Here is a 144,179-nt window from a genome sequence, read left to right on the forward strand (position 1 = left end):
TTCTCTCCTCCCAGTTTTTGTGTAGGGTTTCATAATGGATGGAATGTCTATGAACATAGAGGTTTATAATGAATATTGATAAGGCCAGTAGGGCAAAGCAACCCTGGGGCCCGGAACAAATAGTGCAGCCGTACATTGCCATTATATGCATGCTGTCTCTTCATTTGATGCTCAGCTGAAGGAGCTAATGAAATAATCATGTCCGGATAAAATGGCAGACAAGGGCAGATTGTACCTGGGACAGTTAGGAAGGGGTAGCATCAGGGCAGGATAAATGGATGTTCCCAGTAAGAGGTGTTTCAATAGTAGTTTTAGGTTTCTAAAAAAAGCAAAACCATTAAGTCCAGTTGCTAAATGAATATGGGTTCACAACTCTTTAGTAAGGAAGGTGCGGAAAGGGAGAGATTAAGAATGACAAAGGCCAATCTGTTCTGGGCACATATGAGTGTGATGTTTTTAAAATGCAGTTGTTGAACGGAAGCATCAAAGAGATGAGTCACTTTCTCAAATGTGAAGTTTTTGCATCAGTTACCCACCAAGTTAATGTGACTAAACTTTAGTGAGGTAGCTGGAAAGGAATAACAGCTCCCTATTAGCAAGCTTTTAAATATAAGTACTTCATTCATTACTCAGCTTGCTGCTCTAGCAATTTTTTTTATCACAAACTGCTATGTTCATATGTCATTATGAACATAGCAGTTTGTCTTCTTTTACTTTATTTCCTAATGTATCTGTTCTCTAGGGGTCATTATTTTTGCCAGTTCTCTATGCCCCCCAAAATACACATGAAAACCATTTTTAAAAAAATAATAGAGTGACATGGAGTTTGCAGAGGCAACATTTGTGTATGTATCTCCCTTCCTGGTTTCATTCTTTTGCCTATTTTCAGCATTAACTTACCATCATATAATACAGAGCTACAGGTATTGTCTTCCGTGTTCTTTATAGTCATCATTTTTCATACTAGAAATACTGTATAAAAATGTCATTCATACTGGAATGCATGTGTGAGAAGTTACTTTTAGGAAGAATGAATACCTTAGTATGCTGTAAACATGCATAACTGAATATTGGAATGATGATACTTTAGTACAGTGGTTCTTAACCTTTTTGAAAGAAACGCCCCCTTGAGCCATTGAGGAAGTTATCATCGCCCCCCTCCCCACGGTGATGATATCTTTCTTATTTATTTATTTATTTATTTATTTATTTATTTATTTATTTATTTATTTATGTATTTATGTATTTATTTATTTATTTATTTATTTATTTATTTATTTATTTATTACACTTAAATCCAATGACCCCTGAAAACAAAATTCAATTCCAAGAAAATGAAATGCGCAAAAAAAGTAACATTTAATGATTTAGTTGCAAGCGAATTTTAAGACACAAAAAGAAATATAAAAAGGGCATAAAAACAAACCACAATGCAGGAACTAAAAATATCAAAACAAAAACTCTGAAACTAAATTAAGATTGGAGGAAAATATATATTCATGCACACTGTAAAAAGGCTGCAGCCATCTTAACAGGTTTGGCTTGCTCCAGCGCCCCCCCTACCGCCCCCCTTCTGCTCCAGCGCCCCCACGCCGCCCCTTTTCATTCTACCACCCCCCTGAAAAATGAAATCGCCCCCTGGGGGGCATTATCGCCCACGTTGAGAACCACTGCTTTAGTACATTGGTCTCTCAAAATCATGCAGGTTGCTGCTTCTGTCATGACCCATTGCAACTCCTCAGTGCTGGGTTGAATTTTTCTCCTGCCATCACCATCACCATCAATCTATGTTATTTTAAAAGTGAGATTCGCTTTGTTAATACAGTAAAAAGTTGGCTTGGCAGCAGTCTAGGCTGGTCCTACCATTAGGCAGAAACCATTCGGTTTACCTCATGTGGCTTATTCAGTTGAAAGGCAGCATATTATCAATTAGCTGGCTATTATATTATATTATATTACATTATATTTAGTGAGTGAGTGAGTGAGTGAGTGAGTGAGTGAGTGAGTGAGTGAGTGAGTGAGTGAGTGAGTGAGTGTTTTGCAATAAAACTGAAAACATGATAAAATGGAACCATTCCAAGCATAAGCTAAAATGGATACTTGTATTTTTTTAAAAAAACCTAAGGAAACATCTTTTTAAAAATTCAATTAGAAAATTTTAAAAATTGTATTTTTATGTGCCAGGATAGGGGACTCTTGTGGGGGGGGGGAGTGTGGAAGTGGGGGAGGAGTTCTGCATTAGGTCTCAAAAAGATACGACCAGCTGTGGATACTATGAACCTAGACTGAGGTCAGATGGGAGAGTGTTATTTGCTCCTCTGCCCAGGCAGCAAAATCTCTCAAAGAACAGATATTATTCTTACCTTGGATAATAACCTGAAAGAGACTCTAGAGATAGATCTATACTTGAATTTGTCTGTTTCATACCAGTTTTACTGTGATGCCTTTTCCTAAAGAATCCTAGGATTTGCAATTTGGTGATACTGCTGAGAACTATGGATATAGTAAACAAGTAAACTATGGATATAGTAAACAAGTAAAAAAGCTGTAGTGAAAGACATCTGTTTACTACTGTACATGTTTTTTTTCTCACCTCTTTATCTTTCATTCTGCCTTACTTTGCTATTGATCATTAGAAGGTGACTTCTGAAAAATAAGCTTCCTGTTCAAAATTGTTTGCTAATATAAAATTATTTTGTGAAAAATCCCTTCTCTGAAAAGAAAATTATTATTTACAGAAAATACACTTCTAGTTTGACCCTTAATGACCCATAACTTCTAGTTTGACCCTTAATGACAGTTACTTGTGAGCAAAATGAATTATCGCATGGCATGCTTCTGGCAAGTAGTTGTGTTTCAGAAAGAATGTAGGGTAAAGGAACAAGATTATAGAGTTGTAAGGTAAAGGTACCTTTTTCATAAGCAAATCTAGTACTTTGGACAAGATCCCACTTCAGGCTACTTCCCAAGTTATGTCACAGCTTTGACACATACGTGTCTTATATTTCTGTGTATATCTAGAAGTATAAAATGTAAGTGTAACAAATAAATGTGTTCAGACGTGTGCACCAAATGCTCTTGATATGGAGCTAATAGTGGTTGAAGTTTCTGTTGAATTGAGGCATTCAACAGTTGACTTGTCTGTGTTTTGGGCAATCTGAATGATTCCCACAGTTCTATTTAAACTCTCCTGCAACCCAGATAAAAAGCTCAGCTCAACTCAGTCTTTTCCCAACAGTTGATATTCCCTGCCAGTATCAGTACATGTTCTGGAACAAAATGTAGCCTCTTCATATCGGCCTCTTAATATTATTGTTGCTCAACTGAATGCCTGTAGTATCTGTCCCATAATTAGAAGCACTAGCTGCCATGATTCAATGGCATCAAAAATTAAATAGTTCAGGGTCTGGCCTATGAACAATAAAGCCTTTGACAATACCAGCCCTTGCTTACATAACACATACCCAGAAAAACCTTGAACAGTTCTCTGAGTGTTTGATGTCAGAAGCATACATTGGAATAAAAACATGTACAACACACACAAAGGCCCAAGAAGAGTGTAAGGTTTCTACACCACTTTGAACTGGTGCTTGTGAAACTGCTATCACTTGATTAGGATCAAGTTTCAAGTTGACTGGTAGAGTTATATACCTCCCTCTACCTCACATGAGATAATTTGGCCAGATTCACATTCTGCGCTGCTGAGTTTCATGCCTATATTTCATGTCTATATTGTTGCTATTTAGTGCAGGAAAAAAGTACCTTACCCTTCTGCTATAGATGGCACTCAAGACAGCTGTGATAAAAATAACAAAATTTCTCAGGGATTCTGTGTATGACCTCTATAGCCTCTGCAGTGTTGAAACCAAACTTACATCTGTTTTTCGAAAATTGCCTTTACTGCTTAAGCTTTCTAGATAACCTGCCACTCGAAAATGTTTTTTTTCCCCAAGCTTTCTTTCAATTATCTCTGAAAATGTGGGTGTATAATCGAAAAAGGGATACAAACCTTTAAAAATTGCCATAGGGCACAATAAATTTAATAAAAATAGAATTGTAAACATTACAGACAATAACAATCTGAGGCTTCCCTCCTAGCCTTGAAATGACAAGGCATAATACATTTAGGGAAGAAAATCTGGTTTAGGAAATGGAAGTGTTTCCTTCTGCGTTTGTGATGTGAGCTCACAGAGTAGTCCAGATGGTGAGAATCAATAACCACCTGACGCTGTGCATTATTCAAACTTTTCAAAGAACAATTGCCTTTTACAGAAGTCATAAATGTCTTTCAGATTAATTCACCCTGTCCTTCAGCTCATGTTTGGGTAGAAAAAGCAAGACTGATGTCCTAGGAATCACCTTATCATGATCATATTCCAACTATAGTCAATTATTTATGCTGCTGTCAATCTGGTTTCCTGCCAATTCAGTTTAACTGAAATTTCAGTGAGATTTTGCCTAAATAACTGAAGTTAATTATTGAAGTACAGTGGTGCCTTGCTTTACGATTGCCCCACATTATGATGAAACCACTTAACGACTATCTTTTTGCGATCGGAATTGCAATCGCAAACCAATGGTCTGGATGGGGGAATTTTGCTTTGCGATGATCGGTTCCCTGCTTCGGGAACCGATTCTTCGCAAAATGACGTTTTTCAAACAGCTGATCAACGGTTTCAAAATGGCCACTGGGTGATTAAAATGGCTCCCCGCTGTGCCTAGGGACGGATTCCTCACTATACAGGCAGCGAAAATGACCGCGGTATAGAGGATCTTCGCTGGACGGTGAGTTTTTACCCCAATGGAACGCATTGAACGGGTTTCAATGCGATTCAGTGGGGTTTTTATTTTCGCTTTACGATGTTTTCGCTTAACAGCGATTTTCCTGGAACGGATTATCCTCGTTAAGCGAGGCACCACTGTAAATAGGAATATTAAGACATATTCCATGGTATTCTTAGCTTTATATCAATTATGATAGACAAATAGTGCCAAGGTTATGGGAATCTAAAAACTCAGTTGAAGCCTCATACCTGCATAGACACTAGGTGAGTTCTTTACATTTGAAGATTGTACACTTGATAACTGGAAGCAATTGAATGTGTGAATGAATTCCCAAGTGTCACCAAGTAATGATGAACTCATAGTTGTTAATTTCCCTCTCTGGTATTTTTGAAAACTGAAACAAAATAAGGTATTAAAAGAAATTACCCCAATTCTATTTAAATCAGAAAAAGGTTAGCTTAGGAAGAATTCTTAACCACAGAAAAACTTTTGCTGGGAAAAATGCAAATGACTGATTTGGAGCAGCAGCATGTGGGTTTACTCAGAGCTTTGAAAGTTACTTTTTAAAAGTAATTCATTCCAGTTAATCCTTGTTATGTTTAAAAAGCAACAATGTTGATTGTTTAAAAAGTACGTTACTTGTGTTACTTGTAGCAGTATCTTTTTGGTGGGAAGCATGTGAGGACTGACAAGGAGAATGGAGTAAAATTTGGGGGGGGGGGAAGTCTGTCAAACTGTCTCATACATGCTCTTAAAATTAACTTGAAACATCTAGAAAAAGTCACCTGTTACATAAGCAAAATAACTTCATTCCCCTCTCTTCTCTATGGAAATGTAATTTTGTTCTGCCCTTGTTAATGAAAAAAAGTAACTCATTATAGTAGCTACATTACTTGTAAGTCGTTTACTTTAAGTTCTGTATTTACATCAGGAGACGAATTATTGGCACAGGGCCTGAAATTTACCAATAGGAGGTGGGGGGCATCTGTACAAACGTAGATTGCAATCAGATGGGCTTTTGTCCTACTGTTTGGTCCGCTGTGGGGATAGGCAGTTTCACTCCCTTTTCTGGAGCAAACCAGTCCATCCCCAAATCATTCCTACATTCACTTTTCTGGGTCCCTGTCAGGGGCTTCTACTTTTTTGGTGTGAGTAGGATCACTCCGTTTTGTTTCATTTGCAGCATTTGCAATCACTAGAAACGAACCAAAGTGAGCTCGTGGGTGTCAAATTGCCTTCAGCAGTCAATTTTTTATACTGTTAAGTGGCTTAAGAAGACAACCTCTTCGCAATATTTTAAAAAATAAAGATTTTATTTTATTTAATTTTTTAAAAAAAACTTTATTAGGGCAGGGCTGATGTGCTATACCGCTTAGCTAAAAAATGAAAATTTCCTCTCAGAAATGTGAGGAGATAGGAGAGGGCAAGGAGGGGGATTTTCTCTCTTTTTTGGCATTTATGAAAGGTTAGATAGAGAACCTATGCGATTCTACCACTAAATACTGACTATTCAGGGAGCAAATGGAGGAGGAAAAACAAATGTTTAAGCCAATCACGGCAGCTCTGATGCATTTCATCACTTAGAAAGTATTAATTTTTTAATTGAAAACTTCCTCCTGGGAGTGAGAGGAGACAGGAGGGGGCAAGGAGGGTTTTTTTGGTTTGTTTTTGCTGTTTTCAACAGGCACGTGGACCAGATAGGTTTGCTTGAGATGGATGCAAGGAACGCACCAAATGGCATACCAGACCTCTACCTTATTTAGGCCACACCAGTCCACTCCAAATGAGCCTGGGTAGACAAGCCCTTAGTCTCCCAAGAACTGAATGCCTCATTTATATGGGTTTTCAGGTATTGTGAACAGGACTGCTAAGGAGACTGTCTGTATCATATGGAAATTATCTCCATGGTCTCTCTGCTCATTCGGGTTACTATGATTCGGGGTGGTGGCTGAAGTGTCAAGGGATTAAAGTATCTCTGAGATGATAAGAACTGGAGAAGAGTAACAACTGATTCTTCAGGGAAGTTCATGAAAATAAAATTGGTGTTTAGTTCTGTTTTAATGGCAGATTATACTGTCCCGATATCTCCTTTCAGTTTTACAACCAAAGCCACTTGTCTCTTCTTAAGTGGTAACCAAACAAATTCAATTTTTTGAAATGTTAATTCATGAAATTTAATTTTGATTTTTCTACCAGCTGTGCAACAGAACCACAATATAGAATTATACAATGACCAAGCAAATGCCTTAGAACAATATTTTAGTTTTGTCTTGTTTTTTAAAGTGGAAGTTAAAAGAAAAGGAAATATTGTTTAACAGAACTTGTTTACAGCGCTATAGCAAAGCCACTTTTATCTTGGCTCAGCTTGCCCTTTCTGCAGCGTCTGAGCTCTGAAAAGTCTTTTTTGGATTCCATCTCCTAAATCCCCCCACCAGGCATAGGCGATTATGGTGTGGTCCAACTTTCCTAAGCTCTGTGAAGTGTATTTTCAGAGACACTGTGACTTTGCTCTGAATTTTTGTCTGCACTTGTCCAAGGTACTGAACTGCTTTGGAGTTCAGGGCCTTTGATAGCCTTTGATAGCTCCTGTAAACTGCTGTAAACTGCAAATTAAAACTTTGAGAGCATTTGTAGCATTTCTGAGTCATCAGCTACCAGTGCTATGAAGTTTTCAGCAACACGACAGTTTGTGGAAAGGGAACTGATGATATAACAGGCTGGACTATGTCCAGAGAAGCAGGAAAAGACAGGATAATGTGAAATCTCAGTCTGTATGCCACAGAGATTTTTTATCACCAAGATTGTAACAGCAGTGAAGACTACAGCTGTAAACAGGCTTTGAGGAACCAGAACCCAAGCAGTAGCTCAGAGGTCTTGTACAGAAACAGCCACCTACAACAACTAACTCTCCATGCTTAAGTTCTCGTAGCAGATTTGAGAATCCTTCCAGAAACACCAGACAATATATGCTGTTTTGTGGCCAACACATCTTCCAGGTCTCTGTTCTCACATCCAGCTGTTTTAGCAATGCTACTGTATGCTCTCTGTGGTAATAATTCATAATTTGTGACAAGTCCTTTCCTTTTCAATACTGTACTATATGTTAACTGTGAAAGAACTATACTGTTTCTATAGCTATAGACACTGCCAGATCTCTTACTTTAGTATTTTCATATACGAGTTTACAGTGTTCTGGTGAATAGGAAAATGTGAACAGAGAATACATTTGACAATATGTGGTACTAAGACCTTCATCATCTATCTACCAGACTGATGAAATTTTCCATCCATGATAGGAAAAAGGAAACAGTGTGCAGGCAATGACAAGGTTGAGATGCTTTGATTTTAGAACACGCTGCATACTCTCTGTGACTGGATGAATGTTTCCAAGCTTAAGGAACATATGCACTTAGATTGTATTGTAACTTATTCACTGAAATAAACTTGCAATACATATATATTAAAACTAGAAAATGTGAGGAAGGATTGTAAGCAAATGCAAATACTAAAAATATGAAATCTATAACTAATATAGAATATATAGAAATTGAGCTGCCATATAGTAATGAGGTGAACTGGAAATCGTCTGTGTGATCAAGTATAGTAAATAGGGAAGTTTTAAAGAGTCAGTTGGTGCCGGAGGAAAGGCTGTGGAAAGTGAATGAGAGTGTGAAGAGTATGAAGTGCAAAGACACACCGAGCCAGTCAGTGAGATGTGGGTCAATGTAGACTGGTGTCACAGTAGTCTAGTTAGTCTTTATGCCCTATAGAGCAGTGGGTCCCCAATCTTGGGCCTCCAGATGTTCTTTAACTACAACTCCCAGAAGCCTTCACCACCACCTCTGCTGGCCAGGATTTCTGGGAGTTGAAGTCCAAGAACATCTGGAAGCCCGACTGGGGGCCACTGCTACAGAGGACACATCCTGAGGAACCACCAGAGGGCAAATAATAGGGCAGCTTCCTCTCAGGAAATGTTGCAGCAGGAAATAAAGGCTTAGAAGAAGGCTTTGAAGTAGGCCTCAGCCATTGTCAGGTGGTGGAAATTTAGGGTCTGCAAGTATGTGTTTATGGACTGGAACTTCCAGAACTGTGCTTGGGGAATTCTTGGAAAATTTTTGGATTAAGACCCCACCTCCTCCCCAAATTAGGAATGGCATGTCCTTGGTCCTCAGTATGTTGACTGAGCTAGCACTGAGGTTTTAATGGCTGAGCTGCTTAAACCTCATCCAGCATTCATGTGCCATTGTACCATCTCTAAGCTTCCCTGGAATGACAGTCCAATGCCTAAAAATACTTCATAGTCCTGATAAGTATCCTGCTCCCAGGAATATATGCATATATTAATCTAGGTGTTTGATCCACTCAGAGCCAGATATAATCACATTCAAGTGCTCTTGGGAAGAAACTTCACTGATATAAAAGGAGAAGACAAGATCTGTTAAATAATTTTTGACCTTCATCTTTTATGCAAAAAATGTAAGGATGAAGAAAAAAAGCTTGTATAAATTAATATATATTACAATTCGCTAGATTCTGTAAAATATACATGAGCACAATTAATGTAGATTAATGTTTACAAATAATGTAGATGAATTATGTGTGCTTCATGTGTAGCATCAGTTTTCACAAACAGCTGGAAAAATGGGTATGATAAATAGAATTTGTCATGGATTGCCATGATGAAAACATACAAGAATTGCCTGCTGTATTTTAACACAGTTTCCATGTTAACACAAAAAATAACAGATAGCCAAGTTGAATTTTCATGTCAATCCATTTCCAGTCTTTGCTTTATAGCAAAAGAAGCGAGATTTCTCCTCCTGGCTTTTACAGATATTGGATGAAGAATGCTAGCATGCACTATAACTGGATGTGTTTTCCATTAATTTAATGAAAGGCTGCCTCTGGTTCTGCAACAGAAGACTATGCAATATGTAGAAAGTGTTCTTGTATCAATCCTGCTTGTTGCTGGCTTCAACAGGAAGAAGGTGGGGAGCTGCAGTGAAACACTGAAGAACTTGCACCCATACAAAGAACTGTCTGGATGTTGGCCAAGAATTTTAGTACTAAATAGAGTCAGTAAATCCTAAAACATATTAGCAATTAAGCGATACTGCATGAATATGAAAGAAAATAAAATTGTTTTGCATTTACAGTATCTATCAAAGATACTCAACTATTTCTATTTAGCATTCCTTGGAAGACATTGTCAACTGTAGGAATAAATATCAAACAATACGGCCAAAGGTCTGTCTGTTTCTTGTTTTTTCCCCCCTTAAGATGTAATACCAGCTGTTTATCTGCATAAGTGAGAAGGTGACTGTGACGATTGCCCACGTCACTCTTGCCATTCATATTCATGAGCTGATTTGCATGAACCTATGAGAGGACTGGAGAGGCGGAGTCAGCAGCAACATGAGGCTTGGCAGGAGAAGGAGGAGTCAGATAGGGCTGGTTAGTCAGGGAGAGAGGGAACAGATACTGAGAGAGATAGGACTGGTTAGGAAAATAGGTAGAGAAGGTGGTAATGATATAGCAAGAGAAAAGAAGCATGTACAAGAGAAATGTTAATGATTTGCTTGTGTATAATGTGTATATGAGAAACTTCTGTTATTATTCAATCTGCTTCACTTCAATAAATAAGTTCTGTTTTTGTTCACAAGACAAGTGTTCAGACAAATGTCATTTATACAGTGGTGCCTCGCTTAACGATTGCCTCGTTTAGCGATGAATTTGCATAACGATGTGTTTTTTAAGAAAATAATATGCACCGTATAACGATGTTTCCTATGGGCGATTTTCGCTTAGCGAAGTTTGGGACCATGCTTTTATGACACACTTAATTTTGCAAAAATTGACTTTGCAAAGCCATTGAAATGTATTGAGTCAGCTTCAATACATTCCAATGGAGGAAACATTGTATCGTTTAACAATGTTTCCTATGGGTTTTTTCGCTTAAGGACGGCAATCAGTGCCTATTGGAATGGATTAACCAGTTTCCAATGCATTCCTATGGAAAATGGTGTTTCGCATAACGATGTTTCACATAACGTTTTTTTTTTAACCAATTAAAATCATTATGCAAGGCACCACTGTATTGTGGATTGAAGTAATCCACTGGTGGCAGTGAGAAGAAAATGTGACGTGAGCCTTTGTGAGGGAAAGACAAGCAGGGGCCACCAGGGCAAACGTCATAGTGACCATTCAAGTAAATCACAAATTACAAGTCAGCAACTTGTTCTTTATTTTATTTTATTTCATTTTATTTTACTTTATTTTATTTTTCGCACTACACAAAGGACTAAAAAAAAGATAGCTAGCAGGACAATCAAAAGGATAGTGCAGAAAAAGCACTTTTTTCTTTAACAGTGAGGAAGTGGTGAAAACCGGAAAGAGGAGGCAAGAAAAAAGGATACAACTGTAAAGGAAATAAAAAGTGGGCAATTCAAATGCATGAATGTGTTTTTACAGTGTTGTAAAGTGCCCAGAGTGGCCTTGGCAACCAGATGGGTGTAAATAAATAAATAAATAAATAAATAAATAAATAAGTAAGTAAGTAAGTAAGTAAGTAAGTAAGTAAGTAAGTAAGCAAGTAAGCAAGCAAGCAAGTAAGTGAATTAATTAATTCTTAATTTTCTTGTGAATTTTTTTAGGTCCTAATTTTAGGTCCTAATTTTGAGTGTTCCAGGTGGTCAGCAACTGATTTGGCCAATCTGAGGGCTTTTCCAGACTGGGTATTTGTAGCCCTTTAAGCTCCATTTCAGAAATAAATCTAATCAGAACATACACAAACCATGTTTTCCTTATCTCATTTCATACCACTTCCCCCCCCCTCTGTTTCCAGTCCCTTTTTACCTAAGGAGGCTCTGGATCAAATGAAACCTCACCTTTCCTGAAGCTAAAATGGCTAAACTGAGGCTATTGTACTTTGTGCATCTCATGGGAAGACAAGACAAACTGGAAAAGATTATGGCCAGTATCTTAATGCTTGTCCCAGCTAGCACAGACCCACTGCTTTTATGGAATTTACATAAGCCTAAATTGGTTCACTGGACTTACTCTTAGTTAGGAATTGCTATTGAATGCAGTACTGGCCAAAAGGGCTAGGAAAAGTTATGATTCTCTACCCCTCCTTGAGTAGGATTTAGATGAAATATGTCTGGTCCTGGAACACCTAGTAGCAAGCAAGACCGATCTCTTCAAGACATAGGCTTAAATGGCAACTCACTCTCTTTTGTGAGTAGGTGTGGTTTCCATGGAGATCTAGGTGTTTTGTTGCTGTTGACAGTTTGCTTTGTTTCCTTTTACAGTAAATTTTTTAAAAAAATCTTACCTTGCATTGTTCAGTAAAGGCAGATTTTATTTTCCAGAAAATCTCTGTGCTCCAGTTTTTAAAAGCAAGGATATTCCCAAAAGGAAGCAATTTTAGTGTAAAAGAAAAAGTTATGATTGAAACTCTACTCTTAAAAATTAAGGAACTTCAGACTACAAATGAATCTGCCCCCGCCGCCTTTCTCTTGTTGGGGTATCAAACCCATGCCTTAGGCAGTACCTCGTATCCCAGGATTTCAGTGAAAAGAGTGGTTTGGTCTGTTATAATAATAATAATAATAATAATAATTTATTGTCATTGTAAGTATATACACATACAACGAAATTCACAGACACCCAGAGACCAGACACATGCACACACATAAAATTTCCAAACACTCCCCACCCACTAAAAGTCCCCCACTAAAAATACAAACATCTACACCGCAGGCCAAGTTACACAGTCCAACTAATTATTCACTACTGGTGGTCTTTAAGCTCATTATTAATTGCAATTATAGCTCTGGGATAAAAACTATTGAGAAAACGTGTGGTCCGAGTCTTAATTGTTCTATATCTTCTGCCAGATGGTAACAGTTCAAAAAAGTTATAAGCAGGATGGGAAGAGTCTCTCAGGATGCTATGTGATTTCCTTAGACAGCGGGATGTGAAGATGTCATCCAGGGTTGGTAGCTGGAGCCCGATGATATTCTGGGCAATTTTAATGGTTCTCTGTAGAGCTTTTTTGTCCGCTACAGAGCTACTCCCAAACCATGCCAGAATGCCATAGGTTAGGACACTCTCAATGGTGCTACGATAGTATGACAGAAGCAAATGCTGAGATAAATTTAACTTGCCGAGCATTCTCAGGAAATACAGCCTCTTCTGTGCCTTCTTCATTAGCATGTTGGCATTTATGTTCTGAATTGTTTTAATTTTTCAGGGGGACAACTTCAACGATGGTTTTTGTTTTAAACACATATGGATTCCCTCCCCCCTTTTAGGAATAATGCCTATGTTGTGATGAATATATATGTAGTGATGAAATATTGCTTTCCAATATTACTATTATTATGACATAATGGAAAAGTCAAAACAGTCAAATCACGGGAAGATGTTTGTCTAGTCACTGTAGTCCCCATTCATGTAATCCTAGATGTCTATATGCTGAAAGTGTAGACCTAATGGGAACCCTGGGACAACAGGTGTGACACCAGCCACATGACTCCGCGGTTTCTCCCAGGTGTGCAGCAGTTTTCATATGGATCTCTCATGAATGTGCTTTTCTTGAGCTCCTTCAAACAAGTTCAGGTTTCTTTGGTGTGCTGCTTATTTGGACGCAAATTATTTGGTGAATTTTATTCGATGGTACTAAGCTGCCATTTATGGGGGAGGAAGACATGTCTGTGGAGAGGATCTGACACTATATATTTGACAGCTCAAATACAATTAATTTCATTTGCTTCCCAGTGTTCCCCATCAGAAAATAAGATATAAATAATACAGAGAACCGGAAAAAAACAGCAGTAGCTGAAAATGCCCTAAAACAAACTGGACATAAAATTCTATTTCAAAATACTGAAATACTGGACAACACCAGCAATCATTATGTTAGACTGCACGGGGAAGCCACCGAAATCCACAAACACTAGCAGAGCTTCAACAAAAAAGAAGTCTAAAACTGAAGAAAGCCTGGCTCTCAGGACTGAAAAATACAACCTGTAAAAGGTCAACATATATTTTTGTGTGTGTACATTTTAAATATATATATGCATTGGAAGCCGCTCAGAGTGGTCAGAAGACCAGATGGGCAGGGTAGAAATCAAATCAAATAAATTAATAAACAAACAAACAAACAAACTTTACCCAGTCACAAGGACCAGTGATCACTGCACACAAAAGACCAACTAATGACACCCGTGAATCACAGTGACAGATAATCTCTCCTCCTTATCACAACAATACACCCACAACAAAAACACACTGATCACCATAATCATCCATCTCCTGAAAAGGACAAATGCTGATCTCACAGCCATAAATACTCAACTCCCAAACTGCACCAGAGCACAGAGTGCTGTCCTTTGAAGATGCCAGCCATAGACACTGGCAAAATGTTAGAACAACCTTCAGAACATGGCCGAAGAGCCTGAAAAACCCACAACAATTAAGATACAGAGTACTATCTTCCAGTTGGATGAATATATAAAATATATAGATATCCTTTGTCCCATGAGTGTCACCTTGCATAATGAGCAGTCCCATTGTAGCTAATCTTTTGCCCGCAGGGAATAAGAACTATTTAAGCTTTTGAGTGAGAGTTTCAGATATACTGTAACATGCTTTGTGGTTCTTCAGCTGTGGCAGATCCTGTAAAGGAAGAATTGAGTTGAAGCACCTGTAAGCAACAGCAACCTGAGCAACTTTGAGTAAGCTGCATGGGAATAGTCGCCATGAATCTGAATTAGTGTTGTTGTTGTTGCTGCTGCTCCAGCTATTAACATTTTTATTATTTTAACAGTACAAGTATTATTAAAAGGAAAAGTATTATAAAAAGGAAAACCTATTATCATGTCAGCTTAAAAATACTAAAATGTCATTTTCTGTTCCATGTGATCATATGTTGACATAATATTGACATCCACTATTTTTAAAGTCTGCATAAATTGACATTGTATACGGTAAGTCAAACCCCACCTGCAAGATAAGAAACAACACAGACTGTAGAAAATTGATAAGTAAGCATAGAGGATTGAATGTTGACTGCAATCAAGATAATTGTTCAGAGCAAATATATGCTAACTTTGCTGAGAAACTTCATCCCACATATAATTGCATGTGGAAATGTTTAGAGATGGAGAAATTCAAACACAATTAACAACAATATGTCAATAAAAACTATCAGCAGGTAAACTGCACTGAGGAACATCTTGCCAGGAAGATTCTAATGGGATATTATTTGCTGCATATGAACACAGGAACATTTTGTCCTTTGAACTAGAGAAACATCACTTTTGAAACTGCTTCAGAACTTCAGGTAACATATTGCTTCGGCAATGTCAGTCAACCTACACCAACTGACATCAGATCCTCCCTTTAATATGTTTTAAAAACTTTGGATGTCTTTCTAGTTGGTTACAATGAGAAAAACCAACTCACAGCTATAGCTTTCTATTGTTATTTCAGATTTGTACACACATTAGCATCTCCTGAGGGATCAAAGTCTGCCAGATTTTAGATGAATAGTGCAGAGTTTTATGTGGGAGGTTCAATATTTCTTTTTTCAAGAGGCAGCTACCTTGTCCTTTCTGTTGTATTGTGGATGTTTCATATGAACAGAATACAAAACACTGCAGTACCCTTGAGAAAGTTCCTTGCAAAATTTCAGAACTGGTGCAGTGGAGGAGTTGGACTTGCAGACAGAGGCAAAGCCTCTTGCAATTAGTGCTGAAAACACCAGCATGATTTCTAATAGAACCCTCCCCAAAACTGTGACAGAAGAGGTCTAGTTAAGTGCCCTGACTGGAACCTAGTGCCGTCAATCAGAAGATAGTACTGTCTCCTTTCTCTCACCCTTGTTCACCCAACCTCACACTTTCTGCTCAAGGAGAACTCAGCTTTGGAAGGCGAGGTTCAAAATTGTGGCAGTTTGGGCCTTACACCAAACTGGACTTAACTATCATCTTAAACTCCTTCAGGAGCAATTTGTTCCAGTTCAGACAAGAAAAAAATTAAAATGGAGATAAAAGAAACAGATGTTTGTTTGCATGATGCTTGTCATATCCTGGCATTACCCACCCCTACCAACATTCCCTTTATAATATATATCAATACCTTGAACCGTGATGTCTCTGGATACTACTAGCCTTTCCTCATCTCTAATATAAGTTGGAATGGAAATTCAGGAGGCACCTCACCAGAGCAGTAACCAGTAATGTTGGCACCCTGGGCATTTGGCACTGTCTCCCATTCGACCGAGATGGCATTGGTCCTTCAAGAACAAATAGAAAATTTCTTGGCAAAAGACTGGCAATCATTGTGCAGTTGTGAACAGGAAAGAGAAACCCCTGCCTGTATCTTTTAAGCAAAGCTTGCAAAAGGTTTTTTTGGGGGGTGCAGACTGACACCACCAGGATCGCTGTGGAATGCTGGGAGGTTTTCCCAAGATCAGCTTTGAATGTGGGAAAGTCGTGGTCTACACAGTGCCCCAACCTTCAGTTTTTGCCAGTTCAGCCCATTATTGAAGGTATGGATCAAAATCTCTTGTCTCCTAATTTTATATTGTGTTCACCTAGTAAAATCCTATTAGCTACTGGTTGCCATCTAGAAACTCCTCTAGGTGATCATTCTTCCACGTAGTCTGTTAACTGTCATGCTGTTCAGCTTCTGCCTCATTATTTTATCCACAGTTCCACCCCACATGACTTGATGTGGTGTGGGAGAGGGGTCACATAGTCATATTTCAACTATGGCAATCATTGTGAGTTGGAGCGGGTCACTTTCTGACCATATGGAGCACACGCACAATTTCCCTTAGATCCAGAAGAGCTTCCTACATTCTCTGATAATAATTGCTACTGCAAGTTTCTCTTTCCAACAGCTGTTTCAAACAGGAGAGTTTTTTAAAGAATGATATATGGTACCTGCTGCCTCCAGTAGCTGGGAACAAACCAAGATTGGTTCATTTAAACTCAGCTTGTGGGCTATTTCTGTGCTCACAGATTCATTGACAGCTATTAACAGTTCCTTGAACTTTTTATCCCCTCTGAAGGAGATTTTATTGAACAGATTTCAAAGGAGACCAATTAAGATAAGCAACTGGTCTTTATTTGTAAATAAATAAGTTCATGTATCTTTCCTGATTCTGTCTTTATGTCAAAAGAGAATACCATGTCAAATCAGGCCAAACTTGGAGCAGCACTTTCCTGCTGTTGTTTCCTAGCAACTACTATGAAAGTTCAACTGTGTTAACTACACCCCCTCATTTTGTATCTCCCCCAAATCTGCACCTATGTTTTGTTCAGGTTATGCAACACTTTGTTTCATAAACCCACTTTACATTTCATCACACTGAAGTATATACCTAAACCTCATTTATGGGGGTTCATACTTAACATATACAAACTCAATGCTTACAAATCCCATCATCCTATATCCTAAAGTATTATTCTAATGCTGTACCATTCTGTTTCATAATTGAGTTTCATTGTGCAAGTATAAGCATGTGCTCAAAACCTACAAGGATGTGCAGTTGACACACACACAAAGACCATTGTTGTCAAATCCCCCTATATCTATGCCAAATGTATTTTCTAGTTCTGTACTGCAGTGTTTGACAAATCTCATCTCTGTTTGCCTCCCTGCAAAACATGAAACATATATAATCAAAGTGAGGGCCTGGAGTGGAGCATACAAAAAAAAATAATAAACATAGAGGTCTTCCCCTCAAAACTGGTGCAGAGCTTTAGATTTTTGGTTACATTTCTCTAGCTGCACAGCAGAAGTGCAGAGATCACAGAGTAGAATACAAATCAGAAATATGTATTTATTTATTTATTTTTTACTTATAAATGTACACATATGAGCTCTGCTAAACTGGCTAACTTCTGCCCTCAGAATGTAATCACTCATCATTTCTGGTCTGCTTACCTCCTACCAGAACTTTGGCTTACCAACCTGCCAGAATAGGCCAGTGTCTTTCAGCAGTTTGAGACATTTGCCCTGGTGCAGGCAAATTGAACAGCTGGAACAGATATGCAAAACTTATTTGGCATCTGGTGAAATCTCTGAACCCACTGGAGTGAGTTTTTCATACCAGGTCCAACAAGAGTCACAGATCTCACAGAATCTCACTGGCCATCAGAAGACGTTATCCCTGGTCCTTGTGCAAAGTCAGGGATTCAGCAGCAGATGGGGAAGCCATTGGCCCCAGACCCAGCAGCTTGATGCAGTTCTCTCCATGACAAGGAGCCGCCGGGGGACCGTATCAAAGTATTTATCAAAGAACCAAATAGAGATAAATTCAACAACAGCCATCTGCTTTCAAAATTAAAACATTAACAGAGAAACATACCACAGTCCTGGGAATAAATACCCTAGAATCCTGGAAGTATCTCACCAAAGCAGCTTTCAGGCCCATGCTGTCCTTTCTGATTGGTTTAGAAGAGGTTGCCATGCTTGTCTCTTTCCTAAATTTATGATTTTGCAATAAAACATTTCCTTGCTTCCATTTAAAGGAAAGCAGTAATAGCTAATGCACATGTGGAATGCAACCATACGCCACTGTATCTTAAAGCAGGGTGCAAAACCTTTACTGTACGTGGACTTGTCCACGAAAACTCACATTAAAATATAACAGTTTGCCTTTAAGGTGCCACAAGGGTTTTATCTTTTTTCCCCCCTCTTTGGGTTTTGTCTGGAGTGCTTTAAAATCCGACAGCAGCAGCAATGTTTTTTGGTAGTTACATATTTCTTTATTTTTTTATTACTATTAATTTTTTCTATTTTTATCCCAATATCTTGTACAGTATGTTTAAATAAATCCATTCATATTTATTTATTTATTTATTTATTTATTTATTTATTTATTTATTTATTTATTTATTTATTTATTTATCTTAAACCACAGGAAACTAATTACCACATTTGGCTTCTGTTCACCTCCGGATCTTTTAATTACTCTGAGGATCCCTCTGATGCTTCCGTAAATTGTAATTAAGAACAGAACACATTGAGCTTGGTATTGAACAGTCAGCTTTCATTAAGGAATTGTGCTCTCTGCATAAACAGAATGCAAAGTTGTGATTCCAGAATGAAAAAGACTGATACAGGCACATATTAAATTGCTTTTCGTGCACAAGGCCATCTCTTTCAGCCAATCCCGGGTGTCATTCTGCTGATGAAGCTATCCTTGTTTCTGAGTGTCATTCAGAATCTGGTTAAAATATTAACCACTCCATCCTTGCATAGTTACTCCAAAATAAGTCTCCCTAAGTTCAGTAAGGCTTACTCCCAGGCATCTGGATATAGAATGGCAGCCTTAATTGCTTTTCCGGAGCCTTTTCATTAACCCAGTATGGCAAAATCAATGTAACGTATCTGTTAATCATGGCTTCATGTTCTTCCAACAAAGTTTTCATGTCTTTGATATTTCTACCTTCACGTTTTGTATTGGACGAAATCATGCGCAAGAGCAATCATGCAGTGGTTTTTTTCCCCTTTCGATGGGCTGTTGTTTGTGTGGCTGGTTATGCCACAGGATGGGCACCTGGTTTTGCAACCATAGTGCAATTGATGGAGAGCCTGCCAGGTTTGTGTGTGTGGGAGCTGGGTGACTGCCCTCAAATGATTGCACAAGTGAGCAGGATGCTGGCCTTTATTTTCATTATATTATGTGCAAAATCTTCAGATACATTGACCAGAAAGCAATAGGATATGGCAGACACCCCACTCTCACAATGGAGTAGAGTTCCATCAGCAAAACATGAATGACGCTGGGGCAGTGAATGGCAAGAGCATTTTGCTGCTTCTCTGGGCTGCTTAATTGACTCTACCATGAGGCCAAAAATGAAGTATATCCCTGTGAACAGAATTTCTCTAAAACTATATACAGTATAGTAACTAGTTATCTGCTATGTATTACAGATACACATCTCTTATCAAATAGTCATTGTTGTGTCCATGGATACAGCAGTGGTTTTATGCCTATAATTGACCTTAAGGTTATAAAATACTGAATGGAATTGTTCAATACCAGTGTTGCAGAGTTTGTAAAGCAGATAGTATTTGATTAACACGATGCATCTGTTGCCTAATTCTGTTACCAAAACTGGAGGAAACCTTTTGGTTTGAAACAAAAACTGTAGCCTACTTTTTGCATCTGAAGAATTGGGCTACAGTCAACAAAAGCTTGTGCCAAATACAGCTTGTTAGTCTTGCAGGGGTTTTAAACTCAATTTACCTGGGGGCCGCTAGAGACAGAGTCTGGGTGAGGCTGGGCCGCATCAGATTTTCTGCCAAGCGGAGCAAGAGCCTGAGGAAGCTGCCCAGGAGTTTCCTTAGCCGACAGACAGGTGGGCTGGCTGGCAGGCTGCAGTTCTGGATGGAGGGTGCAAGAGGTGCTGTCTTGGGAGAGAGCCGGCGAGCAAGGCAAGGCTTTTTTTTTAACTCTTGACAGCAGAGGATGTGTGGGCGCTTTGGGGGGGCAGGCAAGGCGAGGGCTACAAACTATCATCTGGGGGGGCCGCAAATGGCCCCCGGGCCACATGTTTGAGACCCCTGCTTAAGGTGTCACAAGATTCCTGGTTCTTTTTACTGCAAGAGACCTGCACACTTACCCCCTAGAAATCTGAAACAAAAAGTTATGATTGCATATACTATTGAAGAGTTTTGAATTTCTGTTAAAATTCCTTTTTTTTTTTTTTTTTGCTACACCGTAGAAGTACAGAGATCTATGGAGGAAAATAGCCACAGGTTCCCCAAAGTCCTCTCTTTTCTCATTAACTGGCACTTGAAGTCACAACTTACTCTCAGATGTTTGTAGGAGAAAAAAAGATAAAAAGGATTTGCTAGCTTACAGTTGCTTGAAGTTACAGATTTGTATATGTTGCATTCTTTACTGCATGCATACTTAGAAACCAACTGATGACATCAACAGCAAACAAAAATGCAACCAACAGAGGAAAGAGAGGGAAAGACCGCTCAACAAAGAGATGGGGCTCTCTTTGAATTCAAAGACTGGAGGGAAGGATTTATTAGTGTTGGATAATAATCACCCCAATGCAGAAAAGTTGTTCTCAATCACACAAATTACAGATAGCATGTGAGGTTGCAGTTAAAACTCCAGCACAGACCTCCTCCCAAAAATGAAGAAATTCATCTCCCACCCTCTTCACTCAAAACTTTGAATCCCTAAAGAAAAAAAAACACCTACATCTTTGCCTATCTAGTATAAGCCCATTAAACACAGTGAGACTCCCTTCACCCAAACAATAGGCAACTGCACTGGCTAGAAAAGACTATGGCCAAAATCCTGTTTTATGGTTGTATTGGTACAAATGCAGTGGTGTAACTTACATTGGCAAATTGCCACCAATTAGTGGGTTAATGCTTGATTTCTTGGGCTTGCTCTGAGCCATTTGAGTGGAACACAATGAGGAACTCAAGTGGTGACTCATTGATTAGTCACAATTAACCATGTCAAGCTACACAATTGCCTTTCCTGCAGCATAATTACGCAACAGGATTTTAGCCTACATAGCTTTCAGATAACACTGTATTGCCTAACTGCTCTTTGTACACTGTTAAAACCTGCATTTCAATTCAATGCTTCAGTGCCAGCAGTAGCACACTAACGAGTAACTGGGGTACTTAGAAGGATTACAATTTAAAATGTATTTGGGGTGGAAATGGAGGCATAAGAAGAGAGTTTTAGTAAGCTCATGTTTGGAGTGGGAATATTGATCAGAAATGTGGTTTAAATTCTTTTTCAGGAATTTCTGTTTTCAAAACATAGGCCCACACAGATGTCAATGTCATTTTTACTGAAAAACTAAAGAGACTTTCTTTTAAAGTTACAGTGTAAACAAACAAAGCAAACAATCAATAGCAATTTAACACCTCGGACTCACTAACATCTTACAAGCAGTTCTAGCTACATCTCTAAGAAAGCCATGCTTGCTCTCAAAGGAAGGGGAGTTTGATTTTCTGAAGGAAATAAAACGGCCTTTCATCAGTCATAACAGTAACATGGCGGCTACATTCCTAGATAACAACAACAATATTTTCAGTTTGTAGATTTGAGTGGCATTTTGGTTTATGGAAGTTTGGGATTTAAACATTTTAGATTTTCTATGGTACCTTATTAATCTGTGTTTTTGGTCAGGGGATCTCCCATTGTCTATTAATCATTACTACCTGGGGCTGGTGGGTGTTAGAGCCACACTACATCCTGAGAACCTCACACTCCTTACTTTTCCTATAGAAGAATATTAACACAATTTTCATAGTTTAGCAGAATTACATTTGGAAGTCAGAAGGCATTATATGAGTAATTGAAAGTGGATGTCTAGATCTCGAATGCAAATAAATTTGTATATTTAGGCATCAAATGATTTCTTCCAACAAAACCCGGAAATGATCAGCCTGTGGACATTTGTCATGGACGTCATTATAAAGAAGATTTTGATCCATGCAGTATTCTCAGCAAACCCCATTAAAATGATGATCTAAAACATAGTCAGATTTGCTCATCAATATTTGTAATCAAACTGGTATTTGCTCAGAGAAAGAAATTTGCATGTTGAACCCAACCCCTCAGTACAGGGACTCAGTCACATTTATAAGTGTATTTGATATGGGCAGTGATGAAATTGTCCAGCAGGTGGCTGGCATTCTCCAAAAACCAGGCAACATTTTCTTACAACTACTAAAGAAGCTTGGTAGATTGTGTGAAGCAGGGAGAGACCTGCATTCCAAAGATCCTGCCTCTGGGATTTCTGTGTTTAAAAGAGCTGTTCCTCACCTTTACTGCAGACACTGATGGCAAATGCAGCATCTGAAAAGACGGGGGGAAAGGAGCAGCAACTGCTAGTAGCTCTTGCCAAATGTGATCTACCTTTTCTACAGTGAAATCTCACCAGGCAGTTGGTGCTGCTCTTTAATCTGACTGGTTTTGTGCAGTCTCTTCTCTCTCTCTCTCTTGTTTTTTGCAAACTGGGAAGGTACTCGTTCGCAGGTCTAGCAAACAGGTGGCAGGAGGGGAGATCAACAGACTGTGGAACTAAAATGATCTTGATGCTTCCTTGTTTGAATGGACTGCCGTTATTATGTGTATGGTTCATTTTATAATAAATCACACCTTGTGTTCCACCTCCACTGAAACACACCAAGGAGGAACAAAACTGACTCAAAAGAGTTTATGCAGGGTGTGTGAGTTTTTTAAATCAAGTAGTGACTTCTTAGGAATTCGAAACCCGACAATGGCTTCCGATGAGTGCATTTTGCTAGATGTGGAGTTGGAGGACATTATTCTTTGCAATATCTCTTCTGCTCGGCAATCAAATCTCTCTCTGTTGGAGGAGGAAATGTTTTCAGATAAATTCATATACACAATTCCAACTATTTATGGACTCATCATTTTAATAGGACTTGTTGGCAATATCACGCTGATCAAAATCTTCTGTACGGTGAAGTCCATGAGAAACGTCCCTAATTTGTTCATCTCTAGTTTGGCTTTCGGAGACTTGCTTCTTTTGCTCACCTGTGTTCCTGTGGATGCCAGCAAGTACCTGTCTTCTGAATGGCTATTTGGCCGAGTTGGATGTAAACTTATCCCTTTCATACAGCTCACTTCAGTGGGGGTATCTGTCTTCACGCTCACGGCTCTTTCTGCAGACAGGTAAGCCCCTTTCTAACAGCCTTCATAAACTACAGGATGGTGTGTCAAAAACAGGACTCTTCATGGATCACACTTTTTGAAGTACATTTTCATAGTCTTTTCTCTGCATCTGTATATGTATAAATATCAATAACTGTATCTTCTGTATTTATGACAAATTTATGGTAAGAAACAAAATAACTGTGACATAGCTGAAAATCAGCATATAAAAACTAAATATGAGACATGACATGATCCATATCTTTTCCAAGGTGGACTTTTGCCTATAGCCTTTAAAACCTATTATTTGTTTACCTATTGTTACAGTACAATCCTTATTTAAAATAAGTTTCACTGTGTTCAATGACACTTCGTGCCCAAGTAAGTGTGCATAGAATTGCAGCCTTAATTTTGCTTTTAATATGTTCCTTTTAAAAAAGCAAAAAGAACATCTAACAATAATAGGGGAACATTAAGACAATCCAAGAGAACTGGAATTTACCCATTTTCTTTCTCCATCCTGAAGCTATGATCCTATGGATATTTATCTGCAAAGAAATTTTGTTGGAAAAGGTGAGGTGTCCTTCTACATAAATCTCTCTGGAATCTATTTCAGCTAACAGATTTTTTGAAATCTGTTTGCCCACCCTGCTGTGATAAATCAAAGTTAAGAAGGCAGAGTTTAAAAGCATTCTAGCTATTATTCTGATAAAAGCAGCTGCTAATAAGAACATTCCCAAAGGAAGCACTTATAAGTTTCTGTACACTGCTAAATCCTCTTTCTTAAAAGTATTCATTATAAATGGTGTGAAAGGAAAGGTGGCAAGCTTTCTGTACCAATCTTCTTTCTGGACTTCACATTTAACACAAGTCGTTGCTATTTCAGAGATTTCTACATGCAGTCTATGGCAGTGGATGGGTGTGAGAACTGTTTCCAGCACTCTGTAGATAGATTTGCACAGATAACAGTTCTACAGTTGAGTTTCTTGTACAGTACATGCAAGAAGAATTCACTGAAAAAAAACAAAAATGGCAGAAATTAATCCACTTACTGCGTATCTACTTACTATGTGAGATGAATAGCTCACTTAATTCACTTTACTTTCTGACTTTCACACACACACACTCAGTTATCTGGTGTGTGTCAGATAACTGAGCTCTTCGTAGCACACATATAATTAGTTCATTCACAAAAACAATTACCTGTGTGACATAATCAAACCTTCCTTGTTACAGCTGTTTTATGTGCCCATACCATCAGCATGCTGGCTAGTTTCACAGACCAGAATCATTGATCAGAATATCTACGACCAAGAACAATTATTATGACTTTTGTAGTGCATGTCGTCATTATCTAAAAGGAAACTTGAACTTTTAAAATTAGTTGTCATGATATTTTCTTCCTTTGATTTTTAAACTGAGAAATGCGTGAAGCTGTAGCAGTATTGGACTTAGGGAATATAACTGTGAATGGCAGCTTTAGGAATGTCCCAGAAACAATGATTTTGTATTCTAGCTGCAGGTGAGTGCCAAATTGGCTAATCAAGCTCTTTCTCTAACCAACAGTGCTTGAGTTGCATGCATGGGGAGTAGAACAGAGTCAAACTATGTAAAGACCTGCAAGAAAAAAGAAGTCTGAGCACTATTAATAACCACTAGGTTAGAAAACTGGCCTTTCTGCATTCATCCGATCAATTAAACACAATTCAGATATTCTCCCTAACAGGGGGAAGAGATGGTGAGAGATGTAGTTCACTTGGTTGTACACTTGACTTGCCTCACTCAGGACAGAGAATGAAATATGAGAATTTTGCACTGCAGCAATTTTGATGGAAGGAGGTACACCTTTTTAAAAAATTCTTTCCTATTTGAAAAAGAATCTTGCTACAGGCAATAAACTTCTTCTCCATTCATTTTGCCTGTAGTGTTTTGCTCTGTATGTCCTGCATATTTACGTGGAGGCAAATCTCCTGCGGCGGTGAGACTGCTTGATTGTCTGGCCTCTTCTCCATGTTGACTTCAACAATTATTTGAAAGAAAAATTGTAGAGATATCACCAGAACAGAGCCACCTGGCCAATAGCTAGAGCAAGACAGTTTCAGGTGGCAGATTCTGGGGTCAGCAGCAAGTTGCTGGAGGAAATAGGCCATGGTCCACTGTCATTGTCTAGGCAGCTTTTATATGTAGAATTGGGAGGAGGTGCCATCTCTTCCTTCCCTTCCAACTGCACCCAGAAGTTTAGTGACTCATGAGATACAACATAACTATTGGTCTGCCTGCTTCTTGATTTAAAAGAGAGGCTGAACCTATGTGTCACTCTGTCAATTAAAAAGATGGGCTCTATGACCCTGTGAAGTCTTTTACATCATGTAGCCTGTGAATATTGAAAAGAAGAATCACCCTGTGCTACTCTTCCAACTCAAAAACGAACTGTAAATCAAGCCCACAAGTCTATTGTAGGAAATGGAGGATCTCTGGCAAGATTTGTTTTAAATTGAGATTTTTTGGGGGGAAAGGAATGACATGAGGATGGTGCTGCTGTATGGGCTTTGGAAGGGACTGCTACCCGCTTGGGATAAGGCATGACCTTGTAACCATTTTTAAAATTTAAATCATTATTTAAATCAATTTGATTTAAAGAAATCATTGATTACTATCCACCCTGGCTTCTGTGCATAGTGGTGTACCTAGCATTCCATGGAACATATTTCTTCTAGCAAACAAAATATAATTGCTCCTATTTTTATTGAAATTATCTTTTTCAAGCTCCCCATACCAGTATATGGACTAGTGTCCCCAGAAAACCGACAGCAAAGCAGCAGGAATGTCTTTGGCCCGGTCATGAGGGAACTAGATAAAGGACTATCACTATGCACGTGCAGGAAGAAAATGTTAGTATTTCTTTCATTTCGAGATCTTTTGTGTTGTTCCTCTTTCAATTTCAGGTTCTTTTGGGTTCAGGCACTTTTAGTAAACCCAAAAGAACCCCAATCTTTCATGACCTTTTGTTTCTGAGTTTCCTATTTGAGTTTCTGGTGCTAGGCCCAAATTGGCAGGGACAAGGCAATGGACAATCATTTACTCCAAAAGTGGGCAACCACAACAATACACAAGAAAGAAAGAAAAAACAACCATCCACAGACCTATGCAGACACTACAAGTACTTTAATGTTAACATTTATCATCACCGTCCTCATCAATTCATCAGCACAGATGAGAAAGAGAGGCCATCACCATGATCATAATCAAAATGAAACGTAGACACACTCATGAAGGGCAATATTATCAACCAACCTGCAAATCCTCCAGGATGGGGAGACAGCTCTCCTTCCATCCAGCAGCACAGGTAATGTTGACCAGAGGAAGGGCAGGAAGCTAGCCTTCCCAGGCAACAATAAAGGAAATGCTGAGAAAATCCCTCCAAACATCAATGAGATAAAAAGGCTAAAAAAGCAGGGTAATATTAAATATGAAAAAAATTACATAATGTTCATTGACCTATCTTTCAGAATCTAAAATATTTCATATTTCAGATACTCTATTGTAAAGCCACAAAAGAAAATGAAAGAACAGACCTCTTTTGTGGGGGTTTCCCCCAGTTCAGGTTAACCTGAAAGCCCAATCCCTAGCTGTTACCTTCTTTAGGAAGCTTCTGGTGTGTGCAAAGACAAACATGACATCATGCTCTGTACTCCAAAAACAAATTTTCATGTGTGGGCCACACAGAGTTGAGGCAAATGAGTCCAGAGTACAAGTCATCCAAGAAATAGCCAAGAGCATTCATCCTCCCAGAGACTGGGAGGCTGAAGCCCCACAGAGTCTCCCACCTGAGACTAACATAAGCATGTATGGCTGATGGGAATCTGTGCCCTGTCGCCTCTACAGTGCTAAGCAAGCTTTGCGATCCCAATGCACCACCAGAAGGAGGGACTGGTAAGCCCCTGCTGACTACTTTATGCCCAAACAGCCCCAGGAGGGTCACTATAAGTCGAAATTGAATTCCGTATAAGAGAGAACATAAAGAACAATTGTACTCACAGGGGTGCCAATCCCCACCAATGAGTGTAAAAAGGGATGCTGCTTAAGCCCTACAGATAAACATGGGAGGATTACTTTCCCACACCTCCAGATATATGAAGGACGAGGTGGATATGAAGAGCCACATTAGTCTGCTGCAGTAAGAAAAAATGTGCCATTTTAGATGCATTAGGCGTTATCCACAATTTCCGATAGACAGAAAGACAGCTGTGTAAATACACACACACATAAATATTGGATACACTACCTGAAATTCGAGATAATGCCTCCTGTGCTCAGTGAGATGGATGTGTGACAGTTCATGTTGTGATGTGTTTGCTCATCTTCAAAATAGCACAGGGTGTTTTATTGTTTCTGTTTTACCAGACTAACATTCCAAAGCTTTTCCCTTTGGAATGTTCTGTCAGGGTCTTATTTATACACCTCATTCCAAGCATTTTAGGACTGGAAGCTATTCAATATGGGGCAAGACAAGCTGTAAGACTGTCTCAGCAAAGCATTTTGTATGCTTTAAGAAACATTTTTAGGACATCCAACGCGTCAAGCATTTTTCCTTGTATGCTATGACGTGCTGAATAATCAATTTATCAAGATTCGGGAGGGGTATTTGGGAGAAAGAGATACATTTGTTTCACAAATATCTAAGTAAAAATGGTTATGGCTAATTATTTTTAAAGAGAATAGTGCCTAAAGACATTATTTAGAATGGTTTCCATTTTGTGAACATGGGACTGCTCAGAAAGAGAAACTTTCATGAGGGAGGAGTGCTCTGGACTGTCAGCATTTAAAAAGCAAGAGTAACACAGTGATTACCTCTTCAGGAGGAAGCTGGAATATCTGGAATCAATCACTCTGTCCTCTGTACAAGTGTTATTATGGAGCTCATGTGAGGGACCATCTGTCTGGTGGTTGACACATTATGCAGAATCAATATTGTGAAGCTGTAAAAATATTGGTGAGCTTGCCTCCTTTGCCTTATACTGATCTGATGACTTCCTGTTTTTAAACTGCATTACTTGGCTATTCATTTGAAAGGTGCCACACAGGAGCTTCTTAAAGTCTCTGTTGTAAAACGGCTGGTCACCCATCATCCATGCACAATGTCTTCTTGACTCTCCCCATGCCCAGGCAGCTGGTATGCAGAAATAGACTATAGATTCAGTCTGCTCATAATTGCTAAGATGAGGAAGAACTCTATCTCAGCAACCCTGCTCCCTATGTCTGTGCTAAGGCAAGGCGGCTTTGGACTTGCTAAGGGACGGAGCATCTATTCCTTTTTGTTCCCCTTTCTCCCTTTAGTTATCCCAGTTGGGACCATTGGCTGTTGCCTCACCACTATTTAAGGCTAAGTGACCCTTTGGCTCTCTTCATTTCCAAAACACATTTCCATCTTTTAAAAAAAACCAACATTACTGCTTGTGTTCTCGAAGGCTTTCGTGGCCATTGCTGTGGGTTTTTTGGGCTGTTTGGCCGTGATCTGGAAGTTTTTCTCCCTAACATTTCACCAGTCTCTGTGGCTGGCATCTTCAGAGCCAACGACACCCATCAATGACAGTGACAGATCATCCCTCCCCCTTATCACAACAAAACACCCATAACAAGAAACACCCTGAACACAGGAAATACCCAATCTCCCGAAACGAACAAAAAGCCTAATCCTGCAGATACAAATACTCAACAATCCCACATACTACACCAGAACACAGACAGAATTCTAGATCCTTCTGAAGATGCTGGCCACAAAGACTGGCGAAACGTTACGAAGAAAAACCTCCAGAACACGGCCAAACAACTTGAAAAACCCGTAACAACCAACATTACTGCTTACTATACTATTGTGCTATCTAGTCTTCATTGACAGATGTTGACCAATGTCAGCTTTGCAAAACTGGCAGGCAATAAATGTCTAAAGCCAGAATATCATCTTCAGCCCTATAATTTATAGCATGTAAGTGAGACAGTGCAATAGTATTAAAAGTATATTTTAAATCAAATTAAATTAAAACAAACACTTTTTTTTCATTTTGAAATCGGATGGAAGGTACCATCCACATTCACAGCCAAACCACATCCACCTCTACACATCAGCACGAAAATCCAGGAAAAACACACACACCCCAACCCACACTGGAGTGAGCTAGATGGTCACACAGCAAGAACACCTTTTTGATTGAGACCGATCCTAAGAGTTCCAAATAAACAATCAGCTTGAACCCTAGATCAATCTGGGATGGATTGGTCCGCGTTAGGGATAGGTTGGGGTGCTTTAACAAGAACATTGTGTAATCAACTTTTTTAGAATGATCCCAGCTGTTCCAGCAAAGCAGAATAAAATCCTGTATAGCCAGCCTCTGAGTTGCTTTAGAAAGTAGTTTGACAATTGAAGTGGGGAGACAATTATTGTCTACCATCTAAATCCCTTTGAGAGAAAGCTGTAACATAAAGGCTATAAATTATAGTCAGTACGTAGCAGGAGCTGTGGAAGCTTTATCTTTTACAACACATCATATAACTTGAGTCTTTCATATGTGCTGAAGATGATCAATCATTTCTGAGTAGGAAAAGAAGACAGATGTCCCCCAATAACATAAAGGCAGCCAGACTCCCCTCCAAAAAAGTTGCTTCCTGCTGATTGCTTCTCAATAGTACAATACGAGCCAATATTGTGCACTGTGCCTACAGCTAGATACAATTGATTTTCGGAAACTTAAGCCTGTGTTGCTTGCCACTGGGTCAATACTGTTTGAGACTTCAGAACATCCACATTTTCAGTGTCCATTTCTTCTTCTCTCTCTTGCCTGTTTGCACCAGAGACACAGGGCAGACACCTGGAGCGTTTCTGAATTTGCTTCCAAGGCAGACCAGATGGTTTAAGCACAACGGAGCTGTTGTGACCAACATGGCGATCGAACACCAAACAGTCTGTATTTATAGATGTTTAACCCAAAGGCAGCAGTGATTGCCCTGAGCTAGAAGGATAAACATTTAAGGGTAACAAAACAGAAAAGGTTGCATGAGTACTGTATCAATCGTTTGTTTGAAGTGCTTAATAATCTCGGTTACAAACCAGAGTTTTGCTGTGTCAGAATCAAATAATATTAAAAAAATTGCAACACAAGCCCTGGTTACTATCAGATAGAACAATGGGAAAGAATTCTCAGTTTTATACTAGTTCTGGCAAATAGAAATTGTGGAGTCTCCTAGCACTGAATTTCAGTCCCAGAATGTTCAAAGAACAAGATTGTATTTACTTGAGACTCTCTCATGAAGAACACCCTTTCTCATGGCCAGTCCACATTATTTTGCTGTCTGAGCCAAAACAAATTCCTAAGGCATTGGTTTCACTTTGTTCAATGCAGTATCAGAGCTATACGTGCTCCCTGCCCATGCCCACATTGGTTGCTGTTGTTGTTTCTACATGGATAGAGAGAACCAGCGTTGACTAAGTCTTGTTATTAATATTATATACTGTCAAGTCGCTTCTGTCCTATGGTGACTCTGGGAAGGAGTTATCACCAAAATCTCCTGTCCTCCACAGCCCTGCTCAGCCAATGTAAACCCAAGGTTGTGGCTTTAGAAAGTCAATCCATCCTATAAATGAGCATTCTCTTTTCCTGCTGCCTTCCAACTTTTCCAGCATTCTTGTATTTTCCAGAGAACCTTGACTTCTCATGATGTGCCCAAAGTAAGACAGCCTTAATTTTGATGTTTTTGTCTCCAGAGATAGTTCAGGCTTGATTTGATCTAGGACCCACTTGTTCACTTTTCTGGCAGTCAAGGATATCTGCAAAGTTTTTCTCCAGCACCACACTTCAAATTATTTTTTTTCCTTTCAGATTTCTTTACTGTCCAGCTTTCAGATCCATACATGAGGATCCGAAATACAAGAATGTGGGTGATCTTGGTCTGCAGTGGTACATCCTTAAACTTCATTATCTTTTTTACTTCCTTCATTGCTGCCCTTCTTAGTCTCAATCTTCTTCTGATTTCTTGCCTACAGTCTCACTTTATATTGATGACTGAACCAAGGTATACAAAATCTCTATTTCAGTTTCAAAACTGTCAATCTTAAAGTTGTGCAGTTCTTCTGTAGTCATGATTTTTATCTTCTTAATGTTCAATTGCAATCCAGCTTTGACAATTTCTTTGTTCACTTTCATCAAGTCATTTCAAGTCACTGCTGCTTTCTGCCAGCACGATCATGTCATCTGCATATACAGTGTTTTCCCCAAAATAAGACAGGATCTTATTTTAATCTTTGCTCCAAAAAAAGCAGTAAGGCTTATTTTCAGGGGATGTTTTATTTTACAGTCATGTCATCTTCTTCTGGTTGCTGCACAATGGTAGAGGGCGGGGTTTCACTTATCTGGGGCTTATTTTTGGGTTAAGGCTTATATTACGAGCATCCTGAAAAATCATACTAGGTCTTATTTTCAGGTTAGGTCCTATTTTCAGGGAAACAGGGTATTAATGTTTCTTTCACCAATTTTCACTCTTTTTTCATCTGAGTCTAGTTTGGCTTTCTGTATATGTTCTGTGTACAAACTGAAAAGTCAAGGGGATAAAATGCACCCTTGTCTGACACCTTTGCCTACAGGAAACCATCCTGTCTCTCCATATTCTGTCCTAATGCTACCTTCTTGTCCACAATACAAGTTACACATCAGGACAATCCAGTGCTGAGGCACACTAATTTATTTCAGAACAACCCACGGTTATAATTTTAAAGAAATAATTTCCCCTTAGATTTGTATGAAACTTAACCTTCAAAACAGGGATTTTGAGTCATTATACCGACACTTTGCCATCTCATGATTACCCCCAAGCATTAATATAACCTCTGTATAAGAAATTAAATAGGTAAAGGTAAAGGTTCCCCTTGACATAGAGTACTAGAATTCCCATGAGTTTCCATCATCCTACAGCTGGATTTTGGATGATATCTTCCACATGATGCAGAACAGACTTTGATGCTCTACTCCCCCTTTCACCCCTAATTTCTAGGGTCTGTGATGAGTGTGAGTTTCTCCTCATCTTTTTCAAGTGTCATTCAAACACATGTTGAAAAAAAAGTAGTTCTCTCCCTCTTCTTTCATTTACAAGCCTTCCAAAATGCGTGTTCTCTGCCCCTCATCTAAGACACAAAGCATTGCTACAACAATGTAGTTGAGTAATTTTGCAGTCTTTGTCAATTCCACAAACTGCTAGCCATGTGCACAGTGCATGGCCCCCTGCAAGCTGTCAAAAAGCATCTTCAGTCCCATAATGTTGTGATAGCTCAGTGCAGTGTTAGAAACAGACACCCCAGCAATGCAGGCACATGTAAAGTGGGCAACTGGGCCTTTGGCTCTGTAGCAAGAATAACAACATTAGACTAGGCATCCATCAGTCTCGAGAGACTATGGTAACATGCTCTGAATAGAGGACTTGGAACAGCATCGAGTGTGGCTGAGAAGGGCAATTTGAGAGTGACAATTCCTTCCACACTGAAGACAAATACAATCTGTCCCATGTCCAGCTCCCTGATTTTGCTGGTTTCGGGACTGCCTCTTTGCCTCGGCCTGCTGAACAAGGGTCTCTTCAGAAGAGAATAAAAACACAATGATCCAAAAAAGACCTAAATTATGCTGTTGTAAGACTGAAACTTGGAAGGGTATCAATGAAGGAATAAGAAAATATCATCAATGTGTTAATGTGCTAAAATAGTATAGTTGATGGAATAAATATCAAAAGGAACAGTGAGGAACACGGCATAAATAGTAGGACAAACACCCGCCTAATCACTCTTTAGTCATGTATCCAGTGGCACCAAAGTCCTCCCTCTCTTTCCTGCTAAATGTAGTTTTCTAAATAAATATTTTATTTTCACTCTAAACAGTCTTTTATTGGTTACTGCCGACAGCAGTTTCCATTCAGGCTAACAAGTGTATCATATAGTTATTTATTTATTTTGTTTATACCATGTATTTCCTACAGTTAAAAAAAAGTGATTTGCCCAATGTCCCCTAGTTCTTTCTGAATGGGAATCAGAACTCAAAACATTCATACAGCATTCCCCCTACTCCCTAGCAGACTGGTTTTTTGGGGGGGGGTGTAGTGGGGGAACATTGTAAGATGGTGCAACATGCAAGCCACAGTTTGATTTCACAAATCCAGACCCCTAGAGCTCTCTCACACACACTTATTGTAAAAAGAACTCAATTCAGGGAAGGAAGAAGGTAATTCTGGCATTTGCCCTTGCTTGTCTTTCCCTCACAAAGGCTCACGTCGCATTTTCCTCTCGATGCCACCAGTGGATTACCTCAATCCACAATATAAATGACATTTGTCTGAACACTTGACTTGTGAACAGAAGCAGAACTTATTTATTGAAGTGAAGCAGATTGAATAATGACAGAAGTTTCTCAGATAAACATTATACACTAGCAAATCATCAACATACTTCTTGTCTCTTGCTATATCATTACCACCTTCTCTACCTATTTTCCTAACCAGCTCTATCTCTCTCAGTATCTGTTCCCTCTCTCTCTCTGACTAACCAGCCCTATCTGACTCCTCCTTCTCCTGCCAAACCTCATGTAGCTGCTGACTCCGCTTCTCTCATATACTCATGCAAATAATGAATGGCATGAGTGATGAGGGGGATCGTCCCATTACTTTTTGGTACTATATCATGCATTACAGATGTGCCTTTCATTTGAGAGTGATTGCCTAAGTTTTTCCTTCCCCTGGTTGGCTGGCTATCCCATGCCCAATTCTGCAGTAACTGTGAAATCAGGCATGTGACTGTCAAGTGATCACTTGTACAGACATGTGAAAGGAAGCTGACAGAAAAGCGAGTTGCTTTAAACACATGGTTTTTCACCAATTTAATTTTGGCCTATTTTTCTTCAGCCATAGAAGCAAAAAAAAAAAAAAAAAAAAGTGATATAATTATAAAGATTAGTGATCTGTAGTCCAAAGTGACTTAGTAATAAGAAAGAAGGGATATAAAAACAAGTCTACTAAAGTGGACATTCAGATTTCTTATTATGCACAGCTTATTATGTGCAAAGCTCACTTGCCACACCCAACAATGATGTTTATGGCCGTAACTACACATACAGGAAGATTTTAAGGGAATTTGAAGTGATTTCAATTGCTGCACATAACTCACGCCCTGGTGTGGTTTTTAAAAGTGCACACTCGCATGATTTTTACAACACACGAGAACTGTCCTACTGACAGTGCCAGGGTTGGGGTAAAATGGGGCTACTGGAGCTACCCCTCAGGCAAGAACAGTGCTGCTGACCGGTCACTGTGGGGGGGGGAGGCTTCCCAGCCACCTTCGCACTGGTCAGCTGGCAACAATGTTTTTGTGAGGGGCGAAGGGCAGCTCCAGTGGCTCCTTTTTCTCCACCTGGCAAGCAGGTGCAGCTGCTCCAACCCTGCTGGCCCAGTCAGCAACGGGAGGAAGTCTTGCAGCACAGGCAGGTGGCAGGCCGTGCCATATCCTGTGTTAATGTGAGAAATCAGTCAGTTTTGTACCTGTTTTCAGATCACCCACAGTATTAACTTGAGCCCATTGTTGCGTGTCCTGCACTCTGGGATTGTTGGGAATAGATCTCCCCCCACACCACATATGACAGACTTTCAGGTATTTGTAAAGTGCTATCATATCACCCCTCAGTCTTCTTTTCTCAAGGCTAATAAGCATGCTCAGTTCTTTGAGCCTTTCCTCATAAGGCTTGGTTTCCAACCCCCTGATCATTCTTGTCGTCCTCCTCTGAACTTGTTCCAATTTGTTAGCATCGTTCTTGAAGTGTGGTGTCCGGAACTGGACACAATACTCAAGATGAGGCCTGACCAGTGCTGAATAGAGGGGGACTAGCACCTTGCTGGACTTGGAAACTATACTTCTATTAATGCAATCTAAAATAGCATTTTCCTTTTTTGTAGCCACATCACACTGTTAGCTTGTGATCTACAACAATTCCAAGATCCTTCTCCCTTGTAGTTTTGCTGAGCCAGGTATCCCCCATCTTGTAACTGTGCAATTCGTTTCTTTTTCTGAGGTGCAGGACTTTGTACTTATCCCTGTTGAATTTCATTCTGTTGCTTTCGGCCCAGTGCTTCATCCTATCAAGGCCATTTTGAATTTTTTGCCTTCTAAGATATTAGCTATTCCGCCCAATTTGGTATTTATTTATTTATTTATTGTATTTATACCCCGCCTATCTAGTCGAATGACCACTCTAGGTGGCTGGAGTGGTCGTTCGACTAGACTGGTATCATCTGCAAATTTGACAAGCATTCCCTGCACTTCCTCATCCAAGCCATTAATATAAATATTGAAGAAAAGTGCTTGTTTGTTTGTTTGTTTGTTTGTTTGTTCGTTCGTTCGTTCATTCTTCTATGGCCTTCCCTGAATCGTAACATAGATAAGTTTGTTTTTTAAGTGTAATTTAAAACTAAAATGTCTAATTGAGCATGAAGAATAAGCTCAGAATCTGACCCTCACTATTGAAGTAGTTCAGTTCATGAACAATCAGGATACAGGAACAGACCATAGGTAAAGTATTATTGTAGGTATAGGCAAAGTCAAACTTTTAAGGTGTTTTTTTCCCCCTCCTCTGTCAAACAAGGTGAAATCAGTCAACAAGGTGAACACTTCCACCAGCGTGTGCGCATGAAAAGGACTGACAAGCACTATGCATTCCCCTGAATTGTCCACCTGAAAATGTGGATCAGAAATGGTTTACCATTCTTTTCTTCTGTGGTCTGCTGGCCCAAGGTTACACCGACTGACTTTTCTTCTGGGAGACACGGTGGGGAATTGAACCTCCAATCTTTCATTCTAAAGCCATACACCTAACTCACTGATCTACCTGCCCAGCACTGCAGATAAATAATAACCTTGAAAAATAAATTTGTCACTGTATCCATTTCCTGTTTAAAGGATTCATTCATTAATTCATTCATTATCCATTTACAGCCCTAGCTATAAGCTCTTGCTTTCTTTAATAACTTATATCCTTCATCTTCATCCCATGAATAAGTACTCCACTTCCACAAATGTCCCATTTGCTTATATCTCTCAGCTAACACCCATTTTTATATATTTTATATTTACACAGAAGCGGCTTTTCCTGATTTATTTAGGAAAGTAGGCCTTTTTAACAGTTGAAACAAGCCATGTCTAAGAGGATATGTATCTGACTATTTTAAAAGGGCAAGAGGAAGATCTTGGATTGGATATGAATTCTTGATAAGATTGGATTGTCCATTTTGCCAGACTACTTATTGAGTCGTGTCGAGAGCACTGATGTGCTCATTAGCTCACAGAGTTTGATTTGAGGCTAAATTAATGATGGGGCTAAGCATGCTGCTGTGAGCAGGTGCTGTCTCGAATGTAATTCCTTCTATGAGAGTTTTATTCTGACAATAGTCATATATAGAAGGTGGCATGTTTCTGTCTGTATTGCTGTCTCTTTATGTATATCTGTACATTGAGAGAAAGAGAGAGACTGAGACTGAGAACAAGTCATAAGTCATGTGAATGTCCAGTAAAAATCTCACTTATTCTTATGGCTCTTTTTCAGTCTTCTGTGAAATTTCTCTTCACAGGGGTTGTTGCTCCACAGGAAATAATACTGTTCCATTGTAGTTTATTGTGATTTCTTAACTGCTTAGGGGTATTCCTAGATTTGTAGGTAACTCAAGATTCATAACTCAAAAGTAGCAGGGTTTATTTTTTTAAAAAAGGAAAAGATGCTACTTCGAGTTACCAAATAATGTTATGTGTCAGAATAACTTCCAAAAAATCCTATGATTAACCACCCTGCGGGTCATGGGCTCCTCTGTTGAGTCAATTTATCTCATATGAAGTCTTCTTTTCATACGTTTTTCAACTTTTTCTAGCATTATTGTATTTTCTGTTGAGTCCTGACTTCTCATAATATGGCAAAGTGCATTTTTGTTTCTAGTGAGCGTTTAGGCTTGATTGAACCCACTTATTTGTCTTTTGAACAATCTGTGGTATCCGTGCAATTCTAATGCAAAACTATATTTTGAATGATTAATTTTTTTCTCTCCAGGTTTATCCATTGTCCAGCTTTCACATCTGTCTGTAGCAATAGGGAATACCATAACCTGAAATATCTTGATCTTAGTTTCAAATAATACATCTTTTCTCCTAAGGATCTCTTCTACTTCCATCATGACTGCCTTTCCAATTCTTAATCTTCTTTTCATTTCTTCTTTGCAATTTCCAGTTGGTTAATGATTGAACCAGAGTATAGAAAATCTTAAATACTTTCAGATTTTCTTTATTGTCCTTACTAAAATTGTGTAATCTTTCTGAAATTAATGCCACATTATATTATATTGTATTACAGCTTAAGATGTAGCAAATGTTTATTAGGTAACCACAATTTTTGAGGGCATACCTCAATCTGCACATTGAAACAGAGAACAGAAGAAGAATCTTACATGTCTTACTATGGAATCATATAGCAAAAAGGAAATGCAACACAACTATTGATGGCTTAGATGTACATACCTGTGTATTGCTACAAGTGTCCCATTTTATTCTTTACTGGTCTCTGCAATAATGCCAGAAACAACACTTCATGATCAAGGATAAGCATTTCTTGTTCCTTTCTCACCCATTACAATTGCTTATCACATTCATTTTAAATTGCTCTGTGAACTAGTGGTTACTATAGCAACTTTTTTTTTGCCTTGGTCCAGAAAGCTTGGACCTCACTCAATTAGACTATTACACTGTGGGATGAAGCAACTGTCAGTTTTCTTCTCTACAATTTTGGCAGTTCTTGTGGATTTCATTCTAAGGTGATTATATCAGTTGTTTTAGTGTGGAAAGCAATTGGCTGAAGGTAGTTTCAAACAAAATTATATTATTGTATAGCTGTGAGAAATCTCCCTCAGATTCAGATGGAGTGCAATGAAAACAAATAAACGTTCTTGTGGATACTGTATTTATCTGCTGAGAATGGAGATCTCACATCCTGATCTTGCAAGAAAGCTGCTTAGAAATCCTGAGTGCCTCTAACATTCTGCTCCCACAAAAACTGTGTGTGGATAGCCACTTCCTCCTCTGTTTGTTTATTTGAAGATTGCTAGTGGTGTTGCTGCAGTAACTCTAATGTTTGCTGCTACACCTGTGTTTTCAACTTTTCAAGTGAGGAGTATATAGGACTATGTTGTGTTGGTGAAACCAAAGTATACCCACTGGCACCACAAAACCATAATATTGTGCCAGGGCTTGGAAAAGTTACTTTTTGGGTTACAGCACCCCGGATACATAGCCTATATGACTTATTATTGGTTGGGGGATTACAGATGGGGGGAAGCAAATCTTTCAAGGTGTATGTTGGGCTACCTTGATGGAAAACAAAGTTCTTTTCCTAGGGAACAAATGCCAAAGAATCCATAGGGATTAATGAATAAACAGTTGTGTTTTTTTAAAACAATTCTGTAATAAATTTGCTACTACCAATGGGTTGCTTTTTAATGCATTGTTTTTCCTCTATACTTTTACCTGTGGGGTGGAGGATCAATCATGTATAATGAACAATTGAATAATGGCACATTTTGGAAAAGAACAGTTGAATGCATACCTCTAACAGGATCTCTCCAATAAATGTCACTGAGAGAGATAGAGAAGATCCAGAATCACGTTTGTGCAGACATAATGACGTAATGAAATATCCTCTGTGTTGAAAGCACAAGTACTGCATAATTGCAGTATTTTGTCCCTAATACTGCAATTATAGATGACAGGAAAATTTTCCCTGCCCCTTTGGAACATAAGATAATTATTTGGATGTAACCACTACTTTTGTGATGTGATTAAAAAAACAAGGGCTTGTAAATTGATGGAACAATAACAAACATGGAATAGATCTGGAGGAGCTTCCTCTTTCATCAAAGGCAGTTCTGCCAAATCAATCTGCCTGTGTTTACATCCGTACGTATGTTTATGGTTAAAAATGTCAAGTCATTAAAGGTTTTATTGATTAATCATCTGACAGTTAATTTTAGCCCATTGGAGTGTGCTGTCTGTCTTATAATTTACACATTAATACAATCATAACCCTGAATACCTGGCCAGTGTATACAAATGGTCTGTACGTTTCCAGACTTCCTCAGAATCTCCCCTGTATTAGCTCATATGAACTGTCAAGCAGAGCCTCATACTGAGAAACATAGTTGAGATAAAGTACAAAAATGCTACTAAAAAGATTTGGCGGCGGGGGGGGGGCAGAATAAAAGTGAAGAGACTTTTTGCAACTCAAGGGCCAAATTCAGTTTCCCAGGAGTTATTTGGGTGACGGGGGAGCCTTTAATTGGTGGACCTGGCTAAAGGCAAAAAAAGTAGGATAAAAAATGCCAGAAAACGTAGCTTAAAGATATTGCTGACAGTTACTAGGCCTTTGGAAAGATTGTTGTTTTCATTTGTGCTGTTGAATCAATATAAGGGAAGAATAGGTTTGTGACACAGACATGGCATTCTTGTAATATTTTAACTGTAGGTGACTTTCTTTAAAAATGATTTTGTTTTATTAAAAAAAATAAATAACCCCTAATAAATATGTCTATTAGTTATTTTAAGACTCATACATTATTTTAGGGCTCTTGGGGTATGCTGTGGAGAGGGCACGTATCTGTAGTTTTCTTGTTGAATTAAAATTAAAGTTCTGGCACTAAGGAAGAATGGCCATAATCAAGCCACAGTTGGGCAGTTTAAGTCCCATTGATTCATCAGGGGAGTGATTTTAGCATGTACTTGACCCTTCTTTTGACCTTTATTTGACTGAAAAATGTTGTTTATATCTGCTTAAACTGCAGTCTCCCAGAAAAAAAAAACAGGAATGAGTCTGTGGCTAGAGAAGGGTTGAGATCTGTTTCACATGAATGCATCCCAGTGTCATACACAGCCTTTGACTTAAATCGGGTGTTAAATATCACAGCTATGAATTTCTTTATACGCTGCATCCCCCATTTCATTACATTTCATTGTCAAGCTAATGAAGTTAGCTAATAAAGCCTGGGGTTTGTAGTGCCATTCCCTAAAGGTGAAATTTTCAGGCTGTAAAGATAACTGAAAAACAACCTGGGAAATATCACCCCGTGACTTTTCAGGGTCATCACCAGTGCTAGTCCTACCTTTGGGCAGAAAGAGGAAATTGTCCTCAGGCAGCAGGTGTATGGTGGAGCATAACCCTATAATTGCTAGGCAAAAGACTTTGTTCACACAAGCACAGGCTGCTTTATGTGTGAGGGTGGCAGTCTGGTGAGATGCCATGCGCTTGAACAGGGATGGCAGGGGGGGCACCCCACTCTCTAAGAGCTGAGAGGTACCAAATGGGACCATCCTCCTTCCTTGATGGTCGGGTGGCAGCAGCCAGCACGCCCAGCTAGCAAACAGCCTCACCACTTTCCACAGTTTGCTAGCTGGAGTGGAGACTGAATCCTTAAAAAACCCAGTTCTTTCTCCACCATAGGCTGTAGCTATAGATTATACAGAACTATTGGGTTTCTACTGGAAAATGTAATCCCATGTGAAGCTCCACTTTCTTTCCTTATAACTGAAGGTTGGGAAGCTTTTTCATCATTGGCTGGAGATAACAGCAAAAGAACCTTGAAGGCCAGATGGAGAACACCCACAGGCCATGTGAAGCAGGATTTTCCAGCCATGCTCATCTATATGGCATTAAAAAGGCCTCAGAAACTTCAAGGGGTTCAAAATGCTGCAGCCAGATTGTTAACTGGTTACAGGGATCATTCCCACCCCGTTTTACATTTGCTCCACTGTCTGCCAATCTGTTTCTACAATCAATTCAAAGTACTGTTTTTAACCTATAAAGCTCTAAATGGCTTCGGTCAGAGTTAACTTAAAATTGCATCTCAATTTATGAGCCTGCCCAGGTGTTATGATCATCACAAGTGGCCTTTCTCTCAGTCCCACCATCTTCACAGGTGTGCTTGGTGATACAGTATATGGAAGAGAACCTTCTCCATTGCTGTTCCCAGGCTCTGGAACTCCCCCCCCCCATCTTTACTGTCTTTCCACACCCAGATGAAGACATTTTTCTTCAGGCAGGCTTTCCTCAGTGACTGACTGTATAAGAGACAATAAACAGAATGGTTTTTGTGTGTTGGCACTAATGGGAACAGTGTAGCAATTGGAATGAATGAATGAATGAATGAATGAATGAATGAATGAATAAATAAATAAATAAATAAATAAATAAATAAATAAGGTTTGTATTTTGTTGCCTTTAAATCTGTTTTTTTAAAGTTCTTTTACCTAAATTTTTAAATATAATGTTATTAATTATTCTTTAATATTTGGATAGATAGATAGATAGATAGGTAGGTAGGTAGGTAGGTAGGTAGGTAGGTAGGTAGGTAGGTAGGTAGGTAGGTAGGTAGGTAGGTAGGTAGGTAGGTAGGTAGGTAGGTAGGTAGATAGATAGATAGATAGATAGATAGATAGATAGATAGATAGATAGATAGATAGATAGATAGATAGATAGATAGATAGATAGATAGATAGATAGATAGATAGATAGATAGATAGATAGATAGATAGAATAAAACAACAAAAAAGTAATATTTCCAGTCTCTATGGTGTAGTTCCCCTCATGCTGTCCACATGTCCACATCATTGGCTACTACTGGTGGGGAGCAAATAAATATACTGCATACAACAAAACATACAATTAAAAAAGTCTGCAACTCAAACAATCAAAGCTAATACAGTATAACTAAAAGTTTTTTTAAAATTAAAACAATAGTGCCCCCATCACTGGAACGATATACTGTATTTTTCCAGCATTTTGTTTATGACAAAATGCATCATAATCATAAATGAAATGTTACTTTTTGGACTACATATCTCCGAATCCCTAGCCAGCTATAGTTTAAAAAAATAACATTTCCAAGCTCCGGCCATACTACAGTATTAGTCATACCACACATTAGAAGGGAGCCAAGAACTGGACACTGCAGTGGCTGTTGTGGCATACCATGTCTCCCATTATGCATAGATTCAGCCATGTTCTCATGCAGCATCACAGACTTTTAGCTGTGTCATTAGCCATCATAATCATACAGAGAGATTTCTATTTAATTTTCAAATAGCAATGCAGTATTTGATCACTGATCTGGCAATTCTATTTGTGGCTTCCTGGAAGCAAGCTCCTTTGAACTTAATGAGTCTTATTTTTAGCAAGATACCTATACAATTGCACCAGCACTGACCATTGCAGAAAGACAGATATTCAGAGTCTAAAAACGTGGATGAATATAAGGTAATGACAGCCAGCAAATCTTTTTGTAGCCTTTAAATATCACAAGGAAACAGGCAACACAAAAGCTTGCCTCAGGGGGCTTCTTCCTTCTCTGTTTGATAGAGGATTGTAGGCTACAGATTACAAATTAGTTGCTTAGGGCAGAATTTTAGCCCTCCAGATGTTTTTAGAGTGCTGCTTCCAGAATTCTTCACTGTAAAGTCAGCCGGCTAGGCCAAAAGCATCTGAAGGGCCATAGAGGCCTATCCAAGGTCGAGGGCACATCAGAATAGCCCAGATTAATTTACATGTTTTGTGGCAGGATTACAAACAGGATCTTCAGACAAATTGTGCAGATTTGCTTTCCTCTTAAGCATTGTCAAACCCCTATTTCCTGTCTAGGTGACTAGATCGGAGTGGCTTCAGTGCACCTGATGAAATGGCTATTCTGAATCATTTGTGATAATAGACACTGCAAGTCAGTAACTACATCTCTTCTAGGTGACAACAGTTTTAATTCATACATTTCAACACCAAAGTGATGATATGTGCTCTCTTTTTCAGCAGCAATCCTTGGCCCTTTTGAATGATGCTATCAGTCATTAAGTTGGGAGGGAAATGGATGGTGCAACGTAATGAAGAGGAAGGATGAGCTCTTACATACATACATTAGTCATGGCCTAAGATAACAGTGACATTACTTGCCTTCAAGCAATTAATGTATTTTAAAGTATTTATGTACCACTTTTCAGCCCATGAGGATCCCCCGCTAGTGATGTACAGACACAAAGAAATAAAAGCATTCTTTCAAAGCAGGTACTGTACATAGTGATTTCAAAACTAATCTGAAAAGTCCTCATTGTTTAAAAATAGATCAACAACTCTGCAAGCCAGTTTTAAAGCCACTTCTACATGACAAAAGCCAAGCGTATTAAAGTATGAAATTGTAATTCAGTACACTTTTCAAAATGTAGCATTCTCTTCATATTGTATATCCCCAGTGTGATAGCAGAACTGCAAGATTCTTACCCCTTCGATGGGGACAAAAACCCGATTTCCTAAAGCTGCTCTTTGCATCAGCCTCTACTGGCAACAATGGAGTTCCCTTACTGGGAAGGGGCAATTCCCATAGAGCCTATGGCATGGGAATGAGTCAAACCCTTGCTCTAAACCAGGACTCTAACAGTGATGCTAAGATATTTTTGATGGCCAATCCCATAGACCCTCATTGATTTGTACTGGTTATGGTTCATGAGAATGATAGACTAGAAACATCTAGAAATCCACCATTGCTCATCCTTCCCTTAAAACATCTGCAGTCCTCAGGGTGTTTCTGAAACTGCTATTTACTTTTTTTTTTTTAATTTTCACAGTAATTGCTTTTATGCCATTCATCTCAATATTAGTTTGTTCCTAACCTGACATATTGAGGGGGTTCCCTGGGGACCAACCAGGAAAAACAATTATAATTATGATCATTCTTAGGGCCAATTCGTACACTACATTGACTATGTGAGGTGCAGTTCATGGGTGCTTTCTTCCTTTCTTTTTTACATTCAAATAAGCATGTGTGGCCTTAATAAGTACAGAGAACCTCCTGCAATTTTTATTCCAATTTAGTCCTCTATAGCAGTGGTTCCCAACCTTGGGCCTCCAGATGTTCTTGGACTTCAACTCCCAGAAATCCTGGCCATTAGAGGTGGTGGTGAAGGCTTCTGGGAGTTGCAGTCCAAGAACATCTGGAGGCCCAAGGTTGGGGACCACTGCTCTATAGAGACCAAAAGAAGAAATATATGTCTCTATTGCAGTGTAAAAAAAATGACAGGTATTAAATTGCATGCTGCTTGTAAAGTGCATGCTACATATTTAACATAGTCCATAGCAGAGCCCTCAGATTCATTGAAGGAAGAAGGAAATAAACAGGATGGAAAAGAGTGTGACCAGACCTCTTTTTCATGCAAAGAAAAAGGAGTTCATTCTAATGAATAATGAGTTCATTCTAATAAATTTATCTGTATGGCCAGTAATCCAATTATTTCTCTTTTCCTCAGGTATAAAGCTATAGTGAGACCAATGGACATCCAGGGTTCCCATGCACTGCTGAAGATTTGCTTGAAAGCCGTCATGATCTGGATTTTTTCTATGCTGCTTGCCATTCCTGAGGTTGTATTTTCAGACTTACGCTCTATGTATGACAAAGGCACTAATAAAACATTTGTTGCCTGTACGCCTTACCCACATACGAACAAGCTGCATCCGAAAATTCAATCGATGGCATCTTTTCTCATCTTTTATATAATACCCCTCTCAGTTATTTCGGTATACTATTACTTCATTGCCAAGAACCTGATACGGAGTGCTTACAATCTACCAGTGGAAGGAAATGTGCATGTTAGAAAACAGGTAGGTCTTGTTTTATTTGGTTTAAAAAAAAAATGCCCAACTGGAAATAGCATGATTGGAGGAAGGGGTGCCACATGCTAGAGTACTTCCACATGGATAGGTCTGAGTGCTGAAGGTCAGAAAAAGTGCACCACTTTGTTTCCCTCCTGAACGGGTCTCTTCTATTAAGGGGCAAAACAGAGGGGGAAACAACAAGAAAACATGGGATAGCTACAAGATGACACTGACTGGATTTCTTATTTTAAAAATTCATAAATGATAGAGGGTGAGTGGGCTATGAAAGTCTCACTTTGAAGCATCCTTCCTCTCTTCCTCTATTTCCTTGTATTGTTTCCTAGTCCATTATGGTGAATGATATGTGTGATAGACCTTGTTCCTGTTGTACCACGCCATATTTGAGAGTGGTTTGATCTTGAATGGGAAACTAGATGAACAGGGCTTTAAGAATACTAGGTTTAGCATGATGTCTATGTAGCACTGTGGTGGGTAAATTTGGAAGTAAAGGCACTCTTCATGACACTTTCTGTACTTCCCATCAAAGTCCAGAAATGCAGGCCATAGGATCAGTCCATATCAACAAGGGGAGAGCAGGTCTTCTATATATCTAATGGCTCTTGGTTTCCTAATTCAGGGTCAAACCACCCTCAAATGTGGTGTATTAAAACAAGGAATACAGTAACTTGCAACAATATATACTTCCCTTGAAGATCTATTTCTTTCCCAGATACTATGAAGATACATAATGGCTTAGCTCAGAGGGAACAGGAGAGTCTGAGGTGGGTGGCAGAGGATGTCATAGCTCCTGCTATTCAGAAAATGCTGGCGCTTCAACTCCTTGAGCCCTGGCTCCACTACATCACTGTATATGTGTATTTTAAAACTTCTTTTAACAAAGAGATGCTTAACTTTCACAACTGTTATACCAATTGTGAAACAATTAAGCAGTGCCGGCTGAGAGAGTTGTTCAGCTTGACATTCCTGCCTCAAAGTGTTCCAGGCCTTGAGGGAACCAGCTTCCCTCCGTACTCAACTATTCTAGTGGCAAAGCTATAAGCAGCATCCAGAGCAGCAGATATGAGAGACCTAGTGGGCCACAATCGACTTCATGTTATTCTGCTATGTAAAAAATGAGCAAATTTTCAAAAAAAAACCCAGTATTTTTTAGCAAAAGACAATAAGAATTCTCCAGCAGCGTATGGACCGCTGCCTTTTGCCACTCGCTAGCTACCTCCTTTACTTTTTCTTGCCCTGCTTAGAGGTTCTGATAATAACTCTCAAGCCTCTACTTCCTCCTTTCCCGCCTTGTTATGCTTCAAAGGATTCTGTTCTTTATTACATTTCTGTCTTCATCTAACTGTTCCTGAAGGACCAGGAGGGGAGAAGATTCTCCATCTCCTCTCTAGAGCTTGTGAGTTACTTTTTTCAATGAAAACTTAGCGAAGTTACATCTCAAAACAATGAATAATGAGTGGGAGTAACATTCTTTCCTTGCTATAAAAAGTACTGCACTGTTTTGCAGTTAATTTTTAAAGTTACTGCCAAAGGGCATTTTTCAGTGTTTCCGAGATGAATTTTTCACATTTTATACCATTCTTGCCAGTCATAAGGGTCCCCTCTCAAAAAAAAAAAAAAAACCTAATGAAAATTAATGAAAGAAAATTAATGAATGCAGCAAAGGTTTTCATAATGTAATGAGCAATAATAATGCATCATTTTTATAAGGGCTATAATGAGTACTAGGAATAAATGATTCTTTAAAACAAAACTTTCTAGATTCTACTCCTACCGGAGTTTTGGTTGAGTGATAACAAGCTCTTCGCTTATTCTGCAGAGCTTCCCCATAATTCCAGTTCCTCCTTCCTCTCTTCTAAGGCTTTCCATCCTCTTTAAGGATTCCTTAGTAACTTGATGGAAGTGCTGGGTTCCTCATTTACTCACAGCCAGCTAAAGGCTGGCCTTGGATTTTCCACCACTGCAGTCTAGCCATCTGTTGTTGCAATGGGTGGACACTGCGGATGGAATCCATGGGCTGATCGGCCTGCCACTTGTGTTAAACTGAAGAGCAGCTGTGTACAATCCAGCTATGAATGAGGCAGGCAGAACACACACTTGAGTAGGCACTTCATGAGAAGGTGAGCAAGCAAGGAATGGAGGCTTCCATGGTGGGGCCCATGAAGACAACTGGCCGGGAGCACTCCTTCTCTAGAGGCTACTGTATGCTCACTGAACTGCTCCAGGGAGAAGTCTGTATCAGCAGGCAGGGGCAGATACCCTTTTGGAGTGATTAAAGAAAACCTCCTATAATCCCTCTGGCAGCCCGTCTGAAGAGGATCCATTACTCCTGCCAGCCTGGCAGGTGAAGCAAAAGGAGTGAGGAAACTCTGTGAAAAAGCATCCTTTACCTTGTGCTCTGGTTGGCATAGGGATGTGGCAGGGCGGGGCAGAGGGGAGGCTTATGGAAGCAGGAGATCCATCACTCCCCTCTTCCCCCACACTTAGGATTGCTCTGTATGTTGCTGACTGCTCTGTGGATTTACTACAAAAGAAGTCAGAAGAGTGTAATAAACGTGTCACGTTGCATAATGTGTGGACATTTCTCAAAGCAATTTATGTCCTTTCTCTAAATTTTATTAAGCATCCTTCTTCGCTTTCTTTCTCCCTTGACAATAGCCTTTGAATATATCAAGTATAAAAAATTACATATGATTTCTCATCCCTCAGGGCAAATAGTACTGAAACCTAGTCACATCAGGTGAGGGTCATATAGTACCTCGCAGGGCTCTATCACAGGCAATTTCTATTGATTGTTTTATTGCATTACTTTCAGTTTTAGAGAGATACAAAGGTTTTTATTTAAAACCTTTAGTATTAAATGCCTTTAAATACCTTTAGTGTTAAATGCCTTTTAAATAACTTTGGTATTAAATACTTTTAGTATTGAATTCATACATTCTGTGATATTCCACTGGGTCCCTCTGTACTCTGCCAGCACCAAAAATGGGAAATGTTTCTTTTGGGGGCTACATCTCCCCGAATACAACATCCAACATGACCAGTGGCCATGATTGGCCAAGGAATCCTTGGAGTTGTAGATCACAAGAGAAGTATTTCCCATCTCTGCTTGGCACTAAGCTGCAGTCTGCAAAATTGATCGCATCTCAGTTTGAGGGAAATGAAAGGAGGAATGCATCTACAAGAGGATTTACACAGAGCAGAGGGAACATGTGGCTTTTTTTTAAATGGTGCTGGACTGCAACTCCCATCTGTTCTTGCCAGTGTGGCACATGGTGAGCGATGAAGACTGTTATTGTTTAACAACATCTGTTTCTGAAATAGGGTTGCAACAAAGAAGCAATCAGGCAGAAAAATGAGATGCAAAGAATGGAGTTAGTGGATGGGGAAAGTAGGATGGAGATTAGTGGAGAAGCAGCTTGGCCCAGGCCTGGTCTGGGAAGCCATGTGACAGTCAAGAATGATCTAGAGATGGAATCGTGCTCCAGTCCAATTGTGTGGTCGGGTTTAGGGTTATGTATAATGGTAGCTAACTGCTTTGGGGAGCCTTGGGACTAGAACTTCAATTACTTCCAGAAAGTAAGCTTGTAGGCTCTGGCCTCCCTTCCTGCCTCATTTTTCTTGTTGTTTAGGCTGTCAGGTTGCATCTGACGTGTGGCCACTCTGTGAAGAAGTAGCCTCCAGAAGATACCATCACTAACAGCCCTACTCAGCTCCAGCAAACTGAAGACCATGATCTTCTTTATGGACTCAATCCATCTCATATCTGGGAGTTGAGTCATGACAACTGGACTTCTTTCTTATTAGGTTGAAACATTTTGCTACTCATCCAAGTAGCTTTTTCAGTCTGAGTAGAGTTGGTAGGAGACCCTTGAGAAGAGTTGGTAGGAGACACACACCAGAAAGACCACTGTTAACAACTGTTAAAGACCCATGACAATAGGTGAAGGACTGCAGAAGTGGGATTTTCACTCACCACCCCATCCTTTGACCATCTAACAAGCCTATTCAGATCAGGGAGAAGTGAAACCAACATGGAGGATATATCAGAGATCTCCTACCAACTTTCCTAAGACTGAAGAAGATACACTTGGATGAGCAAAACATTTCAACCTAATAAGAAAGAAGTCCAGTTGCCATAACTCAACTTCCAGATAACCTTACCTGGATGACTGAGAATCTTCATAGATAATCCACCTCATATTTGGTATTAATTCCTGCTGGCTTCTGCTTTTCCTAGCATTATTTCCAGCCACATTACATTTTTACAAATTTCTACCTACCAGTGCTGGAATAAGACTATATGTGGAAGCAGGTTGCATTTACTATAAACTATGAAATAAAATATAAGATCTGCTTTGTCAGCTCCTTATATTCATTATTGCTTACATTTGATTTCTTTTCTTCTTTTCAGGTGGAGTCCCGAAAACGGTTAGCTAAGACAGTACTGGTTTTTGTTTGTATCTTTGCTTTCTGCTGGCTCCCTAACCATATCATCTATTTATACCGGTCATACCATTACTCTGAGGTGGACACTTCTCTCTTGCACTTTATCACCACCCTCTGTGCTCGGATTCTGGCATTTGCTAACTCTTGCATCAACCCTTTCGCCCTCTACCTGCTCAGCAGAAGTTTTCGGAAGCAGTTTAATCACCAACTGAGATGCTGCAAAGCCCCGAATCTCATTCGGTCCCAGAGCACGAGCCGAAGCACAACACGAATGGCATCCCTCAAGAGCACTAACCAATCTATGGTCACATTCAGTTTTATCAATGGCAACCACTTCTGCCATGAGGGCAATGTGTAGGATGCACCACACAATGTTAGGAGCCGTCACAAGACACAGCTACTTCTCTGTCGCTGCCTGTTTCTTGTCTTATTTGAGTAACACGTGTGCATATGCCCACAGAAAGGAGGATTGGTGATTGGCCAGTGAGTGAAATTACAGCATGCATACAAGACAGGTTCTGTGCAGAGTTGAAGGGCTGCTCACACTTGCACTTTCTTGTTAGGATCATGCATTAATTTCCATTGATTAGAGCCAAGTATTGAAAACATTCAAATCCCTAAAACCTTGAAGAGCTTGGACACATTACAATTCCCATAATCCCCAGTATATGGTCATGCTGGCTAGAGGATTCTGGAATTCTAGAATAAAAAAGTACCTGTTCCAAGTTGTGCAGTCTTATGTTAGCCTCAGGGTCGGGGACTGTGGAGAAATTGCAGAACACAATCATTTGGGGGACACAACACTGTTTCTGCTCATTGTTGGAAATCAGCAGGTTGCCCACAGTCTCTTTTGCATTTCACAAAAGCAGCCATAGGATTCAGTGGGATGCAAGTTCTCCTTCCATGCTGTCCTCCTACTCCTTGTCTCCTGGATCTTTCCATTTAACATCCTCTTCCAGTGCTGCTCTAATAAGGATGTGTCCATATCTACTTTATGAAATAAGAGGACATTGTGGAACACCTCCACAGAATGAAGAACCCTAGGGGACAAGGCAGAACAGTGCAGTAGCCTTGTATTCGTGTATCAGGTAAGCATATATACACAGAGGGTCAAACTAGACAACATGTTAAGCATGAACTTAGAAGAGGTGCTCCCTCACATTGTGGAAGACATCTGTTTGTCATAGCACACAGTTCTCCTCCTCTCTGTATTTTGCATTCATTATCTTTATTTGTGATTACTCACTGGAAGGTAAGTACTGTATTGACAGTTTGCAAGGCTGATTGCTGAGACATTTATATCTGGGGAATTCCCATTGTCAGAGGAAAAACAGGTTAATCCAACTCCATGTCTAGTTTGGCATTGAGAAGGTGACTATTGGTAGAGGTTGGTTTATGTGCTTTTCCTCCATTTGGATAAGATTCTAAATCCCTACTCAGTTTTTAAAGTCATAAAACACTCACTGTGTTTCCTGATGAAATAAAATATTATGTTAGGCCCCACGTTCCACTTGAAACCATGCCTTAAAAAAAGACCTTTATGATTTTGCATATTTCTTTAAAGTAAGGCAGCAATTCCTAGCATACTAAATAAATAAGGAGTAAACTCCACTGAACTCAGAGGAGCTTAGGTCAGAATAAGATAATTAAGGATGTGCTGGAAAGTACAAGACCTTTATTTTTGCATAGAAAGAAGAACTGGAGGAAAAAGAGGAGAGGAGGCAGTGATTAATTGTAATGTGAATCTCTGGAGTATTCAGTACAGTATTAATTTGTGTTACTGAAAGGTGTGGAAAGAGTTGTGTTTACTGGGGTTTTGACCCCCCCACCCAAAATCAGCAGTATAATATTTGTATAATATTCAAATGTATAATATTTGAATGTGAACAGTGGTACCTTTTCAATAAATGTGAGTCTATGTTTACAAGTTTGTGTATTTTGCCATACTACAGGTTGGGTTGTGGATGAGATAAAAGCACAGCACTTTCTAAATGTAATGAAATATCCTCCTATGCCTGTTCAGATTATGCATTAATGAATGTCACAATATGTCATATTGAGCTTTCAATGTGTTTAAAAATGAGGAATGACTGTAAAGTGAAATACATGTGTCTTCTTTTATTTTTCAAACTGTACTGTAAGGAACAAAATGCAACAACAGCCATTAAAATCTCAACACTTTAAATTCTGCACAACACCCAATGCAGTTGGCAGTGTTCTAACAATAATAAATAAATTAAAACTCTATGATTTTTCAACCCAGACAAATTTTCAGAATCTGGAACTATATATATAATAAAGGGAATGAAAATCGGTGATGGCAGCTAAGAGGTAGACCTGTGAACCAAAACCTTCCTGAACAAATCTGTCTTGACAAGGTCGCCTTTTGGGAGACTACAGTTCCCAGAATCCCCCTGGTAGCAGAACTACTGATCATGCTCCCTGGGATATTTTGGTGGGTGTAAGTTCTTCCATGACTTTAAACTAAGGCTAGGGAACCACCAGCTCTCCTGATGTTGGGGACTAAAGCTCCCAGAAGCCTTTACCATTGACTATGTTGGGGTGGCTTTGATGAAACTCATAGGCCTAAACATCTGGAAGATATCCGACCCCAAGAGATTCTTACTCCACTTGCAAGCAGACCATTGTCATTTGGCTTCCATTCTCTGTATGCAATATGGGGTTAGTTTTTTCTAAACCTAACTTCCAAGATTACCAAAAAGATTATTTTGACAATAATTGATTTATATAACCTATATGTAACATACAAGTGGATGCCCTTGTATGTTATATATAGGGCTCCAGCAAACATGGATACGTGAAACTATAGATACTGATCCCACCAATACAGGGCTCATACTTTAGTCTCTCATAATTATGGGAGACTCTAAAGTGCTACATAAATGCTAAGGATAATTTTTTAAAATCAAACAATGTAAGTATTTAGCCCCTACTTGGCAAAATGTAGGAATAGCACATGTGATTAAGCAGGTGGAATGAAATCCTGGGACAAAATCCTGAATATGTAAGGGAATGCTACTGTAAATAACCAAATCCTGTTCCAACCAAAATTTAATCGAGGAGAAAAAAGGTACAACATCATCAACATCATAAGTGTTGAGACATTAATGGCCAACAGGATAGATATACATATATATCTATATACAGATATGTTTTATTTCCTTGGTTGCAAGAAAAATACAATAAAGAGAACAAAACCATAATATCTGCTTCTGTTGTACTTGAAGCCAACAAATATTGCGATTTTTGTAGCAGATTTCATTACAGTTTCGCAGTAACATACATAGAAGTTGAAAGAGTGCTTTTATTTTTCCATCTAAACTGCCCGCTAGTCAATGAAACCAGTGCAGTTATTAAGAGTTTATGAGGGTTATCATTTCAAAGTGCCAGGAACACATAAGTGGAAGATGCTCACACGTAAAAATTGCTTGCATTATGTGACAGACAATGGCATTAACTTATTTAATATTTTCCTTAAGAGAGAAAGAGACTCCCATTTAGATATTTGCAGGAAGTTAGAAGACATTACGGAGTTAAGAGGAAGGTTCATGGTATGTCACCTGGAAGCTACAAAGTCAATGTGTTCTAAAAGTTTTTACCACCTTGAGACAATAATGCAGCAAAAGTTCTGGAATTGGGGGGGGGCAGGGAGGAAAATCCTTCTTGGTTGCTGTAGAAAATAGGATAGAGTTACTAACAGACTCTGTGGAACAGGGCAGAGAAGTGGTAGGATAGCATAGCACCTGTCAAAATGATTGATCACACACTCCCCCAGAACCTGATTGCCCCAGAACTTTACTCCTCTGAGAAAATGCAAAGCCGTGGGGTGCATTGTGAGGGCTGCCATTTATAGATTCCTGAAGCACTGTCTAGCTGAATATCTGAAAGATGAGCATGAGGGTTTCCACATGCAAGCATCAGGACATGCTTGTTTGTCCTGGGATGAACATAGCCTTTCAAGAATGCTGCAAACACTATGGAAAAATCTGTTTTAAAAACATGCTTCACCTTGTTATCGTAATAGGTTATAGCTGTAATACACTTTTTCTGACACATATAGATAATGATCAGACCTTAATAATAACCACCAAAATAGGCAGATAGACTGTTGAAAAAAATGCTAAGAAAGTCAGATAATAACCCACTACATTTCTTTTACCATCCAGTATAAAATTATGAATAAAAGTTTTTCTTAAAGTGGTTGTTTTTTCTTTATAATTGTCCCAGATGCTTCAGGTAAACGTAAAGGTTCCCCTTGACATTTAGTCCAGTTGTGTCCGACTCTAGGGGGCGGTGCTCATCCCCGTTTCCAAGCTGTAGAGCCATTGTTTGTCCGAAGACAGTTTTCGTGGTCACGTGGCCAGTGTGACTAGACACAGAATGACGTTACCTTCCCACCAAGGTGGTACCTATTTATCTACTTGCATTTATATGCTTTCCAACTGCTAGGTTGGCAGGAGCTGGGACAAAGTGACGGGAGTTCACTCCGTCGCGTGGATTCGATCTTATGACTGCTGGTCTTCTGACCTTGCAGCACAGAGGCTTCTGAGGTTTAGCCCACAGCGCCATCACATCCCACCAGATGCTTCAGGAGGGGCTCAAATGTTAGGGACAGGAAAAAACAGGCTCTGAGCAATAAACCCCTTTTTTCAAAGCACATTCTTTGCATCATTATCTCCATGATAAGAGACCTTGCCTCAGCATCTGTATATTCCTTTTCCTGATATTTATAAAAGCTGGGCGAGAACATATAACCTTCCTATCACTATTTCACAGGAAACTAACCTGTTTCAGGTGACCCTCAATGTAGGCATAGACAACAGATCTGCTATCTGTCCCAAGGTCCTTCCAAGGTAGGAAAAACAGCCAATCTTAGTTAGCAGATTTAATACTGTGAAAAGTTTCAGAATGTATAAAAACTTGGATCCCTTTGTGAAACATCTTTCTGCTTTCAACTCTGATGCTGAGAAAAACAATAGCTCATGTAAGTATCTTACCCTTCTTGCCTTCCTAGCTGTTTCAAATATATGATATCTCTTCCTTTTTGATAGAAAACTGTGATAAAAGGGGTGGGGGAGTGCTTGTGTGAGTACAGGCACGTGCAGGCATAAAGGGGCTGTGCGGGGGGGGGGTATGGGCAGGGGGAAGGTCCGCGGACCTGGGGTTGGGGACCTCTGTTTTAGATGAGAGGTAATTTTGTCTTCAGAGTCATTTTGAATCAAAGAAGCTATATTTTATAAAAGGGTGAGCATTCTTGGATTTGGCATTTCATTTACACTTTTCTCACATACAAGGGCCAAATATGCATATACAATGGCCTATGTTTGCTTCTCTATGTTCTCTAGGGCAGGGGTCCCAACCGGTCTGCGGCCTGGTGCCCATCTGTGGCTATGGCAGGACTGGGCCACAGAGACAGATCCCCCCCCCACGTGCACTCCCTCCACCCACCCCACCCACATGCATGGCCCGCCACCCATACTCATGGGTGCCTCGCCCACCCACAAGCACGCTCCTCCCCTTTGCACATGTGCAAGCGCACCGCTCCCCTCCATGAACAGACCCCACCCACCTTTGAGTGCAGGGGTGCCCCCCCCAAATGGACCCCACCCCTCCAACCAATCCGCAACTCAGAAAAGGTTGGGAACCACTGCTCTAGCGGTTCCATATTCTTGCAGCATATTGCTAAAAAGTTGAAGAAAATGTGAGGCAAGCCCTAACATGTCCTTTTCTTTCCTTCCCCTTCACAGGACCGCCTCCCTCCCTCATTTTTTCCAAAGATGCAAATAAAGGGAGCCACTAGACATGCCCCTGAAAAAGATATAGGTTGGTTACATTTCTGCTTTGATTGGGTCTCTAATACTATTTGTGTTTACCATTTCGCAGAGTGGTATTTGTTCGTTCCTTTTTAATACATGTATACATACTGTCTTTTACTGATGTAAATTATTGTTGTATACTCACTGCTTTTAGCTTTAAATATTGTCTCATATTGATGTAAATCATCTAGGTCCTTTTAAAGGAGAAAAATATTGATGTACTTTTTTAAAATAGAAAAAGTTTCTGAGGAAGACTTCACGGAATCAAGCCTTGTATATGGAAAAGTGTCCAAAGCAGTATCTACAAGCTGTTCTGATAAATAGGCTCCTTTACACAACACCTACCTCAGCCCAACCCATCTGCTTCAATCCTTTAGACAGGGAAGCTGGTCCATAAAGCTGGAATAATTTTAGGTAACAAGCCCAATATGCAGGCTAACTCAGAAATAAAAACAGCAAAAAAAAATGTCTGGGAAGACCAAACATGTAGAATTGAACCCAGCTGTCAATGGTAAATCATGGGTGTCATTTGTTTTCTCATTTGGGTAGTAAAGGATGATTGTAAACAGTGTGGACTTTACTGACCTGTGTTTCTTGCAGGGAATAACACAACTTCTCCCACCCTGAATGCAGTTAAAAGGAAGAGAAATGTTTCTGGAAGCTAGACCTTAGGTTCAATTGAAAGCTATGTTAGTGGAATGCACAACATACAGAGGCAAAAAGGAGTGGCTGCTCAGGTTCTAAAACCCCATCAGGACAATATAGCATGAATGGGGGAGAACAATGTGCAACGCCAAAAATGGGGGTTCTTCAGGTTCTAACACATCTGTGGGGCAATATAACACGAATGCCATGCAGACTGCTGATTTCTTTAAATCATTTGAGGCAGTCATGAACATCATAAAGATGGGAAGAATGTATGGTACATACATTAGGAAATCTGCCTGACTGGCAAAAGTTCTGTGACATGGTTAAACATTTTGAACGTTCTTCTTGTGCAAAATTCTTGTGCAATTTTCAAGAAGCCAGGGGGCTTTGTAGTCCATAATGTAGGCGGTCATGCATTGTGACACATAGTCTACATGTCCGCTTGACAGGGTCCTGCAGCTTCTTAGCAAGGCATCCTCCCAGTAGTAGCATTGTTAAAAGCCTTCCCCAGTTGGTTTTTACCTCTGCAAATTCATATTGCATCACTAACAGGAAGGTATTACATGCTTCAGTTGTGTTAGTGATCTGGAGATGTCTTAGATCAGCAGTCCCCAACCTTTTTAGCCCCGTGGACCAATTGGAGAAGGTGGGGCACACCCCACGCTCATGCGCATGCGCAAAGGAGCAGGAGGCTGCTCATGCAGGTGCTTGTGCACATGCGCAAAGGAGGGAGAGGGCTCCTATCTCCCAAGTATGCGCGTATACAAATAGGGAGGGGAAACCCCTGCTTACAACGCCTAAATAGGGGGAAAACGAAAAGGGGAAAAAAGAGCATATCACAGAGAGGCAGTACTGGAGAAAAAGAGCTACTGTATGAACTTAGTATGCAGGGCTAAAAAGCTGCTTTCACCGCCAGAAAAGGTCACTCATGGAAACTCCTTCTGTACCCCTACAGGAACCACTATAAATATCTTGGTGCTTAAATTTTGTTCATATCCCTCGTCAAACACTCCCTTCATTTTAGAAACCCTCACGTGGTCTCCTTTTCTGAGCCTTGGAATATCTTCTTTTGTTTTAGCATAGTTCCTATAGGTCGTTTTCCAGACTGCCAGAGCATTGTGATGATTCACATCTACAGGTCTAGACTTGATAGTTGAGTGCATATTGGGATTATAACTTTTAAGGAAATCCATGTACCTGTAGGTATTTATTATTAGCTGTCAAATACCTCCACATTTTTGTTTCTAAAGTTCTGTTAAACTGTTCAACAACCCCAACTTTGACTTCATTATTGGTGACAAAGTGTCGTATCTCATGTTTCTTTAACAGGCTCCTTACAGGTTCATTTAGAAATTCAACACCGCAACCTGTTTGTAATTTGTCAGCTTTTCTGCCCTCTTGTTTGAAAATGAAAACAAAAGCTTTGGACACCTCCTTGCCTGTCTTGTCTTTCAGAGCCCTGGCCCAAGCATATTTGGAGAGGATGTCAATAATTGTTAGGATATACTTGTAACTCTTGTTGTGCTGAGAATATTGTCGCATATTGACTAAATCTGCCTGCCATTGAGCATCTACTGCAGATACAATGGTCTTATTTCTTTTAAAGTCTGGCTGGTTTATGCAATGTATAAGCATCCTGGTCTGAAAGTCATTGAAAAACATCCCCTTTAAACATCCCTATTAATCAAAATAAATAAATGTCCTCAGTGTTTTGATCTCCTTTTTAGCCTCCCTGAATAGCGGGTACATGCCACCAAAATTGCCAACAGCCCCCGGTGTATAACATAATGTAGAATTTCCCCCTGTGTAGCCATCTTAGCAGTTAACACAAATATGAACACAGCATAGTGCAAGAAATAATCTTTATTAATGAGTCAAGAGATGGAGAACATAATCTTCAGGATTGGTCGAAATACACGAAATGTATGAATCATTTACAGTCTGTATACTCCTGCAAAGTGGTTTCTCATCATCATCATTCTGAGCATTCTCCTGTGGGGTGAGAATTAATCAACACTTTAGGACTGGTGCAGCTTGCCCAGGGCTACACAGGCTGGCTTTTCTGGAAGACACAGTGGGGGATTTAACTCCCAACCTCTGGCTCCATAGCCAGATGCCTAAATCACTGAGATGTTACTGGACTGCAAATCCCACCAGCCCTGGCCAGCATAGACAATGCAGTGGGATTATGGGAGTTGTAGTTCAGTAGCTGGATTGCCACAAATGGCAAAGGATTGTCAGCTTTCTAATTTCAGGCTACATTCCCTTCTAAGCATATGTATCTACTGAGAAGTCAGTTCCACTGCAAGGAGTTCAACTTACTTTCGAGTAAATGTGATTAGCATTAGGCTTTAAGGTCCTTGGGCTGCCTCCCAGCCCCTGCTGTTTATCTGATGATGCTTGCTGTTTCTCAGTTTGCAAAAATAATAATCTGGTTACACGCAGGTGTCTTTCCCAGCTGGGAAGCAGACTAGCACAAGGAATGGCAGAAGTAGGGGTTGTGTGTTGTTAATTAAATCTGTCTCTGCTAATCCAATTTACAGCAAGAGGAAGGAGAGAATTAACTGCCATGGCAAAATAGGGTTTAAATTGCTCAGAGATCTCCTTTCCTCCCCTCAGCTTTGCAGACTGGTTCCTTGAACATACACTTTGCATACTTTCCTGAAACATGTAAGCCATCTGGTTATGGATCAAATTGAAGAAATGAAGGATACTTTAGGGCTTAATAACATATCTGTAGTCTTGCTTCTGTATTCATTTATTCTACATGTTTATATGCCACGGACCAGGGCAGTTTGCAAATACCCCTAGGAAAGATTTCAGATTTACGATAAAAAGAACATATTAACATATTACCAGCTTGCAATATAATATAAATAAGAAGATAAAAATAATGAGTGTGGACTGAACGGAGACCAATTTATTTCACTCCTCAGGTCCTAGAGTTTCCCAAAAACATTATCCACCAATGGAAATATATAAACTAGATGGGTCAGTTGCTGCTCCATTATCTCACTAACATTCTTCTTGAATCACTCTGCACCATCTCACAATGAAATGAAGGGGTATGTGTTTCCACACAGGAATCTGAAAAGTCCCGCAGTATGTTGGATTTCAGAATGAGGGTCATTTTATGTTCTTCATGTACAGTCAGATGCAGGCCCAGCCAAAGCCGCTTTGCTGCCTGAGGTAAAGATCAAGCTTGCCACTGCTGCCAGTCTGACAATTCCCTGTCCAGAAGCTGATAGGACTGGTTTCTGAATCATACTTCTGTGCTGGAAATGGAACAGCATAGGGCACAGTGGTCAAAGTGTGGCTTCCCAGATGTTCTGAAACTACAGTTCCCAGCATCCCTCACTTTTGGCCATGTTGGCTAGGGCTGATGATAGCTGCAGTCCAACAACATCTGGAGACCTACACTTTTCCCATCCCTGGTGTAAGGGGTCATGTCATGTCACACAACACAGACAGCTCTTCTCCATGGCTTAGAGAAGTTTTAACTGCAGCTCCCAGAATCCTGTAGGACATAGGGCTCTCTGCCTGTTGAATGAGCTGTCTTACTTTGCCTAATAGCAGGGCCAGCCCTCTTATCCTGTTTCTCAGGGTTTGATCTTTATAAACAAGTTTGTGAGGCCCACCTTAAATAGTTTACATCCTGAATGTGATTTCTTCTTTCTTACATGGATTGCCCATTTTGTGCAAAAAATATTTAATTTACCAGTATAACAACAGCCATGCAATTTCCTCTTCTTCATGCTCCTAGGTTTTTTGAGCAGCCCCACACAGTGTGGCGAACGGTGAGGGGTTTGCACGCTGTAATCCAGCAACAACTGGGGGACCCAGGTGGAAGAAGACTGTCTACGCAGCCACAAAGATCAGTGAGGGACCTCAGGCCAATCACTCTCTACAGCCTGGTCTACACCACAAGGTTGTCATGAGGATTAAAAGAAAATCCCCCACGGGACCCAACCAGAATACATTCCCCAGAGGGCCTATAACTAACATTTTTGATCAGTAAAACTCTGATTCATGCTATTTTTTAAAAAGTACAATTTTTAAACATTTAGGGAGTGTCCTGGCATTGGTCAGCCAGCAGCACCCAGGTGGTACAAAACTGGACCATGGATGGTGGGAATGCAGACAGGAAATGGCAGCAACATTGGGAAAGCAGAGAACAGGTTGGATTAGAGAGTGGGCAAATACCCTGAGCAGGCAGGCAAAAAGTTACAGTAATTTTAATTTCTTCATGCAGATCAATAAGTCTGATTAATGGCATTGGTCACCCTGCTTGATGACCTATTGAGGGAGCCCGATACGGGCAAAATGTCCTTGTTGGTTCTCCATGATATCTTAGCCACATTTGATACCGTCAACCATGGTATCCTCCTTGGATGGCTTTCCAACTTGGAGATCAGTGGCCTAGCTCTTGCCTGGTTCCAGTCCTTTTTGGAGGACCGTTCCTAGAGAGTTCAGCTTGGAGAGAGTGTATTGGCCCTGTGGCTCCTCAATTGTGAGGTGCCGCAGGGATCGATCATCTCTCCAATGCTGTTTAATATCTATATGGGGCTGCTGGGAGGGGTCATCCGGGAGTTTGGGGTTTCATGTCATCAGTATGCTGATGACACACAGCTCTACATCTCCCTTTTTCCAACAGCAGTGGATGCCATTGCGTCCTTTGAGTGCTGTCTGGGGGCTGTACTGCAATGGATGAATGGAATCCCAGGTAGCATCTGTGGTCTGCAGTGCCCATCTACATCTTCAGCGGATTGCCCACCTGCACTCCTATTTTGATGTTAGGACACTCACCACTCTGGTCCATGCACTCGTAATCTTGAGATTAGACTACTGTAATGAGCTCTATGTGAGGCTGCCCTTGAGATTGATGCAGAAACTACAAATGGTCCAGAACACGGCCGCCAGATTGTGAAAAAATACCATCACATTTCCCCCACTCTGGCAATCTTATGCTGGTTGCCCATTTGTTTCCAGATCAACTTCAAGGTGTTAATGCTTACATATAAAGCCCTAAAAGGTTAAGAACCTCTATACTTGACAGAGTGCCTGCTCCCACCTATCTCTACTTGTATCACTTGATCTAGCCATGGTGGACAGCGGAGGGGCTTGACCTCGAGAGAGGCCCAGAAGGAGAGAACTAGAAATCGGGCCTTCTCAGCAGTGGCCCCTCACCTTTGGAACATCTTGCCCCTTAAGATTTGCCTGGCACCCTCGCTGGGAGTTTTTAAGAACAGGCTGAAGACTTGGTTCTTCAGGCAGGCCTTCTTCCCCCCTTCCAGTTCTTAATTTCCTATGTCTTACCATCTTGGACTTTGCTTATCTCTATGTTGTTTGACATTACGTGTTTTAAATTTTGTTTTATATTTGGAATGTAAGCCGCCCAGAGTAGATTCATTGAATCTAGATGGTCGGGGTAAAAGCCAGAAAAATAAATAAAATAATAAAATATTTGGATTTCCAACTTTTCATTTGAATTTGGGCCAGAATTAGATATGAATTGGTCTGAATCAGTCTGAAGCAAATCAAATCCAAATCTGAATTAGCCAGTTGGATCTCAAACAAAATTTGGGGTCCTTCCACATCCATAGTTATACTTATCATGTAAAGTAGGTGGGTTGGCAGGGGGAACTAGGGATCAGGAAATAAGTTACATGTCCAAAGTTACTACTAGCATGCTAGATAATCTGTGGCAGGTAGGACCAAAAGGAAATAGCACATCACAATTGCAGGATCAGGAGGTGCACGGAACGCTAATCAAATTTGCAGATGACACGAAATTAGGTGGAATAGCTAACACCCTGGAAGACAGAAACAAAATGAGCTAGATAGGCTTGAGCACTGGGCTGAAAACAACAGAATGGAATTCAACAGGGATAAATGAAAAGTACTGCATCACAGAAAAAGAAATCAAGCACACAATTACAAGATGAGGGATACCTGATTCAACAATATGAGTAAGAATCTTCGTAGATCACAAGCTGAATATGAGCCAACAGTGTGATGTGGCTACAAAAAACTCAAATGCTATTTTGGGCTGCCTTAACAGAAGTATAGTATTACTTCCCTCTATTCGGCACTAGTTAGACTTCATCTTGAGTACTGTGTCTAGTTCTGGACACCGCACTTCAAGAAAGATGATGACACATTGGAACAAATTCAGAGGAGGGCAACAAGGATGATTACGGAGCTGTAAACCAAGGCTTATGAGGAAAGACTGAAAGAACTCATCATGTTTAGCCCTGAAAAAAGAAGACTGAGGGGAGATATGATAGTATTTTTCAAATACTTGAAAGGCTATCATACAAAGGAGAGGCAGGATCTATTCTCAATCAGCCCAGAGTGCAAGACACACAACAATGGGTTCAAGTTACAGGAAGCCGGATTTCAGTTGAATATCAGGAAAAGCTTCTTAACTGTTAGAGCAGTATGGCAATGGAACCAATTACCTCGAGAGGTGGTGAGTGCTCCAACACTGGAGACCTTCAAGAGCAATTGAGATACTGTATCTATCTGGCAGATATCCTTTGATTTGTATTCCTGCATTAAGCTGGGGGTAGGCCCCTTCCAACTTAATGATTCTATGGGAAATGAAAGGAAAAGTGAATTTACAATTCTTCTGAAAAATCCTGCATCCCACCTAGATTACTTCTGAGTCCTACCAGTGATGCTTGCAACATTATATGAGGAACATTATATGGGTTTTGTTCTGTAAATCCAAAGCTTCATCTCTGTAAATAGCACTTGTCCAGCTAACAAACTGTGGAGGTCAAACCCTGGATGCCATTATCAATTTAAGCCAACTATTGAAATTTACTGAGGCATCCAATTTGCAATCTGTCATGCCTAGAGTGCTGTGCTAGATAAGTGGTCTTCCTCAGATGGATCATTAACCAAATCCACTATGGCAGTTCTTATGTTCTAATGCACATTATATTCTAAATTATAGTCTGAATCCATATGAATGGTAATAGTAGTGTCGTCTAATATCCAGTGTGGCAGAGAAGGAAAAAAAAATCTATGTTTGCTTTTCTGCCAAACTACATTTCTATACTGTTGTTCTATAGGTGAATCCTCAAAGATCCTGCCAATATCAGTGGCATTTATTGTTTCACATTGAGTAAGACCCGAACAAATAAGAACTTTGAGCATAAATTGATTTTTAGAAATACATGCTGATTAATATCTCTTTCTTCATCTATATTCCAATAGAGAGGATAAAAGTGCTTTGAAAATACTGTTGCTGTTATGTGTTGTCAAGCTGCAACTGAGCTGTAGTAACTCTAATTGGGTTTTCAAGGTAAGTGAGATATTTAAGGAGTGGTTTTACCATTTCCACTTCCCCACTGAGTTTCCACAGCTAAGCAGGGATTTGAACCCAGGCCTCCTGTGTCTGTCACGCTATCCATTCCTCCACACTGGCTATCTTTGCAAATATTACAGTATTAATGAATTTATCTTTGTCATCTCAAATGTTGTTTGATCTATTGAAATGCATTACTTTAAATAATATGGAAACAGCTTCCGTAAAATCACACCAGGAACCAATTTGTGTGTGCGGCAAGTACAGAAGGAAATGCTAACATTAAATCAAAACATCTCTCTGATTTTGATCTTTGCTTCAAGAATAGGCTTTCTAAATTGAAACAACGCACTTATGAGTAGAAAATACATAAAAACAAAGCAAAGGCAAAGAGTGCTGTTTATGTACCACTCCATAGCACTTCGAGCACTCTCTGGGTGATTTACAATTATGCAAGCTACAATATTGCCCTACCCCTTCACAGACTGCTACCTTGTCATGGCAAAGGGACTTCAGTAATTCAGAGAAGCTGTGGTCTATGCCATGCAGGAGCACACAAAATTGACAGGTCATAGTGGAGAGTTCAGACTGAATGCGATCCACCTGGAACAGGAACTGGCAAGCCACTCCAGTATCTTTGCTCAGAAAACTCCATGGACAAAACAAAAGGCTAAAAAATATGACACTGGAAGATAGGACCCTCAGGTTGAAAGGTGTCCAATATGCTACTGAGGAAGAGCAGGGGACAAGTACAAGTAGCTCCAGAGCTAATGAAGTGGTTGGGCCAAAGCTGAAAGGACGCTCCGCTGTGGACGTGCCTGGAAGTGAAAGGAAAGTCTGATGCTGCAAAGAAAAATACTGCATAGGAACCTGTAAGATTTATGAACCTTGGGAAGCTGGATGTGGTCAAACAGGAGATGGCAAGAATAAACATTGACATCCTGGGTGTCAATGAACTAAAATGGACACGAATGGGCGAATTCAATTCAGGCGATCATCATATCTAATACTGTGGGCAAGAATCCCGTAGAAAAAATGGAGTAGCCCTCATAGTCAACAAAAGAGTGGGAAAAGCTGTACTGGGATACAATCTCAAAAATGACAGAATGATTTCAATACGACTCCAAGACAGAGCTTTCAGGATCACAGTAATCCAAGTTTATGCACCAACCACCAATACTGAAGAGGCAAGGAGAACAAACCTATCCATTCTAAAGGAAATGAACCCTGAGTGCTCACTGGAAGGACAGATCCTGAAGCTGAGGCTCCAATACTTCGGCCATCTCATGAGAAGAGAAGACTCCCTGGAAAAGACCCTGATGTTGGGAAAGTGTGAAGGCAGGAGGGGAAGGGGACGACAGAGGATGAGATGGCTGGACAGTGTCATTGAAGTGACCAACATGAATTTCACCCAACTTTGGGAGGCAGTGGAAGACAGGAGGGCCTGGCATGCTCTGGTCCAAGGGGTCACGAAGAGTTGGACATGACTAAACGACTAAACAACATAAAGACTTGCCCCCAAGTTACCTTCTAGAACTGACACCAAAGAAAGATGTTCTTCTCATTACAGGGGACTGGAATGCTAAAGTACAGAGTCAAGAGATAAAAGGAACAACAGGTAAGTTTGGCCTTGGAGTTCAAAACGAAGCAGGGCAAAGGCTAATAGAGTTTTGTCAAGAGAACAAGCTGGTCATCACAACACTCTTTTCCACCAACACAAGAGGTGACTCAACACATGGACATCACCAGTTGAGCAATACAAAGATCAGATTGATTATGTTCTCTGCAACCAGAGATGGAAAACCTCTATACAGTCAGCAAAAACAAGACTTGGAGCTGATTGTGACTCTGATCATCAACTTCTCATAGCAAAATTCAAGCTTAACTGAAGAAAGTAGTAAAAACCACTGCATTAATCAGGTATAATCTAAAACAATTCCCTTATGAATATACAGTGGAAGTGAAGAACAAATTTAAGGAACTCGATTTGGTGGACAAAGTGCCTGAAGAACTATGGATGGAGGCTCGTAACATTGTACAGGAGGCAGCAACAAAAACCATCTCAAAGAAAAGGAAATGCAAGAAAGGAAATTGGCTGTCCAACGAGGCCTTACAAATAGCAGAAAAGAGAAAGGAAACAAAATGTAAAGAAGACAGGGAAAGTTACAGAAAACTGAATGCTGATTTCCAAAGAATTACTGCCACCTACAGATAATTTGTAATAAAACAAATGATCTGAAGGGAAAAAGAAAAGAGAGAAAGGTGAAAGCAAGAAAAAGATAAAAGGGAGGAGGGCTGATTATAAATGACCTACTAAATTACAGGACCACAGAAAAGATCATAATCTAGCATAGCATAGGCATCCTTCAGTCTCGAGAGACTATGGTAACATGCTCTGAATCGAGGAGTGTCCTCTCCAGAGCATGAAGCCCGGGAAAGGTTATATGGAGGATAGGCTGTTACCCAAGCAGCAGATCCCCCCTCTCCACATTGCTGAAATGATCCAATGGAAAGGCAAGAGCCAATACAACTGGTTCCAGCAATGTCGCAGGAGTTGGCAGAACGACACATGCTGCCTTCGGGACTCCAGCTCCAGATTTTGCCTCGAGGTTAACTCCTGAAGCCTTTTCCATGAGTGGATATAGCCACAAGGCAGTGGAGGTTTGAAATTGGAGTTTTCCTTCTCCTAGATGGGCTGCCTTCCATGGCTGACGAGCCCCACCTACCCGGTGTTGGACTGCAACTGACACAAGTAATGGAGGAAAGTCTGGTTTATGGAAGTTATAGTTCAGAATGTTTGGAAGGTGCCACATCGCCTCCCCCTGGGCTGATGAGAACTCTCTGGTGCCCTGCCTTTGAGTGATCCAAGTGCTACTAGTGCCAGCGGTTCCAAGAGGACACTGTGGTAGCAGGAAGGAAGGAGGTGCCCACCTCCACATATAAAGAAAACAGCTGGGTTGTCATCTACTTCTAAAGAAGACCTTGTTGAGAGGTCCCTTGGAAGAAAAAAGGCCTTGCATTGGGAGTGATGTCATGTGCCTGCACCACCCTGGCTCAAGGAGGGGGATATCAGACTATTACAGGTTGCATAGCCCTTTTGTAGGGATTTTGCTTTACGAAAGACAAAAGTGCTCTCAACAACCTGGGCAGAAAGAGAAAAACCACAACAGTGACATAAAGAGCAGCATTCTTGGCAGACAGAGAGAGGTAACATGAAGGGCAGGGTGTGGTGCAGCTAGAATGAAGGGGACTCAGGAGACTGAGGAAAGTGTTTGCAGGGAGAGTAAGCCCTGTATGTGTCAGTGAAGATGGAGAGGCACCGAAGAACAGTAATTCAGGGTAAATGAAACCCTCAATAACAATCGTCTACAAGTTTCAATGAACCTATGCAAAAAGATCTGATGTCAAATAAAGCAGAATCTCCAGCAGCAGAAAAAAAAAAAACTACAAATGAGGTTGTGTGTTCTGGGCTGATTCATATTGGCTTCTATGTCATGTGATGAACAAAAAAATGCAAATCAGACCATCCCAATCACATAGCATTTCCTGTATTATATGTCAATGTAATCACACTCTATGATTAATTAAAATTAATATACTGTAATTCGGGACTGCACACTAGCATCAAAATCAATTTCAGAACTGAGAATTGCAGCCCTTCAGGTTTGGAATTTAACATTATTAAAATCTGGAATTTCCAGATATCCAGAATGCCATTACAGTCAGTATGAATACAATACAGTGGCTACCAAAAGCAACATTCCACAAATTCATGGTCCTGTAATATACCCCCCACCCCAAGTTACCAGCTGTAATGCTTTTACTCACTGGAAGAGTAATGAAAAATACTCTTTCCTGATGAGACTTGAGACAAGATATGATCCGCTGTCTTTTGCATTCCATGCATATCACGTACATCAGAATCATTTTGCCCAATACTAAAAGGATTGCCACAACCTGCACAATGTGCTGACAGTACCTGAAAAACAATAAGCCCTAGTAGGATTTTTCAGGATGCTCGTAATATAAGCCCTACCCCCAAAATAAGCCCCAGTTAAGTGAAACCCCGCCCTCCACCATTGTGCAGCCACCAGAAGAAGATGACATGACTGTATTTGAATAAATGTAGATGGTTCTACATGAAAAAGATTAAAACATCCCCTGAAAATAAGCCCTAATGCATTTTTGGAGCAAAAACTGTCTTATTTTCAGAGAAACAGGGTAATTCAAAATATAGATACAAAGGCAAAGCTCTCTTATACCATAAGTAAACTTAGACCATAAGTAAACACTACCATTCAAGAGGTCCTGAAGCACTTTCCAGTTTATCCAGATTACACCTACCCCTACTCTAACCAGCATAGCCCATGGCAATAGGGATGGAAGCTGTAGTCAAAAATATCACAAACGTCTCAAATTGATGAAAGCTGGATTACGGTCAAAGGCAGGCTTAACAGAAAAGTTATGTAAACATGCTAAAACAAAACCCAGTCCAAAATGTTGGATACTAGAGGCCTCGAGGAGACCTGAATATAAGAAAGGATGTGCTGGATTAGACCGGTGGCCTAGTCTAGCATCCTGTTTTCCACAGTGGCCACACACACACCTATGAGATGGAGCTGGTTGCCGACAGCACAGTGAGCAACTGGAGGTTATATATATATATTTTCTGGTGTTGCCTATCCTGGAGGATAAGGCTATTACAACAGCCTTATCCTCCAGGATAGCCAACACCAGAAAATAGGAGAAAAATTTTTAAAAATAGGTTTTTTTTATCATGAAAACACTTCTAATGCAGTGCAAGCAAGCTGTTTTCATTGTACCAGCGTAATGCCTGTAATGACTCCCTCTCTCAATTAATTTGTATAAGTACATAATTTGTTACTATGGATCTTCCCTGTGCCTGGTCACAGTCTTGCACTATGTGGCAGTTTCGGGCTATTGGCTTAAATGCTAATTATTGCAGTGGGGAGGGTTCATGCCCTTCTGGCAAAGACAGAGGCTTGCCTGGAAGTGAATCATCCTCTCAGACATACTCTGATGAGGCTGAGATCATCTTTTCCATTCACAGCATATAGACTTCATCAAGTTCTTCTCTCCTTGCTTTCTAATTCACAAAAAGGAAGCTGATTTTCTTCATTTTGACCCAAACTTCATCAGCCAGATGTCCTTGTATTTTGACTTTCTTCACAAGGCTGTGTGTAATTGCTGAATAATACACAGGCAAAGCCATGTGAAATAGAAAATAGGTCCTTCAAATTCAAAAGGGGCTTACCGAAAAAAGCAAGAAAACATTTTTCTTCATACATTAATATCTTGTATACATTTTTTGGACCTAGCCACTTGAACTGGCCAGGAACATCACCAGTTGCTGGTTTCTGTCTCCTCAGGATATTCCCTGTTATGCAGAGAAGTATTTGACTATTTAAGAAAAGGTTTGACAATGGAAGATATGTAGGATGTGACAATTAAATGAGTAAATAAACATCACTGGGACTGGGAATAGAAAGCCTTCCTACCTAGCCAGCCATGTAGGCATCCTTCAGTCTCAAGAGACTATGGTAACGGGCTCTGAACAGAGGTCTTGGAACAACATCTAGTGTGGCTGAGAAGGCCAATTTGAGATTGACAAGCCCTTCCACACTGAAGACAAATACAATCTGTCCCCTGTCCAGCTCCCTGATTTTGCTGATTTTGGGACTGCCTCTTTGCCTCAGCCTGCTGAACAAGTGTCTCTTCAAACTAGGAGAAGCCATGAAGCACTGGCTGCTTTCAGGCTGAATGCTCAATTGTCAAGGTTTCCGATCTGTTGAGGTCCATTCCTAAGGCCTTCAGATCCCGCTTGCAGATATCCTTGTATTGCAGCTGTGGTCTCCCTCTGGGGTGCTTTCCCTGCACTAATTCTCCATACAGGAGATCTTTTCGAATCCAACCATCAGCCATTCTAACGACATGCCCACGCCAACGTAGATGTTGCTGTTTCAGTAATGTATACATGCTAAAAATTCCAGCTCGTTCTAGGATTACTCTATTTGGAACTTTGTGCCAAAAATGCATCGGAGACAACACATATGAAAGGTATTCAGCTTCCTCCCCTGCCGTGCACAAAGGGTCCAGAGATGGTAATAGAGGGAGGCAAGACCACGCCCTGGCCCATGACTTGTGTTTTCTTCAGACTGATTGTCAATCCAAAGTATTTGCAGGCCTTGCTAAAATGATTCATGAGTTGTTGGAGGTCTTCAACAGAATGAGCAACAAACAACAGCTGCATCATGGGCGAAGGGGAAGTCCTGCATGCATTTCAGTTGGACTTTGGTCAATCTAGAGAGAGCTTTCCATCTCATGTAGTCCAGAGATAGACACCTTCTGTTGCAGTTCCAAAGGCATGCTGCAGCATGACAGCAAAAAAGATCCCAAACAGGGTTGGAGTGAGGACACAGCCCTGTTTCACTCCACTTCGGATGTCAAAGGGATCTGCTGTTGAGCCATCAAAAACTACAGTGCCCTTCATTTCCTCATGAAAGGACCTGATGATTGATTGATTGATTGATTGATTGATTGATTGATTGATTGATTGATTGATTGATTGATTGATTGATTGATTTTAATTCATATCCTGCCCATCCAGACCAAAGTCTACTCTGGGTGGCTAACAACATACATGTTAAGGAGTCAAGGTAGACATCCAATCTTGGGAAGTATTTTAAAAAGGCTGTCCCTGATAACCAAATCAAAGGCCTTTGTGAGATCTATGAAGGCCACAAAGAGTGGCTGTCATTATTCCCTACATTTCTCCTGCAACTGTCTGAGGGAAAATGCCATGTCAGTAGTGGACCTATTAGCTCAAAATCCACACTGTGATTCTGGATAGACTCTGTCTGCAAGCACCTGGAGTCTCTTCAGGACAATATGGGCAAGCAGCTTCCCTACAACACTGAGAAGAGAGATGTCATGGTAGTTACTGCGGTCGCCCCTGTCTCCTTTGTTCTTTTACAATGTGACGATGTTTGCATCCTTCATGTCCTGTGGTACTCCACCTTCTCTCCAGGAAAGACAAAAGATTTCATACAGCTCAGTTATGATCTCTTTACAGCACATCAGCACTTCAACAGGGATGTTATCCTTCCCAGGTGGTCTTCCTTCCTTTTTCATGTCATACAATCTTTTTGTTTGCAGTTTTACTCTACTACAGAGTAAGTAAGTAGAGTAAACCTACACAGCAACAGCCACATCAATATAGAAGAGCATTCTTTGGTACCATGCAGCATTGTTTAGTATTGCTTGTTAATGTAATTTGGGCCATTTGTGGAGTCGTCCGGAGCAATCTATATTCTGGTGATCACATGATACAGGGGGAAATGTGCTCCAGCCTGACCCTGTTCTGTGTCCAAGTTGGACCAAAAAGGCTACTTTGTTGGGGTGAAAATTCACAAATGTTTCTAAAATGGATGAAAGAAAATGTTTAGATATAGCAGTTAGCCCAATGGAACCTTTGTACAATAGATGGAGGGAACTGAAGTTTCTTATATCTGAAAAGCAGATATATTAAAGAAAATAAAAGAAAAAAAAGACAGAAAATGCCAAAAGCAATGAACTACGTTTAAGGATGTGCGTAAAAGAAAGGAAGTATCATCAAAGAACTCAAATTGCGAGAGGAAAAATAAGAGAAATGAAGCAGAAGAGGCATATGCTTTAGCTTATGAAAATAGGAAACAAAAATGCAGGAAATAGCAGGGAGTGCATTAGTGTTGTGTTTGGGGACCGCATGGCCTTTTTCTGATTTTTTCTAAACTATGGAAGGTACTCTTGAATGGCTACCCAGGGCACTGACTGGAGAACAACGTGGACTCTTGATACCAGCCAAACAGTACTGCACACTGAGGAAGGGTTTTGAAACTATACATCCCCATACACAAGTCGTCTGCAGACTGCCTCTGAACTCATCTTAAGAATCTCACGTGGCCCATACCACAGTCATGAAACTTTGTGACTCTAATTTATAATTTCCTGAACTATCCACAAGATCTTTGTGCATGGCCTGAGGAAGATGAATTATCATCGAACCCTTAGATGTCTGTTGTTTGCTTGATTTTTTTAGTGGTCTAGTAAAGGTATCACCTGTTCTCCCATTTGTATTGTTTTGGGGGACCACACAGCCTTTTTCTGATTTATTTTCTCATTTATATTAAGAGTGTTTCGAGAGTACCTAATGTGCCTATATATCTATATCTATATATCTCTCTGTGTGTATCATTATGATATATACGTCATATATATACATTATCGATTTTAATAAAGGCTATTTGGCACACATGTACCAACAATGCTCAGCCAGACTTAATAGGTTGTGCTCTCACTGCCCAAAAGGACACTGTAATAGTGACTGTAATTATACTAAATCTCTTCACAGACAGATATATCATTTCCCAGAAGTGGCTGACAAATATTCAACAACCCACACACAACCTATTATATTGATGGGATATTTTTTAAGGTACAGTACAGGGAACAGAATCTGCTTTCAGTCATTAGGGGGGAAATGCATGAAGCAGATGGAACAGATTTTGTGCTCTTCATGCCTTCATTTCAATGTCTGAAAACATTTATGTGCATACAGAATGTACAGTAGTGCCTTGACTTACGAACGCCCTGAACTATGAACAAATTGACTTACGAACAGCTCCGGCCACAAAATTTTGCTTTGACTTGTGGCTGGAGCTTTGACCTACGAATAAAAAAAAGGCAGGGGAAAGGGGTGGGAAATTTTAAAAAAACTAACTGTTGGTGGTGAAGAAGCTGCTTCTTTTTGCCTCAACGGTTAGGGAAAGGGATTTGGTGGTGGTGGTGGTGGGGTCTGGCCGGGAGGCGAGGAACCATCCCAGTAGAGCTCTGGCTCCTGTCTGGACCCCGGGAGCTAGATCCCAGCCAGGAGGCAAGGACCCATCCCAGCAGGGCAGCGGTGGTGGAGCCCAGGCCAGGTAGCAGTGGAAGGCCAGGTGAGCTACCAGACAGCTCCCACTGATGGCGGTTTTGGCGGCGGTGGAGCCCACAAGAACTCAGCTGGTCTTCCCCACCACTGCCAAAACCATCTGCCGCTACCGCCGCAAGGGAACTCAGCTGGTCTTCCCCGCTGCTGCCAAAACCGCCCCGCCGACGCTGCTGCCACTGCAAAGGAGGAAGGCCGGGTGAGCTCCCAGATGGCTCCCCGCCAACTGTGGTTTCAGCAGTGGTGGGGCCCAGGTGGCTGACCATGGCCAGGAGGCTTCGTGGGGAGGTAAGTGTGCTTTTTTTACTGTTTTGGGTGGCTTTTGCAGGGTGGGATTGGGTTGGTGAGGTTATGTTTGTGTATTGTTTTGGTTTTTTTGCAGCCCCAGGGGTTATAGATTTTTATTTTTATTTGGGGGGGGTATTTTTTCATTTGGCCAGAATGGATTAATGGGTTTTCAATGCATTCCTGACTTACAATGCTTTGACTTACAAACGTTTTGACTTACGAACACCATTCCAATACGGATTAAGTTCCATGGCAGAAGGCACTCTCCATATGACCAAGAATCCTGCTACCCACAGGTGATCATAGGGTTGCTTTGTGTGCTGGAGGCAAAACTACACAGTAATATGTTAATATAGGGTTTCTTGCCAGTTGGAAGAGATTGATGTCTACAACTCTGTACTCTGCAATCTGCATTTTAAAAATGTTATGCCTTATTTCTAGTTATAAAAGGATGAAAAGGAGCCCTGTGATGCAGTGGTTAAATTGCGGTATTGCCTCTGCTCATGACCTGACTTCAGTCCTGACAGATTCAGAAAATTGACTCAATATTGGCTCAGCCTTTCACCCTTCTGAGATCAATAAAATTAGTACTCAGCTCACCAGGGGGCAAAGTGTTGTTTGCGTAATTATTTTGTAAACTGCCCAGAGAATGCTTTTGCACTATGGATGATATACGAGTTGAAAAAAGGACAGCAATAACAACAAATAAAGCATGTGACTAAACAAAGCCAGATGCAAAATGAATTTTTTTTTTTTAGAAGTCTTCATTTCTAAATGTATAGTTATAAGAACTGGAAATCTTATTTCCAACCTTTTTTAAATGGTATATATTTTGAAAAACACAATGAAAAGTGAAGCCACCTGATCTGCTCCTATCTCTTTTTCTTTCCATCTTTTCCACCATGCCTCACTGGAAGCTTGATAATACATGTTCATGCTGGAGAGATTAGCACTCAAATCAATAACATATTACAGCTTCTTTCTGCAGACTCAGCATGGTTTGTTTTTTTAATCCAGACAAGAAACCTGTTCACCTGTAAAAAAAAAAAATCCATTTCACATTCTGACATAATCCTGTCTCAAAACAGGAGCACATTTTGTTTAGTGCTGATGGGGAAAACACTACTGAATTGAGGGAGAAGCTGAAGTCATCTGTGCAGCTTTGTTTCCATGAGAAGAATATGTTTTAATAGCTTATTTATGCAGTCTGCTCCCACAGGTTTAAGCTGTAAGCATATCTGCAATTTTAACTGATAACTTTTGTTCTACATGCAAAATGGTCCATTTAATAAAGAAATAGATTAAAGGATTAGATGTATTTAGTCACTTTTGGGAGACTTCCATGTTCAACTCCCATTATATTTAATTATGTCATTAATTAAAATAGGAACAGAGCACTTAAATGTGTTTGGCTGTTTTATGTGTTTGGCTGTTTTATTGTGAGGGGACAGATCAATTAATACCGAGAAAGTGGCCTGTTGCACCACAGGAACCAATTTCTAGATATGAAAAAACACATCAGAAAAAAATATGTAGCACTTAGAAAAATGAGAAGATTACGTCCAACAGGGCAAATGAACCTTTTGTCTGGTAAATTATTGAAACCCATAAATCTATCCTCAATTAAATGCACAATCACTGAAAAAGCATCTGTGTTGGGGTTGTTCTTATTATATGCCATCAAATCAGATCCAATTTATAGCAACCCCAATAGGACTTTCAATGTGAGTGAGATATTTGAGGAGTGGTTTTACCAGTTCTACTCCCTCAGTGAGTTTCCATGCCTCAGCAGGGATTTGAACGCAGGCCTCCTGAGTCTTAGTCTGTCACTCTATCCACTCCTTCACACTGGGTATCGTTGCAGATATTATAGTATTAATAAATTGACGTTCGTCATATCAAATGTTGTTCAATCTGTTGAAATGTATTTCTTTAAATAAAATGGAAACAGTTTCCTGTGTGGCTCTGAAAAAAATAAAATGGAAACAACTTCTACTCCATTGAGTGGCGATTCAAAATCAGGCTTCCTGAGTAGAGAGATGGGGGTATTCGTATATGAATACAAATACCCACACACAGGTGGACACAACGAGAGTCCAGCCCCCTGAGGTCGGACCGTCCACTCACCTTCCGTTGTTGCCACCGGCTCTGCACTCCCTTCCCATTGCTCCAGAGCTCATGGTCTGCAAGTCACTCCAAAGGCTCGTCCTCCCGCCTCCTGCCAGGATTGGCTCGCAAACCGTGAATTCCAGAGTGATAGGAAGGGAGTGCTGAGCCCACAGCAACAGTGGAAAGTGAGTGGACGATCTGACCCCAGGGAGCTGGACCCTCATTATGTTCCCCTGTGCTGGGGTATTCGTATACAAATACAGTGGACCCTCTACTTATGGAATTAATCCGTATTGGAATGGTGGCTGCAAGTCGAAAAGTCTGTAGGTCGAATCTCCATTGACCTACAATGCATTGAAAACCGATTAACCCATAACTGGCAGTTTTTATTCTATTTTTGTTCCATTTTGGTTTTTTTTCTGGTCTGTAAGTCGATTCTCTGGCTGCAAGTCGAATCTAAATTTTGCAGCCAGAGAAGTCTGTAACTCAAAAAGACTGTAAGTTGAGCCGTCTGTAAGTCGAGGGTCCACTGTACCCCCATCTCTACTCAGGAGGCTTGGTCCAGCACCCTATTCGCTACAATTTATTGGGTATCCCCTGTGTTGGGGTGGGGAGGAGATTAATCTTTAAAGAGTACATAAAGAATGGACTAGTGGTTATCTGATGAACAGAGAGCCATGTCTGCTACGCAGTGGGCAATAGGATCAAGGTAGTAAGACTCAGATACAACAGTTTACACCCAGGGCAATATGCAAATGCATTTGTAGTGACATAGGGCAAAATCAGATTTTAGTTCCAGCTAAAGCATACATGGTGGCGCTGTAGGTTAAACCTCAGAAGCCTCTGTGCTGTGAGGTCAGAAGACCAACAGTCATAAGATTGAGTTCATGTGATGGAGTGAGCTCCTGTCGCTTGTCCCAGCTCCTGCCAACCTAGCAGTACTAAAGCATGTAAATGCAAGTAGATAAAAAGGTACCACCATGGTGGGAAGATAACGGAGTTCCGTGTCTAGTCGTGCTGGCCACATGACCACCGAAACTGTCTACGGACAAATGCTGGCTCTACGGCTTGGAGACGGGGATGAGCACCGCACCCTAGAGTCGGACACAACTGGACTAAATGTCAAGGGGAAACTTTACCTTTACCTAAAGCATAACAAAGATATGCACTAAGCAATATGATAATGAACATGTTAAGTAAAGATGTATTTAGCTAGAGGAAAACAATTTAATAGGGGTGGAGGCAAAGCCTGCTCGTTATTGTGGTTGGTCAGAGGAGTGCAGGAGTAGCCTTCCTATTTGGCTGTGGTGTCACATAACAAAGCCCAAGGGAAACCCTCCTTTTGCACGCTTGTGGACAACCAGAATGTAGCAGCCAGAGTCTGGCAGTGGGTGGAGAAAAAAATGAAGATGTATCAGTATACTGTACTGGTGTTGGAGGCAGCTGTGGACATTGGAAATCACAGCCATGTACAGGAAAGGGACAACTTGCCTATGCCCATAGTTAGACTGATTGAAATGGATGGGATGTGTTAGTCAACACTTGTCTCATTCATTTCAATGGATCTCATCAAGTATAACTGAAATTGGATTTAACCCATCATTTCTCCTTAGGGCTTGGCACTATCTGCTTGGCCATGCTACATATTTCAACTTGAGGATCATGCCCTGGAAGGCCATAAATACGAGTTTGTTTGTAGATGTAAATACAGAATCCTATTCTTCCTCCCCTCAGCTGAAACTCTCAGTAGCAGCTTAAAATAAAAACATAAAACGCAATGCCACAGAGTCCCTGTAGAATAATAGATCATTGCTATAGCAGTAAAACAAACACTATAAAACACCAGCAGAAGCCATAAAATAAACGTTGTAAAACAACATTCTATCTAATTCAATGCATACCATAGCTCAAGAAAACCCAATCAGGAGCGGGCAAAGTGCCACCCAGCATCCTTTGCCATTGGCAATGCTGGCTAGGGATGAAGAACAGTTGCAGTCCAACAACATCTGGAGGGCGACAAGATGCCCATCGTGACCCATACTAATCACAGGAAGGACTCTGCTGCTTTAATAAGAAAAATAGCCCATCCTAGTCCACCTGAATCCACTGTCTGGATGCAAAGGTGAGACTTCTCTAGATAGGGAAGTATCATAGCCACGTGGTCCATAAGTAAAATGGAAAAAGCATAATCCCATAAAACATTTTGGGGGACATCATTTTTTTTTAAGGGAAGAGGAGGGGGACAGGAGGAAAGCTTCAGAACTTCTAATCAGACTGGGTGTTGCAAAGTTTGGGGAGGAGTGAGGAGAATCAGAAGGGTTTGACATGACTCCTGGTCAGAAGTTCTAAGCCATGGGGGACTGTATTATTTAACTTCCAAAATGGAAAGTGAGCCAGCTGGAGAGGTGATCTTATAAAGGGCTGTAAAATCTCCAGCTTTGTAGGCAATGGGCTCAACAAAGTTGACTACCCATTGCCCTCTAATGCAAGTACCATGACCTCATGCTAGCATGGGCCAGAATAATAGGGCAGCCCCCACATCAGCCAAGCTGGAGATTATATTTAAGGAATATAGGAAATAACTGAAGCTCTTGTAGCTTGCAGGATCTGGACAGGATGAATTTTGAACTTTTCTGTTTCTCCCACCCACTGAGTTTGCTTAGCTCAACTTGATGAAGATTTTTGATAGACTCAAAGGCTCATTCTTTTTCTCCATCTGCCTTTATTTATATAGTCTGGTAGCCCAATACAGGTATTTACCTAACGCTGCTTCTCTTCATTGGATACTACATAGAGAAAGTGCCTGAAAAAATTAAAAGCAAGAACAATTTAATTGATGTTTTCATTGTTTTGAATGTGTACACATGCACACTCATCATAGCTGAAAAAACAGCAAGAAGCCCTACCCAGAAAAGTTTGTTGTTTCAATACACTAAAAATATATGTACAAAACTCAATATTTACAGGAAAACATACTTAGGGTGCGGCTACAGCAGCAGCCGAGAGCAAGCTAATATGGCCCCTTTGGAAAGGACAGGCTTGATCAGAGTGCTCTAATCAAGCTGTCCCATTCACATGGAAATCGTTCCTACCAAAATCATGAAGTGGCTTAATAAGTGAGCCACTTCAGGATATTGGCAAATTAATCACTTCTTCTTCTGCTTTTTATATATATAAATATGTACTGCAACAGTTTTTTTTTTTAAAAATTCTTCTATTTGTCTTCTCTTAAAGGACTGGTCAAGAAAATGCCTGCAGCCGAAGTCATTGCCATATATTTGACAGTGGGTGGTTTTTCGTCCTGCCTTTTAAGGCAAGGAAAAGAAAATATTTTTAATTTTTATTTTTACTGGTGTAGTTGATACATGATAGTCCATTTACTGTACATTTTTTAAAAAAAATCACTTCCCTGCCCCTGGCTTGCTTATTACGCCACTTCACAATATCGCCGAATTCATATAGGAAGGCTTCTTCTCGATCAGTTCCAGTGATCGGATGCATTCGAACCAATCCAAAGCAGAATTATCCTACCTGCACCAAAAAAAAGTAGAAGCCTCTGACACGGGCTCATAAAGGTACAGATAGGACCGCTCCGGGGCTGGGCTTGTTCATTCCAAGAAGGATGTCATCTGATTGCCATCTTTCAGACCAGACCAGGCCGTTCCTGCAACAAATCAAACATGGGCTAATAAAAGGCTGTAGTCAGCTTTGTATTTATTTAAACTCACATTCCAAGGATCACAAGTGAATCAGAGCTCCTCATAGTTGGTCAATGAAAATGACATATCACTATCAATTTTCTATAGTATCAGTATATTTTATTTGTTCCAAAAAAATAAAATGCTGGAGAAAAGGCAATGCACACAAGAAAATACAGATTATGTGTGTCTATGCTGTCAAGTTGGGACCGACTTAGGGTGACCCTAACAGGGCTTTCAAGGTACATGGGAGATATTTAAGGAGTGGTTTGACCAGTTCCACTGCCCCGGTGAGATTCCATGGCTGAGCAGGGACTCAAACCCTATTTTCCAGAGTTCTAGTCCAACACTCTATCCACTACACCACACTGGGATTCCTAAAAATATATACAGTGGTGCCTCGCTTAGCGAGCGCACCGTACAACGACGAATCCGTATAGCGATCCCCTTTTTCGGGATCGCTATACGGAGCACCCAATCGCCGCACCTCGCTTTGCGACGATTGGGCGTCCGGCGCCCATTTTGGAGCCGCCGATCAGCTGATCGGCGGCTCCAAAATGGGCGCCGGAGGACCCGAAATGGCCCCGCGCTGTGTTTTCGCGCCCTCGGCAAGCGAGGGGAGGGCGCGAAAATGCGGCGCGGGGCCATTTCGGGTCCGTTTTGAAGCCGCAAAACAGCTGTTTTGCGGCTTCAAAACGGCCGCGGACGACCCGAAATGGCCCCGCGCCGCGTTTTCGCGCCCTCCCCTCGCTTGCCAAGGGCGCGAAAACGCCGCGCGGGGCCATTTCGGGTTGCCCGCGGCAGTTTTGAAGCCGCAAAACAGCTGTTTTGCGGCTTCAAAACGGCCGCGGGCAACCCGAAATGGCCCCGCGCGGCGTTTTCGCGCCCTCCCCTCGCTTGCCAAGGGCGCGAAAACGCCGCGCGGGGCCATTTCGGGTCCGTTTTGAAGCCGCAAAACAGCTGTTTTGCGGCTTCAAAACGACCCGAAATGGCCCCCCGTGGCGTTTTCGCGCCCTCGGCAAGCGAGGGGAGGGCGCGAAAATGGCTGCCCAGGGCCAGGAAACTTCTCTAAGTGGGAAGTTTAGGGCCAATTTGGAACGCATTAAATGAAGTTTAATGCGTTCCAATGGCTTTTTACTTCCCGCTTAGCGAAGATTTCGTATAGCGAAGGTTAATCCGGAACGGATTAACCTCGCTATACGGGGCACCACTGTATAAGAATATATATAACTTAAGATGAAACATATTGATGAGAATATATATATATATATATAAATTTATATCCCCAATGGTGGTGGATTACACTGTATAGTTGAGTTATGATTCTATTTTTCATTTATGTTTTTCTTATATTTGTTATTGTGATGTCCACCCCGTGCCCTGTTTGTTTCCCACAAACCACAGGCCCACGCTAGTGACTGTTCTTTCTCTGCCACCAGTGGATTTCTTTTCTCCACAATGTAAATTATTTTACTCAAACACTGGCTGCCAACAATAAATAAATAAATAAACAATTGGAAGATTTTATTAAAATTACGGATGCTCATTATTTAGTTACACCGAATCACAATCATTGAAATGTTATCTTTTGTTTACATATTTGCAATTTAACCAACTTATGTAATTACTTGTTACAACTCACACTTCTAACTTTGACTATCTAGCTCTTTCTGCGAATCTCTCTGTTTCATTTCTCTCTCTCTCTCTAACTCTCTCTGACTGACTCTAACTGACACAACTGAATCTCTCTCCAGACTCTGCCTCCACCCCTCCTGTCCTCTCATTGGCTCATGCAAATGAGGTTCCGATGCGATTGACAGGAGTGGCGTGGGTATCCGCCTCAGTTATATTAATACAAATTTTTTTAAAAAGAGAACATTGTCAGATATTCATGATCCTTAAGGACCAAGATAGCATTTTGATTTTGGGCTGAAATAAAATACAGTTGTGCCTCGCTTAATGACGTTAATTCGTTTCAGCGAAATCGCTGTAGAGCGAAAACGTCGTAAAGTGAAATAAAAAAGCCCATTGAAACGCATTGAAAACCCCTCAATGCGTTTCAATGGGCTGAAAACTCACTGTCCAGCAAAGATCCTCCACGGGGCGGCCATTTTTACTGCCTGTAAAGTGAGGAATCCATCCAAAAACACAGTAGGGAGCCATTTTAAGCAGCCGGTGGCCATTTTGAAACCCGACAATCAGCTGTTTTTGATTGTCGTAAACTGAAATTGGTTCACGAAGCAGGGAACCGATCATCGTTAAACGAAAAAAACACACATTTAAAACATTGTTTGCAATCGCAAAAACCTAATCATCAAGCGATTACGTTGTAGAGCGGGGCAATTGTTAAGCGAGGCACCACTGTACTATTTAGCACCAATCTTTCATGAGTGGTATAATATGACCACCAGAGTTGGGTCCATTGAGGAACCACGCTGCTTTATTCTTGATCACTGCAGATTCTGAACACTTTTCAAAGTACGTATATAGCCCCATGGTGGCTGTCGTGGTGGTGAGCTTCTTTTATTTGTCATATGAAAAGGTAATTATCAAGTTGTGATTATACTTCCTAATAGAGAGGTGACTTAGGTACATCCATCACGATTTGTCATGGTGGCTTGGCCCTTATTGTCTAAGAGTGTATGGAACCAGCACACCATGAAAAAGCTGTAAAGAATACTTTGTGGCTATTACCACCAACTGAGAATCAAACAGAAACACGCGGTCTCAGAAAACTGCCAATAAACTTGCACGATCAAGGAAAAAGCAATCATATCCAAAACAGGTCATACTTTCAGGCCTAGATCAGTTGCCCAGCATTCAGTGAATAATTTCATGTTATCTAAAACATACTTCAGTTATTACTAGGCTGTAAATCCACAAAAGATTGGTTGACCTTGCCCATACAGCTGCTCCTAATGATTGTGAATTACAGTGGTGTCTCGCTTAACCATTGCCCCAGTCTACAACAAAATCGCTTGACGATTAGGTTTTTGCGATTGCTTTTGCGATTGCAAAACGATGTTTTAAATGTTTTTTTTAAATTTAACAATGATAGGTTCCCTGCTTTGGGAACCGATTTTCGCTTTACGACTATCAAAAACAGCTGATCATTGGGTTTCAAAATGGCCACTGGCTGCTTAAAATGGCTCCCCGCTGTGTTTTTGGATTCCTCGCTTTACAGGCAGCGAAAATGGCTGCCCCTATGGAGGTTCTTCGCAGGATGGTGAGTTTTCACCCCATTGGAACGCATTGAGGGGTTTTCTATGCATTTCAAGGGGCTTTTTTATTTCGCTTTACAACGTTTTTGCTCTATAGTGATTTCGCTGGAACGAATTAACGTCGTTAAACGAGGCAGCACTGTATTGGGAAGAGCTGTCATTTAACAGTCCAACTGCAAATAAGGAAAAAAAATTAAGAAAATAACAAAGCAGTATTTATGGCAATTTCCATCCTCTTCCTTTTGCATATGTACATTATCCTAATACTGTTGGAGTTTTTTGCAGCCTTGGATGCTGTCTCTATCCAGCACTAACCAATCATTCCTTCTCTGCTTTTGAATTCAAAGACAGTCACCCCTCTCTGCTAACAGCTCTTCTATTCTCCCCTGCCCCAATCTCTTTTATCTGTTGGATTTATCTGTTTTCCAAATGTCTCAGAGTGAGTTTTTCAGACTGGAACTGCCAGTCAAAAAGAAAAAGGGGTGGACTACTCTGGGGAACTTGAAGCTAATTTTGCTCTGTGAATCCCCGCACCTCTACTGTGCAGCTAGAATAATTTAACCAAAATTCAAAACCCTGTAACAAATACAACAGTTGGCTATTAGTTTATATACCCTAGATAATTTCTCACAGTCAATCATATTGCAAGAAGAATGGAAGGTTGGCAAACAACAAGACCTTTGCCGTTATTCAATCTACATGTCAATATCCTTTGAAGCTGGGCACTTGGAGCATTGTCAAAAGTTCACTTAGGAGGCACCAAATTGCAATGGCAGGATTATGCAGATCTGTGGAGATTTATGTTTCAGAGTGCTAAAATCCAGAACTGCTCATTTCTCTGTTGGCCTGCATCTGCTATGATTCATAGGTGTAAATGCCTGCTCACGGTAATTCCACTCCTTAAATGGTCCATTTGGCCCCATGTACTTTGGAGACAAGGCTCTGCTTGTTAATTCCCACTGTGTCGCTGATGAAGTATGGATCTCCTGTTTACCAGACCTTTGTGTGTGACCTCTAGGCAACCAAATTGAGTTGGCATCTGTCCCATAGCAGTTAAGTCCTTCCAGAAACAGCACCTGACAACAATATCAGGAAACACATATTGGTTTCCTTTGTCCTTTCTGCCTCTGTTGTTCGCATCAGGCATATAGTATAACAACAACCATTAAAGCAGGATAGGTTAATGAGTTAGGTGTTTGACTACAGAGCCAGAATTTGGACTATGGATTCCCCACTGTGCCTCACTGTTCTACCATGGAAATACATGGTATATGATGTGGAGGCATGAGAGACGGCCATCTGTGCTATAGTGCCACAGCTATGCAATGCCCTCCTTTTGGACATTGGCCTCATTGAGGACACAACTGTATGTTACATATAACTCGTCCCCCTGTCAAGGGAATTCCTTAAGTGTCAATTATGTGTGATTGTCAGAGCTGGAGCTTTTCTCACCTCTTGCAATTTGCAAATTCGCTTGCTTCATTTTGAAGCTGGTCTTCAGGTCACAAGCACATTCTTCCTTCATCCCATCTCTGGAACACTAACGTGATTGCAGCTCTAATGATGGTTTGCGTGTAATGCACGTGCACACACATAGAAATTGGTGAATAGTGGTGTGTCTGTTTTTTAAATGTGCACCTTTTGCCTTTCCCAAATATTAAACGCCCTCCCTACACTCCAGCTTGAGGTCTTTAAAGACATCCCCAGGGCAAACAGGGTCTGTGGAGAGGCTCAAAACCTGAAGCGAGCAAACAGGAAGATTTAAAATAAAGATTAACATTTGTGGCAGATGATGTCACCAGCACTGACACGCACACAGTTGCACCACAGGATCCTGGCCAATGGATTTTAAAGAACTGGTATCAAATAGGAAGTCCTGAGGGCTAATTTTACAAAAGGGGGGGGGAGTTAATATCACTACAATAAATTAAACTTCCCCTCAAGCAAGTAAAGCATTTCAGGCTCCTTTAGGGGCCCTTCAGCTACAAAATACATTTGCTTTGTTGTAGAGAAAGGTAGCAAATATCTCCCCACAGCTCCCTCCTGCCAACCAGGAATTAATATGTAATGTCAGTCCTTGGAGTAAATCAAACTGTTCACTGTGTCCATGGATTTAAATGAATGACAGTGAGGAAAGCCATGCTACTGTGTTTCTATGGTGGGCTCCTGAGGTGATAAATACATTCCCCTCTGTCAGCAGCTCAGGGTGCTGCTGTCTTATATCATGTCGGCATAAATTAATCTGCCCTAATGTGTTGGTGTTAATGGATTGCAGATATTTGAATTACACACAGCTTGCAGATCGCCCATCTGCCCTTCACACTTCTGGAGAGCCCTTCGCTGATGCCATTCTGAACCTCTGAAGCCACCAGTCTTAGAAGCATCCTTGAGATTGTTGATCCATACCCGTAGACTGGGTTGCATTTTCTAACAAGGTTCAGTCCCACCACCCCCATCTCACTGAAATATTTACCAGGTTAACTCTGCTAGTGTTGCTATTTTATAAGCTGAAGTTGCAGAAATCAGATGCTATGTGCTCTACATGTGATAGGATTTACTGGAAGTCAGGACCTCATGAGATGAAAAACATTATTTAATGTGACCATTAAAAAATAAACTCTGGAATGTTGGCTCTTATCAAAACAATTATCTGGTGAACCGGGAAAATTCTCATTAGTGTTGTTCTTAGATTTCTCTCACAGCCATGAAACAACACAATGAGGGACTTCCACCAGGAGAGTTTTTGTCTGCGAGTTTCTGACACACCCTCATATGGTTTATTTCCTACATTTGTTCCCTTTCCTCAGCATTGCCATGAATCATATACTCTATTTTTATTACAAATTCTTAGTCTTTCTTGCTGGTTGATCATATCTCCTGACAGTTACTCCCTCCATAGACCAAGGTAATTCCACACAGAATAGACAAGGTTCTTGACAGCCCTCAGGATATTGTATTATGGTTTAGGTTTTCCAGACCAGTCACTCCATGCCTGGTCAAAACTGAACCTGTGATTGCAAAGCCTGCAAAGTTCCCCAAACGTCATAACTAGTCATTGCTGCTTATAAATATGCCAAGTGCAACAGGACATGGATCTGGACAGTGTTATGCATTCCCAAAACTTTGGGAAAGAGATTAGTTTGTAATGTCCTGTTGCAGAATTTTAGGAAATGAAAACTGGATAGGACTGGAGCTAAATAAAACAAATAAATAAATAAATAATGTAACACAAAGTAAAAGCCCAGAGCAGGTCGTGTAAAAGTTACAGTAGGGACTAAAACTCTTGGTATCTCTGGGCCAGTACAGCTCCTGGCCACTCTGGTGAGAGGTTCTGAGAGTACCTTTCAAATGTGTGATACAAAACTAACATATCCTTCATCAATCTATATAATGTGTACTTCTTCAAGTCAAAAGAAAACCACTAGTTATATGGTATGCCACAAGATTCTCAAATATACCCAAGTGACGGTGTTTGTAGATAGCCAGTTAATATCTGGGGGCCTCTGGATTTCCAGGCAAAAAGACAATTCACAGGGTAAGAGGCACTGAAGGAGAAAGAGAAGGTCTATGTCAAGAACATTCAATTCAGTATCACTGAATGACTGAATTGTACAATCCTGACCACACAATGTGCATTAAACCTTCAGGCTGTGGCTATAATCTGGGCTGCAAATAATTACAATCCATCCCACGAAAGTGCCCCTCTTCCCTGAAATTACATCTCATCCTTTACATGCTGCAGAATTTTGTATCTCAGAGTTCCGCTGTTTTGCCTGTTATTGATCTAGTAATAATAACCACTGCATTTAGGGCAGCTCAGTTTCAAAGCATTGGCTAAAGTCGCACAGAATTGCTATGTTTCTCCAGGCCACCAGGCAAGGACATAGACCTCAGGGCAAGCAACACTGGAGGAGGAGGAGGCTTGGTTTTATTGGGTATGGTGGCTTGAATGCCTGGGTGTCCATTTCTTCGCCAGTTCCAGCTGGTGTCAGGGTACAGCGGCTCATTGCATAGTATGTGCCATGTACCTACAATATCTGTTTAGGAGGCAGTGCCAGAAATTGACGTTGCCTGACTTACTGTCTCTCACACACTTACTCTCTCACTCTCCTGCTGGATTGCTACATTGTCAAAATCTCAGGTAAAAAATTCTTTAATACCCGTTCAGTCATTGAAATCTCTGTGTCCCATGTCTCATCAATGCTGTGCAGGCAGATTTGTTTGAAAACAACTCTCTTCAAAATCCTGCAGAGATCCCATTAGTGGACTTTAGAATATTTGTGGAACACCTTCCATGTCTGAAGCTTGAGCCCTCTTCAGGAGTTTATGAAGGATGTGTGTTTCCCCCAGCCCTGGGTTCTTCTGTTGAAAATCTGCCAAGGGATCTACCAGAGGAACACTTTTGGTTGAACAGATTTGCACTGCTTCCCAGTAACTCAAGTTAAGAAAATCCCATAGATATATTCTGTTGCATACTGAGTTGCCTGACTCAGTGTACAACAAATACGAGCTGAAATCCTATTGCTTAGCATAGTGAGTCACAACCAGAGTAGTGCCAATGAATTTATGAATTTATGGAAGAGTTAACTTACCAAATTCCCACTGATTCAGTGGGTCTACCCTAACTGCAACTTGCTATGCTAAGCAACAGGATTTCAGCCAATGTCTAAGGAGATTTCTTAACTTGGGACACTTTGCTTCCAAAAGTTACACCTTTTTCACAGCTATGTAAGAGGATTTTGATCACTGTCTTGTTTCGAAAATCCAAGCTTTCTCATGTGTTCAACACTAATTTAGACTGAAAGTAGCCATTTGGATCCCAGCCATAATCTTCATAGAGAGGTGCTGTTTTTTTCTCTGCTTGTTCCTAGAGTTACTGGATTTTACTCTTGACAAATGATTCTTAGTTTTCTGCCAAAGGTATTGACATAAAATGAAACTCAGAAGTGAAGTCATCTATGAAGAAAATGTTCATTGATGAAATGACTCTGTAATTTATAGTGTTAATCATTCCAGATGAAAGTATTAAGAATTATGTCAGAAACACAGCTGCTTCCACCACTGAAATCCTAACAAGCTCACATTTTCACTTCCATATAACATGCTCCATTTGGTGCAGGATGCCTAGTTACATCCCATCCAGCTCCCCTTCAAATACAGAGTGTTCCAGAAACTAAAGATTAACCCTTCCTTGACTCAACTGCACTTTCTTCAGGTAAATTCTGATACTGATTTCCATTTCCTAGATAACACATGTGTATGTGATTTTTTTTCTCATTTTCATTCATATCTCACCTTTCCTCCAATGAAATCACAGCTTCCTGTATGGCTCACCTCAGCCATACATTATTCTCACTAAAACTTTGTGAGGCAGGTCAGAGCCCAAGGCAACCTGTCTGGCCCAAGGCAACCAGGTAAGTTTTTGTGTCTCAGTGGAAACCTGAACCCAACCTCTTAAACTCTTGTTCAACACTTTAACCAGTATATTGCATTATTTCTCCACACTCCCTGAAGCTCTATCCACTGCTGAGAGCCACAGACATGGGAAATGGAAGTTTAAAGCAGTTTTAAAAGGAAGAAATGTAGTCTATCTCTCTGTCTCTCTCTCTCTCTCTCTCTGTCTCTCTCTCTCTCTCCCCACCTGCTCTCCAGTGACCTGAATATGGTATGTGGTGCTCTCTTCCTCCCCATTTTATTCTCACAACCATTCAGTCAGGGTGAAACTTTGACTGGTCCACATTGTCTCTCCCAGTACTGCAGTTCTATATATTCTACTCAGATGTATGTCTATCATTTAAATGTTGAAGGTGAATGCATTTTCCCACTGGCCATGGGCTTTCCTCAGAAATACCTGACTCAGCAATCACACTTGCAAATTAAGACCATGTTTACCTCTCATTGACTAATCACAAAACAAAGCACACTAAAGGCAAGGGTTGTAGTTGGAAAAGCATGTGTCATCAGAAACAGATATCCTTCATCACTTCACCGAGAACTTCGAAAAACATGCTAAGTGTACAGTCTTGTGTGACCTTCAAGGAACAATCACAAGGAAGTGACTTCCATAGCATGAGTTGGCCTAAGTCATTTTGCTGTCTGAGGTGAAGGTAAAGATCGCACCTCCTGCTATTCTATATAGAAAAGTCAAACTGAACAAGCAATTGAACATGCATTTAGTTTTAGCCAAGGCTGCACAGGACAGCTGAAGAGGAAGACAGGAGGCCATGTGGCACACATATCTTTCCTTTCAAACTACACTGCCAACTCCCAGCATCTGCCACTGGAGACAACTTCCTCCCTTTGCCTAATGGTAGGGCAGGCTCTGACAGCAGCACAGGGAGAGAACAGAAGGCACACAGACAAGGGAAAATAAGGTCTGCTGAAATAAAGGATCTTATTTCCTGCAATTCTTATGTGATGAGTATGTGGTTGCCAGCTACCCCTTGCAACCATCAAGTCTTTTCCCTTGTACTAAATACAGATTTTTGGAGCATTTTTCAAAATCTTTGAAAGAATGTGATTAAAAATAAGTACAGAAGCTGCATAAACCTCAATTCCTCAGGAAAATATGCCTTAAATTCCCAGGATTAATCACTTCAACTTCATAAAGACATTCCTGTTTAGAAATAGCCTGAAATCTGCCTCATGAATTACAATGTGAAATGAAAGGTATCTCAGTTGGGTTGCTTATATAACATCGGAAAATGAATGGCCTGTGTACTTCACTGTTATGTGACATTTACCAGACCCCTCTGTTTCCATCTGCACCTAGCCATAGGTGAACTAAAAGAACTCTAAACAGATTCCCGGTGATTTCTAATGAATCATTTCTATTTAGATGCAGTCTTTCAGAATCGAAGACCTAAATGTGGAATGATAGCCAAAGTATAAAATCTAATCCTTTACCAAACAATTGACCCGGGTTTGGCCCAAGATATTTTGCTGCCTGGGGCAAAAAAACAACGTGGCAATCCTTTCGCTCCATGTAAAGAAGACAACAGAATTAGCTCTGGAAGCTTACTTCAACACTACCAATGGGGTAATGCCTTCTGAGGTCAGGAGACCAGTTTAGGAGATGCAACACAGAATATGTGTCAGCCTGATAAATCAAGGCCTGAACTCTCCCTAAGAGTCCTCCAGAATGTGAGACCTCAATGGAAAAAGCAGAAGCCAACTAAGGACTAAATCAAACATCACAGACAATTGTATATGTATTCATCTGAATACTAAAGTATGTTTCTCATTGTTGCAGTAATTCCAGACTTCAGCTTGTCTATTTCTACAAACTTTATTTCTCTGTCTTGTTTCTATATTCCACATGCACAAAATACTTCCAAATTGTTGTGACATCTAAAAATTTTACAGATATGTAAAAACTGCAGGCAAATACTTTAAAATATATAAAAATGGAACTTAAGTTGTAGGTAAATGCATAAGTAAAAAATATAGGAGCAGAATATTATTTATTAACAAAAATAAAAATACTCTTACAACTTCATGAAAATGTGAATGCTTACAGCCTATAAAGACAAAGAATACATATCTAGAGTATGTAAATGAAAAGTAACAGCAGTATAACCTTAAAAGCCTTCTTCCAAATGTACATTAAAAAAATCCAGGATCTTAGCCACCTAGAGTGGTCCTGACCCGACCAGATAGGCAGGATATAAATAAATAAATAAATAAATAAATAAATAAATAAATAAATAAATAAATAAATAAATAAATAAATAAATAAATAAATAAATAAAAGAAGAATTTAAAAAATAAAAAGCATTTCTTCACCTTTAAGCATATTCAGAACACACAGAGAGAAAAGTATTTCTAAAAGCTCACCCAGCTACCATGTTAAAATTTATGTAAGGTCTGTTGTTGATTTTCTGGTGCTGCTTCATTTTCTTCTTCACTCCTCTGATTACACTCATCTGGAGTCATTTTTGCTCCTTCTTGAAAGAAATATATAGCTATCTGTTCTTTTTTTTAATTTCCAAAACAAATACAGGAATACAAAATACTTACTCATACAATCTAAAACACAGTGCACCTCTATACCCACAGGACCCTTTGGAGCAATACTTTTATTACGAACCTCCTTTCCAAAATTGTATTGATTGTTGCTTAGAGGCTTTCCCCTTTCCTTTCACTAATATAAATTCAACAAATCTCCCCCAAATAGCATAAAAATATGTAAACTTTTTCCCCTCTTTTCATCTTAAGTTCAGTACTCAATTTATCATTTAACACAATGTCCCATACTTCATTATACCAATCTTCTAATTTAATATTATTGTTATCTTTCCAGAATCTAGCCATTAATATTCTAGAACTTGTCATAAAAGTGGAAATCAATTCTTTTGAGCAATAATCAAGTTCTTTCTTATCAAAAATTGACAACAAAGCAATTTTAGAATTTGATAACTTTTCCAAATATATCACATATTTCCTTAAAAATCAGTTTTCAAAATTTCTGAATCAATTTGCACTCCCACCACATATGATAATATGTGCCAATTTCTTCATCACATTTCCAACAGGCCTTAGAATAGTCTGAATTTATTATGTTCAATTTCACCGGAGTCATGTACCACCTTAAACTAATTTTTTTTTTAAAAAATCCTTTATTCTTACCAAAATTAATCATAAAACTCTCATCTTCCAAATTTTGTGCAATTCTCTGTTTTAATTTCTTTCTTTAAATCATGTTCCCAAATTGATTTCAAACCTTCTATTTCAGTCTCTTTTTCCTCTTGTTCCAAAATTAGGTTATAAATGCTACTTACTACTCCCTCCCTCAAAGCATCTTTCTGCATGTTTTCATGTGATGATATAAATTGTTCGTACTTAGTACATTCTCTACATTTGCCATAGTTTTCAACCATTCATTTGTCCAACTATCTAATTGGATATAATTATATCATGATAGTTTATTAGTTTGAAGTTTAACAATAATCTGATCCTTCGATCTCATTTTAGCTATCTGTTCTCAACTGTTTTATACCCTTCTCTAATTGTTGTTCTTTCCTCTTATCTCTCCTTAATGACTGATGCTCTAATTTAGGAAACGCTGTGTGAGCAACAGCAAAATAATATCTCATTTACTTGGGCCCTTCTCATTTTCCTGGATTTCAAATTAAATTCTTATCACATATGTACTTATTTTAACTCTCCTTAGAAGATACAAGAAATATTAAAACAAAAAATTCTGATTAATGTTTTCGTAAACCAAGAACACCTGTAACTCAAATATTTTCCATTTCCAAAAGTTGGTACCATATGCAATTTCTCACATTATTACCTTTGTTTACAATGATCTTATGCATGCATACAAATACAAAATATAACCCCAAAAGCAAAACAGTTGCTCAGTTTCCAAAGTGTTCATGAATTCGGTGACCAACACTCTGCCAGACCCTCACTCTGGCTCATTGTTTTAAAACACTTCTAGTAAGTACAGTAATTTTAGGGCAATTTTCTGAACCCCCATAGCCATTTTATTATTTTTCTAACTCTCTTAAACATACAAGGTATTATAGCTTGACAATCTCCCATATACCACTCTGTCCTCCAACAGAAAAGAATGGCTAGGGGGTCACCAAGAATACCAAGGGAACTGCCACTACTGTTCTCCAACATCTACCTCCCTCTGCCTAAAGCGAAGGCCGGTCTTGAGGTAATCTACCGCAGCCATTCTCAACAGCGGGCCCTGTCACAGACTGGAAACAACTCTTTACATACCGCCTTATAAGGTTCATTATGCAACTTAAACAATCCTGATTAAGCTTATATTTCTTTCATACTGTGTTTATGGCCATGGCCAAAAAAAAGTTGAAAATGACTGATCTAATGTATCAGAGACGCAAAATCTCTGGTTTAAACCACATCTGTGCCACAAGTTCAACAAATGCCCTTAGGGAAGACTCTCTTTCTCTCTTTTCCCCAACCATAACCCATTCCCCGTGAGGGGAATAATGTGATACATTTAACAGGGCTATTATAAGGAGAATAAAATGTGTGAAGCGGGTTGAGTATTTAAAATACAACCTGAATGCTATGTATTAAATCATCATCATGGAGACACAGAAAGCAGTGAAGGATGATTCACACTTCATTTCCCAAGACCTAGTTACTACATGTTCACTATTTCACCCTGGTGAGCAGTAACATCTGAATAGGTGAAGTCCAGAATAGCAGCAGAGTGAAAACCTCCACCAGCAGGTGCTCTAGAGACAACACAGGCTTCGGCAGCAATTGGAAACAGCCTTGGGCTATACTGGCATCTGCGAAGCAAGCCCTGAGATTCTGGTGCCCTACTCTAGCCAGTCAACGGCCTGCTTAGCTTGGGGAAGTAGAGTAGTAGGTATCAGGTATATCTTCCTACATAACTTGAAATAAAAAGTTATCACAGCCATTCCACTAAGTCATTGCTCAAGCACAAAGCTTCAGACACAGTGTTTCTCCTAAGACGTGGGGATAGATGCAGTGGGACAAATTGTGGCTACAGCTGCCTGCAACACGTCATCTTTGTGTTTATAATGTGTTCTCATCACACTTTATGGTGCTTGCGAAGCTAAATGCTGATGTACATCCTGCAGGCTCATCTGCTGCGCGAGGCATCAATCAATTTTAAAATGCATCTAAATTTTACATGTACCTAAATTAGAGCTCTGGTGTGCCTGCATATCTCAGCTGTCAGAAGCCAGAAGATAAAAACCAAACTCTGAAACATGCCATCAATAAAGAAAGCACTTGTGCCATTTTGAAAACAAGAGCTCTCAGAATGGGGACAGCAGATGTGCCACAAACCGAGAGAGATGTAGCTCTGGCAGAGATGGATGGTAAACTGCCCTAAAGCCTCCTTTACACTTTATCTCCTTCCATCTTAACCAATGCTATTAATAATTCATGTCTCTGAGACTGGAAGCTATTCTAGAATTAATAGGGATGCAGGATTTATGGGAAGGCAATGTCATGTGAAGACAAATAAACATGTCATACTTTAACTAAGTCCATAACCCTGCCTGAGTACATATAATAGTCACATGCTCTTCCCCATTTTACTTCCCTTCTTCTACTGTTCCCCTTGTGTTGTATTCTAGATTGTAACTTTCATGTGTTCTCATACTCCATAGAACACTATGCACACAGATTTGTTTGTTTAAAATATTTTTAAATGGCAGCATAGAAATAAATTGAAAATCAGTGCTCCCTCATATTGCCAGCATTTTACTGTTCTGCAGAAATAGCAATCCAGGGGAAAAAATGCTTCACTGTAGCCTTGAAGCATTTTCCACAGGAGATAATATCTGTTTAATGTCATAGAATGTTAGCAGCATGTTACATCCATCTAACGAACAAACACACAGTCACATGCACCCGGTTTGTCAGAAGGCTTCCTAGACCTGCAGGGAAATAATAGCAAATACAAGTCACAAGCTGTCCAGCACTATTTTTACCACTTAGGCATTTAAGGCATGTTTTGGCCATTCAGTCAGGCTAACTTCAAAGAGTGAAAACAGACAATCAAAGCTGTGTGGTCCTTACATAATACAACACCTTTATTAGACAATTAAAAATAAAAAATACAGTGGTGCCTTGCTAGACTATGATAATCCATTCCACTGAAAATGTTGTTTAGCGAAATCATTGTCTAGCAAAAAGCATTTCCCCATTGGAGTGCATTGAAACCTGTTAAATGCATTCCAATGGGGAAGAATCGTAGTTGTCTAGCGAAGATAGGCCATAGGAAAGCCGTTTTGTGAACCGCCGATCAGCTGTTTAAATCGCTGTCTTGCGAAGCTTAGGTCCCGAAAACACCTGTTTCGCGAGTGCGGAGGGAGCTGTCAAAATCGTTGTTTAGAGCAAATCGGTTTGCAAAGCAGGGACCAAACATTGTCCAGCAAAATTCCCTCATAGGAATCACTGTTTTGCGAATCGCTATAGCGATTGCAAAAAGTCAATGTCTAGCGAAAAAACTGTCATGCGGGGTAACTGTCTAGCGAGGCACCACTGTAGACTAGCTTCCAACCTATACTAGTCTTCACCTATATAAGTTCCACACCTCATGGCAAATGTCTGTGCCTGGTACTTTTCTTAAAAGTGATTTCCGAAATGCAGGCTGCAAACATAGTCTAGGAGTAGAGATGGGCATGGACCACTGGTCTGGCCAACAACTGAACAGGTGTTCCACAGTTCGGCACTCTGCCCCCCCAACAGGCACCCACTCAGAAGCAGTGGCCTGGCTTCTCTGCTCCATCTCCAGACGGGGCAGGGCATCAAACGGCAGAACATCTGTTTGGCCATTGGCCAGACCGGCATGAACCACTGAACCAGCAGTTTGCGCCCATCTCTAGTCAGGAGTCTAGTTTTAAATCCCACCCCCTGTGTGGCTGTTGGTTGGATTATCTTTCTCATTTCAGCAAATGAAGGGCTGCCAGGTAAATTGGCATTTCCCCTCCCCCATCACCTTCATATGAAACTCAAGTTTCCTATTTGACCAGGGAATGAGGTTACACAGAACTGCGGCAAATCCCCTATCAGAGATTTGGAAATAAAATTTCGTCTACCCACTGAGTGAAGACAATTGAAGCCAAATCAATGTTATTACTTCATGGCTGGTAGCAGATGTTTTCTTGGGTTTGCAATCCTGCTTGGCTGATAAGCCAGAATTCCCCTCACATCATTTTTCATAATCAGCTCTTGCAGAAGGCATTCTGCCCCTCCCACCAGTAATTCTCTGCTCCAACTCTGCGATACAATGAGGATGCATTCTTGTGACATCACAAGGGTGTTCCCCTTAGCCCTGAAGCTCAATGTATGGGATGCTGATCAGCTGACAAGCCTAGTACCTGACAACATTTTGCACTACCTATAGCTACCATACATGAGGAAGATCATGTATACCATCAATTCTCTAGCCTTTCCCAAACAGATACAGTCATCTTTTATGGAAAACAGTTTCCATAAAAATGTCTTCTGCAAAGTGAGCCAGCACATAAGATAGGTTCAGTCACTCTGTTCCTATTAAAGCAGGGACAGCCAAGCTTAGGAGCCTTGCAGACCAAGTGGGGACAGTGTGGAAGTGACCTCCTAACCTCTGGCTCCACAACCATGAACTTAAACCACTGAGCTATCCAGCCAGCTGTAACCATCATAGGTAGGTCTGTTCTCTGTGAATTGGTCTAATGCCCCTTTGCAAGCTTCGTAAAGATGGTTTGCTGGTTTCAGGAGTGGTGGTCTCCAAGCAAACAGGTTGAACTAAGAAAGGTGGAAGCATGAGCAACTGGCGCATAAAGACAAGGGGGTGCCTCATTGCAAAATGTCAAGGGCCGATGTCCATCCTGCCCTGGTCACAAAACACTCTTGAATGGAAGCCAAAAAGTCATCAAGAACACAAAGAACAGGCAGCCCATAAACTGACGTCTTAAATACATTATGCGATGAGAAATTTCAATGGACCAAAACAAGGGAGATATTTTAGATTTATTTTATAGCATCATGTTTAGAAAAAGTTGGAAGAGGAAGCCAGAGAACTGCCAGATCTGAGCACAACGTGACACATTCTGTGCACGTTCATCTTCAATCTGTATTTTTACTGTTGTTTTTCAGACTGGGCAAATTTTAGCTGAAAGGATCAACCAGGTGGGAAATTGGATTCTGAGGGTTAACCAGGGAGAGGAAACTATGTATCTCTTTCATGGTATTAAGCCCTTTAATAAAGTTGAGGAGTATAAGGACATTATTCTGTGATACTATAGTTCTGTCCTTAATTCTGCCACCTTCTGAAATTCTGAAGTCTCTATTTTGCTTTTTACCTAAGTGTATTGTTAATCAGTATGTACATTATGTACTCTCAGTTATGGTTTCCTAACATTTCTCCCTTGAGTAGAGCTGCCATTTTAGTGGAACATGTCTAATACAGGAATGTATTCCTTTTGGCCAGAACATCAGCACCCTATAGTGACAGATTTATAAGTACTGTAGCACCTTGTAATATGATGGACTCTTCTTGTACTTAACTTCCACCACACCACAAATAAACACTACATTTGGTGCTTCTATTTTTTAAAGGTCCATGAAATAAGAGAGCAGCTATTATAATTTTGTGCAATTGTGCAAATAAAGAGCCAAAGCTTCACAAAACAACCAAGCAGACTGAGAAGCAGGGCTTATAAATAGCAAGTTATAAGCAATGTGATTTTTGAAAGCAAAATATGATATGGTTATTTTTCCATGTAATGACAATGCTGTTTAACATCTGTATGAGGCTGCTGGGAGGGGTCATCAGGGGATGTGGGGCTTCATGTCATCAGTATGCTGACAATACTCAGCTCTACATGTCCTTTTTTCCAACAACAGTGGATGCTGTCTCATCCCTTGAGCACTGCCTGGGGGTTGTTCAGCAACGGATACAGGAGAACAGACTGAGGCCGAATCAGTGGTCTGGGAAACTCCCTTTCTTTGGGGGGTGACTCTTACCACCAAGAGTGAGGTTTGCAGCTTGGGTGTACATCTGGACCTGGAGACCCAGATGTCATCAGTGGTCCGTTCCGCACACTTCCACCTTCGTTGGATTGCCCACCTGGGTCCCTATCTTGATGTGGGGGCGCTCACCACTTTGGTCCATGCGCTTGTAGTCTCAAGATTAGACTACCGCAATGCGCTCTATGTGGGGCTGTCTTTGAGATCGATGTGGAAACTTCAGATGGTACAAAATGCCATGGCCAGACTTCTAACTGGGGTGAAGAGGTACCAACATATTTCCCCCATGCTGGCCGCCTTGCATTGGTTGAACATTTATTGCTGCATTGATTTCAAAGTTCTTATGATGACTTATAAAGCCCTAAATGGTTTAGGACCTTGATATCTGGCAGAGCGCCTTCTCCTACCCAGTTCTGCCAGAGACACTCGTTCTAGCCAGGCTGGGCGACTGAGAGCCTAATGCTGAGGGAGGCCCAGAAGGAAAGAATGAGAAACTGGGCTTTCTCGGTAGTGGCCCCTCGCCTCTGGAACAACTTGCCCGTAGAGATCCATCTGGCTCCCTCTCTGGGTGTATTTAGAAATAAACTTAAGACATGGTTATTTAGGCAGGCTTTCCCTCCTGCTGCATCTTAATATTTACATTTTTACATCTTGGATTTTTACATATTTATTGGTTCTATTGTTTGTAAATAAATAAATAAACAAACAAATAAATAAATAAATAAATAAATACATACATACATACATACATACATACATACATACATACGTACGTACGTACGTACGTACTCATTCCTTTGGAGGGCAAAAACACTGTGGGCTCATTTTAAGGGGATTTCTCTTTACTTTGGGACATTTTTTTGCTATTTCAGGTGTTATTGTTTCTATTTTAATTCCTAAAAAGCAACTGTAAGATTTTTTAAAAATATATCAGGCAAAAAGAAAATAAAAAGTAAAGAAGACAAAAGTCTTGTCACACCTTAAAGACTGTTATTTTAATGTGAGCTTTCGTGGACAAGTCCACTTCCTCAGAGGTAAAAGTGGAGCCATATGATAAATATTTATACAGAATGTAGTTATCTTTTGTAACCATTACTTTTTAAAAGTCTGTTAAAAAGTATATCCTGCAACATTTAGTGGGGCTTGGTCTCTCATGGCAGACTTTAAGGTTTGGTGTGGGGTTTTTTTTAATCCTAGGGCTGCAATCCTATTACTTAGTAGTAGATCCTATTTAATTCAGTAGGATTCATTTCCAAGTCAACATATGCAGGTTGTGCAACATGGCTACAAGTAGACACTATTTGACTAGAGTTTTGCATTAAATTGCCAGAAGTAATTAGATTCATTTCCCTTCCACTAACTAATCTTATCAATAACATAGCCTTTTCCTAAAAGAAAGTTGTTTAAGCCAGACAAACAATTTCTTAGCTATTGTATTTGATTAACACTAGATTATCAGCCTAGTTCATTATTAAACAGGATTTGGGGAGCGTGTGCTGACCTGCAAAGCTGCCTGACTGTTGGGCAAACTAACTCCATCACCTTATAAAAACTGAGACATACTCAAAATAGCATTTGGTAAGGTACACGGGGCAAACAATAAGTTTTCATTGGATCATGGAACAGGTTACACTTGCAGCGTGGTTGTGATTTTAGCACATGTCTTGATGAAGGAGTTGCCATGTGGCTTCATCTTGCATGCCCAGTCCAAGTGACTCATATTTAGTATACGATCTGTTCCTGACTAGAATCATACAGTAAAGGAGAAAGAAGTTCTGTCTGTTTTTTAAAAAATCTCCCTGGCAGTGTATCTGGAGGGAGCAATACTTGCAAATAGGCACAAAAAATCATGGGAGGAAGTGGGAAGTAGAGGTTTTCCTCCAGCCTGTTTGCCATGCCTTGAAAGCACACCGTGTGTAAAAAAAATTACATGCATAAATAAATAGCATACAACCTGAGTAGGAGAGTCCAGAAACAAAAAGAAAAGGTAGGCACAATTAGGAGGCAACACATCATTTCCACAGAGCCACATCTGTAAAGCTGCTCTGTTTGCAAAATCCAGATGTAATCAGAACCCATTACTTTATCCAGGTAATGAATTTCCAGACAAACCAAACTGAACTGCAATTTGCAACGGTAATTATCACATCCTTTATTGTTTGAATAAGCTCCATTTGTAATTGCAGAGTTGCCTGCCTTGGGCCTTATTTACCTGTTCTCATCTTAACCAAGGAGAGCCAAAGATAAAGCAGGAGAGGACTTGGTATTGTTAGTGACTGCATAAAAGAAGGTGAAATATAGCCGTGCAGGTTATTGTCTGTAACAGACTCTGTTCCGGAGTCAAGTTTGATCTCTTTGCATTTCTGAACTGTAATCCTGTAAGTGGAGGATGCATTTCTGGATTCTTTGCAGCCCATGGTTAGAAAGTTTCTCTGACACTTAGGAGATCCAGAGTAAAATCCCTGTGGCTGTGACCTTGTGCCAGGCAGATCATTCAGTCAACCTACACAAGTTAGTTATGGTGATAAAAAGAAGAGGCGGAGAACCATGTATTGTTGCCTTCCATATACTGGCTTAAAATCCTGTTGCAAAGCGCCATATGCACAATGGGAGCACCATCAGCAGCACTGGCAAATCACCACTGATTACAGACTTTCTTTGCCCACCCACTCCAGGAATAAAGAGACTGACACAAGTGATGGGATTAACTATGGCCACACTTCATTGATTTTATACGTTAACCTCTTAATTCTGCAGACACAGACACAGACACAGACACAGACACAGACACAGACACACACACACACACACATTTCTAGGTGGGACAAAGAGCTGTTAAGTTAATAACATGTGCATCAGGCACAGAAGTAATTAATCAAGCATAGGAGGAAACAGCACATTCTAGTTCCCAAGTAAGTGGTGTTTTTTGATTCTTTCCCTGAGGTTCTGATCAGCTTATAAATGTACACCTTTTGGTAAATGGTCAGAGAGAGAGAGAGAGAGAGAGAAAGAAAGAAAGAAAGAAAGAAAGAAAGAAAGAAAGAAAGAAAGAAAGAAAGAAAAGACTCCCAACTTCAGGCTCCTGAGCTTAGATAACACCTGATAACATTGTCCTGACATTGGAGAGAGAATAAGGCTGATAGCAAAGGCAGTGATGTAGGTGCTTGATAAAGGTACCACTCTCTGAGGGATCTAGCAGGAATACTGAAAGGTTAGAACAAGGGTTATGCAAACATTTTTCACTGCTTTAATCTACCACATATTAAGGGCTTCATTAAAGTTTTTCATTAACAAACATAATTCCCTAATCTTTGGCTTCATTAGCTTTCTGAATGAAAACAAAACAAAGAAAAAATACACTCAAGAGCCCTCACTACTGTCTAATACAGCACTAACCATATTTACCTGGAAATTATTCCTATTGATTTCAGTTTTATTGATTTAATGGAACTTCCCTGTGTAAGTGAATAACCTACAGTAGAACTGTAGTTTCACTCTGATGCTTACAGACCCAGGAGAGATTTCCCACTCTGTCATCCTTGCCTCCCAGGATAAAATGCACCATATTTACAGGAACAGTTTACTGACATTAAAGTATAAGAATGGAGATGGAAAGGCCATAGCAGCTTGGGTTCCAGATGAATAGTTGTGGACACAGCATGAGGTCTTATATATTTGCCTGGGGGACCAAATTGAAAACATCTTCTCTGTGGTCCACTGGGCAAGTAGCCCCTCCCAGTCCCTCCAGCTGCAATGTTCCTATTGGTCAGCCAGCAGGGAGTGCAGAGGAAGCTTTCAATCCTGGCATGGAACCTCTTGTGAACCTCTATGAAACCTCTAGTGGCTCCGAGGATACATCCCAGGACTTGCTGAGCAGCAAACCAGGCCCCAGGTGAGTTCGACTGGGTGACCCTGGCTTATCAGTGCATCAAACCAACATTCAACTTCTATTCCGTAAAAATTCTTAGAAGAATTAGGAACAGGTAGAGAATCTGGGCTTAGTAGCTCTAAAACAGTTTAAATAACATCTTATTGCATGCAAAATAAAATAAAAGAAAAGAAAATCAGATAAAACCCGCAACGATATAATTGGTTCAGATTATAGATTATTTCTGGTTTTAGGGCAGGTAATGAATAAAGCTAAGGATGTATGTATTTGTTACATGCTGTCAGGTTGGAACCAATATATAGCAACGGTAATGGGGCTTTCAAGGTGAAGTGAGATATTTAACTAATGGTTTCACCAGTTCCACTACCACCATCCCTGTGAGTTGCCATGACAGTGCACGGATTCATACCTAGGTCTCACAAGTCCTCCTATTCCATCACTCTGTCCACTGCACCAGACTGGATAATCCTAGAAACAGGTGAAAAAACAACAACAAATATATATAAGTTGCCACCACATTTTTGTCTTATATATATATATATATGCCCAAAATATAGTTTGATGATAGTCTGATGAAGTAGATTTGTCCACGAAAGCTCACATTAAATATATATGTTTAATGACCCCTTGGACTTACACCCATGTCAAGGTCTCATAAATGTGTGGTTGTGTAATTATATTATATTATATTATATTATATTATATTATATTATATTATATTATATTATATTATATTATATTATATTATATTATATTATATTACCCTGTTTCCCCAAAATAAGACCTAACCTGAAAATAAGCCCTAGTATGATTTTTCAGGATGCTAAAAATATAAGCCCTACCCCTAAAATAAGCCCCAGTTAAGTGAAACCCTGCCCTCCACCATTGTGCAGCAACAAGAAAAAGATGAGATAACTGTATTTGAATAAATGTATATTGTTGTACAAAAAAAATATATAAAACATCCCCTGAAAACAAGCCTTAATGCATTTTTGGAGCAAAAATTAATATAAGACCCTGTCTTATTTTCAGGGAAACATGGTATATTATATTCACTTCACTCTTTGTTTTGATTTCAAAAATAGAATGGGAATGTGAGACAGACATGGTACCAGATGTAATAATAACTGACCTAAAGAGCATAACCCTCCCTCTTTTCTACCATCTGTGCTTCCACTGAAATGTTGAGAGAGGGAGAAGCTTTGCAGATTAGACCAGAGCTTGGCGGGGGGATTTTGGTCTGCAACTGTCAGAATTCCTGGAGGCTGTAGGATTCTGGGAATTGCACCAAAAACGGTATTTTCCAAGATCTGTTTAAGACACAAAAGGAGAATAGTTCCTTACTAGAGATGGGCATGAATTGGTGAAATGATGGTTTGTGAATGGTTCATGGTTTGTTGTTATTCACAAACTACAAACTTTCACAAACTTTCAAATGAAATGAACCATTTTGTGGTTTGTGTGATTTGGGACTTCCAGGAACAGTAGAAAGACCCCAACAAAAGTCAGAGTTGCCAAGTTCACAGCACTTCTTTAGCTGACTCTCCTCCCCACCCCCTCCAAGTTTGTCAAAGAGAAGATTCAGGATGTCTGCGTTATAGCCTCCCAAAGCAAGTCCCCTCAGAAAAGTGCTCTTTAGCCAGCTGCTCCCCAAGGTTGCTTCTTTTAAACCAGCTTTTTTTTGGGGGGGGGGGGGTACTTGGGCTTCTTCCTCATTTTTATTTGAATCTGCAACTATTTTGTTCAGCATCCAGCTGAATGGGTGAAGAATGGCATGCATTAGTCCAGAGATTTAGAATGGCCACCAGCCATGACAACCCATTGAAGAAACATCTTCAGCAACCTAAAATAAGGGGACATTTGCCCTCTGTGTTGTCTCTGCTGGTTTTGTTAGTATCTTTGGGGAAATTGCTTCTGCAGATAGGCATAAAATGTCTCCTCCATGTATGTAACCTTATGACATATTGTCTCCTTGAGTTCTCATATTGGAGCAATGAAAAATGACGATGGCCCATCTGTAAGCCCTTCCATTCTACACTTGATCTATTGTTTCTGTCAAAATTTGGTTGATATCTGATTTTCTTTATTACATTACTCAGTGTGGATGCCCGGCCAGCAAGAGAGAGGAAAGGCATAGGATCATTTTAATCATTCGATCTACCAGGAAATGAACAGGAGTAAGAGGTTTTAACATGTTATCTAGCTGAATATTCCAGCCAGCAAAATTTGTTTTTCAGATATTGTTACCAAACTTGTTAACAGGACCAGGAGCATGTGGGTTAGCACCTACCTTTTGGGAAATATTTCATTTTTATTGGTTTGTTTTTCATTTCACTGTGTTTGAAAGATGACTTTTTCATTCCTGTTTGGGCGGCGGAAATGTTGTATTCTCTTTGAAAAGCAGAGAAAGGAAATAAATAAATACATAGATCCCTTTTGGATGTCAGGTAAGATGGGGGCATGAAAGACAAATTATTTCATGAAACAGCTGAGAGGAAAAGTGTTTGGCTTTTCCAAAAAACAAAACAAAAAAAAGGCCAGATGAGATCTTAAACATCTCTATTTTTCAAAATATCACATTTTGTTAAAAAATCTATTACAATAGATTCAATGATTCAAATTAGCAGAATCAGCTTTTGTAACAAAATGATATTTTCCTCATATATCCCCAGTCTTTGTCCACCTTCACTTGCTCCCTATTAGTTTCTGTGCTCAATTCTAGGTGCTGGTTAAGTCCTATAAAACTCTTAATGGTTTGGGACCTCAATACTTATTGGAATGTCTTTCCCAGAAATTGGCTATCCATTCCAACCACTCCTCTCAATTCATGTTGATAAAAGTGTATTCACCAAGAGAGGCCAAAATGGTGAATACAAGGGATTGTGCCTTTTTTGGGGGGGGGGGGGGGGCTAGTCTGCAACAAAATGCCGATAGAGATATGCCAGGCTCCTCCCCACCTTGTTTTTAGAAAATCTGACAAGACAGGACTGTTTACAGCTGCATTTAATAACTGAATCTCCAGGATGCCGTCAATAACAACTTTTAAAAATTAATTCTAGACTTTTGGAGTTTTATTTATATTCATGGTTATAATTATTTTCTATTGTATCACCATGCTGTGTGCTTGGCCTTTGGTATCATTTTGCTTGTGTGAAAGTGACATATCTGAAGAGGAGAATCCCTTGCACCTGTGGGGATTTTCAACAAATGGAAACCTAGATTACCCCAAAAGAAGGGAAGGGGCTAGAGTTTTTTTAAAGCTTCTCTTCCCCCCCCCCCAACTGGCATGGAGGGATTGTGACACAGGGGCCTTCTAAGTTCCAGGGCTATGTGTGTATGCAAAGCTTGGGTCTCTGGAAGCTGGGTGATTTTGCTTTAAAAGTCAAAAGGTGAGATTGTGGCACCTATGTCATGGTAGCACTAGCAAGAAGGACCTGGATTGAGAGGTTTGCAGGATGCAACAAAGAAGGAAATCAGGTGGCTCTTGAAAGAAATTATAGAATCATAGCTGCCTAGAGTGGTCTTAAGTGGCTAGATAGGCGGGATATAAATAAAATAAACAAATAAATATATAAATAAATAAAATCATGAAGTTGGAAGGGGCCTATAAGGCTATTGAGTCCAACCTCTGCTCAATGCAGGAATACAAATATAGAATTATTGACAGGTTGACTGTGGCGTAAGCTTTTGTGCAGTAGAGCACGCTTCATCCGATGAATGGAGGATAGCCATCAAATGCTGAGAATATGGCTACACACACCTGAGGAAATGAACTCTAGTTTGTTCCTTTTTAAGGTGCCACTAGACACTGTTTCACATGTCTCTCTTTATATTACAAATCATCACCTCTCCAAATGATAATGGTATGCACTCTGTTTTTTCACTGGTCAGAATATTCTGTTCTTCTTGTTTATTACCCAGATGTCTGCCACGAGTACATTAGCCATCTTAAAAAAAATGTTATTGCCTTCCGCTTAGATCCAAGACAACACAAAAATGCTGCAGTCTCCATGAGCTTCAGATCTTTTGCCATGCCTCTAATTTTCTGTTCTTAGTAACAATTCAACTTCCTTCCAACACAAGGTAAATTGTGTTGGCTCTTACTGACTTGCTTTACATCATCTAATATAAAAATTGGCTCCTATTGACTTCCTTTACATCGTCTAATATAAAAAATAATCTCCAGCTTCGACAGTACAGAAACTGCGTAAGACTTTCCAATTGCCATCCTGTATAGGGGTTTTAGCCTTATACTGAAAACAGCAAAGAGGTTATTATATTTCCACAGTGTACTTACTTAGTAGGCATCCTTCAGTCTCGAGAGACTATGGTAACGTGCTCTGTATGGAGGTCTTGGAACAGCATCTAGTGTGGCTGAGAAGGCCAATTCGAGAGTGACAATCCCTTCCACATTGAAGACAAACACAATCTGTCCCCTGTCCAGCTCCCTCGTTTTGCTGCTTTCGGGACTGCCTCTTTGCCTCAGCCTGCTGTACAAGTGTCTCTTCAAATTGGGAGAGGCCATGATGCACTGCCTGTCTCCAGGCTGAACGCTCAGACGTCAAAGTTTCCCATCTGTTGAGGTCCATTCCTAAGGCCTTCAGATCCCGCTTGCAGATGTCCTTTTATCACAGCTGTGGGCTCCCTCTGGGGCGGTTTCCCTGCACTAATTCTCCATACAAGAGATCTTTTGGAATCCAGCGATCAGCCATTCTCACAATGTGCCCAAGCCAACGTAGATGGCGCTGTTTCAGTAATGTATACATGCTAAAAATTCCAGCTCATTCTAGGACTACTCTATTTGGAACTTTGTCCTGCCAGGTGATACCAAAAATGCGTCGGAGACAACGCATAGTGTAGATTCAAAGTTTACTGCTTGTAATGCCCTGTCTGCAACTTCTTCTCCATACAGACTACTTTACTCTAAAGTCAAGCTCCCCTTCCCAGCTTTTTGTCACATTATGCCAAAGGAAGACTTTTTATATGTATCTTGAAAGCTTACCCAGAGAAGTTCCTGCCTTCCTGGTTGGCACAGCAAAGGCATCTCCACAACACAGAATTTTAGAATTTGTCTTACAGCCGATGCAGCTTTCCTGCCATCTTTTACACAGTGACATCCAGCTTCCAGTCTCTGATTTCACTTTAGTACAAAAGCCAACTGCTGAGTTGCATTTGTGAGTAGGTGCACAAATGGAAGGAGTTTTAGGGCGCAGCCATTTTGAGATCGGTGTATCTTGTTGTAACAAGGACTTCAGAAGGGAGTTATTTCAGACTTCAGTCCCCTCTAGCATGACGGTACAAAGTCCCCGACAGGAAATATTACAGGAATGACAATGAAAACATGATTATGATAACTTACTATAGATAAAAACAACTTACAATACATGGTGGCACGTTTTTAAAGGACCCTGTCTCTTTTCTGATTATAGCAACAAAAAGTGCTTTCTTAAGCTCTGCTGCTGCTTATTTAACTGCAGTGTGACTTGCAGTAGTTGGGCATTTGAATTGTTTCTTGTTCAGCAGGTAAACTGTCATAGCTGCATTTGTCATATGCAGTGTTGTTAAAGGGGTTAAAGAGGGCTATTAGCATATTAGAAAGTATTTGTGGATAGGTTCACAAACTGTGTCAACATGAAAAGTCACCACACAGCATGTACAATATAATTAACAGGAGCAATGGTGATACTTAACAAGGTGGATGAGCTTTAGCCACCTTTTCTGCTGTACCAACATTTGAAGGATTAAAATGCAAAGGGATAAACAGTATTATGTTTGCAGTGGTATGTATTATTTACTGTAATTTAGGAAACGACTTTGCTCAATAAAGCCATAATTAACTGCATGAAATGTGTGGGAGACTGTATAGATGCTTTTGAGCTTACTGCAGAAGTTGAAAGTTATCTCTTAAATCCCTAAAAAAGTATAAAACAGGCACAGTAGTTGTCTAGACATTGCTGTAGATTAGAATATCGTGACTGTGTGTGATAAACGGATGGTGGGGCATATGGAACACAATGTCTTAAGTTTATGTGGACAAGCTCCTTGAGTGACTGAGATATCTTTTGGATCCTTATCCATCCTGTCAATTAAAAAATCAGCTCAAGCTGAGTTAGCAACAGGGAACTGAAGTGGGTGGCATCTCTTTGACGGAGTGCTCAGTCCCTATTACTGTTCAAGATAATTATAGAAAGCCCACGATTAGAGTGGAAAGCACGCTAATATTGGAGAGTTCTAATAATGTTCAAGAAAGCAGTCTTCCTGTGCTTGAGTCTTGAATGCCAGTCACAAAATAAAGCAAGATAAATTGGAGAAAGAAAGAAAGACAGACAGACAGACAGACATGGGTAATATAAAATCTCAGAAAGAGGCAGCCTTTAGGATCCTGCAGGTCTTCATCAGGTTAGCCATTATAGTACAGTTTCTTCTGCACCCTGCCCTGTTCTGCAATTCTGCAGGACTCCAAAAATGATTTGTTTTCCAAATTAGATTTGTTTAGATTTGTTTTCTAATTTGCAAAGAACATGAGGTGAAGAAGGCTCTTGTACACTGAGACAACAGATTGTTTCTAATAAGTTTCAACCCTACAAAGGGCAATAATCAGAATCACATTAGGAGAAAAATATCTAATTTCGGATGTAATAATTGTGGATAATTTCAAACTAACAACAACCTAAACAACTTTAGAACAAGGTGTTGGTTTTTTATTTAAGGTAAAGGTTCCCCTTGACAATTTTTGTCCAGTCATGTTTGACTCTAGGGGGCGGTGCTCATCCCCGTTTCCAAGCCATAGAGCCAGCGTTTGTCCGAAAACAATCTTCTGTGGTCACATGGCCAGTGCGACTTAGACACGGAACGCTGTTACCTTCCCACCAAGGTGGTCCCTATTTATCTACTCGCATTTGCATGCTTTCGAACAGCTAGGTTGGCGGGAGCTGGGACAAGCGACGGGAGCTCACTCTGTTGTGTGGATTCGATCTTACAGCTGAAGATCTACAGACCTTACAGCACAGAGGCTTCTGCGGTTTAACCCGCAGCACCACCATTTTTTTTATTAGTTTGTAACAAATTTTGTACTCTTGTTGTTCTGCTTTGACTGGAGTCACTTTAAGAAGCCTTATCCTAAAAGTATAAGTGACTCAATTCCAGACCAGCCACCTAGGAAATTTGTGTGAGGTGCCCCCCCTCAGTCCATAAGCACTAGACAATCATTAAAAATATAAATAAAAAGGAAACAGAGCATTGCAGAGAAAGAAGACAGAAAAAAGAGAGCACGACATTTTCAAATAACACGCGTCTCAGATCCCTGAACTGACACAGAACATGCTATGTCCAGATTAAAAGTCTACACATTTATTTGAATTTGTGTCTTTCCTTTACATTCTGCAAAGAAAGTGAATTATATAGCTAAATAAATTGCTTCATATTGTATTTGCATCAGCAGATGAGCCCATATTCTGCATTACATATTTCACAGTGCACATACTCTTCTTTGCAGCTTTCCAGAAAGAGCTACCAGGATTTACAGAGAGAGAGAGAGATAGAGAGAGAGAGAGAGAGAGAGAGAGAGAGAGAGAGAGAGAGAGAGAGAGAGACTAGGATAAATAAAAACCCCTGACGATTTATAAGGCCTCTCAACAAAAGGTCTAGAAAGCAAGTCCAGTGAGGAACAGTTAAGGCAGCTGGATATGTTCAGGCTAGAGAAGAGAAGAGAAGACTGAAAAGCAACGTGATAGCCTTTCTGAGGTATATTGAAGGGATGGAAGATGGAACAAGCTTGTTTTCTGTAATTCCAGAAGCAATTGATTCAAATTAAAAGAAAGGAAGTTTTGCCTAAATATTAAGGAGATCTTCTTGACAGTAACAGCTGTTTGACAGTGGAACGGACTGCCTTGAAGGGTGAAGGGGGTCTTCTTCACTTGGGGCTTTTAAACAAAGGGGAGTCAGGGATGCTTCAGCTGCAGATTTCCTGATTTGGCAATGAGTTGAACACAATGATACCTCCAAGATCTAGATTTCTGTGAATCTATGATTCAGTACTGCTTATGGTGGATATTGTCTGCAAAAGAGACTTCCCAAACCTGATGCCTTTTCTGAAGTGCTGGCCTGCAAATCCCCTCATTCTAATCCAACGTACAATTTGCACTGCCACAAAAATCCCAGTTCACTGCCTCCAGTGCACACAGATTTTAGGCAATGCTGTCCCATTCTATACATTATGATGCTCAATTCCAACCAAAAAGCCAATACTGGACAGAAATTGGATTCTACAGTAGAATAGGTTGCAACTGAATATTATGGAAAGAAGTGGTGTTGAAAAGGAACAGGGGCAATGATTAATGAAGAGGCAGATAGGGAATCTGTGGCCCTCTAAATGTTGATGTACTGCTACTCCCATCAATGCTCACCAAAGATCAAGCTGTCTAGGGCTGGTGGGCACTGAAGTCTCACAACATCTAAAGCACCACTTGTTCCTCAGGCCTAGTCTAGACCTCTCCATTCATTTCCAGAGTAATGATGAGTAATACAGTAGAGATATACCAATGCATTAAAATGTAGTTTTGAGCAGCACAAATACTTTAAACCAATGATGCCTTTGAGAAGCAAAGATGTGAAATCCAATTTAAATTCACCATTTATACAAACATCAGGATCAGCCATTGTAACTTAATGGCCTAAAGTGCTTTATCTGGTTCCATTTTATTTCTTTAGCAGATTGAAGACATTCAATGATTAAGAGAGCATGTATTCTTTCCTAGTAGCCTCATTAAACCAGATAGTTAACTTGATACCTAGATGCATGATTAAGGCAAAGAACATTATGGACATGTTTCCCATAGCACACCAGACTTAGAATTGCTTTTCACTTTTCCTGCAACAAGAATATCACAAAAAATTATATTACTTTAGCATTCCAGTCCCCTATAATGACAAGAACATCTTTCTTTGGTGTCAGTTCTAAAAGGTGTTCTAAGTCTTCATAGAAATGGCCAATTTCAGCCTCTTCAGCATCGGTGGTTGGTGCATAATTGTCTGAATTGAATTCGCTCATTCCTGTCCATTTTGGGAATGGAAGGACAGATCCTGAAGCTGAGCCTCCAATATTATGGCCATCTCATGAGAAGAGATGACTCCCTGGAAAAGATCCTGATGTTGGGAAAGTGTGAAGGCAAGAGGAGAAGGGGACGGTAGAGGACAAGATGGGTGGACAGTGTCATCTAAGCTACCAAGATGAATTTGACCCAACTCCAGGAGGCAGTGGAAGATGGGAGGGCCTGGTGTGCTCTGGTCCATGGGGTCACAAAGAGTCGGACACAACTAAACGACTAAACAAAAACAAATTCCTCTCCATTTTAGTTCACTGATGCCCAGGATGTCAATGTTTATACTTGCCATCTCCTGTTTGACCACATCCAGTTTACCAAGGTTCATAGATCTTACATTCCAGTTCCTATGCAGTATTTTTCTTTGCAGCATCAGACTTTCACTTCAACCCCCGCCCGCAGCTGAGCATCCTTTCAGCTTTGGCCGAACCACTTCATTAGCTCTGGAGCTACTTGTACTTGTCCTCTGCCCTTCCTCGGTAGCATGTTGGACGACTTCCGACTTGAGGAGCTCATCTTCCAGCTTCATATCTTTTAGCCTTTTGTTTCCATTCATGGGGTTTTCTTGGCAAAGATACTGGAGTGGCCTCCCAGTTCCTGCTCCAGGTGGATCGCGTTTAGTCAGAACTCTCCACTATGACCTGTCCGTCTTGGGTGTCCCTGCACGACATAGCCCATAGCTTCTCTGAATTACTCAAGCCCCTTCGCCATGACAAGGCAGCAATCCATGAAGGGGTATTATGCTGGTGGTAGGCAATATAGTATTTTCCAGATGTTAATGACTGTAACACCCATCCAAACCAACCAATCTGGCCAAGGATCAGGGATAACAAGAACTGTAACTCTGAACACCTGGACAGCACCAGGTTGGTTAATCCTGCATTGCTTCATGTGCAACCGCTGTTGACATTTTAGGGTAGTTTATGGATCCATTTAGATGGGACAAACAGGGTAAGTTGACTCAAATTAAGTCAGCCTGCCTATATTATGACCATACGTATTGGATGATGTGGGAACCCAAGTTCAATACACTCCCTGGCAAGTATTTTGCTACATCTCCAATGGAGGATTAGCCTCACTATAGAGTCTCCACTTACTGGCAGACTGTAAGACTCAAACAGCACAAACATGCCAAGAGGATAAACAACTTCCATCTCTGTATATTATTTTTTTTTATAATGATCCAAAATCCAGGGCAGAAAATGTTATGTCGACCTTTGCTTTTCAGCAGATTCCTAATACTGGTGTTGCTTCAGTGACCAGCCCAGGACTTCTCCACATAAGCCTGAAGGTAAGCTAATCCTGCTCAGCCTGATCCATACATGACAAGAGTTAGCAGCAGCAAACAAAGAATGACATTCTGCCAGAGTGTTATTCACACAGTCCTTCTGAGACTTCGGCTTCTAGAGCCAGATCACCCTGACTTAGAGTGCAAATGGAAAGAGAAGGGAAAGGACAGAAGCTCAACTCTTCAGCATGCAGCAACCCCATGCCCTGCAGTAGCAAAGGCAGATAGATTGTAAATGATTGTGTAACATCCTTTCACCATCCATATTATCATAAAATCTACTGGCAATATTACCATTATGCATATAATGTTAGCTCTTAAAGGACTAAAGGAGACGGCAGAATTTTCCCCTCTTTTTTCTTTGTACAAGTTTACACATCTGCAGTCCTGTAGCCACTAACCAGTTCAGTTGGCAGAACAAATTTAAATTCATGGTATTTTTTGTTGTTGTTGTTGTTGTTGTTGTTGTTGTTGTTGTTGTTGTTGTTGTTGTTGTTGTTGTTGTTGTTGTTGTTGTTTTCTTCCAACATCCTCCACCAGTGTAATTCATAACAGAGCATCTGGTATTGTCCAAATCAAGGGAATTTGGAGGAGAGCAGTCATTCACATCAGCTAGCACTTTGCTGTCCACTCCTAAGGGAGGTCAGTCTTAACCCAGGCATTTATATCAGTGTCACAATGTCTGTGGATGTTTTTCTGTTTCAAAGTCCTGGAACATTGGCTCAGGATTAGACCTGAGGGAAGCCTCTGAACTTCTGTTTTATGGTATCCTGGAGGGTTCCAGTTTCCATTTTACAGTATATCATTGCTGACAGCTCCAGTTTCAAAATACCAATAGACTTCTTGTTAATTTACAGCATCAGTAGATGAATCTGTCAATTTCATTTCTGTGCTCCTCGCCACCTCTGTAAGTGGAGTACACATGTTTGCACTTGGCAAGGGGGAAAAGTACACCCAAGTCTGATCACAGGAAAAGACTCTTTGGAATATTTTGGGAAGTAATACCTGGTAAATTGCACTGGATAAAGTAGCATTGCTCTTCTTGGTGGGGTGTTTGTAATTGTTTCTCCTATACTTAATTTTTTAACAATTCGAGTTTGGATCTTCCCAAACTGGAAAAGGACCATTGTGGATGAGTGCCTCTCCTATGCATTCCTCCATACTGTTGTGACCATGGCGTAATTCATGTAATCCCAAGGCTGGTTCCTAAACTTGAGTAACCCACATATTCCTGAACTAGAGATGGGCACTTACTGCGATTTGGCGGGGTCTGGCAGATCACGGCCACAGGTATTGTGTGGGCACCTCCGTGTTTGTGTCCCACCTCCTCCTGTGGGCACCCCATCAGAAACAGCACAGGTGTTTTCTGCCCCACTTTCTCCTTTGAGTGAGTGTCTGTGAGAGGAGGCAGGGCACGGGCACCCATGAAACACTGTGGGACGGATCTGCTGAACCATGCCAAAGTGCCCACCTCTATCTTGGACTGGGACCAGCTGTCCAAGAACACCTGGGCTACCCATGGTTGGGAACCACTGCCTTATATAGCACCATAGATGCCACATCATGGAGTAGTACGATCAGTAAACTGACCAGCCAGTTGAGGGAGTTAAGGAGAGTTGAGGGAGGCTGCTGCCCTGGCTGCGCCCCACCCTGCCCTACTCAGCCTCCCAAATAATTATATCCTATCTCTCCCTAACAATTGAGGGTTGTGAAATACTAATTGGCTAAGGCATTTCTTTCTTCTCAACTAGAGCTTTCATTTATGTTTTTCCACATCCTTTGCTAAACGAATTAAACTGCCACTAGAGTACCAAATCGATGAAAATTCTAAAGAGCCCACCGAATAGCCCCAACGCAGAAATGAAATTTTGTAAGTACACAATTGGGATGCTGTTTTGTTTCAATTAATTTCCAGAGGCGTAGCCGGGTTTGTTCTATGTTTTTTTTTTCCAGCAAAAAATAAGGAAGACCCTTGTGGCACCTTAAGTACGAACAAGTTTTATTAGCATCAACTTTCATGGACTGCAGCCTGTTTGCAGATGTGAACAAATGGGTTGCAGCGCAAAACCCATGCAAAACTCAGGACCACAGGGAAGGGGCTAGTGCCACAGCTCTGCTCTCCCCCTCCATGTAAATAGTTACAAGAATTATGGATAGGAAATATAATTAGGGATCCATGCCAGCTAATGGCCCAAACCGGCATCATGTCACATGGCCCGAATCCAAAGAATACATGGCCAACCTAGGCCCTGTGGCAACCCCATAACTAGGCCACGTAGACACAGCATTGCCAGATGGAAACTTGTGACTGTGAAGTTCCATGTCCATGGCAAATTTATATTATGTTGATTGGGCATAAACAAAAAGAAGGAGCTGTGACCTAAGGCCTTATGAGATTTTTGCAGCAATCAAAAGGGATGGCACCATGGCCTATGACAGATTGTCTGAATCATATCCATAAACTGCTACTGCCTCAAGCTGTACTGTGCCAGCCAACTGATGGTACTGGCCTTCTACACCACTAGAAACTTAATGGCACATTGCAGTCAAGTTTCACAAGTTACTGTATGGTTTTTTAAAGTATTTTTTTTCTTTTTCTTTTTCACTTGGTAGCCTTGAAATAAATTACAGTCCTCCAGGGCTGTAAATATACACGGTGACGGTGCCCCAATACAATCAAAAACCCCTTGACACTGTGGAAAACTTCAGAAACAGCCTCCTCCTTAAGTTCAGTGTCTGCGAAGATCTGCTGCATCGAGACTTAAATGATGTAAGAAATGAAAAATACAAAATTGTATGAGCTGCCATGGAGAAATATGGACGAAAATCATGCACATCTGATCTGCAGATATAAGGCCTAATAAACACCGTGTGACTAGAAGGACAATTTGCTTAGTTTTCCAAATCACATTACCAACTATCTTTGTACCATCCATCATCCTTTGACTGGAAATGGAAAAAACAGAAATGAAATGAAAGAGAAAGGGGAAGAATCAATGTCCAGCCTTTGTTTTTGACTCTTGTAGTAAATCCAAGAAAGAATAAGCAGAGCTGCCTGCTGTCTGCATATCTGCCTAGCAACAAAATGGTCATCATTATGCTGGGCTTTGTATACGCACCTGTATGCACGTGTGCATGAGCATGCATATGTTTACATGTGTGTTCATATTATATTTTGGACATACCTAGTACAAGAGGGACACTGGGAACCAACTGTCCCATTTTGTTTAGCCTACTTGCATGAGCCCTGTGATGCAGTGGCTAAACGGCAGTATTGCAGTCAAGCCTCTGTTTGATCCCAACAACTTCAATTAGCCACTCAAGGCTGACTCAGCCTTCCAGCCTTCCAAAGTTGGTAAAATGAGTACCCAGCTCGCTGGGGTTAGAGTGTTCCTTGCATAATTGCACTGGAAACTGCCCATATGGTACTTTATGGGATGGTATATAAGTCAAAACAATTACCACTACCATTGCTTGCAAATAACTTTCATTTTAGGCCAAAGATTTCAGCAAGGACTGGAAGGGTGGTTCTCCCTCTGTCTCCTTCCTTGGTTCTTTATAAACTGAAGATGTTGCCAGCTTAGGGAAATTGTTGCAATCTGTATCTCTCTGGGAATCAGCCACAGCCTCTACGTCTTGGTGCTCATCCTCTTGCCCAGAGTAATCATTGCCAACCTGGGTCTGGAGAGTTGGCAATGAAGAGAATCGGGACCTTAAGCCACTTTTTTCAAGCTTTCTTTTAAAAAATGAAAGTTTCCTGGTATTGGAAGATTTCTTTGTCAGATTTGATCCCAGTATGCCAACAAATGGTGCTCAAGTTGGCAACCAGATATATTAAAGAATGGTGAAGTGGGAGGGGTGTCAGATTTTCCAAGTGAAATAATAGGCACAGAGGGGTAGACTGTGATTTCCATGGAAATACATGATTTAAGGTTCTCCTACCCTTCACCACATGAGGACCCTTATCTGCACTGGGGAGAAACATGGCAGCAATTTATTTTATAAAAAGCTATTCACACCATTGCCAGCTAGACCGAATTGGTCTAGCATGGTCTCATTTGTCGAAGATATTTTAGTTCCTAAGATGTATTGCTGTTCATTCACATAGAACAGATCAGCAAGTGGGAACAGGGAGTGAGATCCTACTGCCTAATAACTTGGCCGGGTCATGGCAGTCTGCCCAGTCTCTTCTACCACTCAGCTGAGCCTCATTAGTACTGGCAGCACAACCACCAACAGCTGGAAAGAAGCCCTGGTGGGCCCGGAGATGGGACATGTTTAATTTTTGTTCAATGATAGGCTAGTAAGAGTAGCGAAACAAACATTTCCCTTCTCTGGCTGAGTCTCCACTGTTTCATCAAATATACCATGTGCCGGCGCCAGGCACGACCCAAAGACGATACGTTACAGCTGAAGTCTCCTGAAAGCAATTTACTGTACAAACGACTCCCTCAAACTCAACAGGGTGAAACAACTGAGGGATGTGCCAGCTAGTCCATAGTAAAAGTTCCTTTTTCAAGCATCGCTGGCACATCCCTTATCTCCCCTCTCTCACGCTGTCGTCCAATCACGGCATGATGTCAGGTAAACAGCCCCTCTTTATCTTCTGTCTTCACTGCTCCGTTCCTTTCCCATGGGTAACATGTGTTGTTTCTCCTGTAGGTCTGCAACCATCCCACAACAAAGTCCATCTCCTTATCTAGGAATGTTTTTCTCAGGCCTTCAGAAAAACATTCTCAGATCCTTCTGGAAACATTACATTGTCAGCATGCAGAAATCATTTATACAGAGAACCAAAATGGAACCCATCTTTACATTGTTCACTACTACATATCCCATCTTCATCACATGATTTAAACCACATAAACCATCTCATGACAGACATCACTGGTCATTGTTACATCACCATCCTCACAATATATTTTTTGTAGTTGATCACAGACCTGCAAGATGCTCTTTAAAGGAGAGGGAAAATGTGAGGTGAATGTGTTTACACCAAGCAGAATGATTCATGCCACCTTCGGTTCTTTCAAGAACAAGTGCCTGGCTTTAGTATAGCAGCTACTGATTGTCAGAAGAAGATCAATAAGAAAAATATAAAGAGACAAAAGGGGCCGATGGAGGAAGGGGAGGGAGAAATCCTGTCATATAAATTGTCCAAGCAAAACAGGACGAATATTACTGATATGTTTAACTCTGCATCATATCCCTTGGTGATACATGGAGTGCATATAAAATAGAAGTAAAGGGAACTATTCATTTGGCATGAAAATAAAAGAATGGGTATTTCATCATCTACATCAGTGGTTCTTAACCTTGGGTTACTCAGGTGTTTTTGGACTGCAGCTCCCAGAAGCCTTCACCACCAGCTGTGCTGGCTGGGGTTTCTGGGAGTTGCAGTTCAAAAACACCTGAGTAACCCAAGGTTAAGAACCACTGATCTACATGAGTAGTGTTGTAGGACTAAGGCAGAGTTTAGAAAGATTACTGTTTTGGACTGCAGTTTGTAAAATCCTCTGTCTATACTGCCAGCAGATTATGGGAGCTGTAGTTCAGAAGAAGAAAAAAGAAACTTTCCTCTGGTCTGTTCCTAGCATAAGTCAGGATAAAGCCTTTTGGGTTTTGGCAGGAGAATAGCAAATAATATGTTGCCCTAAATCCTGTTCTCCAGTTTATACATACCTGCAGAAGGGTAGTGAGTTATAGGCAGGGAGTGATTGTCAGTAATTTAAACCTTTCTTCATTTGTCCTGTGACTTTTCTGACTCCAAAATACTGTAAGCCTTTTCATTGTGTGGGAGCCACAGGGCAGAATAAGGAAGTCTTTAATTTATGAAAAATCCCCCTTGTCAGTAATATTATTCTGCAGCAGTGATTTTCAGTAACTAAATTTGTATTATTTTTATTTTATTTTATTGGATTTCTATCCCACCCATCTGACTGTATAGAGCTTCTCCATCTTTGGCTGCAGAGAACATAATCGATTTGATTTCGGTATTGCCCATCTGGTGATGTCCATGTATAGAATAATATCTTGTGTTGTTGGAGAAGTGTGTTTGTGATGACCAGCTTGTTCTCTTGACAAAACTCTATAAGCCTTTGCCCTGCTTCATTTTGAACTCCATGGCCAAACTTACCTGTTGTTCCTTTTATCTCTTGACTCCCTACTTTAGCATTCCAGTCCCCTATAATAACAAGAACATCTTTCTTTGGTCTCAGTTCTACAAGGTGTTGTAAATCTTCATAGAATTGGTCAGTTTCAGCCTCTTCACCATCTGTGGTTGGTTGATAAACCTGGATGACTGTAATGTTGAAAGGTCTGCCTTGGATTCATACTGAAACCATTCTGTCATTTTTGAGATTGTATCCCAGTACAGCTTTTCCCACTCTTTTGTTGACCATGAGGGTACTCCATTTTTTCTATGGGATTTTTGCCCACGATAGTAGATATGATAATCGTCTGAATTAAATTCGCCCATTCCCATCCATTTTAGTTCACTGACACCCAGGATGTCGATGTTTATTCTTGACATCTCTTGTTTGACCACATCCAGCTTACCAAGGTTCATAAATCTTACATTACAGGTTCCTATGCAGTATTTTTCTTTGCAGCATCAGACTTTCCTTTCACTTCCAGGTGCATCCACAGCTGAGCGTCCTTTCAGCTTTGGCCCAACCACTTCATTAGCTCTGGAGCTACTTGTACTTGACCTCTGCTCTTCCTCAGTAGCATGTTTGACACCTTCCGACCTGAGGGGCTCATCTTCCAGCATTGTATCTTTTAGCCTTTTGTTTCTGGTCATGTGGTTTTCTTAGGAAAGATACTGGAGTGGCTTGCCAGTTCCTGCTCCAGGTGGATCGCAATTAGTCAGAACTCTCCACAATGACCTGTCCATCTTGGGTGTCCCTGCACGGCATAGCCCATAGCTTCTCTGAATTACTCAAGCCCCTTTGCCATGACAAGGCAGCAGTCTATGAAGGGGGGATATTGGGTGAGAACTTAAGTTCTCAGCTACCGGATATTGGGTAGCTGAAAACTTAGTTAAGAAACAAAGTCCTCATTCTATCTCCTCGGTGCACATTAATCTTTCTCCCTTTACTAGTGACTTGACATTGGGACAGATATCCAGACACTAGAATTGGCTGGTGCATGGTCCGTGCAGTCTCACGCTTTACTCCCATATTTATGGAATAATTCTTTCTTATTCAAATGACGTGAGATGTGCTGTCACCCATGGTTAATTAGTAATTGCTGAGGGAGACTGAATTACTTCATCTATTGTAATTCCTCCCATACCTTCATCCCCAGCAAATGAAACTTCAAGGTTAATCTGAGATGATCATGAAGACTCATCTCTTCTTTTTTTCACAAGCTGATCATTAAAAGATCCCAACAGCTAATTTTCCCCAGTAACATTGGAGTAAACGAGTCAGAGATGAATAAATTTTAAAATACACACCCCAGTGTAGAAAAACACGCTCAAGACTTTTTAGCATACATGACTGGTTTCAGGAATCCAGACTTCAAAGTGTTGGAGGCATGGCAAAGACAGAGCCGGCAAACACATTGGCTAAAATCCTGCTGCACATCATAATGCAAAGCTGTGGGAGCCATAGAAGATATTGCAGCACAGCAGAAATAAGATCCATGAAAACCTTCCACAGGCATGTTGTACAACAGTCCTGACATGAACTGTGCAACTAATTACACAACTAGGATGAGAACTGCATGAATGCAATGTGAACCAGGTTGCTACAAAATAGACTGACTCAATTGTAATGTCTGTGTGGGTTTCGCAGTCTTGGTCTGAGAGAGACAGAGCCACATCCTCATTTATCATGATAGAGGTTACAACCTGTATTATTCTCAATTGCGTCTTCTGATTTCCTAGCTAGCAAAAGTCTTGCCTGAGTCATCTTTTCACCAAACTTATGGTCATAAAATCTTTTTAAAGGTCCATTAACCAATTTCACTAGAAAGGATATAACCCCTACTGAATTATTAAACCCACACAAAACCCTCTCATTGAGAAGGGGGCATCCATTTACTATTCGCCTGTTGCCAGTGTCCAAGTGTCTTTTCTCTTACACAGCCATGCTTTGGTTATATAAGGTTTAAGATTGGTTATTACATGATCAGCACTCAGGTCATTTTTCCATTCCAAAGATGCAAGCACTTGTCAGACTGATGACTCTGATGTATGCCATTATCAACCTTCCCTCTTTACCTTCTCTGATGTTCTTGTTAGCTTAAAATTGGAAAACGAGACAAACAGTCTACAGTTCATTTTCTGATGACCCAGGAGGTGTTTGAATTTCAGCTGTCTGATGACCCTCTTGACTGTTCTCTGAGTTGCTTGACTTCAGTCCCATCTGGTAAATTGACTAAACAAGCACTGATGGTCAAATGAACCTTCGCTGCCATTAGGAAGTCCTGAAATGTTAGATTGGACATTAAAGCCTCTTCTTCTTCTTCTTCTGATGCTGTAAGCACTCTGGGACCAAAACCAACTTCGATTTCCCTGTTGTCTTTCATGTAGGTCAAGGCAGCACCTAAATTATATGCGAAAGCCTTTGTTGTTCCAATTGTTTATTTGCGGCTGCACTTTGGAAAACTGTCTCGGCATGATTTGTCCCATTTAAACATCACGTTTCTTTTCAACTGTACTACTTTCATGGCAATTACCTATCGAGCTCAAGATAATACTTGCAAACTTGTACTGTTTCCCAAGCAGCTTTCCTTAGGTATTGTTTTCTGGAATATTCAGTGCATGAGAAATGCCTTTTCTGTGCACTGAATAGACCTGAATACTTTGGATCCCTATTTTTTGTGTGTAAAACTGAGATTCTGTCTATGTGCATGAACGGCTGTCTGAAGAAAACCAAAGTCTTCTGTTTGTGGTCTTGGAGTTTTCTTAACACTTCCTTTGGGAGAGGAACGGATCCTGTTCAGTGGTTTTGCCATGCAGTAAGATTGGATTTTGAAAGTAAGGAGTATCTTCCATATTCCCCCAAATCACATGCATTATTCTTTGAAATTCAGAGGTTCCACGGCATAAACTGAGCCAAAGCAGTTTTTCTGGACTAAATAAAAGATACATTTATACGAGCTTTTAAAAATGAAAAATAAATGGCAGACCAAAGACAAGCCCAAAGGAATGAAAATAGAGCCCTCTTTCAAAGGAAGAAGTGGTGTCAGGTATAATTTCTGACAATGTTAGAGTCCAAACTTCTCATGTCTAGACATATGCAAATAGGTCCATCTGGTTTCCATATTAAAATGGTGGAGAATGTACACTCAGTCAAAGGCAAACAGATCTATGGTATCAGCCATTTGTGTCTTTAAAATCTCTTCATCAAGCATTTGTTGCAGTGCTATGGGTGGAAATTTTTAACTTAGAAATGTTTAAAATACCTAAATTAGAGGATTCTTTTAGTGACACAGTTCTACCTCTTTTATGCCTTTACATTAGAGCAAATGCCTTGGACCTGTGGAAAATTAAGGTGCAACTAGATGGGAAGGTTGTCTTGGATTGATTCAGGTTGATTTGAAGTTTCCTAGGGCAGTTAAATTGCTGTTGCCATTCATATGAATTCATCCTGGGCAAATTTCAGGGCAATCGTCCACACTGCACCTCAGATCTCTGAAATGCTCAACCGGAATCACAGGTTTCCACCCTCTTCTGTGGAAAGAAGCGTCTTTTAAAAAAATTGGCAAGTGACAGCGTTGACTTGATAGATAACAACTTGTGAAACTACAGTACGTATCTGACATAATGCTAAATCGAAAAAGCATAATTTTAAAAAGTGTTTGGAGGAGAGATAAGAGAGGTTCACTTGAGTGGGATGCTCCCTCCTTTCTAGCATACTTTTCGGTGCAGTGCTATGGGATAGTACAGCAGGAACGGGCCTCTGAAGAGATTGTCTTTCTCCTTCAACCCATTTTTATTACATTTTCCCAATGTAGTGCTATGTCAAGATTAGCACTGCAGTTTTACACATTGTTATACCAATTCAATAATATGTCACCGTTCTTGGTGATGGTGGTGGTGATGGTGGTGGTGGTGGTGGTGGTGGTGGTGGTGGTGGTGGTGGTTGTTGTTGTTGTTTTTAAAGGTGTCCCATCACCCTGGGACATATCTGCCACTTGTCCTTTGGACTGATATAGAAAATCACACGTGCAAGAAACTGAAAAGCAGCTGAGCAAAGCAGGAAAGAAGAAGAAGAAACCTCTAGGCCCTGCCAGCTGAACAAAAAGCAACGAATGCCCATGAAAAATGACAGGGCTTACTTGTCTTGTGTGGCCTTGATCAAGCTGCACAGTCCCAGGATGCCCATAGAAGAACAGAAGGGTAAACCAGTTCTGAGTACCCTCCATCTAAAACCCTAAAAGGCATCACCATAAGTTAGAATTGACTTGACAGCACATGGTCATTATTTATTTGAGATTAGCTGTACATCATGTTGTCAGTGTAAAATGCATAAAATATAACCATGCCAACTCCCAGGAACATATTTCATTTATACGTGACTTGGTGACATAAGCCAGAGTGCCATACACACGACTGTTGTGTTTTGACACGTACAGCATCTGCCTAACACCAAAAATTAAGAGAACAGTAGGCAAAACATTTATTGGAATAAATTTCACTAATCCAATTGACTGTTATTAGTCTTCTCTCCACCAGAGAAATAGTATGTTCTTACTGAGGCTTTTAATTAAAATGGGAATGTGAGCCTGTTAGTTCTCAGGTGAAACCAAAGAGTAGAAGAATAAGGGATTCAACTACCAAAGCAGATTATAAGGCATATATTTTTAACTGTTCCCATGTCTGAGCACAAAGAAATGTAATGTAATCATAACCTTAAATGGCATATATTATGTTAGCAAGTTTTCCTGGTCTATCAAAATGGCAGAGCTGCAACAAACATAATTTTCTGCTTCCCTTGGAATAACTTTTTTTTTCCTTTCAAAAATGCTGAATTTTTGTACCATTCCATCATTTGAAAAATAGCCATGGTACCTCAGGACAGAGGCCAAGTTCTAATTGCCTCTATAAATCTCTGGCAGGTTCCTCTACCCAATTTATATCTCACCAGAGAAACTCTCTAGGTTTCCACAATTCTTTCATTAAGTAGGCATGTCATCTTCCAATTTCTGGTCATAGCATATGGGTTTCAGAGCTATCAACTCAGCTGTAATTGCATGTAGCCATAGGCTATCACAATCAAGCACAACAAAACTTGAGCAAAAATAAGGACGACAAAAGGGGGAAAGATAATGGTGGGTACAATCTTTTACAAAACTCTAAAATCAGTCTGGTAGGTTTTAACAATAAAAGGTGGATTAAAAACTAAAAGAAAACAGGCTAAGAAAGTTAAACCCAGCATTTTTTTTTTCACAAAAATTGCGTGATGTGGAATTGCATGCCACAACAAACAATGCAACCATAGAAGCAACAAAAGACTGATCATCATGTGCATGTTCTTCTATTATATCCTGGGATGTGTGCAGGCATCCTTCAGCCTCAAGAGACTACTGTAACGTGCTCTGAACGGAGGTCTTGGAACAGCGTCAAGTGTGGCTGAGAAAGCCAATTCGAGAGTGACAATCCCTTCCATACTGAAGACAAATACAATCTGTCCCCTGTCCAGCTCCCTGACTTTGTTGGTTTCAGGACTGCCTCTTTGACTCGGCCTGCTGGACAAGTGTTTCTTCAAATTGGGAGAGGCCATGCTGCACCGCCTGCCTCCAGGCGGAATGCTCAGATGTCAAGGTTTCCCTCTGGAGCGATTTCCCTACACTAATTCTCAATACAGGAGATCTTTTGGAATCCAACTGTCAGCCATTCTCACAACATCCCCAACGTAGACGGATCCTGGGATTATTTGTTAACGTATTGGACAATAATACAAGATAGGAATTTTGTCCTTGATCGCACATATAGGTTGCAGTTGAGCATGTATAATCACTATGATCCACTAGGGAGGCCCTCTTCGTGTTCCACCACTGAGAACAGTTCATTATATGGAGACAGAGGGCACGCCTTTTTCTGCTGCAGCACCCGAACTGTAGAATGTGGAAGGCCCCTTGGAGGCTCAGTTAGCGTTGATGTTGGCATCATTATTTATTAGAGGGTGTTGAGGACCATGGCCTGCACAGGTTTTAGTGCAATGGTTTTAATATTTTTTTAATGGTTGAATGTTTTAATTTTGTGTTGTTTGATATTAAATTATTTTAAGTATCTTGTGTTTTTGATATACAGCTTTGTAAATTGCCCTGAGATCCTGTGATATATAGGATGGACTATACTTTTTTATAATAAACTAACTAATGTTGTTTTTGACATCCTCAACCAAGCTACAGTCACAAACACAATTTTGTTTTGATAGAGGAACACTTGAATTATTTCTCCCGCTAGATATACAGATGGCATAATCTGGAATATCAGTTCATTAAAAGGCCTATGCATCTGGGGACTGGATCAAGCTTTGAAATTTGCCCTACAATGGTTTCTCTTAATCTTTACAAATCAGGAGAGTCATAAATAGTCCCCTTGTTTTCACTAATGCCATGATCAAAAACCCAGTTTTTCATAGATGTCCAGAGCTGATTTGGCCAATAGAGCTCCTCCCGCACCCCATAATTTTATCCCATACAACAGGTATGTTACAATATTAGCTTTAAAAAATTTAAACTGACATACAGGAGAACAGAAAAATCTGAACTGGATGATTATTTTGCTACCTGACAGTTTAATGGTAATCAGGTGTTTTATCCATGTGAGATTTACATCAAAATTCAGTCCTAAATATTTGTTCTAATTGATTTCCATCAAAAGCTCATTTTTATTTATTTATTTATTTATTTATTTATTTATTTATTTATTCAATTTTTACCCCGCCCCCCCTAGACAACGTCTACTCGGGGCGGCTTACAAAAATTAAAACACATTAAAACAATGTAGAACAATAACTAACATAATGCAATAATTATAATTAATATTATCCAAGATGGCAACATTAAGAACCAGAAAAAAGGGGGGAAAGAACTTAGGTGACTGGGGGGAAGGCCTGTCTGAATAACCATGTTTTTAGTTGGTTCAGTGGGAAGTGTGTTCCACAGCCAAGGAGCAACTGCCGAGAAGGCCCGGTTTCTTGTTTTCTCCTTCCGGGCCTCCCTCGGCGTCAGTCCCCTCAGCCGTCCCTGCTGGCTATGTCGGGTGACTCAGGTAGATCTGGGTGGGAGGAGGCGATCTGCCAAATATTGAGGTCCCAAACCGTTTAGGGCTTTATATGTAATCATTAATACTTTGAAGTCAATGCGGAAACGAATAGGTAACCAGTGCAGCGCAGCCAGAGTGGGGGAGATGTGCTGATATTTTCTCACCCCACTAATAAGCCTGGCTGCTGCATTCTGGACCATCTGGAGTTTCCGCATGAGCCTCAAAGGCAGCCCCACGTAGAGTGCGTTACAATGGTCTAGTCTCAAGATTACGAGCGCATGGACTAGAGTAGTTATGGTGCATGCTCCCAAAATGCATGACTTTAGATTCTGAATACAGTAAGACAGCTGTATTTGCAGGATCAGTTACCCATGGTTTCGCTTATTCAATCCCTGAAATTTAATAATTTATTTAAAACCTAAAACTACTTGTTTCCAAATTGTATTACCAGAATTGGCCACTAAATGGAACTAGAGACTATGCTATATACAGGTGGCCTAATGGAAATGCACTGATGGCCTGATGTCTCTGATGGAAGCAGCTTCAGGGGAAATGGGGAAGTTACACTTGCCAGGGAGGGAGCAGCTGCTGGTGGTTTCAGGGAAGTCTCCCTTGCAAATAGGAGGGCTGCAAACCCAGTCCTTTGGCAAGAAAGGGTCAGGACCCCTCTCTCAAAGAAACTGGAAATAAGTGATTTGCTTATCTATTGTTTCCAGCTTCCGCAGGAGGGCTTGGATGCCGCAGTCCTACTGTATGTGATTAACAACTTTTCCTCATTACATAGATACCCAAGGCTGATCAGCCACCTTCTGAGACCTATTCTTTTAAGGGATAACAGGTAAAATAAAGTTTTTATTGTTTTGGGCACAAGAAGGAGGAGGAGGAGGAGGAGATCAACCTTGGGTAGCCCAAGTGTTCTTACACTGCAAATTCCAGAAGCCCCAGCATTAACACAGAGATAAAAAAAATAAACAGTAAATTGTACATGCCTTGTTAGTTCTTCAAAATTCCCTGTCACTCTCTATAGCTAGGGATCTAAATTTTTGCGACCTACAAGTATCCAGAAAAATCTTGACATCAGAGGCAATTTGAGTGCGTGGGTGAACTATACGCAGCATCTATTATGATGCAAATCACCCTCTACATGGCTGTCGGGGGGGGGGGTGTTGAACACATTGTTGTACCCTGTTGCTTTTAAATGTGTTTTTCGTACTGATTTTAATTACCATTTAAAATATAATATTGTTTATATATATATATAAACAATATTATATTTAATTATTTTACCCCAGTAAATAATTAACAGCCGTTGAAGTCAAGGACAGCGGGAACAAAAGATGTAATCAACCACACTTGCTCTTTTTCCTCATTTCATAGATACCCAAGTATGTAAAATAGCTGACTGCGGCTCCCATTAAAGCAGACAAAAACCATATTTTAAAATGCAAGTATATAATGTTTGTTGGTAATCTAATCACAGAACACTCTCTGGATGTTAGTTTCCTACCTCAATTCAAACCCAAAGGTTTAGTCATGTTAGTATAATTTTTTCCCAGTCTTGTGCTGAAATTCCCAAAAAAATTTTTTAAAAAAAGATAGCTTGAGTATTTTAGGGAGATGCTGGAGGTGAGTTCATCCAGTTTGGTCCAGATATCCTTATAAGTGCCATAAAAAGGTGGGGTAAACAAACCTTGTCACATATCAAGAAAAATTACTGCTGGCTAAAAGGTTGAAGGAAATGCTTCAATTACAGTTCCTTTAATAATCGGGAGGGTTGAAATTAAGACAGCTAACTTCCCGCTACCTTTACCAGCTATAGCCACTTTCTTAGCAAGGCGATCCCAGATAGTGAACCCTTGCAGGAAAAATAGTCCCCTAATAGCTACAAAATATAATTATCTAGCAAAATTCATTTCAATCATTTTGTTCTTTCATCCTTCAGTTCTAATGTTTGGATCAAACCAACTTTTACCTTGGTTGACTGAACGTATGTCCTCTAATACACTGGTTCCCAACCTTATGTAACCCAGGCATTCCGAATAGGTTCTATGTCTGGTAACTGCGTATATTTAGAATAGTCTTTTCTCTGAATAGACTTCCTGATGGCTATATTCATTTAAGCATTCTATAGGGTCTGGTTTCACTATCCTAGGATCTCTGTTAATACTGTTTAGACTTACACCCCTTGGGTTTGCTGGATCAAATTGTCTGGCATCCAAACTTCCAAAACCATGAGTGGTTATAAATGAATCTTTAGAAAAGGATTAGAAAGAATTGTCAGACTTTGCAAACTGTAATATTTCTGCCCATTACAAAAAGTGTGTAGGTTGAGGCATGTTTACAGTGCTTGAATTTCAGAAGAGGGAGTGTTCATAACTTAGCTGAGTTTTTAAACCCCAAAACAGTGGTTCCCAATATTGGGTCCCCAGATATTCTTGGACTGCAACTCCCAGAAATCCTGGCCAGAACAGCTAGTGATAACAGGTTCTGTAAATTTTAGTCTGAGAACATCTGGGGACACAACGCTGGGAACCGCCAGCCTAGAGGGAGCCATTATTGTGCTATTGACAATATAAGGAATTACAGATTTCACAAGGGTCTTCCCACTTTATCCTGCATAATGAGAACACTCTGGAAGCAGGTCATCTCCTTTTCTCCTTGGGCTGTCCATTGCTATCCAGCAACTGGGCATTCCGCCTTCTTTTATTTTGGGGGTGTTTAAACTGGTGTATAAATATAAATATAAAGCCTCTTCACCATTTGTACCAGATATTCAAAAGCAGTAACAAATCATTCAGGAACAGCGTAACACAATTATTGGACTGTCGTGATGCTTTTCTAAGCATCAAGTAGTTCCCCAATAGTTACAGAAGTGGACAGATTCAGCTGTCTTAACAGCATTACTCTCACTTGGGGTTGATTGCATAACACCCAGCCTAATTACAAAAGTAGCGGAGGAAGAGGGGGGAAATACAACAAGAAATATATTGTTGGTTGGCTTATAAATTAGTGTACTTATTTTTGTATAAATACAAAACCAAGAAAGACATAATGCTAATTCTCTATAATGTTGACAATCAGATCACAATTCTGTCTTCTGGATATTGCTTTATAGCAGCATACCCATCTTAAAGACAGCCGCATGCATATATCTTCTTTAGTAACCTATGTGTGCTCAGAACAAAGAGCTAGCATAGACTGAATGCCATTATAAGCAGAATAATTCACAATCCTTTAGACTGGACATTCATATTCTTGACAGGAAGCTAGGTCTTCATTCTTCCCAAACCTGTCTTGCAACTAAAGCAAGCTTATGAGTCAACAAATTGTACAGGCTTTCCCCAGTCCTTTGGAGCAGCTTCTGCTTTGTTTGGCCAGGCTGCAATACCCTGAAGCATCTAGAAGCCATGAGATAGCCCCAAATATGTCATACTGAGCATGTTCTGACAACTAGCTCTAAGGAAAAAAAGAGGGAGAGTAGATAACCCTGGTCATATTGGGTTCCCCCCCCCCCCAGTACTGTGACAGCAACGTGGAGTTTCTTACTCTCATTTTTCCAATTTCTGTAAATAAATTGAATTTCTAAGAAAATATCACTAGATAGAGAAACTGTACTTTTTTTAAAAAAAATTCAGCTACTGTGTAAAAACAGATCTGTATAACTGTGTTATAGGAAAATGGCAGACCAAGATGTACCTCATCAAGTTAGCACTTGCCCATCCTTACACCTGGCCATGGTCAGAAGCAGGAAGAAAGGAGCAGAATGGCCAGCCTTCCTGTCAGGGAGGAGAATAGCTAGCTGAGGTGGAGTGTTTTTAAAAAGCAGCAAATTGGCTATGTAATTTATTGTTGTTGTAAAAATGGAAATGGCAATGTGGATCTGTAAGAATACAATAGGATCCAGAATCCGTAGCATTATTTTTGATCACTCAGCAAAAGTGTACAAATGTTTGAGGCCTCCAGAATTCATCAGGCCACTTAATAATAAACTGAGTTTGGAAAGAAATACGGCATCCCCAAATTTACCTAAGTGTTTAAGCCATCAAACTCAGTCCCACAATAGACAATGGATACTTTATTATTCACTGGCCAGAACACTTCTGTGGATTTGCACTAGCCTAAGAACAATTGTATAAACTTCAGGAGGGAATTACCACTAATTAATGAATTTTCCTAGTCCCATTCCCAGTTGTGTGTCAAGTTGAACAACCAAAGCATAGTGAGGAACATGAGAAGGAACTTGCTAATTAGCAGCAGTTTGACATCTTAATTGGCAACTGCTAGTAACACAGGTATCAGAAGACACCTAACAAAATCTCCTGGGATGAAGACAGTATACTGGGTCCTCTCCTTTGGAAATACAAGGATGGTACAAGCATAGACATGTAGCTCTTGCCTCAGGTGAAATGCACAAGGGTTGGTGTTAGTGTATTTTTACTCTAAGAATAGGAATTGGCCAGCTTTTGGTGTTGTCTGCCCTAATGCAGGCAAGGGGCACCATTTGCCTTTTCCACTTTTGGGAGCAAAATGAATTGGGCCTCTTCCACTTGGCATCTTCACTGTCACATGGGTATGAAAGGTAAGCCTTTCAGAACACAGGAAACCATTTTTTTCTATGATTAGGAACTGGAAGTCCCTCCTCCCGACCAACACTGGGCCACATGTTTCTAGAAGATCATGGCTGATCTTCAAGAGAAAGTCCTTTCAGTTGAAAGTGCTGCTGAATTTACACCACCCGAAATGGAAGTAAGATCCTGTTCAAACAAAATGCCATCCGAGTTCTCTTGTTGCTACGATCAATGGCAAACTGTTGGAGAAAAGGTTCTGCTTTCAACTCAACTCAACAATATTTCAAAAGTCAATTTGTCTAAGGTTATTTAGGTTATCAACCTGTCTCGGAAGGCCTTCAGCTTAGCAAATATACCCAAAGGACTGCTTACTTTCATTGCCATCAACATTTAACAATACAGTGCTGGTGGAAGAACAGGATGTTCGTACTAAAACTTATCTGGAATTAATGGTCATAATGTGTGTTCAAACATTAATTCATTCTTCTCATTGAGGAGTAACTACAAAATATCTGTTCCTTGTATAATTTTTCTTACGTATTATGTACATGGAAACTGCTCCTAATAGCCATGTCATGCTGTTTATGACCCTCAAGAATATTACTGAGGGCAGCCAATGCCGCCTTTCGCTTTCATTGCAACCAGCCCTACATTGTGTAACCAAAACGTGAAATTACATGATTTATAAGCAAATCTGGCAGATGTATAAATCTCAAATACACAATGATCCATTGAGCTATGAGATGTTCATATTTCGACCAATTAGAAGTTTATTTATATTTGGGGAGGGGCTTGTTTTTGAATGTTAAGGAAGCAAAGTCTGCAGTCCTTGTCCACACTCGGCCCACTCAGTGAAAAGATGCCATTAGATTAATTGTGTGATAACAATAGATTACATTTGGTTACTTCTACACCTCTCCTGTCCTTTACATTTACTCTTCAATCTTTTTATTCACATTTGCAAACATTGATCACTGGATGAAAAGCATAGGAAGACAGGAAGCTGTCTTACACTGGCTGAAATCCTGTCGCATGGTTATACAAACAGCCTAACTTTTAGTGTAAGTTAAGACATCTCCATAAACATTATCAGTATTGCCTACTGATAAAGTTGATACTTGGCATGCAACAGATAATGTATATGGAGATTTCTTAACTTATGGCAATTTGCATCTAAAAGTGATGCTGTTTGCATTATTGCACAACAGGATTTGAATCATAAGAGTCTCTAAGTAGTAACCAAGCCCCATCTGCTTACCTTCAAAAATCAAACCAGATCAGCTGTGTAGAGGGTGGCATGGTGGTCAAATGCAATAAACTCATATATCTAGTGAAAAAGTATTTCTAATTGCAGAGAATACACATTCACTTAATGTCCAACAAGACCCATAGGCCAAAGCAGAAGGTTCACTTTAAATTTAAGCCGTGCCTCCTCCACTGACTGAAGGATGAGGCCACATTGAGTGAATCAACAACATGTCATTATTTCAACTTCACCCTTCTATGAGATAGCCATCTTTAAAATAAATGTGATCTTCATTTCAATAATAAATTATCTGTTCTATTATTTGCCTACATAAATCCATTTGACAGCTCATGCAACTATTGACTGTAGGAGGTACATTTGTCAGAGGTCTTTGACACTCCAAATTCAAGCCACACACTCTATCTTCCATAACACGGTTAATAAACCTCTATCCTACATTGAAAAAATATATCCAGAAAAATCTACATCAAATGAAACAGACAGAAGGTTTACCGTGTACACTTCACCCACTTTTTTTGGGCTGGATGGGCTACAGGTTAGTGACCCGTTCATCACATAGCACATCATCCCAAAGATGTACTTAGATGGCATGTGCTATGGCACATTAAAGTCTGACTGTATGTTTAGGCCAGAATACTGTTGCTGAAACAGGGGTGGGAGCCCACTGAGATCAAGTGCTTTTTCCTCCTCCACAGCGCTATCCATCACATGACTGGTTGCATAGAAGTTGGAAAATCAGGAGTGCAACCACTTATGCAACTGATTACGCAAAGGAAAGCCTGGCTCAGTGGTTGGTGTTGGTGTTGGATACTTGTGCAATTGCCCTTGGACATGTGTTAAATCTAACCCAGATTTTAGGGGGTTTTTTGTAGTTGTATGGGCTCAGAGTAGAGAATGGAACAGGGTTATTGATTAAGACAAGGCAGTCTCTAACATTCTTTAAAATAACAAAAATGTTGGTGTTATGTCAAGAAATAGAACTGCTGGATAGCTCAGTGGTTTAAGTCTCTTGCTGCAGAGCTAGAGGCTGGGAGTTCAATTCCCCACTGTGTCTCCTTGACAGAGGCTTTATTCAATGATCCATAGGATCCCTTCCACCTCTCCAGTTCTAAGATGATGATGATGTGCACTTGGTAGAGTTCCCTGGAACATATTTCAAATCCTTCTTTCTGTTTTGGATTCTGCACTCCCATCCCCCACTGCTCTCTACTGGAAAACCTAAAATGTTCAACCCAAATGTTTTTCTGGTATACAAATACACAGTACAAATCTACCCCATACTATGAGTTTGTATGACCACTGTTTTGTCATTTTGTACATTTTAATTCCATTAAATTGTGAAATAGCAATTATGAGAGACTATTTGTTGCTCTTGGATGTCTTACTATACCACACATTGGGGAGCACAAGCAGGGGGTTGCTGTTTCACTCATATGCTGCTTGTGGGCTTGGCCTGCTGGACTCGATAAGCCTGATCCATTTTGGCTCTTTGTATGTTCATATTAACCCTATAGGCTTTTGTTCAATATAGGAGAAATGTCACAGAGAGTAAACTATTAGTAGTCTTGCACATCAAGTTAAAAAAAAACTTCTACAGTTTCTTCCTCAGCAATAAAAATGAAAATCTTCAGTTAAGGATGGGACCTTTTGCGGGTCATTTATTTCCTCATAGGGTTACCAGAAGCCAAAAGCGGCTTGGCCACACATAAGAATAACAGCAAGACCATTTCCTTCTGTCTTTACAATCTAAGACAATATTATTTTCAGAACCAAAGCATGGAAATAACAAGATGTTTTTAACTTGTCAACAAAGACATAACAGTAAGGAAGATATTTAGGGCCTAAATCCAATTCTCAGTCTGAACAAACTAATCATTGCTCCACTGAATCAGTGCAACTGACATGAGTGGTGTCTTGCCCAGTTTTTATTGATTCAGCAGGCCTATTCTAGCTGCAGCTGACATTACAGTTCAAGCCTATGGTTGTGGAAAGGACCTTCACTCTAACAGAAACATTTTAATTTACTTTATATGAGTAGATGCTTGAAAGTGACTTTGCTCAGTCATGGATGGAGAACCAGTGGTTCAAGTGATGGCTCTTGATGTGCCTTTGTTCTGTTTGTTCATGTTACTGACCCCCCCCCCTCTTTATTTTAAACAATACACAAAAGGGTGAGTGTTGGGTGTTTTTTTTTTAAGTCAAGGTTTTATTCAAGCTGGTGCTGGGCTAAGCTTAACTACAGATTCTGTTTTTAGTGCCTGGATATATCAAGTAATGATGTTAATTTAATTTCATCTCATATAAATGTATCCTCTTCAATATGGGTACATGAAGCGTACAACTCCCTCCTCTTCAAGCTGGTTATAGGCTACCTCAGGGTGGAGGGGACCCCAAGAGAAAGAGCATTTGAGCCCCTAAAATTCTATTTTTAAACATTCACAATAGTTCTCAATCACAGAGAAGTTTTTGAGCTGTCTGAGAGGTCATCACTATTTACAGAACTCTCTTGCTGAAAAGATGTAATGCGTAATCAGATGCCTACATTCACACAAATTGATGCACTTTTTCTTTAAAAGCCAAGGATCATTTCCCTTGATGAATGTTTTCAGTGAAAAGTCATTGCACTCCATATTTTGAATGTATGTTTCCAGTTTGCTTTGATAATTCTCTGCAGTCTCAGAGGGCTAATAAAAAACCTCAGGCAACATTTTACAGTATATAATGAAGATACAGTCTTGCTGGAATAAATATGAATGGTATGAGAAGGAAATTAGATTCTTGTGTATTTGTATCTGTGAGAATCATCACTACCTGAACCAGCTAGGCAGAAGACAATTGTCACTGCATGCCCATGCACTGTATACAGTGCGTGCACAGGATTTTAAGAAGCTATTAAACTTATTTACTAATAAGAGAAAAGAAAACACTGCATAACTGCTCACAAACAAGATGCAAACATCTTATTTCTGTGTTATAGGATTGAAAGAAAGAAAGAAAGAAAGAAAGAAAGAAAGAAAGAAAGAAAGAAAGAAAGAAAGAAAGAAAGAAAGAAAGAAAGAAAGAAAGAAAGAAAGAAAGAAAGAAAGAAAGAAAGAAAAAGATCTGTAAAACTATTCTTTTTTCAAGTAATGCAGTAGAGATTTTGGCAATTGTTTAAAAATCAGATTTTATATCCATGTCATGGATATAAAAGAACTGGATTGCAATATAAATATGAACTCCTGAGAGGGGGTAGAATTATGGGGCAAAATACAGACACATACAATGCAGTCCTAAGCTTGTATATTTAGTTTACAATCTCCAAGAGCTCCATCCAAAATGGCCAGCAGTCAAGGATGATTAGAGTTGTAATCTAAAAGCTTTCAATGGCAGTAATATGAGAAGCATTCTCCTGGAGAGTAAGCTTCATTGAAGATATGGTGAGACTTCCCGCTGCATAAAATGCATGGCATTGCATTGACAGTGCATTACTACTCTTACATGGTTAACTGCAGCCTGTCAGTGTGGTAAGAACTGTATTAGAGCAAGTGCTCGAAAAGGTCACCATAAGTCAAAATTTACTTGACAGCGTATGATTACTATTATTTATTATTAAGTGCTTTTACACAGAGCATCACTGTCAGCAGTATGACCGGCAGATATTTTAGCATAAAGTAGAAATAATGTCTCTGTTTTTAAAAGGATTGTTCCCCTCTGTTTGGCAGTTAGGCATGAAAAATCTCCTTTTGGAAAGGTTCCTGCACATTAATGCTAAATCAACAGAAGCCTGAGATCTGAGGATCTGCCATTATGGAGAAACTGGCCAACCAAATGAAGGACATAAGGCTCACAGAGAAACCAAAATGATGATTTCACTGTTTGGTGTCCTTTTATTAACTATCCTAGCAACAAAGTTGCTGTTTATTTTCTCTCAGACACACACTATCATCTATGTTAGGAAGTACTAATGTACACAGATCGCTTTTCTGGTTAAATTGATGTTCTCAAGATTGTTGTCTAATTCCAGTGTGGTCTAGTCTACACGATACTCTACAGGATCTCCCCTGCCACTACAAATTTATACGTTCCATTTCATGAAGATCCTGCAGACTAGTCTACGTGTTTAGTCTGATAACAGAGTGGCTGTTTCCCCCTTTTTTGGATCAATATTTCAGCCTCTGCACCCTGGATTCTTCCCAAATTAAAAAAAAAAAGTAGGTGTTACCAGCCATTCTGTTTCAACATAAGCAAGACTGGCCTTTTTAATTTTTGTGATCTGTTTTACATCTGGGGACATGTAGGATTGACTATTTCTAAATGGGGGGGACACTTTTACCTTTTAATCATAACTTTAGAATCCGTTGCCCAAATTTCCCCAAATCTGGCATACAGCAAGAACTGACTATCAGTTTCTATGTGCCAAATTCACTGCTGATCTGTGGCCCAGTTTTAAAATTACAGTTTTTTATTTGAGCTGCCTCATTTCAGAATTTTCTTGCAGAACATTGGTTTGCTTTGCTCGCTCAAGATCACTGTTGCACTCTTGTGCAGCAATAATTCTGGAAGATAAAGAACAGACTTGTGATTTGACTTTCACAAGTAACTCACTGTAAAAACACATGCCTTTCATATCTCACTTCTCTTACGACAGCATTCTGTTTAGATTCTGAAACAGATCTTAAAATATATCTAACTACAGAGTTATACTCAGATGATAGCACTTTAATTGCCATGGCAATTACCCAGGGGATCTATACTTTGGTGATGTCCTTAGAATTCTTTGCTGCAGTCCAGTGAATTCACGAGGGCACAGAATTTCGAGGATCTCAGTAGCTACAAATCTGTAGAATGGAATCATGGCAGTTAAAGTGGAATCAACCTGTTATTAACAGTATGGTCTTCTTACATTTAAATATTTCATAAGGTCCTGAATGTTGCTCTCAGCTAGTACTCAGATTCCAGTTTTCAAGAAAAACAGGAAAGCAAAACCCACTTTGAAATTCAAGGGCTTGTTTCTGTTGAAGTTAAATTCTCTGACCTCTCCTGTAGCAAGCTAGACTTTCCACAAAGAAGAAGAACGCTACCTATGGGCGCATCTCAAGTCATAGATGTGGCAAAGGTGTAATCATAATCTATCACTTTCTTCATTCAGCAGTAATTGATTGCATTGCTCCCAACTCATTCCTGATTATGTTATTATGCCTGCAAGTACTTGACATTTAATTCACTATTCTGGAGTACTGAAATAATCAAACAGTGAAGCATGGAGGCCCCCTCATTACCTCTCTCTCTCTCTCTTTTCAAATAATCAAATAGCTATAATATTTTTATGGTGCTCTGTAATGAGCAGGTGAAATTGGAGGTATAAATTACTGAGACCTCGTCATACTTGTGAAACCCCAGCCTCCTCCTAATCATGTGGTAGGCTTGTGGCAATTTTTCGGTGTACAATAAATTTCTATTACAAACAACTATTCATTAACCAATATTGCAATAAACATTCAGTTCAAATTTAACCAGCAATTAACTCATACTTAATATATTCGCGAGGGCTTTCACGGCCGGGATCTAATGGTTGTTGTGGGTTTTTCGGGCTCTTTGGCCGTGTTCTGAAGGTTGTTCTTCCTGATGTTTCGCCAGTCTCCGTGGCCAGCATCTTCAGAGGACTGGAGTAAGAACTCTGTCCATGCTCTGAAGACACCAGCCACGGAGACTGGCGAAACGTCAGGAAGAACAACCTTCAGAACACGGCCAAAGAGCCCAAAAAACCCAGAACAACCAACTCATACTTACTCTCTTTTTTTTTTTACAGTAACTCAAAATTAACTTTGGAAGCATATCATACAGTATAATATTCAGTTATATCACTTGCTCGGCATCTATCAAATTTAGTTTAGACTTTTGAAAGATTTATTAGGTTTAAAAACAGAACATTAATCAGTGCTGAGTCTAGCAATCCTTTTGACATCCTTTCTTCAGAGTCAAAATATTGTCCTTGAAACAAGAGTTCACATTTTCATACATAATTTTTGCATGAGGTACCTATGTTCTCATGCATTATGAAACCATTCTTTGTTAGGCATTCTCATCAGGAAGCCAGTTGAAATTTGACTGTAGTTAACAAAGGTAAAGGTAAAGGTTCCCCTTGACAATTTTTGTCCAGTCGTGTTCGACTCTAGGGGGCGGTGCTCATCCCCGTTTCCAAGCCATAGAGCCAGCGTTTTGTCCGAAGACAATCTTCCGTGGTCACATGGCCAGTGCAACTTAGACACAGAACGCTGTTACCTTCCCACCGAGGTGGTCCCTATTTATGTACTTGCATTTACATGCTTTCAAACCGCTAGGTTGGCGGGAGCTGGGACAAGCGACGGGCACTCACTCCGCCGCGTGGATTCGATCTTACCACTGCTGGTCTTCTAACCCGGCAGCTACTAATTCATATTGTGTACTTGGACTGTTTTGTCACTGTGGGAAGCCAACAAAATGGATAGTAGAGCACCTGTCCCCTCCTAATCACTCCAAAGTACTTTTTGGTTGTTGTTGTTTAAAAAAACACATTACTACATTACTTTTTTAATAGATGACCTCAAAACCAATCAAAAGGAGAAAAATATCAAAATCAATATAAAACTGAAACTATTCCAAAGAACTACAGCAGACTACAATGTTCCCATGATATTTGTATTAAGCATATTATTACATATTATATATTGCTCCCATTTGCTAACTAGCCAGAAAGAAAACAGACACAAGGTCTAAAAACATTTGTAACCTTGCTGAGGGACGAGAATCAAGAAAGTCCACAGGGGAAGTAGCAAGTATAGTATAGTATGCCTTTGTATTCGCAAGAGGGCTACAATTGTCCGAACATAATCAGGGCAGAGCTAAGGACATGCTCTGACAGCTTTTTGTGACCACAGTAACTATTCCAAAGAGTATATGTAACTTTATACAACTTTAAGCAAGGATGCTTACAGAAGACCCAGAACTTGTTGTCAGGAACTTGTTGTTCTGGGAGTGACAGCATCACATTGTTTTGATAAAGACCTCTATAAAGTCTGTATGAATTTCTGTAACCTTTGAGTTGCTTGTACTGATCATTGACCACTAGCACTCTGTCCTGCAAAACACATACACTCTTCCTTCCTTCCTTCCTTCCTTCCTTCCTTCCTTCCTTCCTTCCTTCCTTCCTTCCTTCCTTCCTTCCTTTTAAACCTTTTTTCAGGACATTACCAAAGAAGAACCTTAAATGAAATTCTAATTTTTAAAAAAAACCAAACTACATCACTGCATTCATTTCTTACTACATCACCTCAGAACAGACCAAAAGAAAGAGGAAAAGATCAAAATCAATATAAAATCTAAACTACTCTGAAGAACCCCAGTGGACTACAATCTCCCCATGATATGTGTGTCTATTTACACATGTATAGAGAACTTGGGAGAGTGTCCCTTTCCCCCTACCCCTGTGCAACCCTTTAAACAGTCTCTGCTATTGGATGGCAAACTATAAAAGGAGAGCCCAAGATCGGCAGAAGGACTGTGTCAAAGAAAAGTGGCTGTGGATTGCACCATATCAGATTCAGTTGCCAGTGTGGACACTGGCACCAAAACAACCCAAGGTTTTTGTGTGGTCATCTAAACCGGATGCAGCTGCAAAAGAGAGGGTGAAACAAGCCAATACAAGGCCAGATTGCTCCAATTTGGCTCGTTGATGTAGTCATGCCCTTCGGGTTTTAAAGATAAGCATCTAGCATTGGGCTCAAAAGCAAATAGATAACTCTTTCAGATGTGATGTTAATATGATTCTATTGGCTATAGCAGTTAAAACCTTGGCAGTCTCATCCTATATTGATGGAATCTTATAGGATTATATTGGAGTGAAGCAGACTGATACACATTATACATAGTTTTCATGGGATTTGGAACCCTTATATAGAATACATATTTACAAAAAACATAAAAGTTATGTCCCCAACACAAGGATCATTATATTTTTTGGAAAGAGAAGGCACATGTGATATTATATAGACCACATTCCCGATGGTAGTGGGTTACATTGTATATTTGAGTTGCGATTGTATTTCTAATTAATGTTATTGTTATATTTTATTATATATAGAAATAAAGTAACATAATCCAAAAAAAAAGAAAGAAGAAATCTCCTTCCACTTCTGCAGAAATTTAGGCATGACATGCCACTTTGTATTTCACAGTCAGTTTTTATGTTTTAAACCAGGTTTGGACAAAATATAGACCACATGTACTTGGACCCACACTATACTATTTTTGTGGGCCCTTCAGATTTTCTGCTCCTGGAAGGGACCTAACCCCACACTCCAAAGTCACAAAAATGAAATCAAAGGTGGACTTATGGCCACTCCTAGTTATGATACCTTCACCATATTTTTCAGTGAGATTTCAGAAAGTGGCTGTTCCAGCCCTGTATCAGGTTTGTGGGGGTGGAAAATGGACCCCTGGACCTTAGAAGTTTTCCATTCCTGTTTTAAATATTTCATGGACCACTAAGCAGCTTTTTTCCAACTCAGTTAGGTTTTAGGCTTTAAGTTATCTCTTCTATGCATTTGCCCTTCTTCATTCCAAGTCTTGCAAGAGGCGGTAAAATCCCTGAAGCAGAGGAAAGTCATACAGAAATAAAACAAGAGGAAAAACTTGCAGGATCAATCAATTTCTCCCTTACTGCTGATTTATGAACTTTCTGAAAGCTAGAGCATACGGTATGAATTTTAAGAGTCATGCTCAAATATGTTTGTTTTGTATAGAAAAGAAAAAACCCACAAAAGTGCTGGTGGTGAACAAACACAAAAGCTAAATGACTATTTGAAAGTATTATGGATTTGTATATTTAGCTAGCTGTTGTTTTTGTTTTTGTTTTTTTGCTCACTCAAATGCTTTTGTGTTTGCTTACAGCATTTTGAAAAAGAAGGCATTAATGATACGAATGACATTGTGGAATTTTTAAATAGATACCTGCAACTAGTGACAGAAGGATGGTGAACTGCTGGATAGCTCAGTAGTTTAGGTATCTGGTGGTGGCGCCAGAGGTTGGGAATGCAATTCCACATTGTGCTTCCTGGACTGGTATTGGACTTATTTATTTATTTATTTATTTATTGAATTTATATCCCGCCTTTCTAGTCAGTTACGACCACTCTAGCCGTTGATGATCCTTCCAGTTCTGCATTTCTAAGATTATCATCAATGGCACCACAGATTCTGGTAGTGAAGGTAGCTTCAGCCTTCTCCTACCTCAGTGAAAACCACTTCTGTAGCCAACACACAGCTGTTGACACCAACAAGAGAGTTTCCAAATGCTATTTGCCACACAAGGGCCAATTTTAACTCAGATGACACCAGGGAAGGGCAAGCTTCCTCTTTCTACATATGTATCGCCAGTATTTGATGCCAAGGTTGGCTTTTATTATATTACCCAAAAAGGAAAATGCTAAGGTTTGTAGTGACTACAGAAAAATACACTTAATGAACCACTAGCTTCAGGTTTTCTGTAATGGTCAGATTTACAAGAGATATAAAGAAGGTATTAGAGCAATTTTTTCTGTTATACGTTCATGGCAGTAAGTTAAAGGCAAGCAGCCAAATAAATGCTTCTTTCATGTAAATACTGTAATATAATATGCACCAAAATCTTAGATTTTGAGAATGCACGTTGTGTAGTGCTACGCATTGTTAGTTCTTCTATATGGCACAGACTTCTGGAGTTTAAGTATGCTATCACGAAAAAGGTATTGCAGGATGTTAAAAATTTCTTGGATTGAGAGTGACTTCTGAATTGACATTGAGGCAAATAAATTAAGACCAAGAAATCGAAATACGGAAATGCAGAAGCTAGAACGTTTCTGCCATGTAGTGAGAAATTAAAGTACAGATTGTTCAAGTTGGATTACTGTAACATACTCTACACAGGGCTGCCTATGGAAAGTGTCAGAAAACTTCAGTGGGTCCAAAACACAGCAGCCAAATTGAGGCTAATTGTAGGGATCACATAACCGCTCTGTTACAGCAGCTTCACTTGCCGCTGATCCACTTCCAGGTAGAATTCAAAGTGCTGGTTCTAACCCATACAGCCCTAAATGGCTTGGGTCCAAGGTATTTCAAGAATCGTGTCTCCCATTATGACCCTGTTAAGATAATCAGGAGAGGCATTTCTTTCAATCCCACCTCTGTCACAGTTGCATTTGGTGGGTACACAGGAGCGGTCCTCCTCTGTTGCTGTGCTGGCCCTCCCTTCCACAAGAGGCCAGGCTGGCCCCATCTTCCCTATCATTCTACAAGCAGGGAAAGAACTTGCTCTTCAGGGAAACTTCCCCTGAGTGACTTACTGCCTGTGTGGTTTTTTCCCCCCTCAATGGATTGTTCTACCTTCTGCTTTGAATGTTTTTCTGTGTGTTGCTTATGCTTTTTAATATGGTATTTGTTTGATCCTTTTTAGCAATTGTACTTTCACTGTTTTTAAAATACTGTCTTTTAATGTTGTAAGTCGCCGTGGGTCCTTTTTAAGGAGAAAAGCAGTGTAAAATATATTTTAAATAGTTTTTTTTTAAAGTTGATCATTCCAGGTACAGTGGATCCGTGACTTACAAAAGGTTCCTACTTATGAAAATTTTGAGGTACGAAAAGCTCCCACCGCAAAAGGGACAGAAGACAGAGGGCACCGGGGATGGCTGAGCGGCTTTTGGCTTCCCAGGCTTCACAACCCCCTCTGTCCCTGTGGGGACAGAAGGCAGAGGGCACAGGGGATGGGAGACAGGGCAGCAGAGGGGGTTTTGACGCCGAGAAGCTGAAAGCCAGCAGCGGGTGCAGAGCGGCTCCAAAAGCCGGCAGCGGGTGCAGAGCGGCTTTCGGCTTCCCGGGCTTCCAAAACTGCACCCGTTGCCCTCTATCTCCTGTCCCCGGTGCCCTCTGCCTTCTGTCCAAACAGGGGCAGAAGGCAGAGGGCACCAGGGATGGGAGACAGAGGGCAGCGGGTGCAGCTTTGGAAGCCTGGGATTTTTTTCTTTGCCCGATTAAATGGTTTTCAATGCAATCCTATGGGAAATGGACCCTCGACTTATGGACTTTTTGACCTGCAGCCACCGTTCCAATATGGATTAATTCTGTAAGTAGAGGGTCCACTGTAAAATAAGTAGGGAAAGAAGTGTAGGAAGCAGAATAACTTTTGGTTGAAAAACCTTTCACCTTGATGTAGAAGCAATGCAACATCACTGTTTAGAGCGTCAAAATAGCCATTGTTATGTCGAAGCTCTGGTAAGAGACGAGGATCAGGCAGAAGGAGATTACTGACCATCTTGTTAATATCATATGTAGTTAAGACATTACACAGGTTTGAAGCTGTATTTCTCCAAATTATTTTTCCCCTTTTCTCCACATGAAGGCAGAAACAGATGTTACCAATAAACCGTTGTTACAGCAGAAAACACAGTATGGTTAGACAGATGGGATTTGTCTTTTAGGAATCAGACTTCAAAGAAAACCTCTGCTTAAGTCCTCAACACTAATAAGAAAACAAAGCAAGCTAATGCACAAATTCTGGCAGGTAGGAGACATTCCTCTGGGGACGCCTACATATGATCAGCTAATCTTACAACTGTTTAATCCCACCGGATACACTGACACTTCATTCATTGCATTCCAACCTGATAGCTGATGTGGAAATATAAAAGATGCTTTTAAATAAAATCACAGTGGTCATCAGCACCAGACATCATATATGAGAATGTGAGCAATGCAACAAAGAACAGTTATAATGCATGGGGGTGGGACAGGGGGATAAGACTCTTTTATAACTTATTTCAGACTTTTTAGTTGTGTTTGTAATGTGTAATGTAAAGCATATCTGGGTTAGTTTTATTTGTAACATTATCAAAAAAATGTCACAGGCATAAAATGACACTTCAGGTTCTGAATCATTGTATCTTATGATCAGAATTTGGAAAAAGTTATCTTTTTAAAGTACACCTCCCAAAATCTCTCAGCCAGCATCGCTCAGTGACTATGGAAGTTGTTGTTTTGAAATGGAACTTTTCAAATTTCAGCTTAATTAACAAAAGAAAGTAAGAGGAGAATAAATCATTTATTTGGGATCAACACAGGCATAAACTGCCTCAGTTCTATGGTTTAAGAAAGAAGCAATCTCTAGCTTATTTAATCTATTGTTTTTTTCCCATTCTCCCCAACATGTTTAATGTCCCTGGTAGAATATAGAATTGACATGTAGACAGAAATTCTCAGAAAAAAAATATTTCAGACTCTCAGTTCTGATAAAACAAGCACTTCATCATTCTAGCCTAGTTTACTTGGGTGTTTCACAGGTCACGATGCCCATTGTATCACAATTTTTACCTCAAGGAAGCTAACTGATGACCGGTGGTTGACCTTAGCTTATTTATTGAACATATCAAAGTGGAAGTAAGTGTATGTGTTTTCCTACAGGTTTTATTCTTTATTGTCTGAATTGTCTGCCTCTGGCGTATACTGAGAGCCAGTGTAGTGTAATGGACAGGCTTGATCTAGGATTCATGGGACTTTGATTCAAACCCAACTCAACCCTGGAGACTCACTGGGGAAGTGGCCAATAATAATAATAATAATAATAATAATAATAATAATAATAATAATAATAATAATAATAATAATAATAATAATAATAATAATAATAATAATAATTTGTCATTGTAAGTATATACACATACAACGAAATTCACAGACACCCAGAGACCAGACACATGCACACACATAAAATTCCCCAAACACTCCCCACCCACTAAAAGTCCCCCACTAAAAATACAAACATCTAGTAAAGACACTTCTTCAATATTTCTTGTATCTTGGAAACTCTATCAGGATCATGATGAGGACTCATATGTGAAGGAAAGTCATTTTTTAAAAAATTTGAAAATCTGGAGTGAAAATGTATTTATTTATTTTAAATATTTTACCCCACCTTTCTCCTTAAAAAGGACCCAAAGGTAGTTTACATCATTAAAAGACAATTAAAAAACACTAGAAATGGTAAGTTTACAAATACTAAAAAGGAGATAAGCTTTCTTTGGAGAAAATTGGAGAATATATTGAGAAAAATGTAGGGAATGGAATGGCATGTTAGAGAAGAAGAGATAGTGGATATTATTAATAATTTAAAGATAGGAAAGACCCCAGGAACATGCTCTTAAATGTGTTAAGGCTTATTAGCTATATAAGTATAACAGCTATTCTAGTTACTTTTAAAATGTATTATTAAGTGACATTTTTAGACATGTTGGGGATATTTTGACATTGTTAAAAACTTTATGCCATTCGCAAACAATTAATGGTGTTCAAAGGATGTGTGAACAGCATACATGGTGGTGGAGTAGATGGTGTGGGGAAAAAAACAGAAGACATGCAGCAAATCATGGATGAATCTAAATTGACCACATTATTAAATAAAGTACTTTAAGGACAGCCTCTCTGCATTTTTCAAATCTATTGGATTATGAATCCAATCAATCCCCACCAGCAACTGGATTGTGGGATTTTTCCCCATCTGAAAAGTGCCGGGTTAAGTATGACAATGTAAGTTTCCAAAAGAGAACTTCTGGAGAAACAAGATACAAAACGTTCTGCTTGCAGACAACAATATAAACTGCAGTATTATATGGAGTTTTTCCTTCATACTCCTGTTTTCTAATGTTAACACCAATGATTAACATAACCAGTTAACATGCTCAAAAACAAGCTCATCCAAAAACTGATAAGATCTTGGAGTTCTCTAACAGTTAATGGAAAGTGTTGATCATTTTCTATTAAAGTACCAGCCTTGGCTAAGATTAATGGATAGTTTTAAACACATTATTTCTGCCTTTTTGAAAGATGGCAATTAATCCAAGATCCTGCAATGGAAGCAGATGAAACAAGCACTGTTTCTGTTCCTCCAGATGGTAGACCCTAAGTAATAGATTCAAATTGTAAGAAAGGAGATTTTGTCTAAACATTAGTAAGAACTTCTTGACAGGAAGAACTGTTAGACAGTAGAATGGACTGCCTCAGAGAGCGGCGACACTCTGTTGGAAGTTTTTAAGCAGAGGTTAGATGCTCACCTGTGAAGGATGCTTGCTTTGGTAAGGAATTGAACTCAGGGACAAAAGGAGTCCATTCCAGCTCTATAGTTCTTTGATTCTATAATGTCATTCCCTTAAAAGAACTTGCAGCTAAGAATTGAAAGTAAAACAAGCGAATTCTTAAATTCTTGGTTCCCAGCCGTTTAAGAATTAAAAGACAATGGATGCTTGCTGGCAGGAAGAGGCTGGCCATGGTTCCCATGCCCATAGTGGCCTTCAACACCAGTGCATCAGTATTTCTTCATTCCCCCCCCCTTTCTCCATTGCCATTGTCTGCTCCCCTCATTTTTATTTTTCAAAGGTATGCAGGAGTAAGCTTCTAATTGGATTAATGTATCTGTTATCATGACCCAATAGTATAGTATAACAATGAGTATATAATGGTGGTTAACATCATTAAAAAGCGATGTTTAAACATTATAAGCAATGAGTAAAGAGTCATCTTCCATCAATTAATGGGCAATATTAAG

At 40.1% G+C, this 144,179-nt stretch overlaps 1 protein-coding gene across 1 annotated transcript; it reads left to right on the forward strand.

Annotated features, from left to right (window-relative positions):
* The first annotated feature begins 23,035 nt into the window (after positions 1-23,035).
* On the forward strand, positions 23,036-52,898 carry GRPR (gastrin releasing peptide receptor). The gene is made up of 3 exons (XM_020786761.3): positions 23,036-23,494; positions 44,862-45,213; positions 49,640-52,898. The coding sequence occupies exons 1-3, from the start codon at positions 23,076-23,078 to the stop codon at positions 50,030-50,032; spliced, it is 1,164 nt and encodes a 387-aa protein (XP_020642420.2). The 5' UTR covers positions 23,036-23,075; the 3' UTR covers positions 50,033-52,898.
* Positions 52,899-144,179: the final 91,281 nt, after the last annotated feature.

The sequence above is a fragment of the Pogona vitticeps genome, chromosome 3, assembly GCF_051106095.1.
Source record: "Pogona vitticeps strain Pit_001003342236 chromosome 3, PviZW2.1, whole genome shotgun sequence".
NCBI classification, from domain to species: Eukaryota; Metazoa; Chordata; class Lepidosauria; order Squamata; family Agamidae; genus Pogona; species Pogona vitticeps.

Bases quoted from the DNA above. Each gene is read 5' to 3' on its own strand.
- GRPR (XM_020786761.3), top strand. From the start codon at position 23,076: ATGGCTTCCGATGAGTGCATTTTGCTAGATGTGGAGTTGGAGGACATT. The intron at 23,495-44,861 runs GTAAGCCCCTTT...TCTTTTCCTCAG, and splicing joins ACGGCTCTTTCTGCAGACAG to GTATAAAGCTATAGTGAGAC. The intron at 45,214-49,639 runs GTAGGTCTTGTT...TCTTCTTTTCAG, and splicing joins ATGTGCATGTTAGAAAACAG to GTGGAGTCCCGAAAACGGTT.